The 132,405-nt window shown below is 48.6% G+C and overlaps 3 protein-coding genes, 2 long non-coding RNA genes and 1 pseudogene across 9 annotated transcripts; all 6 read right to left on the bottom strand.

Annotated features, from left to right (window-relative positions):
- Positions 1–20,127: 20,127 nt before the first annotated feature.
- On the bottom strand, positions 20,128–35,651 carry LOC136571841 (protein disulfide-isomerase-like; annotated as a pseudogene).
- A 2,195-nt stretch (positions 35,652–37,846) lies between these two features.
- Positions 37,847–62,348, bottom strand: LOC136633244 (acyl-coenzyme A thioesterase THEM4-like). 5 transcript variants are annotated; one of them, XM_066608823.1, is made up of 7 exons: positions 62,328–62,348; positions 49,828–49,989; positions 49,603–49,759; positions 41,651–41,804; positions 41,470–41,580; positions 39,914–40,038; positions 37,847–39,420 (listed from the first exon to the last, which is right to left on the bottom strand). In XM_066608823.1, the coding sequence occupies exons 2-7, from the start codon at positions 49,969–49,971 to the stop codon at positions 39,371–39,373; spliced, it is 741 nt and encodes a 246-aa protein (XP_066464920.1). In that variant the 5' UTR covers positions 49,972–49,989; positions 62,328–62,348; the 3' UTR covers positions 37,847–39,370. The 5 variants fall into 5 exon arrangements, with proteins under 5 accessions (XP_066464920.1, XP_066464919.1, XP_066464921.1 ...); XM_066608822.1 differs by lacking the exon at positions 62,328–62,348 and adding an exon at positions 54,524–54,633; XM_066608824.1 differs by lacking the exon at positions 62,328–62,348 and adding an exon at positions 54,392–54,416.
- Positions 62,349–72,263: 9,915 nt separating this feature from the next.
- On the bottom strand, positions 72,264–78,620 carry LOC136633241 (protein S100-A10-like). Its single transcript, XM_066608819.1, has 3 exons — positions 78,470–78,620; positions 73,630–73,784; positions 72,264–72,557 (listed from the first exon to the last, which is right to left on the bottom strand). The coding sequence occupies exons 2-3, from the start codon at positions 73,762–73,764 to the stop codon at positions 72,402–72,404; spliced, it is 291 nt and encodes a 96-aa protein (XP_066464916.1). The 5' UTR covers positions 73,765–73,784; positions 78,470–78,620; the 3' UTR covers positions 72,264–72,401.
- Positions 78,621–84,990: 6,370 nt separating this feature from the next.
- Positions 84,991–88,753, bottom strand: LOC136631612 (uncharacterized). The gene is made up of 3 exons (XR_010793065.1): positions 88,680–88,753; positions 88,535–88,606; positions 84,991–85,191 (listed from the first exon to the last, which is right to left on the bottom strand). It is a non-coding gene; the product is annotated as an uncharacterized lncRNA (long non-coding RNA).
- Positions 88,754–103,660: 14,907 nt separating this feature from the next.
- Positions 103,661–106,404, bottom strand: LOC136631613 (uncharacterized). Its single transcript, XR_010793066.1, has 3 exons — positions 106,329–106,404; positions 106,184–106,255; positions 103,661–103,861 (listed from the first exon to the last, which is right to left on the bottom strand). It is a non-coding gene; the product is annotated as an uncharacterized lncRNA (long non-coding RNA).
- Positions 106,405–114,939: 8,535 nt separating this feature from the next.
- On the bottom strand, positions 114,940–118,038 carry LOC136631614 (protein S100-G-like). Its single transcript, XM_066605899.1, has 4 exons — positions 117,969–118,038; positions 117,824–117,895; positions 115,837–115,983; positions 114,940–115,140 (listed from the first exon to the last, which is right to left on the bottom strand). The coding sequence occupies exons 1-4, from the start codon at positions 117,969–117,971 to the stop codon at positions 115,003–115,005; spliced, it is 360 nt and encodes a 119-aa protein (XP_066461996.1). The 5' UTR covers positions 117,972–118,038; the 3' UTR covers positions 114,940–115,002.
- Positions 118,039–132,405: the final 14,367 nt, after the last annotated feature.

Below are 132,405 nucleotides of genomic sequence, written 5' to 3' on the forward strand. Positions count from 1 at the left end.
CTAAGCATAAACCTTGCCTTAAAGGGCCGGCGCCTCGGATTGCGTGCACGATGCTTTATCCTGAAGAGTCCTGCAGCGTTCTCATATACGGTACTTAGTGTACCACCATGTTTAAGATCTCTGCTTTCTGTCAGTGAATGGAACATTCTTTACACGCCCATCATGTCAACGACGCACTGAGCTCCTACTGCTCACAGCTGAAGGTTTGTTCCAGTTGTATCCAATCCCGGCTGATGCTTTGTAATTTCACTTCACAATACCTTCCAGTAGGTGGAAGAAGGGGTGAGGTATACAGTATAGGATTAGATACACGGCTCAGCAGACAGTATCACACAGGATTGAATTAGATACTCGGCTCAGCAGACAGTATCACACAGGATAGGATTAGATACACAGCTCAGCAAACAGTATCACACAGGATAGGATTAGATACACGGCTCAGCAGACAGTATCACACAGAATAGGATCAGATACACGGCTCAGCAGGGGGTATCACACAGGATAGAATTAGATACACGGTTCAGCAGACAGTATCACACAGGGTAGGATTAGATACACAGCTCAGCAGACAGTATCACACAGGATAGGATTAGATACACAGCTCAGTAGACAGCATCACACAGGATAGGATTACATACACAGCTCAGTAGACAGTATCACACAGAATAGGATCAGATACACGGCTCAGCAGGGGGTATCACACAGAATAGGATCAGATACACGGCTCAGCAGGGGGTATCACACAGGATAGAATTAGATACACGGTTCAGCAGACAGTATCACACAGAAGAGTTTTAGGTACATGGCTTGGCAGAAAGCATTACACAGGCTAGGATTACATACACAGCTCAGCAGACAGTATCACACAGAATAGGATTAGATACACTACTCAGCCGACAGTATTACAAAGGATAGAATTGGATACACTGCTAAGCAGACAGTATCACACAGGATAGGATTAGATACACAGCTCAGCAGACAGTATCACGCAGGATAGGATTAGATACACAGCTCAGCAGACCATATCACACAGGAGAGGATTAGATACACAGCTCAGCAGACCATATCACACAGGATAGGATTAGATACAGCAGACAGTATTACACAGGATAGGATTAGATACACAGCTCAGCAGACAGTATCACACAGGATAGGATTAGATACACAGCTCAGCAGATAGTATCTCACTGGATAGGATTAGATACACGGCTCAGCAGACAGTATGACAGGATAGGATTAGATACACAGCTTAGCAGACAGTATCACACAGGATAGGATTAGATACACAGCTCAGCAGACAGTATCACACAGGATAGGATTAGATACACAGCTCAGCAGATAGTATCTCACTGGATAGGATTAGATACACAGCTCAGCAGACAGTATGACAGGATAGGATTAGATACACAGCTTAGCAGACAGTATCACACAGGATAGGATTAGATACACAGCTCAGCAGACAGTATCACACAGGATAGGATTAGATACACAGCTCAGCAGACAATATAACACAGGATAGGATTAGATACAGCAGACAGTATTACACAGGATAGGACTAGATACACGGCTCAGCAGACAGTATCACACAGGATAGGATTAGATACACATTTTAGCAGACAGTATCACACAGGATATGATTAGATACACGGCTCAGCAGACAGTATCACACAGGATAGGATTAGATACACGGCTCAGCAGACAGTATTACACACGATAGGATTAGATACACGGCTCAGCAGACAGTATCACACAGGATAGGATTAGATACAGTAGACAGTATTACACAGGATAGGATTAGATACACAGCTCAGCAGTCAGTATCACACAGGATAGGATTAGATACAGCAGACAGTATCGGTATTACACAGGATAGGATTAGATACACAGCTCAGCAGACAGTATCACACAGGATAGGATTAGATACACGGCTCAGCAGACAGTATTACACACGATAGGATTAGATACACGGCTCAGCAGACAGTATCACACAGGATAGGATTAGATACACAGCTCAGCAGTCAGTATCACACAGGATAGGATTAGATACAGCAGACAGTATCGGTATTACACAGGATAGGATTAGATACACAGCTCAGCAGACAGTATCACACAGGATAGGATTAGATACACGGCTCAGCAGACAGTATTACACACGATAGGATTAGATACACGGCTCAGCAGACAGTATCACACAGGATAGGATTAGTTACACAGCTCAGCAGACAGTATCACACAGGATAGGATTAGATACACGGCTCAGCAGACAGTATCACACAGGATAGGATTAGATACACCGTTCAGTAGACAGTATCACACAGGATAGGATTAGATACACAGCTCATCAGACAGTATCACACAGGATGGGATTAGATACACGGCTCAGCAGGCAGTATCACACAGGATAGGATTAGATACACGGCTCAGCAGACAGTATCACACAGGATAGGATTAGATACACCGTTCAGTAGACAGTATCACACAGGATAGGATTAGATACACAGCTCAGCAGGCAGTATCACACAGGATAGGATCAGATACATGGCTCAGCAGGCAGTATCACACAGGATAGGATTAGATACATGGCTCAGCAGGCAGTATCACACATGATAGGTTTAGATACAGCAGACGGTATCACACAGAGTGGTGGATCATGGTAAGATCTGGTATGTGGAGGCTGGATGGGGAGTGCTGCTCACTGGAGCTCTCTACTAGTCACGCCAAAGTGTTCTTTACTATCAGGTCTGAATTATGACTGACTAGCATTACCTGCGACTTCGTGGAATTTGTAGTTTTTATCTAATCTGTACTTTGCGTAAAAAGCTGAACTAGTGAAAGGCAGTAACGGCATCTGCTGCTCGCTGGACACGTTGGTCTTGTCTGCCGCTGCTCGGATACAAAGGTTTGTGGTCAAAATCTGTCTGTGTCGGACAGCCCAGCCGCCATTTGTTATACTGAGGTAACATGGAAGCTGCACTGTGATTGGCTGCTACGGGCAATAAAAATGTCCTTTAAAATCTCCATGTTAATTTGTCTTCGGTTCAAGTTTTAATCCCGGACAACACCGGGTATCCCTGCTAGCTTAATAATCGCATGCGGCAACAATGTCTGCCCTCCCATATCTGCCCGTTTGTGTAGGCCTAGCTTACGATGTGCACCCCCTTACCCCCAGCCTCACCTCACTGCACAGTGCTGGCGGCGAAACGAAGGTGCGCCTGCGCATCATTAAATAAATCTGTCTTGCCGCACCCTTAGAGAACTCCATATGTTTTCGGGATAAATCATAGCCGATTTCCTTCCTCAGAATGTAAGCGATCCCCCTGCGCACACTTATATAAATAGAAAGAAATCGCACGTTGTTTTTTATAGTTCTCGAGTTTATTTCTATAGTTCTGGGGTCTTGTTCTGTAGTTTTGGGGTCCTGTCTTATACAACTGGAGTTTTTTCTTATAGTTCTGGGGTCTTGTATTATAGTTCTTTGGTCTTGTCCTATAGTTCTGGAGTCCTGTCCTATAGTTCTAGGGTCCTGGTCTTTAGTTCTGGAGTCCTGTCTTATAGTTCTGGGGTCCTGTCTTATAGTTCTGAGGTCCTGTCTTATAGTTCTGGGGTCCTGTCCTATAGTTCTGGGGTCTTGTCCAATAGTTATTGAGTCCTGTCCTATAGTTCAGGAGTCCTGTCCTACAGGTCTGGAGTCCTGTCCTATAATTCTGGATTCCTGTCTTATAGTTCTGGAGTCCTGTCTTATAGTTCTTTGGTCTTGTCCTATAGTTCTGGAGTCCTGTCCTATAGTTCTAGGGTCCTGGTCCATAGTTCTGGAGTCCTGTCTTATAGCTCTAGGGTCCTGTCTTATAGTTCTGGAGTCCTGTCTTATAGTTCTAGGGTCCTGTCTTATAGTTTTGGAGTCCTGTCTTATGGTTCCTGAGATTTTCTTTATGGTTTTGGGGTTTTGTCCTATAGTTCTGAGGTTTTGTCCTATAGTTCTGCTGTCCTGTCTTATAGTTATAGATGAGGGTCAGCTGTCAGCGTTGACGATTTATGCCCAGCGCTGAGGAATATGCTGGCACTATGCATTTATAACCTAGATGACAGCGCGCAGTTGTTGGCCGTAGTCGTTCACCTGCAAGTCTAATAACTTTGGCGCATTGTGGGTTGCGTAACTGTCAGAAAATCAACATGCCTGCTATTAACATGTAGTTTTGCACTAAAATTTGCTCCACTTTCTGTCTTTAGAATTAGTACATTTGTTAGAAAGCTGGAACTGGTTGACAGTATCTCCGGAGGGCATGACAGGCGGGGGTAAGACAATAGTAGTGGCCACATGGTGCTGGCAGCTGCTGCAGGAAGTGTGGCATGCGCCATCACTGTACAGACTGTACTTTGACAAGAGGAAATACATGAAAACGGCAGATCTGTACAACACGTGGTCATTACCGATGTCAGTACACTCCGCCGCCTCCCTTCAGCACCGCTGCTCACACATTAATGTAATAGAGCGCCGCTCCGATCAGGTCCAGGGGCGCTAATAAAGGGCATCTCTAGGATCTTGTATCATCACCGATGTCCTGTATTACTGGGATCCTTTCCTGTATGATAACCGGGTTCCCCTCCTGCATCATCACAGGGGTCCCCTCCTGCATCATCACCAGGGTACCATACTGTATCATCACCAGGGTCCCGTTCTGCATCATCAACAGGGTACCGTGCTGTATCACTGAGGTCCTGTCCTGTATCATCACCGGGGTCCCATTCCTTATCATTACCAGGGTCCCGTCCTGCAACATCACCAGGGTACTGTCCTATATCACTGGGATCCTTTCCTGCATCATCACCAGGGTCCCGTCCTGGATCATGAACGGGGTCCCGTCCTGCATCATCACCAGGGTCCCGTCCTGCATCATCACCAGGGTACCGTCCTACATCATCACCAGGGTACTGTCCTGTATTACCGGGGTTCCGTCCTGTATCACCGGGGTCCGTTCTGTATCATCACCAGGGTCCTGTCCTCTATCACTGGGGTTCCGTCCTCTATCACCGGGGTCTGTTCTGTATCATCACCAGGGTCCCGTCCGGCATCATCACCAGGGTACTGTCCTGCATCATCACCAGGGTCCCGTCCTGCATCATCACCAGGGTCCCGTCCTGCATCATCACCTGGGTCCCGTCCTGCATCATCAGCAGGGAACCGTCCTACATCATCACCAGGATACTGTCCTATATCACTGGGGTGCTGGCCTGTATCACCGGGGTCCCATCCTGCATCATCACTAGGCTCCCGTCCCGTATCACCGGGGTCCCATCTCTGCATCATCACTGGGGTCCTGTATCATTACCGGGGTCCAGTCCTGTATCACCAGGGTCCTGTCTGCACTGTAGGGGTCCAGTCCTGTAGCTCCGGGATTCTGTCCTGCAGTGCCAGAGTACTGCCCTATATCACCTTCTTGATTTACAGTTGTGGTTCCCGTCCTACAGTGCTGGGGTCCTATCCTATAGATCAGGGGTCTAGTCCCATAGTTCTGGGTTCCTGTCTTATAATTGTGGGGTCCTGTCCTATAGTTCTGGGGGCTTGTCTTATACTTCTGGGGTCCTGTCTTATAGTTCTGGGGTCTTGTCCTATAGTTATGGGGTCTTGTCTTATAGTCCAGGGGTCCTGTCTTATAGCTCTGGGGTCTTGTCTTATGGTTCTTGGATCCTGCCTTAGGGTGCCTACCCACTGGCGATTTTTTTTCCTGCGATGCTAAATTGCGTTTTTTCTGAAGAGCAATTAGCATAGAATGTGTTCTTGTCCATTTGGTTTTTTTTTTTCGTTTCGTTGCAATTTTTAACATAGGAACTGTCAGTTGCATATGTCTCCTTATTTTTCTCTTAATGCACCCATGATTGTCAATGGAAATTAACGAAAAACGCTGCGGAAAACGCGCGAAAAACGCTGCGTTTTTCACGCACGAAAATCGGCAATGCCAGTGGGTAGGTGCCCTTATAGTTCTGGAGTCCTGTCCTATAGTTCTTGAGTCCTGTCCTATAGTTCTTGAGTCCTGTCCTATAGTTCTGGAGGACTGTCCTATAGTTCTGGAGGACTGTCCTATAGTTCTTGAGTCCTGTCCTATAGTTCTTGAGTCCTGTCCTATAGTTCAGGAGTCCTGCCATATAGTTCTGGAGGCTTGTCCTATAGTTCTGGAGGCCTGTCCTATAGTTCTGGAGGTCTGTCCTATAGTTCTGGAGGCCTGTCCTATAGTTCTGAGGTTTTTTTCTATAGCTTTGGGGTCCTGTCTTAAGGTTCTGGGGTCTTGTCCTATAGTTCTGGGGTCTTGTCCTATAGTTCTGGGGTCTTGTCTTATAGGTCTGGAGTCTTGTCTTTTAGCTCTGGGGTCTTCTCCTGTAGTCTTGGGGTCCTGTCTTATAGTTCTGGGGTCCTGTCTTAAAGTCCTTGGGTCTTGTCTTATAGTTCTGGGGCCCTGTCCAATAGTTCTGGGGTCTTGTCTTATAGTTCTTGGGTCTTGTCTTATAGTTCTGGGGCCCTGTCCAATAGTTCTGGGGTCTTGTCTTATAGTTCTGGGGTCTTGTCCTATAGTTCTGGGGTCCTGTCCTATAGTTCTGGGGTCTTGTCTTATAGTCCTGGGGTCCTGTCTTATAGCTCTGGGGTCTTGTCTTATGGTTCTTGGATCCTGCCTAAGGGCGCCTACCCACTGGCGTTTTTTTTCCTGCGATGCTAAATTCCGTTTTGCGTTTTTTCTGAAGAGCAATTAACATAGAATGTGTTCTTGTCCATTGGGGTTTTTTTTTCCGGTCCGTTGCAATTTTTAACATAGGAACTGTCAGTTGCATATGTCTCCTTATTTTTCTCTTAATGCACCCATGATTGTCAATGGAAATTAACGAAAAACGCTGCGGAAAACGCGCGAAAAACGCTGCGTTTTTCACGCACGAAAATCGGCAATGCCAGTGGGTAGGTGCCCTTATAGTTCTGGAGTCCTGTCCTATAGTTCTTGAGTCCTGTCCTATAGTTCAGGAGTCCTGTCCTATAGTTCTGGAGGACTGTCCTATAGTTCTGGAGTCCTGTCCTATAGTTCTGGAGGCCTGTCCTATAGTTCAGGAGGCCTGTCCTATAGTTCTGAGGTTTTGTTCTATAGTTTTGGGGTCCTGTCTTAAGGTTCTGGGGTCTTGTCCTATAGTTCTGGAGTCTTGTCTTTTAGTTCTGGGGTCTTGTCCTGTAGTTTTGGGGTCCTGTCTTATAGTTCTGGGGTCCTGTCTTATAGTTCTTGGGTCTTGTCTTATAGTTCTTGGGTCTTGTCTTATAGTTCTGGGGCCCTGTCCTATAGTTCTGGAGTCTTGTCTTATAGGTCTGGGGTTTTGTCCTATAGTTCTGGGGTCCTGTCTTATAGGTGTGAAGTTTTGTCCTATAGTTCTGAGGTCCTGTCTTATAGTTCTGGGGTCTTGTCCTATAGTTCTGGGGTCTTGTCCTATAGGTCTGGAATCCTGTTTTATAATTCTGGATTCCTGTCTTATAGTTCTGGAGTCCTGTCCTATAGTTCTAGGGTCCTGGTCCATAGTTCTGGAGTCCTGTCTTATAGTTCTGGAGTCCTGTCTTAGAGTTCCTGAGTTTTTCCTTATGGTTTTGGGGTTTTGTCCTATAGTTCTGGGGTTTTGTCCTATAGCTCTCCTGTCCTGTCTTATAGTTATAGATGAGGGTCAGCTGTCAGCGTTGACGATCTCTGCTTGGTGCAGAGGAATATGCTGGCACTATGCATTTATAACCTAGATGACAGCGCCCAGTTGTTGGCCATAATCGTTCACCTGCAAGTCTAATATTTAGAATTAGTACAATGGTTAGAAAGCTGGAACTGGTTGACAGTATCTCCGGAGGGCATGACAGGCGGGGGTAAGACAATAGTAGTGGCCACATGGTGCTGGCAGCTGCTGCAGGAAGTGTGGCGTGCGCCATCACTGTACATACTGTACTTTGACAAGAGGAAATAAATACCTGAAAACGGCAGATCTGTACAACACGTGGTCATTACCGATGTCAGTACACTCCGCCGCCTCCCTTCAGCACCGCTGCTCACACATTAATGTAATAGAGCGCCGCTCCCATCAGGTCCAGGGGCGCTAATAAAGGGCATCTCTAGGATCTTGCATCATCACCAGGGTACTGTCCTGTATCACTGGGATTCTTTCCTGCATCATCACCAGGGTCCCGTCCTGCATCATCACCAGGGTACCATCCTACATCATCACCAGGGTACTGTCCTGTATTACCGGGGTTCCGTCCTGTATCACCGGGGTCCGTTCTGTATCATCACCAGGGTCCTGTCCTCTATAACTGGGGTCCCGTCTTGTATCACCGGGGTCTGTTCTGTATCATCACCAGGGTCCCGTCTGGCATCATCACCAGGGTCCCGTCCTGCATCATCACCTGGGTCCCATCCTGCATCATCAGCAGGGAACCGTCCTACATCATCACCAGGATACTGTCCTATATCACTGGGGTGCTTGCCTGTATCACCGGGGTCCCATCCTGCATCATCACCAGGGTCCCGTCCCGTATCACCGGGGTCCCATCCTGCATCATCACCAGGGTCCCGTCCCATATCACCGGGGTCCCATCTCTGCATCATCACTGGGGTCCTGTCCTGTATCATTACCGGGGTCCACTCCTGTATCACCAGGGTCCTGTCTGCACTGTAGAGGTCCAGTCCTGTAGCTCCGGGATTCTGTCCTGCAGTGCCAGAGTACTGCCCTATATCACCTTCTTGATTTACAGTTATGGTTCCCGTCCTACAGTGCTGGGGTCCTGTCCTATAGATCAGGGGTCTAGTCCCATAGTTCTGGGTTCCTGTCTTATAATTGTGGGGTCCTGTCCTATAGTTCTGGGGTCTTGTCCTATAGTTCTGGGGTCCTGTCCTATAGTTCTGGGGTCTTGTCTAATAGTCCTGGAGTCCTGTCTTATAGTTCTGGGGTCTTGTCTTATGGTTCTGGGATCCTGCCTTATAGTTCTGGGGTCCTGTCCTATAGTTCTGAGGTTTTGTCCTATATTTCCGGGGTCCTGTCTTATAGGCCTGGAATCTTGTCTTTTAGTTCTGGGGTCTTGTCCTGTAGTTTTGGGGTCCTGTCTTATAGTTCTGGGGGTCCTGTCCTATAGTTCTGGAGTCCTGTTCTATAGTTCTGGGGTCTTGTGTTATACGTCTGGGGTTTTGTCCTATAGTTCTGGGGTCCTGTCTTATAGGTCTGGAGTTTTGTCTTATAGTTGTGGGGGCCTGTCTTATAGTTCTGGGGTTTTGTCTTATAGTTCTGGGGTCCTGTCCTATAGTTCTGGAGTCCTGTTCTATAGTTCTGGGGTCTTGTCCTATAGTTCTGGGGTCCTGTCCTATAGTTCTGGAGTCCTGTTCTATAGTTCTGGGGTCCTGTGTTATAGTTCGGGAGTCCTGTCCTATAGTTCTGTGGTACTGTCCTATAGTTTTGAAGGCCTGTCTTATAGTTCTGGGGTGCTGTCCTATAGTTCTGGGGTCTTGTCTTATAGTTCTGGGGTCCTGTCCTATAGTTCTGGGGTCCTGTCTTATAGGTCTGGGGTTTTGTCTTATAGTTCTGAGGTCCTGTCCTATAGTTCTGGGGTCTTGTCCTATAGTTCTGGGGTCTTGTCCTATAGTTCTGAGGTCCTGTCCTATAGTTCTGGGGTCTTGTCCTATAGTTCTGGGGTCCTGTCTTATAGTTCTGGGGTCTTGTCCTATAGTTCTGGGGTCTTGTCCTATAGTTCTGGAGGCCTGTTGTACAGTTTTGAGGTTTTGTGGTATAGTTCTGGTGTCCTGTCTTATAGTTCTGGGGTCTTGTCCTATAGTTCTGGGGTCCTGTCTTATAGTTCTAGGGTCTTGTCCTATAGCTCTAGGGTCTTGTCTTATAGTTCTGGGGTGCTGTCTTATAGTTCTGGGGCTTTGTCCTATAGTTGTGGAGTCCTGTCTTACAGTTCTGGGGTCTTGTCTTATAGTTCTAGGGGCCTGTCCTATAGTTCTTGAGTCCTGTCCTATAGTTCTTGAGTCCTGTCCTATAGTTCTTGAGTCCTGTCCTATAGTTCTGGAGTCCTGTCCTATAGTTCTGGAGTCCTGTCCTATAGTTCTGGAGTCCTGTCCTATAGTTCTGGAGTCCTGTCCTATAGTTCTGGAGTCCTGTCTTATAGTTCTGGAGTCCTGTCTTATAGTTCTTGAGTCCTGTCTTATAGTTCTTGAGTCCTGTCCTATAGTTCTTGAGTCCTGTCCTATAGTTCTTGAGTCCTGTCCTATAGTTCTTGAGTCCTGTCCTATAGTTCTGGAGTCCTGTCCTATAGTTCTGGAGTGCTGTCCTATAGTTCTGGAGTCCTGTCCTATAGTTCTTGAGTCCTGTCCTATAGTTCTTGAGTCCTGTCCTATAGTTCTTGAGTCCTGTCCTATAGTTCTTGAGTCCTGTCCTATAGTTCTTGAGTCCTGTCCTATAGTTCTTGAGTCCTGTCCTATAGTTCTTGAGTCCTGTCCTATAGTTCAGGAGGCCTGTCCTATAGTTCAGGAGGCCTGTCCTATAGTTCTGAGGTTTCGTCCTATAGTTTTGGGGTCCTGTCTTATAGTTCTGGAGTCCTGTCTTATAGTTCTTGAGTCCTGTCTTATAGTTCTTGAGTCCTGTCCTATAGTTCTTGAGTCCTGTCCTATAGTTCTTGAGTCCTGTCCTATAGTTCTTGAGTCCTGTCCTATAGTTCTTGAGTCCTGTCCTATAGTTCTGGAGTGCTGTCCTATAGTTCTGGAGTCCTGTCCTATAGTTCTGGAGTCCTGTCCTATAGTTCTTGAGTCCTGTCCTATAGTTCTTGAGTCCTGTCCTATAGTTCTTGAGTCCTGTCCTATAGTTCTTGAGTCCTGTCCTATAGTTCTTGAGTCCTGTCCTATAGTTCTTGAGTCCTGTCCTATAGTTCAGGAGGCCTGTCCTATAGTTCAGGAGGCCTGTCCTATAGTTCAGGAGGCCTGTCCTATAGTTCTGAGGTTTCGTCCTATAGTTTTGGGGTCCTGTCTTATAGGTCTGGAGTCTTGTCTTTTAGTTCTGGGGTCTTGTCCTGTGGTTTTGGGGTCCTGTCTTATAGTTCTGGGGTCTTGTCTTATAGTTCTGGGGCCCTGACCTATAGTTCTGGTGTCTTGTCTTATAGTTCTGGGGTCCTGTCCTATAGGTCTTGGGTTTTGTCCTATAGTTCTGGGGTCCTGTATTATAGTTCGGGGCTTTTGTCTTATAGTTCTGGTGTCTTGTCTTATAGTTCTGGGGTCCTGTCTTACAGTTCTAGGGTCCTGTCCTATAGTTCTGGGGTCTTGTCCTATAGCTCTGGGGTCCTGTCTTATAGTTCTGGGGTCCTGTCCTATAGTTCTGGGGTCCTGTCCTATAGTTATGTGGTCTTGTTTTATAGTTCTGGGGTCCTGTCCTATAGTTCTGGGGTTTTGTCTTATAGTTCTGGGGTCTTGTCTTATAGTTCTGGGGTGCTGTCTTATAGTTCTGGGGCTTTGTCCTATAGCTCTTGGGTCCTGTTTTACAGTTCTGGGGTCTTGTCTTATAGTTCTGGGGGTCCTGTCCTATAGTTCTGGAGTCCTGTTCTATAGTTCTGGGGTCTTGTGTTATACGTCTGGGGTTTTGTCCTATAGTTCTGGGGTCCTGTCTTATAGGTCTGGAGTTTTGTCTTATAGTTGTGGGGGCCTGTCTTATAGTTCTGGGGTTTTGTCTTATAGTTCTGGGGTCCTGTCCTATAGTTCTGGAGTCCTGTTCTATAGTTCTGGGGTCTTGTCCTATAGTTCTGGGGTCCTGTCCTATAGTTCTGGAGTCCTGTTCTATAGTTCTGGGGTCCTGTGTTATAGTTCGGGAGTCCTGTCCTATAGTTCTGTGGTACTGTCCTATAGTTTTGAAGGCCTGTCTTATAGTTCTGGGGTGCTGTCCTATAGTTCTGGGGTCTTGTCTTATAGTTCTGGGGTCCTGTCCTATAGTTCTGGGGTCCTGTCCTATAGTTCTGGGGTCCTGTCCTATAGTTCTGGGGTCCTGTCTTATAGGTCTGGGGTTTTGTCTTATAGTTCTGAGGTCCTGTCCTATAGTTCTGGGGTCTTGTCCTATAGTTCTGGGGTCTTGTCCTATAGTTCTGAGGTCCTGTCCTATAGTTCTGGGGTCTAGTCCTATAGTTCTGGGGTCTTGTCCTATAGTTCTGGGGTCTTGTCCTATAGTTCTGGAGTCCTGTCCTATAGTTCTGGAGTCCTGTCCTATAGTTCTGGAGTCCTGTCTTATAGTTCTTGAGTCCTGTCTTATAGTTCTTGAGTCCTGTCCTATAGTTCTTGAGTCCTGTCCTATAGTTCTTGAGTCCTGTCCTATAGTTCTTGAGTCCTGTCCTATAGTTCTGGAGTGCTGTCCTATAGTTCTGGAGTGCTGTCCTATAGTTCTGGAGTCCTGTCCTATAGTTCTTGAGTCCTGTCCTATAGTTCTTGAGTCCTGTCCTATAGTTCTTGAGTCCTGTCCTATAGTTCTTGAGTCCTGTCCTATAGTTCAGGAGGCCTGTCCTATAGTTCAGGAGGCCTGTCCTATAGTTCTGAGGTTTCGTCCTATAGTTTTGGGGTCCTGTCTTATAGGTCTGGAGTCTTGTCTTTTAGTTCTGGGGTCTTGTCCTGTGGTTTTGGGGTCCTGTCTTATAGTTCTGGGGTCTTGTCTTATAGTTCTGGGGCCCTGACCTATAGTTCTGGTGTCTTGTCTTATAGTTCTGGGGTCCTGTCCTATAGGTCTTGGGTTTTGTCCTATAGTTCTGGGGTCCTGTATTATAGTTCGGGGCTTTTGTCTTATAGTTCTGGTGTCTTGTCTTATAGTTCTGGGGTCCTGTCTTACAGTTCTAGGGTCCTGTCCTATAGTTCTGGGGTCTTGTCCTATAGCTCTGGGGTCCTGTCTTATAGTTCTGGGGTCCTGTCCTATAGTTCTGGGGTCCTGTCCTATAGTTCTGTGGTCTTGTTTTATAGTTCTGGGGTCCTGTCCTATAGTTCTGGGGTTTTGTCTTATAGTTCTGGGGTCTTGTCTTATAGTTCTGGGGTGCTGTCTTATAGTTCTGGGGCTTTGTCCTATAGCTCTTGGGTCCTGTTTTACAGTTCTGGGGTCTTGTCTTATAGTTCTGGGGTGTTGTCCTATAGTTGTGGGGTCCTGTCTTACAGTTCTGGGGTCTTGTCTTATAGTTCTGGAGGCCTGTTCTATAATTCTGGGGTCCTGTCCTGTAGTTCTGGGGTCCTGTCTTATAGTTCCGGGGTCCTGTCTTATAGTTCTTGAGGTCTTTTTTATAGTTTCAGGGTTTTGTCCTACAGTTCTGGGGTCTTAATTATTAGTTCAGGGGTTGGAATCTCACCAAGGCCATCAGCTGGCGTCTGTGGGGTCTGCCTGTATTCACTGTACTCAGTCATACGGCGTCAATGGAAAGTGCTGGTACGTTTGTGATGAGGGTCAGCTGTCAGCGATCTATGCCCAGCGCTGAGGAATATGCTGGCACTATGCATTTATAACCAGGATGACAGCGCCCAGTTGTTGGCCGTAGTCGTTTACGTGCCAGTCTAATAACTTTGGCGCATTGTGGATTGCGTAACGGTTAGAAAATCAACATGCCTGCTATTATCATGTAGTTTTGCACTAAAATTTGCTCCACTTTCTGTCTTTAGAATTAGTACATTTGTTAGAAGGCTGGAGCTGGTTGACAGTAAATCCTTCATCTCCGGAGGGCATGACAGGCGGGGGTAAGACAATAGTAGTGGCCACATGGTGCTGGCAGCTGCTGCAGGAAGTGTGGCATGCGCCATCACTGTACATACTGTACTTTGACAAGAGGAAATACCTGAAAACGGCAGATCTGTACAACACGTGGTCATTACCGATGCCAGTACACTCCGCCGCCTCCCTTCAGGTCCAGGGGCGCTAATAAAGGGCATCTCTAGGATCTTGTATCATCACCGGGGTCCTGTATTACTGGGATCCTTTCCTGCATCATCACCAGGGTCCCATCCTGTATGATCACTGGGGTCCTGTCCTGCACTGTAGGTGCAACACCTCAGAAGGGTGACCCTGGACATCTGGCTAACGTGAAGAGCTGGGAGGGTGAAGTGCTCACGTGTCACTTACCATGCTCTGTTCCCATACGGATGACACACAACCAGGGCCAGTGTAGATTGCCGGCCAAGCTTCGACACTCCTTTGGCTGGGAGTGCCAATAAGGGGGGGTTGTAGTAGATATCACTCGTGACGCCACCGTTCCCACACACCGTTTATTAATGCCGCGGAGTAATAACACGGAGACTTGTGTGTAGTACCTCGGGTCCTTAGGAATGGTTAAAGGGGTTGTCCCACGAAACAAAGTTGGGTTATACACTTCCGTATGGCCATATTAATGCACTTTGTAATGTACATCGTGCATTAATTATGAGCCATACAGAAGTTATTCACTTACCTGTTCCGTTGCTAGCGTCCTCGTCTCCATGGTGCCGTCTAATCTTCAGCGTCTAATCGCCCGATTAGACGCGCTTGCGCAGTCCGGTCTTCTCCCTTCTGAATGGGGCCGCTCGTGCCAGAGAGCGGCTCCTCGTAGCTCCGCCCCTCACGTGTGCCGATTCCAGCCAATCAGGAGGCTGGAATCGGCAATGGACCGCACAGAAGACCTGCGGTCCACCGAGGGTGAAGATCCCGGCGGCCATCTTCACAAGGTAAGTAAGAAGTCACCGGAGCGCGGGGATTCGGGTAAGTACTACCCGTTTTTTTTTTATCCCTGCATTGGGTTTGTCTCGCGCCGAACGGGGGGGCTATTGAAAAAAAAAAAAACCCGTTTCGGCGCGGGACAACCCCTTTAAGGCCCGGTATAACTTTTACTTGGAGAAAATCTGTATAACAGGTAATTACAGGTATAATTCACTTGTAGCAGTCACAGGCTAGAGCTCAGAGGTAGGGAGGATACACAGGATCAATATGGCCCTATAATCCATGTTATCTGTATGTCACCGGTCCTGGAATTTGGAACACTCCAGAGGAGGAAAAGGGTAGCCGGTCACTCCACAAACACTCTGGCAGACAAAATCACTCAAGAAGGTGGCTTAGCCTATATACACCCTTCACAACATCCGCGTGGGTGTCACAATTATGTACCTCTGTGCGGTGATCCTAATGTCGGACGGCTGCACAGGAAAAACGCCTGTGTTGTGAATGGGTACCTGTTTGCGTAAACTGGGGTAGTGCGCTCTCTCTCTAGAAGGGACTTACTCATCTCACATCCACTCGCCAGACACTACGGGTAGTCACTCTTCTTCCTCCATCTTCACCTACATGGAAGCTAAAGGTGCTTCCATGTGGCTCTGTGTTATTACTCTCAGGTAGACAAGCTGAAACTCCTTTCCCGCTCTCAGGTACTCACATTTATACCCTCACTTGCACCACAAGACACCAGAGAATAGATACATTCAGCAGATAGAGCTGACAGGCAATGATTTTATTAACGTTAACCCTTCAGACGCCGCAGCTGTGCAACACACATACAGAAAGTGACATGAAAGCTTTGCACAGTGCATCCACATAAGACAATACATGTATGACAATTATGGAGGGGACCAGGATGTTGTTCTGGGACACTACATAGGGGTCCAGTCTTGTAGCTCCGGGATTCCGTCCTGCAGTGCCAGAGGACTGCCCTATATCACCTTCTGGTTCCTGTCCTACAGTGCTGGGGTCCTGTCCTATAGATCTGAGGTTGGAATCTTACGAGGTACATCAGCTGGTGTCTGTGGGGGTCTCCCCGTATTCACTGTACTCAGACACCTGGCATCAATGGAAAGCGCTGGTACGTTTGTGATGAGGGTCAGGGTCATGACAGCACGCAGTTGTTGGCCGTAGTCGTTCACGTGCCAGTCTAATAACTTTGGTGCATTGTGGGTTGCGTAACGGTCAACATGCCTGCTATTAACATGAAGATTTGCACTAAAATTTGCTCCATTTTCTGTCTTTAGAATTAGTACATTTGTTAGAAAGCTGGAGCGGACAGACAGTAAATCTTTCATCTCCGGAGGGCATGACGGGCAGGGAGCAGACAATAGTGGCCACATGGTGCTGGCAGCTGCTGCAGGAAGTGCAGCGTGCGCCATCACGGTACGCACTGTACTCAGACACGAGGAAATACCTGAAAACGACAGATCTGTACAACATGTGGTTATTACCGATGTCAGTACACTCCGCCACCTCCCTGCAGCACCGCTGCTCCCATCAGGTCCAGGGGCGGTAATAAGGGGGCCTTTCAGTGTACAGCTGCACATAAATTAGGACCCCCCCCCCCCCCCCGACTATGGCAGCCATAACTACATGACAACAGGATATACAGTGTCACCTTGACTCCAAGTTCACTGCACAGTCTGAAGTCTAGAATGCATGCCCTGCTTTGCACTGCAGCACTACTTCCTCACATAGATGGCAGTGGGTTTGCATTGTGACTACTGAGAACACAGTGATCAGATCTCATATGTGGCTATAGATACGATCCAGTTGTAATGGCGCTGGCAGGGGGCCACATACATGAGGCGGGCACGCTAGGGATGTCAGGTTCTGTGTAGCTGTCACAGTGTGTGCACATGGGATTAGCAGATGATGATGGCTGCAGGCAGTACACGAGGGGTGTCACATCCCCAGTCTGGGACAACCACCATTCTTCCTTCTAGGTGTAGCGGGTGAGACCATGCTGGAAATACACAGCTGGAGCGCCCCCCTCCTGTGACAGCTGGACATCGCACCATTGTGGCAGGGAGATAAGGGAAATGTCTGATGCAAGCTTGTAATATGCACCTCTTGGGGTCAGCAGGGGCGGTGATGGGGGATCTACTGAAGGACAAGAGGGTGACAACCAGCCTGCCATGGGTGGGCCAGGAGACCCCCGGATACAGCTCAGGTCTGAAGGCTTACATTTAAAGCAATGTTAGGAAAATCTAAATTGGCAGCGATAATAACCCCTTAGTACGGAGCCTAGTTTTTGCCTTAGGGACCAAACGCTTTTTATTGTCACAGTGCAAGAGCCACAGCTCAATGACACAGCCGTATGAGAGCTTATTTTTTTTCGGGATGAATTGTATATTTTAATAGCACCGCTCTGGGGTACATACACTATCTGTAAGGCCGCCTGCACACGGGCGGAAATCCCGCCGCGGGATTTCCGCCACTGAAAGTTTGCATAGGAGTGCATTACAATACGCACCCCTATGCAGACGGCCGCGGTTTGGCTGCGCGAAATCTCGCGCGGCAAACAAAACGCGGCATGTCCTATTTTTGTGCGGGGCACGCACTCACCCGGCCGCCGGCTCCGGTCTGCGCATGAGCCGGCTGCGCGGCAGCCGGCACATGAAAGAGTCGGGGCCGCCAGGCGCGGGTGAGTACGCGCTCGTCCCTGCAGGCTCTCGGGTCGGGTCCCGCGGCGAGACTTCTCGCTGCCGGATCCGACCCGCTCGTCTGCAGGCGGCCTAAGTAAGTAAATAAATACATAAACAAAGAAGCCGAAGAAGTTGTCGTTTTGCAATTCCATCTCAGGTAGATCTGTAATGATGGGAGTTGTGGTGATTAGATGAACGGTCTTGTCACCGGCGGCCCTAAAAGTGGTTCCCCCCTTGGCCTATAAAAGGCTCTCAGAGGCCCCTTGTATGTAGTGACCTCTTCTTCCGCTTGTTGACCACTAGACGCCTCTAATATGCGGAGAAGAGATTTCACCCGTTACCAGAGTCTGAGAGGGGCACGTTATTAGGATGTGAGGAGCTGGATGGTCGTATCGACAGACCATCAATAGAGAGAAGCGTCTAATTGTCCAACAAGCACCATCGTTGTCCAATATCCAGTGACAGGGGGAGACATCGTTACACCCCTGTTTCTGTCTGAACCATTTCCAGGCGCTTGTCTGAAGGACATTTGGTCTCACGGCCCCCATTACATGTACGACCTCTGACCCCCACCGTTGCCTCCATTTGCAGTGGTGTCGTGAACGATGAAAGTGGACGCTACAGGGAAGCGGGTTGTCTTCAGCGATGAATCCAGGTTTAGTTTGGGCGCCGACGATGGCCGTGTTCATATCTGGAGACATCGGGGTGAGCGCCTAAATCCTGCCCCCTGCTGGTGTAATGGTCTGAGAGGCCATCGCATATGACAGTCTGTCAAGCTTAATGGTGGTACGAGGGACAAGGACAGCTCAGCGATATGTTCAGGACATGCTGCAGCCACGTGTTCCTCTCATGACAGCTTCCAAGAGGCAGCAAGATACAGGGGGGCCACAGGAGCCACCACAACATGGTCACACTGGCCGGTTACCAGACTTATCACCAATAGAACATGTATGGAACCATCTGGGAGACCAACTTCCACAGCCTACCAGTTTACACGATCTAGAGGCTTAGTTACAGCAAATGTGGAGCAATATGCTGTAGAATACCATACAGAACCTGTATGCCTCCATGCCCCCCGTATCACCTCTGGCATCCAAGCTAGAGGTGGTACAACAGAGTACTAGAGCCTCCATGCCCGCCTGTATCACATCTTGCATCCAAGCTAGAGGTGGTACAGCAGGGTACTAGAGCCTCCATGCCCGCTTGTATCACATCTTGTATCCAAGCTAGAGGTGGTACAACAGGGTACTAGAGCCTCTATGCCCGCCTGCATCACATCTTGTATCCAAGCTAGAGGTGGTCCATCGGTACTAGAGCCTCCATGCCCGTTCGTATCACATCTTGTATCCAAGCTAGAGGTGGTACAATAGGGTACTAAAGCCTCCATGCCCATCTGTATCACATCTTGCATCCAAGCTAGAGGCGGTACAAAAGGAGACTAGAGCCTCCATGCCTGCCCGTATCACATCTTGTATCCAAGCTAGAGGCGGTACACCAGGGTACTAGAGCCTCCATGCCCGCCTGTATCACATCTTGTATAAAAGCTAGAGGTGGTACAACAGGGTACTAGAGCCTCTATGCCCGCCTGTATCACATCTTGCATCCAAGCTAGAGGCGGTACAAAAGGAGACTAGAGCCTCCATGCCCACCCGTATCACATCTTGTATCCAAGCTAGAGGCGGTACACCAGGGTACTAGAGCCTCCATGCCCACCTGTATCACATCTTGTATCCAAGCTAGAGGTGGTACAACAGGGTACTAGAGCCTCTATGCCCGCCTGCATCACACTTGTATCCAAGCTAGAGGTGGTCCATCGGTACTAGAGCCTCCATGCCCGTTCGTATCACATCTTGTATCCAAGCTAGAGGTGGTACAATAGGATATTAGAGCCTCCATGCCTGCCCGTATCACATCTTGTATCCGAGCTAGAGGCGACTCAACAGGGTATGGATGTTATTGACAATGTTATATAGATAGCCCCCCAGAGTATCACTATCACCCCATCAGAATTGCGGTCTTTCCCGCTGAGACAGTTGGCAGCATTCCCCCACATCCAGGCCGGTTTGTGGTGAAAATAAAGCCATTTATTTTGAACAAAAAAGATGCTATTATTACCGCCATAGCATAGATGTTATGCACAGTCCATCATTATCATTCCAGGAGTTCTCAGGGCAGCAGGTCTCTATATGCCCATCTTTGGGATCTAACATGCCCTCATCCCAGAGTTTGATTGCTCCCAGCAAGAGAAACAAAGTAATCTTGTAGATATGATCCCTTTTAAACACGGTACCAAACTTTTTTCACTTTCCTCATCCCAGAGAGGACAGTCTCCTCCAGCACTGGGAACTCAGGGGCTAGGAGTGCTTTCCTTTCCTTCCTGCCTCACCCACACAGGTTCTCTCTCATCTCTATAGCACAGTGTTTCCCAACTCCAGTCCTTATTGCACAGGTAATGTAATTATTTTCTTCGCCTCAGACATTGCCACAGGTGTTCTCTCTATAGGATATCCTAAAAACATGACCTGTTGGGATTCGTGAAGACTGGAGTTTGGAGCCCTCCGTTGGTCATTCGGCTAACTGCATTGTCACAAACCCCCCACTTTCTAAAAAAGACCATAGGTCTTCTCACAATTTCAACACCTCCAGCGTTGAAGCACCATGCTCAGGGATCACTCTAATTCTGGTTTTCCCTTATCTGACTCTCTCATTTTGACTAACGACTTTCTTTGGCAATTCTTTATCTGCTCCTGGACTTCATGCAGTTTCTGCATTGTTTTTCTTCTACTACTGTCTGCAGAGGAAATTTCTTTAACTCTTTTTGATCCATCGCAAGCTTCTGTCTGCTACTGCCAATGAACATTGCTTCCTTTGATCTGCTGGCTCGGCTTCCATGTTTCACTTGTCTGACGAGTTGTTTCTTCTTGTCTTCACGTCTTTGTAGATCTCTCAAAGCTTGCAGACTAACTTTCAAGCACAACTTTGCATACTTTGTTACATACAACTCATGTAGATCCACAAGGTCTTCACGGTCCTTAAACTTCTCCCCCAACTGCGCCAGCTGCTTGCAGTGACCACACCAAGGAGCACAGAACTCAACAAATACATTTTTCTTCTCATCCAAGGCCACTTCCTCAATGTTCTCCCTAACCAACACTTTCACTGGGTTCTTGTCATCAGGAACATCTTGGCTTATAAGATGGGGCTTAACGGTGCCATCCAAGAAACAATTATAGAATCGATTTCATCAGTTGAGAGGCCATCAGACTCTGGCTTGTATTTTGTCATCTTCTCCTCCAAGGTTATCAGTCTAACAACTGGGCATTCATCCTTTCTTAATCCAAAGCAATCCAGAATATGTTGTTCGTCTGTGTGATCAGTCAATGATAGAGATGAGCGAACACCAAAATGTTCGGGTGTTCGTTATTCGGAACGAACTTCCCGTGATGCTCGAGGGTTCGTTTCGAACAACGAACCCCATTGAAGTCAATGGGCGACCAGAACATTTTTGTATTTCGCCGATGCTCGCTAAGGTTTTCATGTGTGAAAATCTGGGCAATTCAGGAAAGTGATGGGAATGACACAGTGACGGATAGGGCAGGCGAGGGGCTACATGTTGGGCTGCATCTCAAGTTCACAGGTCCCACTATTAAGCCACAATAGCGGCAAGAGTGGGCCCCCCCCCCCCCCCAACAACTTTTACTTCTGAAAAGCCCTCATTAGCATGGCATACCTTTGCTAAGCACCACACTACCTCCAACAAAGCACAATCACTGCCTGCATGACACACCACTGACACTTCTCCTGGGTTACATGCTGCCCAACCGCACCCCCTCCCCCCCACAGCGCACACCAAACTGTCCCTGCGCAGCCTTCAGCTGCCCTCATGCCACACCACCCTCATGTCTATTTAGAAGTGCGTCTGCCACGACGAGGGACCGCAGGCACACACTGCACAGGGTTGGCACGGCTAGGTAGCAACCCTCTTTAATAGGGGCGGGGCGATAGCCCACAATGCTGTACAGAAGCAATGAGAAATATAATCCTGTGCCACCGCCATCAGGAGCTGCACACCTGGGCATAGCAATGGGGAACCTATGTGCCACACACTATTCATTCTGTCAAGGTGTCTGCATGCCCCAGTCAGACCGGTAATATGCACCTTAACAGTAACCGCGTTGGTGGTAATGTGGTGGTGACTGCGGACCTAGTAGCACGGTTGTATTTTGTTGGTTTTCGGAATGTGGCCAGGATTAAGTAGGCCGTGGCGGGGGGATGGTGGGGGGGCTCTCTTGTAGTGTCGGTAAAGGTGAAATTCTTGGACTGCCACCAGACGAACCAATGCAAAGGCATTTGCCAACAATGTTTTCCCTGTTGGAGGAGGAGGGGGATGTTTTTGAGGCACTACGTGTCCTCTCCACGTGTCCGTGGTTATATGCACCTTAACAGTAACCGCGTTGGTGGTAATGTGGTGGTGACTGCGGACCTAGTAGCACGGTTGTATTTTGTTGGTTTTCGGAATGTGGCCAGGATTAAGTGGGCCGTGGCGGGGGGATGGTGGGGGGGCTCTCTTGTAGTGTCGGTAAAGGTGAAATTCTTGGACTGCCACCAGACGAACCAATGCAAAGGCATTTGCCAACAATGTTTTCCCTGTTGGAGGAGGAGGGGGATGTTTTTGAGGCACTACGTGTCCTCTCCACGTGTCCGTTCCATGTCAGCAATAGTAGCACTCAAGACAGGCCCCAGTAACAATTCTGAAGCAGCAGTATAGCGGGAGCGCAGTCTTCGTTCCATGTAAGCAATAGTAGCACTCAAGACAGGCCCCAGTAACAATTCTGAAGCAGCAGTATAGCGGGAGCGCAGTCTTCGTTCCATGTAAGCAATAGTAGCACTCAAGACAGGCCCCAGTAACAATTCCGAAGCAGCAGTATAGCGGGAGCGCAGTCTTCGTTCCATGTAAGCAATAGTAGCACTCAAGACAGGCCCCAGTAACAATTCCGAAGCAGCAGTATAGCGGGAGCGCAGTCTTAGTTCCATTTCAGTAGCCTTAGTATAGCCAAGGCACAAGTGACATTTATGTAGCTAAAGTGTAGGCCAACCCCACACACCTTTCTGTACCATGAGTGCAGGCGAAGAACATAGAAATTACTATGATTACACTGTAGGTGAGGGCCCCAAAAAATTGGTGTACCAACAGTACTAATGTACCTCAGTAAAAATTGGCCATGCCCAACCAAGATGGCAGGTGAATCGCTTTGGTTAATGTGGCTTAAGTGGTAACTAGGCCTGGAGGCAGCCCAGTGTAACGAAAAATTGGTTCAAGTTAAAGTTCCAACGCTTTTAAGCTAATTGAAACTTATAAAAATTGTTCTGAAAAATTATTTGAGTGAGCCTTGTGGCCCTAAGAAAAATTGCCCGTTCAGCGTGATTACGTGAGGTTTCAGGAGGAGGAGCAGGAGGAGGAGGAGGAGGAATATTAGACACAGATTGATGAAGCAGAAATGTCCCCGTTTTGGATGGTGAGAGAGAACGTAGCTTCCATCCGTGGGTGCAGCCTACGTATTGCTTACGTATCGCTGCTGTCCGCTGGTGGAGAACAGAAGTCTGGGGAAATCCAGCCTTTGTTCATCTTGATGAGTGTTAGCCTGTCGGCACTGTCGGTTGACAAGCGGCTACGCTTATCTGTGATGATTCCCCCAGCCGCACTAAACACCCTTTCCGACAAGACGCTAGCCGCAGGACAAGCAAGCACCTCCAGGGCATACAGGGCTAGTTCAGGCCACGTGTCCAGCTTCGACACCCAGTAGTTGTAGGGGGCAGAGGCGTCACCAAGGATGGTCGTGCGATCCGCTACGTACTCCCTCACCATCCTTTTACAGTGCTCCCGCCGACTCAGCCGTGACTGGGGAGCGGTGACACAGTCTTGGTGGGGAGCCATAAAGCTGGCCAGGCCCTTAAAGACTGTTGCACTGCCTGGGATGTACATGCTGCTCGATCTACGCACATCCCCTGCTACCTTGCCCTCGGTACTGCGCCTTCTGCCACTAGCGCTGTCGGCTGGGAATTTTACCATCAGCATGTCCGCAAGGGTCCTGTGGTATAGCAACACTCTCGAACCCCTTTCCTCTTCGGGAATCAGAGTGGGCAGGTTCTCCTTATACCGTGGATCGAGCAGTGTGTACACCCAGTAATCCGTCGTGGCCAGAATGCGTGCAACGCGAGGGTCACGAGAAAGGCATCCTAACATGAAGTCAGCCATGTGTGCCAGGGTACCAGTACGCAACACATGGCTGTCCTCACTAGGAAGATCACTTTCAGGATCCTCCTCCTCCTCCTCCTCCTCAGGCCATACACGCTGAAAGGATGACAGGCAATCAGCCGGTGTACCGTCAGCAGCGGCCCAAGCTGTCTCTTCCCCCTCCTCCTCATCCTCCTCATGCTCCTCCTCCTCCTCCTGTACGCGCTGAGAAATAGACAGGAGGGTGCCCTGACTATCCAGCGGCATACTGTCTTCCCCCGCCCCCGTTTCCGAGCGCAAAGCAGCTGCCTTTATGGTTTGCAGGGAATTTCTCAAGATGCATAGCAGAGGAATGGTGACGCTAATGATTGTAGCATCGCCGCTCACCACCTGGGTAGACTCCTCAAAATTACCAAGGACATGGCAGATGTCTGCCAACCAGGCCCACTCTTCTGAAAGGAATTGAGGAGGCTGACTCCCACTGCGCCGCCCATGTTGGAGTTGGTATTCGACTATAGCTCTACGCTGTTCATAGAGCCTGGCCAACATGTGGAGCGTAGAGTTCCACCGTGTGAGCACGTCGCACAGCAGTCGGTGCACTGGCAGCTTAAAGTGATGTTGCAGGGTGCGCAGGGTGGCAGCGTCCGTGTGGGACTTGCGGAAATGTGCGCAGAGACGGCGCGCCTTTACGAGCAGGTCTGACAAGCGTGGGTAGCTTTTCAGAAAGCGCTGAACCACCAAATTAAAGACGTGGGCCAGGCATGGCACGTGCGTGAGGCTGCCAAGCTGCAGAGCCGCCACCAGGTTACGCCCGTTGTCACACACGACCATGCCCGGTTGGAGGCTCAGCGGCGCAAGCCAGCGGTCGGTCTGCTCTGTCAGACCCTGCAGCAGTTCGTGGGCCGTGTGCCTCTTATCGCCTAAGCTGAGTAGTTTCAGCACGGCCTGCTGACGCTTGCCCACCGCTGTGCTGCCACACCGCGCGACACCGACTGCTGGCGACATGCTGCTGCTAACACATCTTGATTGCGAGACAGAGGAGGAGGAGGAGGAGGAGGAGGGTGCTTTAGTGGAGGAAGCATACACCTCCGCAGATACCAGCACCGAGCTGGGGCCCGCAATTCTGGGGGTGGGTAGGACGTGAGCGGTCCCAGGCTCTGACTCTGTCCCAGCCTCCACTAAATTCACCCAATGTGCCGTCAGGGAGATGTAGTGGCCCTGCCCGCCTGTGCTTGTCCACGTGTCCGTAGTTAGGTGGACCGTGGCAGTAACCGCGTTGGTGAGGGCGCGCACAATGTTGCGGGAGACGTGGTCGTGCAGGGCTGGGACGGCACATCGGGAAAAGTAGTGGCGACTGGGAACTGAGTAGCGCGGGGCCGCCGCCTCCATGATACTTTTGAAGGACTCAGTTTCCACAACCCTATACGGCAGCATCTCAAGGCTGATGAATTTTGCTATGCGGACGGTTAACGTTTGAGCGTGCGGGTGCGTGGCGGCGTACTTGCGCTTGCGCTCGAACACTTGCACAAGCGACGGCTGAACGGTGCGCTGAACTACACTGCTGGATGGGGCCGAGGACAGCGGAGATGAGGGTGTGGGTGCAGGCCATGAGGCGGTAGTGCCTGTGTCCTGAGAGGGGGGTTGCATCTCAGTGGCAGGTTGGGGCACAGGGGGAGAGGCAGGGGTGCAAACCGGAGGCGGTGAACGGCCTTCGTCCCACCTTGTGGGGTGCTTGGCCATCATATGTCTGCGCATGGTGGTGGTGGTGAGGCTGTTGGTGTTGGCTCCCCGGCTGAGCTTTGCGCAACAAAGGTTGCACACCACTGTTCGTCGGTCGTCAGGCGTCTCTGTGAAAAACTGCCAGACCTTAGAGCACCTCGGCCTCTGCAGGGTGGCATGGCGCGAGGGGGCGCTTTGGGAAACACTTGGTGGATTATTCGGTCTGGCCCTGCCTCTACCCCTGGCCCTGGCCACCGCACTGCCTCTTGCAACCTGCCCTGCTGATGCCCTTGACTCCCCCTCTGAAGACCTGTCCTCCTGAGTAAGCGTTGCACACCAGGTGGGGTCAGTCACCTCATCGTCCTGCTGCTCTTCCTCCGAATCCTCTGTGCGCTGCTCCCTTGGACTTACTGCCCTTACTACTACCTCACTGCAAGACAACTGTGTCTGATCGTCATCGTCCTCCTCACCCACAGAAAGTTGTTGAGACAGTTGGCGGAAGTCCCCAGCCTCTTCCCTCGGACCCCGGGAACTTTCGAATGGTTGGGCATCAGTGACGATAAACTCCTCTGGTGGGAGAGGAACCGCTGCTGCCCAATCTAAGCAGGGGCCCGAGAACAGTTCCTGGGAGTGTTCCCGCTCCTGAGCAGGTGTCATTGTAGTGGAGTGAGGAGGCTGGGAGGAAGGAGGAGCAGCAGACAGAGGATTCGGATTTGCAGCAGTGGACGGCGCAGAACTGCGTGTTGACGATAGGTTGCTCGAAGCACTTTCTGCCATCCAGGACAGGACCTGCTCACACTGCTCATTTTCTAATAACCGTCTCCCGCGTGGACCCATTAATTGGGCGATGAATGTGGGGACACCAGAAACGTGCCTCTCTCCTAATCGCGCAGCAGTCGGCTGCGACACACCGGGATCAGGAGCTCGGCCTGTGCCCACACCCTGACTTGGCCCTCCGCGTCCTCGGCCGCGTCCACGTCCTCTAGGCCTACCCCTACCCCTCAGCATGCTGTATTACCAGTGATTTGATTTCACAGGCAGGAAATAAATTGGCGCAAGACTGCAGGCCAAATATAATTTTTTCCCTTTTTGGAAAACGAAAGGCCCCACTGCCTCTAGTGAATGAATAATCTAAGTTTAATAACTGTGCTGTGTCCCTGCTAATGTGTCACAGAACGTGAGGGTAGCAGAGTTATTATAACTCTGGCAGAGCAGGTATTTTTTTTCCCAATTAAGGAAAGCAAATGGCGAAGCCAGCAGTAAAGCGTAGCTGGGTGCGTATGATTTAGCAATGTTTTTCACGCAGCTCACACGTGTCCACCGCCCGTAAGGACGGACAGAGGCTGGACAAATAGATTTGTTTCCACTTGTTTTTCCACCAAAAGGCAGCACTGCGTATATTCAATGAACATGAGAAGTTTAATAACTGTGCTGTGTCCCTGCTAATGTGTCACAGAACGTGAGGATAGCAGAGTTATTATAACTCTGGCAGAGCAGGTATTTTTTTTCCCAATTAAGGAAAGCAAATGGCGAAGCCAGCAGTAAAGCGTAGCTGGGTGCGTATGATTTAGCAATGTTTTTCACGCAGCTCACACGTGTCCACCGCCCGTAAGGACGGACAGAGGCTGGACAAATAGATTTGTTTCCACTTGTTTTTCCACCAAAAGGCAGCACTGCGTATATTCTATGAATAATAACTGTGTTGTGGCCCTGCCTATACAATTCTTTCCCTGCAGTATCAATGGAGGGTGCAATGCTCTGCAGAGGCGATTTTGAGAAGCCCAAAAAAAATGCAGCACAGCTAACAGCAGCCTGGACAGTACTGCACACGGATAAATATGGCCCTAGAAAGGACCGTTGAGGTTCTTGAAGGCTACACTCACTCCTAACACTCTCCCTGCCTATGCAGCACTTCTGTCCCTAATGCCAGGTGCAACGCTCTGCAGAGCCGATTTTGAGAAAAAAAAAATGCCACTGCTAACAGCAGCCAACACACAGCTATCAGTGGCCCTAATAAGGACCTTTGGGGGGTCTTGAAGCCTACACTAACTACCAATTCTTTCCCTACAGCAGCTCCGGTATAAACAGCACTGTCCCTCATCTAACTCACACCGCATCTGAGGCGAGCCGCGGGAGGGGCCGACTTTTATATTAGGCGAACACCTGATCTCGCCAGCCACTCACAGCAGGGGGGTGGTATAGGGCTTAAACGTTGCAGGGGGAAGTTGTAATGCCTTCCCTGTCTTTCAATTGGCCAGAAAAGCGCGCTAACGTCTCAGGGAAGGAAGTGAAAGTAACCAGAACACCGCATGGTGTTCGTTACGAATAACGAACATCCCGAACACCCTAATATTCGCACGAATATCAAGCTCGGACGAACGCGTTCGCTCATCTCTAGTCAATGATGAATCTTTCCCTTGAAGCTTGTTGACTGCTTTCTTGAAGTTTCCAGTTTGTCTTGGCAGTCAGATGCACTCTTTGGCAGGAACAGCACTATGTGTTTCAATCTGTCACGGTCTTGTTCAGGTTTGGAGCCTCTTATTGCGACCAGTGCAGGCAGGTAATGTAGTCAGTGGAAGCCAGAGGTCGGTACACAAGTATATCCGTTTGCACTGTGGAGAAACAGGCAGGTGATGGACTATAGGCTTAGGAGCGCAATAATCTCGCTATGAGGGATACATCCGGCCAGATTTATATAGAGAATCCAATCAGGAACAGAGTGGAGCCAAAACAGGGAACAGGATCAAAAACAAGAGACAGGATTCAGCAGAGGACCCACTAGAAAATCTAATTTTTATTATTAAAAAATAATTTTTAATAGGATAAATAAAAGTTGACAAACATGCCGTTAAAGAGGCAATTATAGATGAGTGTATATGTTTCCACCATATAGTGCTGTAAGGTTATTCAAACGCCGAGAATGAACTGAGGTAGCTGAATGTGCTAGATAACATTGCTCATTAAAGGTCAGCAAACCACTATGTAGCTCATTGAGATTGTTCAAGTGCTATGCATCAGCTGAGGTAGCTGCATCAGCTAGGTGATATTGCTCATTGGGGGTCAGCTCACCACTATATAGCCCATTGAAGTTATTCAAGTGCTATGAAACAGCTGAGGTAGCTGACTGAGCTAGATAACATTGCTCATTGGAAATCAGCTAACCTCCTAAGTTGATTCATGCCTATACAAACGTTTGGAGTGTTTAGCTTGATGTTGCCCACTCCAAATGTACACACATACACACACACACACAATCGCAGAGCAACCGCTGAGATCTGTGTCTCATGATATTCTTCTCAGCTGTTTCATAGCACTTGAATAACTTCAATGGGCTATATAGTGGTGAGCTGACCCCCAATGAGCAATATCACCTAGCTGATGCAGCTACCTCAGCTGATGCATAACACCTGAACAATCTCAATGAGCTACATAGTGGTTAGCTGACTTTTCAATGAGCAATAGTATCTAGCTCATTCAGTCAGTTACCTTAGCTGATTCATAGCGCCTCAATTATTTCATTTGAGCTATACAGTGGTTAGCTGACTTTTCAATGAGCAATGTTATCTAGCTCATTCAGCTACCTCAGCTCATTCTCGGCGTTTGAATAACCTTACAGCACTATATGGTGGAAACATATACACTCATCTATAATTGCCTCTTTAACGGCAAACATAACACGCATGACAGCACCGCAGTGCATTACATGTTTCTATGATTGCGCCCTAAACTCATCAGACGTCATCATAGACTCAATCGCATATCTGTATCTGAGCAAACATCTTTTTTTCCAGTAAAGTAGCCTCTAACTTGGTAACCAAAGTGGGCTATTATTGCTAGGAAAATTAACTGCTCTTTATCGTAATTTGAGCATCACGCCCCTCGTGCGATCTTGTAAACACCCAGTTATATATCCCTGAGTGGACAATAATACAACATGATACTCTGATCCTGATGAATCGGCTAAATAATTAGGAGCTGAGGAAACGCGTCGATCGTTTTAACAAAAGAAGGCGCATCGATTGCAAAAAAATATCAATCATTGCGCCTTAGGAGTGCAATATCTTCCTAAATATCCACGTTTTTTTGAGAATAACTACATGTGTACCAGTTTCAACAAATTATAATAAACTGCACCAAAGTAGTGGAATAATTATACGAGACCTTCGGTTTATTCCTTAATACAGTCAAGGCCGAATCTGGGCCAACTGGTTACTCTGTGACCCTTGTATCTCTGGGTAACAGACCAATTTCAGGGTGTTCCCTATTACACTTTTATACCTCCACAAAAGAAATAACAAATATCAAAATTACTGTTATTCTTTGCTAACACAGCATTGATAACGGAGGCATTATTTTTAAAAAAAAAAATTTTTGTTGTCATATATGTTTGTCAATTTTTAATAGGATAAATAAAAGTTATTTTTTAATAATAAAAATTAGATTTTCTAGTGGGTCCTTTTCAGTGAATTAATCTATACAATACTAGAACCCTACTGTCTCAGTGAATAAAAAAGGATTCAGCAGAGGAGCTTATCAGAGGGCTGGATAGCTCAACTGGTAGAGCCACTGCCTGGAGCATAGCAGCTTCTGGATTCGAGCCCTGACAATAACCCCCTCCTTCCACAATGGCCGCCGGACATCCTAGGGGCCGATTTCCCTGAACAGCTTATGAAATGTCCTTGTCAGCCTAGAGGCATGCACATTGCAGTCCGGCTCCCATGAGTTCTCCTCGGGCCCATATCCGCTCCCCTACACCAGGTACTGTAATTGCTCTCTGCAAATTCTGGAGTCCAGAATCTTGTCCACTATAAATTCTTCCTCCCCTTGGACTTTTACTGGTGGAGGAGGTGGCTGATTTCTGCCAGCAAAAGTATTTTTCCTTAATGGCTTGAGCAGTGAGACATGGAATATTAGGTGAATTTTCAGTCAGCAAGGGAGTTACAAGCAGAATGCAAGCAGGTTAATCATCGCAGCAATCCGAAAGAGACCTATAAATCTTTGACCCAATATGGGAGAAGGTACGTGCATTTTTAGATTTTTCATGGATAACCATTTGTCACCAATCTGAAAGGAATTAGAATATAGCAATATGTGCGCTCATAGAGAGGAGAAGGTCAAAGATATGGGTACTCACTTTATGGGGTAAGGAGGTGTCCCTCTGTGAGATACCTCCTTCCCCAAAGGTCCAAGATCACTTCCAAATCTCTCAAGTAAATATTAGAATTTTTCTTTTATTCCATGGATTATGACCATATAAAAAGCTCATACAAAAATAGGCAATAAATGGATAAAACAAAGTCCAGACCTCTACTAACGCAAGGTCCCCCGTCCTGTGCAACACGTTTTTTGGCCACCGTTGTGGCCCTTTTCAAGCATGTGAATACTAGACAATCTGAAAGGAAGGAGGAGCAAGAAGCAAGAGGCAGGATTCAGCAGAGGAGCTTATCAAAGGGCAGGATAGCTCAACAGGTAGAGCCGCCGCTTGGAGCATAGGAACTCCTGGGGTAGAGCCCTGACACTATCTCTCCACCGAAGATCATCAGTGCTGTCTGTTCAGTAAACTCAATGACCAAAGGTAGCTGGTTAGATGTTATGAAGTTCAAGACTTGTTCCTTTGCTACTTCCCCTTTGTTCCTGCCTTCATCAGACTTCTTGAAGAGACCAACATTGTCCTTTTTAACTTCATACTTTGAGAAAGCAGCATCACTGGAAGTAATCCTAAATGTGGTTGTTCTCAGTAGGAGAAACCAGGTAATCTTGTAGATATAATACCTGGTACTGGTTAACAAAAATTACCCAGCACAAGGTAGGTACTATAGTGAGCTTTCCAACCTACTCAGGGATCTTCCTCAGGCTAAATGAGATAGATCCGAAGAGGCATATTATATATACAGTGGGGGGGGGGGGGAAAGTATTTTAGTCAGATACCAATTGTACAAGTTCTCCCACTTAAAAAGATGAGAGAGGCATGTACTTGACATCATAGGTGGACCTCAACTTTGAGAGACAGCATGAGAAAACACATCCAGAAAATCACATGGTCTGATTTTTAACGAATTGTTTTGCAAATTATGGTGGAAAATAAGTATTTGGTCATCTACAAACAAGCAAGATTTCTGGGTCTCACAGACCTGTAACTTCTTCTTTAAGAGGCTCCTCTGTCCTCCACTCATTACCTGTAGTAATGGCACCTGTTTAAACTTGTTATCGGTATAAAAGACACCTGTCCACAACCTCAAGCAGTCACACTCCAAACTCCACTACGGTGAAGACCAAAGCGCTGTTGAAGGACACCAGAAACAAAATTGTAGCCCTGCACCAGACTGGGAAGACTGAATCTGCAATAGGCAAGCAGCTTGGTGTAAAGAAATCAACTGTGGGAGCAATAATTAGAAAATGAAGAGATACAAGACCACTGATAATCTCCCTTGATCTGGGGCTCCACGCAAGATCTCACCCCGTGGGGTCAAAATGATCACATCAACGGTGAGCAAAAATCCCAGAACCACACGGGGGGAACCTAGTGAATGACCTGCAGAGAGCTGGGACCAACGTAACAAAGGCTACCATCAGTAACACACTACGCCACCAGGGGTTCAGATCCTGCAGTGCCAGACGTGTCCCCCTGCTTAAGCCAGTACATGTCCGGGGCCAACTGACGTTTGCTAGAAAGCATTTGGATGATCCAGAAGAGTATTGGGATAATGTCATATGGTCCGATGAAACCAAAGTAGAACTGTTTGGCAGAAACACAACTCGTCGTGTTTGGAGGAGAAAGAATGCTGAGTTGCATCCAAAGAACACCATACCTACTGTGAAGCATGGGGGTGGCAACATCATGCTTTGGGGCTGTTTCTCTGCAAAGGGATCAGGACGACTGATCAGTATACATGAAAGAATGAATGGGGCCATGTATCGTGAGATTTTGAGTGCAAACCTCCTTCCATCAGCAAGGGCACTGAAGATGAAACGTGACTGGTCTTTCAGCCTGACAATGATCCCAAGCACACCGCCAGGGCAACGAAGGAGTGGCTTCATGATGTCAATTACAGGCCTCTCTCATCTTTTTAAGTTAGAGAACTTGTACAATTGGTATCTGACTAAATACTTTTTTCCCCCACTGTATGTGTGAATATATATGTATACACACACACACACACACACACATATACATACACAAAAACATATATGAAAAGGCACAGACATGCTGTGATGAATTTGCACTTAGAAAAATACCAGAAAAGGATAAGCAGAGGAGTAAATACTCAATTAGTCAACTGATAAGAGATGTGACAGTTCTATGGTCTATAAATTGGTGCTAGGGGTTATCTCTACTCCAGATTACTTATATTCTCCACTGATGCCCCCTCCGAGGTTCATTCTGTTCTTGAGAATATCAAGGATACTGTGTTTCCCTGAAAATAAGACACTGTCTTATATTAATTTTTGCCCCAAACAAGGCACAGTGTATTATTTTCGGGGTGGGCTTATACTCACCTAGTCTGTAGCGTCTGTGTCCCTGGCGCTGCTGATCTCCGGGGGTGATAAAACGACGATAAAACTTGATCTTATTTTCCTGCAGTTCTTCTTCCAGTGCACCCATATAAAGGTTCGCATATGCTGGTGCAAATTTTGTACCCATTGCGGTACCTTTATGTTGTAAATAAAATTGATCTTTGTAGGTAAAATAATTATTATTTAGCATAAATCCTATAGCTCTGAGTATAAACTCCTTTTGCTGTCTTGGCTTGACTGTATCTTTTGATAAAAAATGATCTACGATGATTTTACCGCTTGAAAAGATAGAATCAGCCCGCTTCTCCCTCCTTAAAAAGAGAGAAATGTTTTGGATTTTTAAAATGAAGACCCTGATCCCCAATGGCCTCAATGAAGTACTAGAAAAGAATTTTTATGACTTTTTCTATTTTCTCTCTGAATGCTGACATTTACCTATACAGTTTTAGTATTTATTAGAGATGAGTGAGCATACTCGCTAAAGGCAATTGCTCGAGCAAGCATTGCCCTTAGCGAGTACCTGCCCGCTCGAGACTGAAGGTTCGGGTGCCGGCGGCGGGCAGGGAGCTGCGGGGGAGAGCGGGGAGGAACGGAGGGGAGATCTCTCTCTCCCTCTCTCCCCCCCGCTCCCTCCTGCTGACTGCCGCTACTCACCGCTCCCCCACGCCGGCACCCGAACCTTCAGTCTCGAGCGGGCAGGTACTCGCTAAGGGCAATGCACGCTTGAGTAATTGCCTTTAGCGAGTATGCTCGCTCATCTCTAGTATTTATCTTTCTAGCATATATCTTGCAGTCCTCTGGTATATTTATTTCTAATAATTTAACAATGTGTACATATTTTTACTTGATCCGGATAATATATATATTAATATGTTTTAAAATTCTATATTATAGCCATACAAATTATAGCTATATTCATTATGCTTCAGGATACATTTTTGATTAGTATTCTACTTAAATGCTTTTGGAGAAGAATGTGGGGATCATCCAGTGAGCTTTTGGTATAGTAATATACAAATTCCCCCCATACGATGATGTGGCATGGTAGATTTACTCTTAATAATTCAATAATGGTTTAATATATATTTTTAACTAATCTCGGTATCTTATATATTGATATTTCTAAAGCTTTTAAATTATCACTAAATTATATCCATTCTGTTTCAGGGTACTTCTAACTGTAATGGATTAAGCACCCCATTAAAAGACCCTGGAAGGAGTGTAGATATCATTCGGTAAGCATTTGGGAAAGTATTATACTAGCCCCGCCTACATGATGACACGTCATGGTCCTGTGAATAGCAAGTGATAAGGCCGCCAATGTAACTGTGAACGATGCGGACTTTGATGGAAGTTCATGTTACCCTGTGATGACGTAAGTACGCCTCCAGAGGGAGGTTACCTATCAGGACGTTAGACTCCGCTTATAATATGATGCAGGATGCGTCATGTGACCTCCGTAATGACGGAAGCACGCCTCCAGTAGGTTATCCACTAGGACGCTGGAGTCTGCCCAAATTATGACGCGGGACGCTGGCATCAGCAGCCCTGCCCCCTAAGATGGCGCTGAGCAGGAAACAGAATGGATGATTGACTTTTGTTTTCTGTATATATGTAAGTGTATATATTTGTTTTTGTATTATTTGGCTTGAAAAAGGTGCGACTGTCTGGGCACCGAAACGCGTTGTCTTCTCTACATTAAAGTGCTGAAACTTATGCTCCATGTACTTTCCTGGGAAAAAACATTTTTTGGAGTCATCACTTCAAGGAGGGGGATTCTGGACATCCTCCCCCCCTCCTACTAAGTAAGTGTCTGTTTGATGTTGATCATGTATCCATGAGACAGATTGCACTATATCTTCTGCAGCACTATATCCCGTAGCGCAGGAATTTTTTCCTAAAAAATTATTCTGTGACGCTGACATTTGAAATTGCTGTTAAGTATAATAACTTTCATATGTTCTACCGTGTTTCTCTGAAAATAAGACAGTGTCTTATTAATTTTTGTTCAAAAAGGTTTAACTTTTGTACATGTATAGCTGCCTGGACACTATTTAAATTGACTTTTTTAATTAACTGTTAGCAGGGCCTAATTTTGGAGTAGGGCTTATATTTCAAGCATCCTCAAAAATTCTGGAAAATCATGCTATGTCTTATTTTCAGGGTATGTCTTATTTTCAGGGTATGTCTTATTTTCAGGGAAACAGGGTATGTTGTGCCCCAAATGGAGTGTCAGCCACAGCCTTTGTTGCCTGCAGGAAGACCTTGGCTATTTCCCTCTTTGGCTCCTTGCAGAAACCAGTAACAGCAACTACTTCACTGGACTCCAATTCCAGGTTTTCTTGGAGTTCACTTGTCTGAGACTCCAATTCACCATTCTTCTTAAGGGCGATACTCTGGTGTGCAGATGCTTCCTCTACTCTTGCCAGAGTCGTATGCAATTCTTTCTTCTTAGCTAACTGCATTTTCAACTCCGCCATTTCTGCTTGCAACTCTGCAGTTTGATGATGCAAATCTGTAGAATCTCCCTCGAAGGTGGAACACGTCATCTCTAAAGGCACGTTTATACACAAAGATGATCGCTCAAAAGATGGCTTTTGAGCGATCATTTTGCATAAACTAATTGGTACTAATGCCACTATTCCCACAGCAGGAGATTCCGTCAGCCCTGCTTTTTCTAATTTTTCAAAGTCCTGTTCCCACAGAGACGATTGCTCTTCCAGTATCAACATGTGATCATCTTCAGCTAATCTTCTGAGGTGCTCATTCTCCTTTAGGCCTCGTTCACATGGGTGACAAAGTCGCACAATTTTGTCGCATTGCTACAAATCACATGTATGTAAAGCTCATTCTGTTGCATCACATCGCACGAAAACTCGAATTTCGTGCCGTGCGATGCAACTTTGACAGTAGGAAATCCTACTGTCAAAACCATAGCCTAAGTCCTAACTGCAGAAAAAAATATTAAAAAGCACTGTCAGCCTGGCCGCGTCTTCTTCTCTTCTGGTAGGGAATTTAAAAATCCCCGCCTCCTTGAAGCACTGCCTCTGATTGGCTGACACTTATCCAATCACAGCCAGTGCTTGATAAACCAATCACAGCCATTCATCAAGAGCTGGCACTGATTGACTAAGTGTCAGCAAATCACAGCTTTTGCGCTTCCAGGAGGCGAGAATTTTTCAATGCCCGCCCAGAAACGATGATGATCAGTGCCAGGGACTAAGAAGAAGCTGCTGCGGAGCCACGAACAGCACGTCTAGGTGATGTATGCTTTCTTTTTTTTCTTAAGCTACGGCTGATTTTCCTTCCCATCTGGAACCACAGGGTCTGCACTGACTATATCTACTGTACTATCATTACTTTGCAATTTTACTATCTGTAGTCTCCGTCTAAAGGCTCATTTACACGGAGCGATGACAGCTTTGAGCGCGCGTGTGTGTACACACACACACACACACACACACACACACACACATATATATATATATACACATATATATATATACACATATATATATATACACATATACATACATATACATATACATATACATATACATACATATATATATATATATATACACATATACATTAGGGATGAGCGAACGTGTCCGTTACGGACACATCCGCACCCGGACACCGGCTTTGCCGAACACTGCAGTGTTCGCGCGTAAGTGTCCGGGTGCCGCCGGGGGGCGGGGAGATGCGCGGCGGCGCGGGCGGCAGTAGCGGGGAACAGGGGGGAGCCCTCTCTCTCTCCCTCTCCCCCCCACTCCCCGCCGCACCCCCCCGCGCTGCCACGGCGGCCCCCGAACTTTTTCGCCCGAACACTGAAGTGTTCGCAAAGTTCGGTGTTCGGGCGAAAAAGGGGCGGAGCCGAACGTGTTCGCTCATCTCTAATATACATACATATATATATATATACACACATACATACATATATATACATACATACACACATATATACACACACATATACACACACACACACACACACACACACACACCCCTATATATATAGTGAGGGATTAGCGTTTAGGATCGGTAGCAACCTGGACATAAGCAGTCAGAGACAGTGACACATAGGATAAAGTCTTTAGTCCAGGCTTTGCCTGGGTTTATTTCCAAGCACACAAAGGAAAATACAGGCCTTAACATCAGGCAAAACATAACAAGTAAATCCTGCTCGTCTGAGCACTTACTATACATGTAGCGTCCCTGTTTACGTACTGGTAATCAAAATGGCTCCTGCACACAGCCAGCCAGGACTCTCAGACCTGCAGAGGTCTCAGCTCTCCCTGTAGGCCCTGTAGGTCCAGGCTTTATATGGCCTGGTACCAGCCCCACCTGGTACGTGGGAGTGACCATCCCACCCTTCGCTTTGGTCACTCCAGGAAAAGCCGGCCCGGATTATGCGGCTTGGAGCCACTTACTTACTACACCGTGTCAGTAACTTAATGTTACTGACACCATACTGCCGGCTTCCTCCACCGAGCCCAGGCTGCTCGGTGGCACGTATCCGCCCAAGCGCTCCCCAAGGCCTCATAGGAGAGCATCCTAGGCGACACATACCTGCCCTCCAGCACCTTGCCGGTCACCATCTCACTAATTATATATATATATATATATATATATATATATATATATATATATATATATATATATATATATATATATATATATTAATATATGTGTGTGTGTATACACACACGTACGTATGTGTGTAATATATACCCACACAAATATATAGGAGGGGGAGAGAACACACACATATATATATATATTATACACACACACTATCTTGGCAAGGTGGTATTATTTCGGGTGTATTCAATAACGGGCCGGGCTGTGGGGGCTCCACTCACAAACGTCCACATGCGCTAACCCCCGAGGGGGAAGGCTTCTTTCTCTATATAAGACTGGACGACCCCCTTATAGCGTGTCTAGATTTGTGGGAGTGGCGGCCGGCAATGACACAAAGTAGGCATAAGAGTCCAAATTTGGCTTTATTTTAGTCAGGAGTGCAGAGACAGCATGTGAGGCTCCACCCACTTGACACATCACCTCAATTGCAGGGCTCCTCAGGCAGAACCCTGGAGGGGAAGACAGGCTTTTATTGCCGCTCCTTTCTGGCACTTTTGCCAGACTTTCGCAAAAAAAAAAAAGAAAGACGAAAGATCCTGGCGCAGAGTGATGAATGCAATGTGGGGGAACCCAACTCGTAGAAGTAAACAGAACATGAACATGGCCCATCTGGGCGCTCGCTAAACATCGGCAGGTCACTCACTGGGGCAGACGCGCAATAAGACGCAACGTACACAGCTCGCCCGCCTGTGGATTATGAAGGGCGGTGCAGCCATCTCTGAGATAAGGGAGCTTCCCTCATCCTGTAGGATCCGTGGAGTGAACACAACTTACTCTAAAAGCCATTAAAAACAAAATACCGCAAAAGTGAGAAATAAAATCAACGCTAATAAAAGACTGGAGAACCACATGGCACCTGTGCCAGGATGCCAACAGGGGCCTCATGCCACTTTCTGCAGGACCGGCACTGTACAATGAAACGCTCTGCAACTTTCTAACAGTCCTTGTGCTTCAACGCAGTTAAGATCTCTACTTGCCGTCAATGAAGGAAAACATTTGTATTTACGGCCTGAGGCTTGAAAACCCATCTTGACTAATTACTTCTCACAGCTCAGTGTTTGTTACAATGTAAAAGACTGGACAATCCCCAGGGAAGTAAAAACATTTGTCCTGATAGTTTGCTACAATGTATCAGTGCAGGTAACATGTATCAGTCTGGAGTCCACAGAGGATTGTTTACACTGGATACACTGTAGCAAGTCCTCAGCTGTAAGAAGTGTAAGGGTTTTCAAGCTTCGGCTAGAAACAGAAGGTTTACATTCACTGACAGCAAGCCAGGATCTTCAAAAGGGAGAAGAATTATAACAAAATTGTTCCAATACTTTTTGTGTTTCAAGATGATCGCAATTTATTTGTGATTGCTCAGGGAGGCGAAATCTGGACCCGTCACATAATTGCAGGGGGACGGCTGTTTGGCTCGTCCCTTCGCTGCATCGGTTGATGTGACAGGTGTACAGAGCATCCACAACAGGTGACCCAGTGTCAGGACTGAGCTGCAAGGCTCCGACACCGAAAGTCTGGGTACAAACTTCACCTCCCTGGACAACCCCTTTAAACCAACAAGGCTGGACCGGCCCTTTAACACTTGCTGACCTGTGTCACAAAGCAGAGATATTAAACAGAGGTTCTCTAGCAAGGAGTGTGACCTCTACTGGTCACTCTAAGTAATACAACTCACACCCAGAAAGTGGACATCGCAGTGGATACAGTGTTATCCATCTCACATCGCCACCTGCTGGACGTTTCCTGCAGTACCAACAAAGAATCTTTACAGCATACTGCCCAGAAGATGCCTCATGTACCCGGGCAGTAGGTGGGGACTGTGGCCCAGAGATGCAGCTCCTCGGCAGCACAGTGGTTGGTATAATTAGTTCGTTTTATGATCCACGTTCCCCGGGTTAAACTTGATGAGGAGACCTAAAAAATAAAAAAAAAAACAATATGAAAAGCCAGAGTAAAGGTCAGCACCGTCCGCGCGGAGTACAGTGTGGCTATAGTGCCAGTGCTAGTTTGGAGAAGTGCAGGTAGTAGTCACAGTGTGGAGGAGTGCAATGTGGCAACAGTGCCAGCATGGAGGAGTGTAGACAGTAGTTCTAGTGTGGAGGAGTATAGGCAGTAGTGCCAGCGCTAGTGTAGATGAGTGTAGCAATAGTGGCACTGCAGAGGAGTGCAGTGTGGCCGTGAGGATAAGAGTAGGCAGTAGTTTCAGCGCCAGTGTAGAGGAGTGCAGTGTGGCAGTGGCAGCAAGGATAAGAGTAGGCAGTAGTTTCAGTGCCAGTGTAGAGGAGTGCAGTGTGGCAGTGCCAGCATGGAGAAGTGTAGTTAATAGTGTCAGTGTGTAGTGCAGTGTGGCAGTGCCAGTGTGAAGCATTGGGTTGGGCTTCAGGGAGACAGCATATGGCTCTCATACCTGTGGCCTCTGCGTGCAGGATGCGGTCATCGTGGCTCCGGATCTGCCCCCGCGCGTGCACTTTCCGACCTTCTACCCTCTCCACATGACAGTCCACAATCACAGTGTGGCCTAAAAGGATGGGGCTGCGGAGAGAGAGGCGGGTTATTAGGACGCCCATAACCAAAGTAACCACACGGATGATAATGCACGCAATGGAGATCTACTAACGGGATTGTGCCAGACCTTTTTGTAAATGCGCCAAAAACTGTTTCATCGGGTTTTAACCCCTTCCAGCTCCATGACGTACCGGTACGTCATGGGAGGCAAGTACTTCGCGCAAAATGACGTACCGGTACGTCATCGGGATAGCGCGAGATCCTGAATGACCTCGCGCTATCCCGCAGCGGGAACCGGCTGTCAGTCACAGCCGGCGTCCTGCTGCAACAGCGGGGGTGCATCGGAGATGCGCCCCCCGTTGTTAACCCGTTCCCTACCGCGATCTAAGTAGATCGCGGCAGGGAGAGTTCACAGAGGGAGTGCGCTCCCTCTGTGTCTCCGGCCGGCTCTAATCGCGAGAGCCCGGCCTGTCACCATGGCAACAGGACACCAGACACTGGCGTCCTGTATTGCCTATGATCGCTGTATAAGCGATAAGGCATGGCAGAGCAGTAGCTCTGCCATGCCTTATGACAGCGATCATAGACACAGTGCTGCAAGTCCCTCAGAGGGACTCAAATAGTGTAAAAAAAAAAAAAAGGTAAAAAAAAATTTAAACCCCACATATTGGGTATTGACGCGTCCGTAACGACGTGTACAAAAAGTTGGATGTGCTTTTTATTTTCTACGACAAAAAGCGTAAAAAAACCCGCTAAAAAACAGAGGCAAAATGCTAATTTTTAGCATTTTGCCTCACAAAAAATGCAATAAAAGTGATCAAAAAAGCCATACATTCCCCAAAATGGTACCAATAAAAGTTACAGCTTGTCTTGCAAAAAATAAGCCCTCACAGGGCTCCGTACATAGAAAAATAAAAAAGTTACAGGACTTTGAATGCAGCGATAGAGAAAAAAAAAAAGATTTCCAAAAAAAGGCTTCTTATTGCAAAAAAGTGTAAAAACCTAAAAAAAATATAAGAATTTTGGTATCGTTGTAACCGTACCGACCCGCAGAAAAAATTTAGTGTGTCATTTATGCTGCATGATTAACGCCGTAAAAAAAAAAAAAAAGAAAAAAATCTACATCAGAATTGATGCGTTTTCTCTCCCTACAATCATGTCATTAAGGAGTTAAACCTATTTATGCTGCAAATACACGAAAAAGAATAATCCAGCATGTGCGTCCGACAAAAAGGAGTGGCTTAGCAGGGTAGAGGATGTAACTTAAATGCAAAAATGTGTCACAATATGGTTGTAGACTAACATGCGGTATAAAAGTAAGAAAACCATTGTCTAACCCACCAGCAGGAGCCGCAGTGAGAATATGCGCATCTTCAGACCGCCGGGTCTTAGCTTACGCCATTTGCAATACGAGATCAGTAGATCTGCCCCCACACCCGTCATATGTGCAGCACTTACTTCCGCAAGTCGACATTCAGATTGGCAGTCAAGACCGGTCCGCAGAGGCACACAGCGCTTGTGCCGAGGGTGATGTCTAATATGGTAGCAATGCAGCCGCCATGTGTGAACCTGTGGAGTGAAGACGACAATAAGCGAGCAAAACGTGCCATTGTTACAGAACACAAACAGCGGTGCTTACCCTGGGGGGCCCTCCAGGTAGGGGCCTGGCTGGAATATACAGACGATCCTCTTCTCTGCCTCACTGTAGAACATGCTGTACTCAAAGCCCACACCGTCCTGGTCAAGGTTCCTGGTGAAGAGACGGGTGACTCTGCCGTCCTCCGGGGGCGAATCTGTCATGGGAGGAGGGTAAGCTTAGACCCAAGAGACCCTACAACCCGGGTATGTCGTGTATAGCGCCAATACAGTACCTGCTATATGGTATATAAGGCCATTATATGTGGTCTACAGGACCAGTACCGTGGTCTACAGTCCTTATAAGAAGATTCTGGCAGACGTATCCTTTATGGCCCCATCACAAGATCAGACAGCAACATTTTGTCCGTAAGGCCCTTTTCATAAACATAAACTACATAGCAATATATAATAAAGTGCATGTGCGCAATAATCAGTAGCAGCCAATACATTTGAGGGGTTATCTGATACAACTGATAACGGACACGGAAATTATGGCTAATCCCCGACTCAGCGTGATCTTCTGGTACCCAAGAAAAAACAGGAAGACCTTATAAGAATACCGTTTCTACAAAGTGGCTGGCATCATCAAAAACATTGGGCACTGTTGAATGAAGGTTGCCCGGAGGTTCCTGAATTTAGAAGTGCTTCTATGATGGCATATAGGAGAGGTAAGAGTATTGGTGATAGGGGGGGGGGGGGGGGGGGGGGGGGAGTCATTCATTCTACACCATTACAAAAGTCCAGATACAGTCCACACCGGCGCCTGTTAAAGGGACAATTTCCCCTTCTTCGGATGCTCCTGCTGTGGGAACCTGGTGACCAGTTTTCTCACCACTGCGGGGCAACTAATATCGCCTTCAGGGTCAATACACTTGTCCTTCATCATTCGTGGTCTACCTCATCACCTGCCCGTGTGGTCCAGGTTATGTCGGAGAGACCACCATGGAGGTTCGATCACGAATGGTGAAGCACAAAAGCACATTCAGGATCAGGATTATGGAGTGGTCGATCTCTAGTAAGGATGAGCGAGTATACTTGCTAAGGCACTACTCGCTCGAGTAATGTGCCTTAGCCGAGTATCTCCCCGCTCGTCCTTAAAGATTCGGGGGCCGCCACGGGGCGGGGAGCTGCGGGGGAGAGCGGGGAGGAACGGAGGGGAGATCTCTCTCTCCCTCTCTCCAGCTCTCCCCTGCTCCCCGCTGCAACTCACCTGTCAGCTGCGGCGGCCCCCGAATCTTTAGGGACGAGCGGGGAGATACTCGGCTAAGGCACATTACTCGAGCAAGTAGTGCCTTAGCGAGTATACTCGCTCATCCTTAATCTCTAGACATTTGTAGAAAACAATCATACGATCAGCCAGTTCAGGTATAGAGTGATCGATCCCGTCCCGGTGTTGCCGAGGGGCGAAGATCGATGCTTACAACCGAAAAAACGTGAACTAAAATGGATTTCTGAACTAGATACGATGTACCCTAAGGGGTTAAACCTCCAATATCGTCTAGGTGGGTGTGAATCGTCTGCGTATACACTGGTACTATCGAACATACGAGCAGTATGTGCGCTAGGGCCGACTATTGATGCAGCGTCCTCTTTTCTTCTGGCCCGCGCCTCTGCATTGCTGACGCATGTGCATTAGGTGCATGGTCTTCATAGGCATGGCGGGCTGCAGACATTGCAGGAGACGCTTGTGATCCCGCGCATGCGCAATGTGCTTGAGCGGGTCACTGTATGGACGCAGATACATGATATAGGCGCGTGTGGGGGGAGGGCGAGATGGTGAGACACAAGTAATCATTTATGGCTGTTTGTTAATTTTAATGTATGCTATTCGCAACATCTGTGTTTACATTGCCACCTCACTGCCATTGGCTGCTACTGATTATTGCGCACATGCAATTTATTATATATGGCTAGGTAGTTTATATGTTTGTTAAGCTTGGAAAAGGCCTTACGGCGGAAATGTTGCTGTCTGTCCTTGTGATGGACAATAAAGGATACGTTTTGTATAGCACCCCTGCATGCTGCCAGAATCATCATCTTTATTATATGGACTTCTGTGGGAGCATTGGTTTGGACCCTCACCTGGCTGTTGCATTCTGTGGCCCTACCACAGCTGGGACATTCCTGGTGCTGCTGACACAAACCTTTCATTTACGTATAGCCTATAGTGCTGTTATAGTGGCGCCTGGAGGCGGATCCAGTCATATATGTAGTGTACATCAGGGGTCCCCAACTCCAGTCCTCAGGGACCACCAACAGGTCATGTTTTCAGGATATCCTATAGTAAGAACACCTGTGGCAATGTCTGAGGCACCAACAAGGAAATCCAGAAAACATGACCTGTTGGCGGTCCCTGAGGACTGGAGTTGGGGACCCCTGGTGTACAGGACCAGTACCTGTCACGTGGTGTACAGTGCTGTTACATGACGGGATCCGCCTCCAGGTCCGCTATAAGTGGTGTACAGCGCCGGTATCTGCCACGTGGTCTATAGTGCTATTATATGACGAGATTCACCGACAGACGCCGCTATACATGGTGTACAGGCAGGAGGCGATCACCGAGGGAGAAGTCCCGACGCGGAGCTGCTGCCATCATCGGCTGCTGGAGAGGAGACTGCGGCTGCTGCTGACAAGGGCTGTTAAATATATTCTTTGTGCGTGTAAGTGTCAGCAAGTGTGTGTACCTGCATGTAAGTGCCAGTAAGTGCGTGTGCCTGCGTCTAAGTATTAGTAGGTGTGTGTCAGAAAGGGCGCGTGCCTGCGTGTAAGTGTCAGAAAGGGTGTGTCAGCAAGTGTGTGCCTACATGTAAGTATTAGTAGGTGTGTGTGCCAGTAAGGGTGTGTGCCTGCCTCTAAGTATTAGCAAGTGTGTGTGCCTGCGTGTAAGTATTAGTAGGTTTGTGTCAGCAAGTCTGTGTACCTGCGTGTAAGTATTAGTAGGTTTGTGTCAGCAAGTGTGTGTGCTTGCGTCTAAGTGTTAGAAAGGGTGTGTCAGCAAGTGTGTGCCTGCGTGTATTAGTAAGTGTGTGTCAGCAAGTGTGTGTGCGCCTGTGTGTAAGTATTAGTAGGTGTGTGTCAGTAAGTGTGTGTGCCTGCGTCAAAGCGTCAGAAAGTGTGCGTACCTGCGTGTAAGTATTAGTAGGTGTGTGTGCCTGCGTGTAAGTGAGGTGCAAATGAAGTCGATTGAGTGAGAGTGAGCAATAGGTGTGCGAGCGGGCAAAAAAAACCCAAAATGTGAGCGAACGGGCGAAGGTGTGTTTGGAGTGTGATCTAATCAATCTTCACTACTTCCATAAGTAAATTGTAGCCCCCTATTAGGATGAGCTCCATGCCTGACAATGCCGTCCAGTGTGCTCTGGCCTGTAGTGTCGGAGACCTCTTTTGTCTGAATGGAAGAAACAGATCAGGTTTTATGTAATAGAATATGCCGATTTCAAAAAGCAAGATGAAAAAAGTTCTCTGAAAACCGGAACACCTCCCTATTTACACTGAAAAACTGACAAATCATATTTTAATCAATAGTTTTCAGATTTTATTATTTATTTTATGCCCAAAATAAAAGAAAACATCAAATAAAACCAAAATACATGAAACATTCATAACCATATTAGTGGTTATTTATATTTTTGTACATACAGTACAAAAAAAAAAAAAATTACAATCTTACAAAGTCATATACTCCTTAGCCTACTCAATGTACTCACATACTACTAAGGAGAAGGAGGGTTAAAGTCTTCTTTTGTATCGAAACACGGCAGTGCATGTTTCCGGTCATTTAGGGAGGGGTTCCGGTTTTCGGATAATTTTTTTTTTCATATGGATTTTTGAAATCAGCATACCCGATTACATAAAACCTGAAATGTGCCTATCAATTCGGCCACGATACTACAGGCTAGTGTGCAATGTATGCGGTCCTTGGTCAGCCGATCGAGGGTGCATACTGTTACACAAGACGCGTGCTCGTCGCACATTTGGAAGCCCAAATCCTGGATCTAAATGAGCAACTGACAACATTGAGATCCACTGACAACATGGAAAGGAGTTTGCTGCTCACTGAGCAGGCACTCGCTGGGGTAGAGGCGGGGGCGGATGGAAGAACGGAAGAGAAAAGGGGAGCAGGCAGCCAGCTGGGGTAGAGGCGGGGGCGGATGGTAGTACGGAAGAGAAAAGGGGAGCAGGCAGCCAGCTGGGGTAAAGGGAAGAGAACCAGGGGGGCTAGTCCTGAACTGGCACAACCCAACAAATTTACGAAGTTGGCAGATGAGAGTGATGCCATTACAGAGCCAGCACTGCTGCAGCACGACATGCCCTCTGAACACCAGGGAGACGACTGCTTCAGTGAGATAGGGACGAGGAGCGCAGGGCAGGCTAGACAGGTCCTAGTGGTGGGGGACTCAATTATAAGTTGGACAGAAAAAGCAATCTGCCAAAAAGACCAGGATCGTCCAATGGTGTGTTGTCTTCCTGGCGCTCGAGTTCGACACATCACGGTTATGGTGCATATGGGCACCAATGAACAAATTAAAGGTCAATGGAGGGCCCTCAAAAACGATTTCAGGGACTTAGGGTCCAAGCTCAGGGCAAGGACCTCCAGGGCAGTTTTCTCGGAAATACTACATGTACCACAAGCCACACTAGAAAGGCAGCAGGATCTTAGGGAGGTAAACAAGTGGCTCCGGAGTTGCTGTAGGAAGGACGGCTTCGGGTTCCTGAAGAACTGGGCTGACTTTGCTGTCGGCTACAGGTTCTAACGTAGGTGACGGGCATCTCAATGGGGAAGGGGCAGCTGTGCTGGGGGAGAAGATGGTTAGAAGGCTGGAGGAGTGTTTAAACTGGGATGGAGTGTTTGTGTGTGTGTGTGGGGGGGGGGGGGGGGGGGGCGGGGTAGACAGTGTAGATAGCAACCTAGAAATTGAAACTGTGATCGAGAAGGGGGTGGGGTTAGTACAGCTAGAGCAGCCAGTAGTACCATTAGTAGCAAAATGAATATAAAGAACAACCACCGCCGTATAAATTGTATGGCAACGAATGCACGAAGTCTGATCAGTAAAGTGGGTGAGCTCGAAGCGAGAAGGTTTGATAAAAATTACAATATAGTAGGAATAACTGAAACATGGCTTGAAGATTTGTGTGATTGGCCAATGAATTTACAGGATTACAATCTCTTCAGAAGAGACCGTGGAAACCAGAAAGGAGGAGGAGGAGTGTGTCTGTATGTTAAATCATACTTAATGCCGAAGCTACGGGAAGATATAGGTGCAGGAGTTGAACACCTGGAATCTCTGTGGGTAGAAATACAGGGAGAAAAAACAAAAACTAAATCCTGATAGGGGTTTTCTATAGGCCACCAAAAGCAACAGAAGAAACTGAAATTTCATTATTATGGCAAATAGAAGAGGTGTCAAACCGCAATGAAATTTTTATGGAGGACTTTAATTATCCGTATATAATATGGGAAGATGAAACCTGCGAATTTCACAAGGGTGATAAGTTCTCTTACCCAACTCATGCAGGAGCCAACTAGAGGAAGGGACACTCTGGACTTAGTATTAAATAACAAACTGGACCGAATCATGGGGGTGCAGGGCCAGGGACACTTGGAAAATAGTGACTACAATATAATTAACTTCCAGCTGTCCTTTAACAAGAAGCCTTACTAGGGAGTGACAAAAAAAAAAAACTTTAGTAAAGCTAAATTTGATCAGCTCAGAACTACTATCGGTAACATGAATTGGGATAATGCCCTCAAAAATATCAGTACAGATGACAAATGGGGGAAGTTTAAAAGGATCCTAATCACCTCATGTGAGCAGTCCATACCCTTTAAAGATAAAAGAATTACAAGTAGAAGGAAACCGATGTGGCTCAACAAGACGGTAAGGGGGAGGAATAAAAGAAAAAAAAGAAAGAAAGAATTTAAACTACTTAAACAAGAAGGCAGCGAAGAAGCGCTAAAATCATACAGGGAAAAAAAACAAATCATGTAAAGAAAAAAAAAAATCAAAATGGCTAAGGAGGCAGAGAGACTAAACGCCAAACAGAGCAAATATAACCCTAAACTATTCTTCAATTATATAAACAGTAAAAGGATTTGCACTGAGCACTGGCCCGCTAAGGAATAATGCAGGAGAAATCATAGAAGACAATGAGGGGGGGGCAGGCAAATCTATTAAATAGTTTTTTTTCTAGTGTATTCACGAATGAAAATGAATCGCCAAACGAGATGCAGGGGGATAAAACGACCCCCCCCCCCCATTAAATACTGCATGCCTAACACAGAAGGAAGGGCAGAGGCAGTTAAAGAGGATGAGGAAAAAAAAACAAAAACGATAAATCGCTGAGCTTGGATGAAATACACCCAAAAGTTCTAAGTAGAGATGAGCAAGCACACTCTGTTAAGGCATCGCTCTTTTCAAGTAACTGCTCACTGGTCCGAGCAGATTCGGAAGGAGGGGGGGCGGGGGAGATCTCTCTCCCCCCCCCCCCGCTACGAGTAACTGCCTTAACCGAGCATGCTCGCTCATCTCTAGTTCTAAGGGAACTAAGTGACGTCATAGCTAGACCACTATTTATTATATTTTTGGACACTATTGAGATCGGTGTTGTACCGCTGGATTGGCACATTGCCAGTGTGGTTCCAATATACAAAAAGGGGTTTTAAATACAACCTGGTAACTACAGGCCGGTAAGTCTCACTTCTGAGAGACGCCATCGTAGAATACCTGAAGGAGAACAACGGAATAACTCCTCACCAGCATCGGTTCATGAAGGGTCGATCATGTCAGACCAATCTGACCAGCTTCTACGATGAACTAAGTTCTAGGCTGGACCTGGGAGAGTCTATTGATCTTATATGTCTGGATTTCTCTAAAGCATTTGACACCGTGCCACATAATAGGCTAATATATAAAATGAGACAGCTTGGTCGGGGCGAAAACGTGTGTATCTGGGTAAAGAACTGGCTCAGAGATAGAAAGCAGAGGGTAGTAATAAATGGTTCGTACTCTGATTGGGCCAGAGTTGCTAGTGGGGTGCCACAGGGTTCAGTATTAGGCCCCACTCTGTTCAATATATTTATCAATGACCTGATATATTGCTGTGCAGTCCCTCTATCAATATTTGCAGAGAATACAAAATTATACAAGTTAATTAATACAACAGAGGGCAATGTGCGGCTACAAACGGACCTAGATAAGCTGGGAGTTTGGGCAGGAAAATGGGAAATGAAGTTCAATGTTGATAAATGTAAGGTTAGGCACATGGGCAGGAGAAACGGATGTCACCAATATACATTAAATGGGGTACTGCTAGGGAAAAGTGATATGGAAAAAGACCTGCGGGTACTAGTGGACTGTAGACTTAACAGGAGCAATCAATGCCAGTCAGCTGCTGCAAAATCATTGGGGTGCATTAAAAGAGGTATAGGGGCGAGGGACGAGAACATTATCCTCCCACTATATAAGGCACTTGTCAGGCCTCACATGGAATACTGCGTACAGTTCTGGTCACCGGTGCTCAGGAAAGATGTTGCAGTACTGGAGGGGGTTCAAAGAAGGGCAACTACATTAATACATGGAATGACGGGACTGGAATATTCAGAGAGGCGATCTCAAATGTTGATCCAGGGATTACTGCCATTATGGAGTCAGGATGGAAATTTTTTCCTTCAAAAAGGAGCTAATTGGCTCGCATGGGCTTTTTTGCCTTCCTCTGGACCAACAAGGGGGAGGTTAGAACAGACTGAACTAGATGGACATTGTCTTCATTCAGCCTAGAATACTATGTTACTATGGTACCCTCTACGTGGTAAACAGTGCTGTTACATGACGGGACCGCCGACAGGCGCCCCTATATGTGGTGTACAGCGCCGGTACCGGTCATGTGGTCTACAGTGCTGTTATATAACAGAATCCGCCGCCGGGCGCTGCCATACATGGTATACAGGACTGGTACCTGCCACGTGGTGTACAGTGCTGTTATATGATGGGATCCGCCTCCAGGCGCCGCTCTTGCTCAGCTCCTCATACTTCCTGTATAAGTCCCGCATGTTCTGGCTCCATGTTGCGTTGGGTAGACTGTAGTCCCGCTGTCCATGAGACGGGCGAGCGACCTGCAATACCCAAAATATAAACCTCATCGTCTCCTGTACAGTAATAGCTGCAGCTGACAACTACTCACCGAAAACCAGCGGAGGGAGGCGGAGCCTGCATGTGACCAGCGGAGGGAGGCGGAGCCTGCATGTGACCAGCGGAGAGGGGCGTGGCCTGCGGGTGAACAATGAACAGCAACTCTACGGAGCAGCTGGCAGCAGATGTGCAGCATGATCCCTGATGTCAGCAGCTGGAGGAAGAGATAGGAGACTTAGTCATTCCCTCCTCCGCAGTGAGCACCTATAGCAAATCACCCCCACCCCCGTTATCACCTATAGCCAATTATCCTCTCCTCAGCAGTGACCACCTATAGGTGATTAGGGGGAGGGGGCAACATGACCAGCTATAGCCAACCATGCCCTCCCCAACAATCATCACATATAACCGATTATAGGTAGTAGAAGCAGCACACCAGTCATATTTTGCCACTTTTCTAGTCCTCTTTGTCCCGGAGCCGTTTAGATTTCTTAATGGCTATATTGTCATCACGGAACTAAGGCTGCATTCACACGAATATACGTTGTCCTCGTGTGCAGGGGGGGGGGGATGGAAGAGCCAGGAGCAGGAACTGAGCTCCCACCCCCTCTCCACTATTTGCAATGGGGAGAGGCGGGGCTAATTCTCAGAACTTAGCCCCACCCCTGTCCCGCCTCTCCCCATTCCAAATAGTGCAGAGGGGCGGAGAGGAGGCAGAGAGGGAGCAGGAGCTCAGTTCCTGCTCCTGGCTCTTCCATCCTCCCCCCCCCCCCCCCTGCAGATGAGGACGACATATCGGCTCGGCGTGAAAACCGAGCAGATATACGTTCGTGTGAATGCAGCCTTCTAGTGATGATGTTTAAGCTCAGGTGAGTACTTGATTTACAATTATCACAGGTCTTCCTGGTACTATGAGCGCGCTCAAACAGATGCCCTCAGGTTCTACTGATTTACAGGTAATTGGTGGAGGTGTTCCATATATGTTGTACTATTGCTCATCGTAAGTATATGCTTAAGAAAGGCCCACATAGGGCTGAAATGTCACATTTCTTATGACTGAGACTTGAATAAAGTAAGCACTTTTTTGTGCTATAACTTTTTAAGAAAAAATCCCTGGTGTGCTGCTTCTACTGCCTATATTTGGCTGATACGGATTTGGATCCAAGGAGTCACGGATTCATTGGAGCGTGCACCCCTACAGGCCCTCCCTGTATTAAACAAGTGAGTGGGAGTAAGTATTGCTGTGCTGCTGGCTTTCCCTTTTTTTCTGGTTGCACATTTAACAGATTGTCCATTCCCCCACAGTGATCACTTATAGCCGATCACCAGGCCTTCCCACAGTAAACACCTATAGCCGATCGTCCTCTTCTCCCTAGTGACCAACTATTACTGATTAGGGGGCAGTGATCACCCATAGCCAACTGCCCCCCCCCCCTCCCCAACAGTAGTCACCTATAGACGATCATCCCTTCTCGCTGTTCCACCTACCCAACATTGATTCCCTATAGCCGGTCGTCCATTCCCCCACAGTGATCACTTATAGCCGATCACCAGGCCTTCCCACAGTAAACACCTATAGCCGATCGTCCTCTTTTCCCTAGTGACCAACTATTACTGATTAGGGGGCAGTGATCACCCATAGCCAACTGCCCCCCCCTCCCCAACAGTAGTCACCTATAGACGATCATCCCTTCTCGCTGTTCCACCTACCCAACATTGATTCCCTATAGCCGGTCGTCCATTCCCCCACAGTGATCACCTATAGCTGATTAGGGGGGAGGCGGCAAAGTGATCACCTACAGCCAATCGCCCCCCCCACAGCAATCACCTATAGCAGACCATCAACCCCTCTCCCTACAGTGATCACATATAGCCGATTGTCCTCTCCTCAGCAGTGACCACCTATAACCAATTAGGGGGTGGGGGCAAAGTGATCACCTATAGCCCCACCACCACGCACAGTAATCACCTATAGCCCAACCACCACGCACAGTAATCACTTATAGCCGACTCCCGACCCCCACAGCAATCACCTGTAGCACCCCCACACACAGTAATCACCTATAGCCGCCGCCCCACAACCACCACAGTAGTCACCTATAGCCACCCCCCACCACAGTAGTCACCTATAGTTGACCCCACCCCCACAGTAATCACCCATAGCCCCCCCAAGCACAGTAATCACTTACAGCCGACTCCCCACCCCCACAGCAATCACCTATAGCCCCACCACCACCATAATCACTTATAGCCGACTCCCCACCCCCACAGCAATCCCCTGTAGCCCCCCCACCACCGTAATCACTTATAGCCGACTCCCCACCCCCCACAGCAATCCCCTGTAGCCCCCCCCCCCCACGCACAGTAATCACCCATAGCCGACCCACAGAATCACCTATAGCCGCCCCCACCACCACTACAGCAATCACCTATAGCCGCCCCCACCACAGTAGTCACCTATAGCCCCCACCACTACAGTAATCACCTATAGCCCCCACAGTGTCACCCATAGCCGCCCCATTACAGTAATCCCCTATAGCCGCCCCCACCATCACCACCTATAGCCGCCCCACACACACACAAAATCAACCTATAGCCGACCCCCACCCCCGTAATCCCCTATAGCCGACCCCCCCCCGTAATCACCTATAGCCGAGCCCCCCACCACCACAGTAACCCCTTATAGCCGAACCCCCCCCCCCAAATCAATCATAGCCGACAAAGCACCCGCAAATCACCCATAGCCAACACCCCTCCCCGGTAATCACCCATAGCCCCCCCCCCCCCCCGTAATCACCTCTAGCCAGAACCCCCCTTCCACCAGTATTCACCTATAGCCGCCCCCCCACACACACACAGTGATCGCCTACAGCGCTCCCCTCCTCACAATGATCACCTATAGCCAATTGTCCTCTCCCCAGCTGTGACCACCTATAGCCAATTAGGGGGAGAGGGCAAAGGGTTTACCTATAGCCAATCATTCCCTCCGCCCACAATGATCACCTATAGCTGATCGGCCCTTCCTCCATAGTGATCACCTATAATGGAACTCCACACACAGTGAACATTTATAGCCAACTGGCCCCCCACACCCAGTGATCATCTAGAGCCTATCATCTCCTTCTCCACAGTAATCACCTATAGCCGATCGCTCTATTCCCCCTAGTGATCACTTATAGCCAGTCACCAGGCCACCTCCTCTCCCACAGTGATGACCTACAGCCGATCATCTCTTCCCCCACAGTGATGACCTATAGCCGATCGTCGACCCTTCCACAGTAATCACCTTTAGTTGATCACCCTCCCCATGGTGCTCACCTATAGCCGATTGTCACCTTCTCCCCAGTGACCATGACCACCTATAGCTTAGGGGAGGGGAAGTGATCACCGATAGCCGACCGCCCTCTACCCACGCAGTGATCACCTATAGCCGATCGCCCCTTTACCAATAGTAATCACCTAAAGCTGATTCCCTACCCCCGGTGATCATGTATAGCCGATCACCCCCTTCACTAGCAGTAATCACCTATAGCCAATTGCCCCCACACACAGTAATCACCTATAGCAGATTGTCCTCTCCTCAACAGTGACCACCTGTAGCCAATTAGGGGGAGAGGACAAAGTGATTACCTACAGCCAACCATCCCCCTCCCCCCAGGGATCACCTATAGCTGAACATGCCCTCCCCTACAATGATCACTTATAGCCAATCGCCCTTTCCCTTTAGCAGTAATCACCTGTAGCCGATCGCCCCCCACCACAGTAATCACCTATAGTCAACCCTTTCCCCAGTGATCACATATAGCCAATCCCCCCTACAGAGATCACCTATAACCGATTGTCCTCTGCTCAGCAGTGACCCCATGCAAGCAATTAGGGGGAGAGGGCAAAGTGCTCACCTATAGCCAACAATCCCCTCCCCAGTAATCACCTATAGCTAAACATGCCCTCCCCCACAATGATTACCTATAGCTGATCGTCACCTCCTCCACAGTGCTCACCTATAGTCGACCCACCACACCCAGTGATCACCTAGAGCCAATCATCTTCTTCTCCATAGTAATCACCTATGGCTGAGGGGAAGGGAAGTGATCACCTATAGCCGATTGCTCCCTTCCCCTCAGTGGTCACTTATAGCTGATTACCGCACCACGTCCTCACCTATAGCTGATTGTCACCTTCTCCCCAGTGACCATGACCACCTATAGCTGAGGGGAGGGGAAGTGTTCACCAATAGCCGACCGCCCTCTACCCACGCAGTGATCACCTATAGCTGATCGCCCCTTGACCAATAGTAATCACCTATGGCTGAGGGGAAGTGATCACCTATAGCCGATTGCTCCCTTCCCCTCAGTGGTCACTTATAGTGAAGATCTATAGCCGATTGTGCCCTTCCTAACAGTAATCACCTATAAATCAATCGACCCCCCCCCCCCCACAGTGATCACCTATAGCCGATCGTCCTGCCCCCAACAGTAAGCTCATATAAATAGATCGCCCCCTCCCAGTAATCACCTATAGCTAATCACCCCCTGACCACCATATGTCATATTTTAGAAATTGAAGTAGCTTTACAAGTCTCCCTCGTGTGCTAGACGGTAACCATGGAAACACACTGAAGGGCATGAAAGTCAAGTGTCTTCCCGCCCGCCAGGTACAATGCGGGTTGTACAGAGTACCACCACCACCACCACCACTCGTGTATGAGCGGGACCCAGCCGATGTCAGTGGCCTGCCACATTACTCACCTGAGCCGCCAGTCTGTCACAGCCCGGTCCTTCACTCCCTCGTCAGTGTCCTCTGCCGAGGACATCTTATTGGAGACACACTCATTAGATCCTAATATTATGAAGCTCCGAGAAAATGGCGGTCGCCAAAGATTAACTGCGCGACTAGCAGCGTCATGTGTTAGAGACTATATCGGCCTCTAGCGGCTGATCTTATATCCCGGCCAATGTCAATGTCATTCAACAGACATCGTGACTGATAGTCACGTGATCCCTGCCGAGGTAACCCGTAGCAACAAGTGGTCCCTGCTTACAGTGATATACAGAATTACTACATACACACACACGCATTGTCAGTAACATGCCCCTAGAAGAAGTATCTATATCTCTCTATGGCCGCCTGCACACGGGCGGAAATCCCGCGGCGGGATTATTCGCAGGATTTCCGCCACTGAAAGCCTGCATAGGAGTGCATTACAATACGCACTCCTATGCAGACGGCCGCGCGAAATCCCGCGCGGCAAACAAACCGCGGCATGTCCTATTTCGGTGCAGGGCTTGCAGAGCCTCCCCCAGAAACGTCACTCACCCGGCCGCCGGCTCCGGTCTGCGCATGCGCCGGCAGCCGGCACATGAAAGAGCCGGGGCCGCCAAGCGCGGGTGAGTACGCGCTCCTCCCTGCAGGCGCTGGGGTCGGGTCCCGCGGCGAGAATTCTCGCCGCCGGATCCGACCCACCCGTCTGCAGGCGGTCTATATCCACTTATTGTTGGTAACATGCTACAGTAAGGTAAAGTCCTGGTGCAAGTACCAAGTCGTGACCGACTCCTAGGGTAACTTTTTTGTGTGTTGCTTTGACATTTTGCTCTGTAACATGCCCCCCCCCCCCCCCCCCCGAAGAAGTATATACAGTGATCCCTCGTCTATCGGGGGTGGGGGTTACGTTCCAGAGACTCCTGCAATACGTGAAAATCAGCGGAGTAGCGGCGCTATATTTACACAAATCAATCTGCCGAGTGAACCGCCAAATAATCGCAAAAGTAAACAAACAGACCGATGCTACGATCAGTGAGCCAATCAGCGCAAAGTACTGAACACATTCCATCAGCCAACAGTGTGCCCTGTACAATCCCATATTGGCTAGCGCTAGCGGCGTACTGTATCTTCTGTATGTACTGCAAAATTCCACGATATAGTGAAAAACTCAGCAAAAACAGAATAAGGCCTCCTTCCCACGAGCGTGACGGGGTCCGCCGCGTAATATTACGCAGTGAAGCCCGTCACGGCGCCCCCCAGAGCCCCTATACTTACCTGCGGGAGATAGCGTGAAATCGCTTCCCCGCCCACCGCCGCCGCGTCACCGCCCGTCACCGCCCACCACCGCCGCGTCACCTGCCGTGTCACGTGCACGGCCGGCCGTGTCACGTGACGCGGCCGGCAGCGTCATATGGCGTCATATGACGCGCGGCGGTGGGCGGGAAAGCGTTTTTTCACGCTATCTCCCGCTGGTTACAGCGGGAGATAGCGTGAACGGACGGCTTCCATTGACTGCAATGGAAGCCGTCAGTGCGTACAGCCCGTCCTCACCCGCAGAAAATAGAGCATGCTGCGGGTGAGGACGGGAGAAATCGCGGTGCGTAATTCCGCGGTGGAATTACGCATCGTGAGCATTGTGCTATTAGGTTCAATAGAACCTAATAGCTGCGGGCAACGCAGCGGATTTTCGCCGCAAATTACGCGGCGGAAATCCGTTCGTGGGAAGGAGGCCTTATATATGGTATATCTAAAATCCGCGATGCACTGAAGCCGCAATCATTGAACCGCGATATAGCGAGGGTTTACTGTATATATATATCCACTCATTGTCAGTAACATACCCCCCTGGAAGAAGTGTGTGTGTGTGTATATATATATATATATATATATATATATATAATATGTGTGTGTGTGTTATTGTATCTTGTCACCTCCAGAAGCTAGGGGTTTGACAGGGCTTGCATGCAGAAACACCCCTGTCACACCCCCAGCTCCTGATTGGGTGGCTTTAGTAAGGTCCTTGAAAGTGCTAGCTGCAGCATTTGTACTGCTTTTGCCATGGGCTGGATGGTTAGGGTTAGGGGGTTCTATTGTATCTTGTCTCCACCAGAATGATGGGTGGAGACCTAATCACAGACAGTAAACGCCCTCAAGCTCCTGATTGGCTAGGGTGGCATATTGGCATTAGGTTTAGGATGAGGATGAATGTTAGGGTTAGGATTACGGTATGTTATGGGGTCCCAGCTACTTATGCGTCCCCCAGCTTCGGTCCTCAGAGTTCTCCTGCAGTTTGGTTGCTACCGGCGTGGAGGGGACCGCACACATAGGCGTAGCATCAGGGGATGCTGGGGTCGCCATGGCTATCAGGCCCCTGCGCTCCGGGGGCCCCAAGGCTGCCCTCCGCCGTACCCATCTACACATTCAGTGCATTAATGGCTGGCCATTCTGTGTGCAGCAAGATTCCAATCAGGCTGCATACAGAACTGCCAGCCTGAGTGAGAGCTCAGCAGAGCAGGGGGGAGGAGTATCTATCTATCTATCTATCTATCTATCTATCTATCTATCTATCTATCTATCTATCTATCTATCTATCTATCTATCTATCTATCTATCTATCTATCTATCTATCTATCTATCTATCTCATATCTATCTATCTATCTTATAGCTATCTCATATCTATCTATCTATCTTATAGCTATCTCATATCTATCTATCTATCTTATAGCTATCTCATATCTATCTATCTATCTATCTATCTATCTATCTATCTATCTATCTATCTATCTATCTATCTATCTATCTATCTATCTCATATCTATCTATCTATCTTATAGCTATCTCATATCTATCTATCTATCTATCTATCTATCTATCTATCTATCTATCGTATTCACACTTTACACGCAATAAAAAAAAATGCATCAAAACCGCATGCAGTTTTTAATAGTGTCTGCAGCTCCTTAATAACGTACGCGGTCTTTAAATACTGCAGCAGGTTTTTTATATGTTTTTCTTTATAAAGTACAACATAAACATGACCCCCCCCCCCCCCCCCCTGAGGCCCCTCTCACACACGTGTTCAGAAAACACAGCTTGTAATCATGGCATTTCTACCAGAATTTCAAGCAGCGTTTTCGAACACATGGTACAGCGTGTGACAGCGCTTTTTAATGCACCCCATCATTGTGATGGGTGAGGAGGTGTGTTAAAAACCACAAAAATGCAGGAACAGAACAGACAGCTCTCGAAAATCACAGCGATAGGGACACTGCGTTCCAGCGCAGATTTGAGTAAGCTCATTAAAATCAATGGGAGTGTTGTACCGCGGTTAGTACGGCACTCGGGGCGCTGTGCTAATAGCGGTGTGTGAGAGTGGCCTGCGGGGCTACAAACAAATTTGTCATGTTTGGAAAGATTACGCCAAGGGGCAGATAATATATGCAGCACGATCTAGGTATGGGTACGGAGGGGGGGCCCAAGCTGAACTTTTGCACACGGGCCCCTGAGCCCTTAGGTACGCCACTGACCGCACATGTCTGTAGGCCGTAGATTACTGCAGTAACACCGATGGACTGTGACACAGCGCGGTGTCGGGAGCGCAGATGTGAGTAGCCCTGCGGCGGTGGAGGGAGATGTGTGCCGGCAGCGCAACACACGGCACTGGACCGAGCTGTGAGGCGGCTGCAGCAGTAGCCAGCGGCAGGGATGCGGAGATCCAAGGGCCAAATTTTTCAGAAACACAGCAGACCAGGAGCTAATCGCAAGCTAGGGGCGTCTACTGCAGCTAAGGCTGTCAGCCCCTAGCTTCCGGTGTCGACAAGGTACAATAGTACCATTAATGTAATATATAGTGAAAGAGATTGGAGTTGGTCAAAATATTTCCGTGCCAATAATAAACTATTGGCATTTTTTACAATTTTCAGGAACATTGCAAACAGTGATTTATGAACTTCAGCAGCTTACTGAGAAGACATGTTTGCTGGTAGCTTTTGCATATCTGCTGCACGAGATTTACGAAATTCAGCTGGTGGCTGAGGTGAAATTGTGGCTTGTCGCTGTCATGTAAGTTGCATTCGCTTCCCTGCTGCGTTGGACCCTCTGGTGACATGTTTGCACAATAGTGACGGTTTGTTCCAACACTGGACAACGGTTGACGATTAGATGAAGGCTGGACTGGTGTTGGTGGCATTAGCACTTGATATGACATAATATCATGTTCAGGAGATGTGAAGATAGTGGTGAAGGACAATGCTTCAATGTTGTTGGTCAGTATGCACCGCCAGCTATGTATTTGGGCATTTGTGAGGTGTCATTTATTGGAGTCTCCACACAGGTGTGCAGCTGTCTCACAACCAGCTACAAACTGCCAGACTTAATACTGCTGTATCAATAGCAACTCAGGCCGCGGGGGTAGTGGGGGATGTAGTCCACCCGTAATCCCTCATTCAGTGCACAGGGATGAAGGACCCGTGATGACATCACCGTCATGTGATCAGGCTCTGCTGGTTTAGGATCTGCGATGACGTCGCCATCATGTGATAAGGGGTGGAGCTCAGAGACCATGTAACTGATCACATAATGGTGACATTATCACAGGTCTAGTGCCATATTTATGATATGAGCCTGTTTCTGGAGCTTTATTTATCTACTGACCTTGGTTACAGTGCTATATTTATGTTATGAGCTTCGTTTTGGGTATTTATTTTCGTTTGAGTATTTATTCCCAGATGTGTTGGTGTTCTGTATTTATGTACTGAGTGTGGTTCTGGTGCTGTATTTATGTCATGAACATGGTACTGGTGCTGTATTTATGTACTGAGCTTGGTTCCAGTTCTGTATTTATGTTATGGGCCTGGTTCTGATACTGTTCTAGTTTTTGTACTGAGAACGGTTCTGATGTTGTATTTATGTACTGAGCTTGGTTCTGGTACTGTATTTATGTGCTGAGCTTGGTTCTGGTACTGTATTTATGTGCTGAGCTTGGTTCCAGTTTTGTATTTGTTATAAGCTGGCTTCTACTATAGCAGTGTTTCCCAACTCCGGTCCTCTAGGCATGCCAACAGGTCATGTTTTCAGGATTTCCTCAGTATTGCACAGGTGATGTAATTCTTGTGAATGCCTCATACATTAGCACAGATGTTCTTACTATAGGATATCCTGAAAGCTTGACCTGTTGGGGTGCCTTGAGGACTGGAGTTGGGAAACACTGTACTATAGTATTCACTGATCTGTTCTCGTTCTGTATTTATGTACTTTGCTTGGTTCTGGTGCTGCATTTGTGTTATGGACATCGTTCTGGGGCTGTATTTATTTACTGAGCTTGGTTCCAATGCTGTATTCATGTACTGAGCTTGCTTCTGGTGCTGTATTTATGTACTAGGCTTGGTTTTGCTGCTGCATTTATGTACTGAACTTGGTTCTGGTGCTGTATTTATATACTGAGCTTGGTTGCAGTGCTATTTTTATCTTATAAGCTTGGTTCAAATGCTGTATTTATGTTATATGCTTGGTTTTGGTGTTGTATTTATTTACTGAGATTGGTCCTGGTGCTGTATTTATGTCATGATTAGAGATGAGCGAGCGTACTCGGATAAGCACTACTCGCTCGAGTAATTGGCTTTATCCGAGTATCGCTGTGCTTGGGTCTAAAGATTCGGGTGCCGCTGCGGCTGACAGGTGAGTCGCAGGGGAGAGCGGGCGGGAGAGAAGGAGAGAAAGATCTTACCTCCGTTCCTCCCCGCTCTCCCCTGCAGCTCCCCGCTCCGTGCCGGCACCCGAATCTTTAGACCCGAGCACAGCGATACTCGGATAAAGCCAATTACTCGAGCGAGTAGTGCTTATCGGAGTACGCACGCTCATCTCTAGTCATGATCTTGTTTCTGGTGCTGCATTTATTTACTGAACTTTTCTGGTGCTGTATTTATGTAATCTTTGGTTTTAGTGCTATATTTATTTACTGAGCTGTTCTGGTGCTGTATTTATTTACTGCACTGTTCTGGTGCTGTATTTATGTACTGAGCTTGGTTCTGGTGCTGTATTTATGTTATGAGTTGGTTTTGGTGCTGTATTTATATACTGAGCTTGGTTGCAATGCTATTTTTATCTTATGAGCTTGGTTCCAATGCTGTATTTATGTTATGTGCTTGGTTTTGGTGCTGTATTTATTTAGTGAGATTGGTTCTGGCGCTGTATTTATGTTATGATCTTGGTTCTGGTGCTGTATTTATTTATGAACTTTTCCAGTGCTGTATTTATGTTATGATCTTGGTTTTGGTGCTGTATTAATTTACTGAGCTGTTTTGGTACTGTATTTATGTACTGCACTGTTCTGGTGCTGTATTTATGTACTGAGCTTGGTTCTGGTGCTGTATTCATGTTATGAGCTTGGTTTTGATGCTGTATTTATTTACTGAGCTGTTCTGGTGCTGTATTTATATACTGTGCTGTTCTAGTGCTGTATTTATGTACTGAGCTTGGTTCTGGTGCTATATTTATGTTATAAGTTTGGTTTGGTGCTGTATTTATTTACTGAGATTGGTTCTGGTGCTGTATTCATGTTATGATCTTGGTTCTGGTGCTGTTCTGGTGTGGATATGCTGCTATCTTGCTGTTTTTTTTACAGGATACAGTCTGACTGCCTATCAGTGCAATATGAGTTTTTTCTTATGATTGGTGGAAGTAAAATAATTCTGCGCAGGATGCCATCTTACTTGAGGCTGGCGCTGCCTCCATGTGTATAGATGTTATAACCGTGCTGACTCAGCAGTCACCATATTATCCTGCAGTGATCACTACCATGCAGCTGCACTGCCCCCTCACATGACAGAGGGCCCGGGGCTGACCACACCTTGTAACCATATCTGCTGTGTGGACAGCAGGGGGTGCTGTGTACATTAATAAGTTCTATTTGGCCTGGCACGCCCTGATACAGTGAAGCGCCTTCATATTGCGCACCAAGTGCTCTTCCTCTGTTATGGTGGAGGTTCTCACTCCCATTAGAGGCTTTTGTCCTGCAGGAAGGGATAATAATAATAATGGAGGTCCTCCTTCTGGTTGTCATGATCTAGACTCAGAGGTGAGGCGCTTTGTCCTGAGAGGTCTCTCGCTGACTTCAGGATTTTTGTGCCTCTGTGTCGTTTTGTATACTGCAAACAGTGAGTCATTGTTCTGCAGGGCTGGCGCTGCCAGGGCTGCCGGACGTGGGCACACCCAGTCAGGGTATAAGGCGGCAGGCTTTGTGGTGAGGAGACACATCAGACCACACATCTGCAGCCCTCATGTAGCAGCTTGTCCATATTACCGGCTGTCATGTATGAAAAGATTCAGAGACGAAGCCATGAGCCAAATTATATCAGCATTCTGGTGCAAAAGAAATCCACCATCTGTCTCAAAAGGATCCTGCTGTGCTCTCATGCTTTAAACTGCAGCTTTGCTCTAACTCTGTCCATTATACTTTAGGCCGCTTTTACACGGGCAACAAAATCACGCAATTTTCCTGCGATGTGACGGCGCTACAAAACGCATGTATGTGAAGCCCATGCTTTCCTGTGGGTTCCTTGCATTAGCGCTGTTTTCTCTGATGCTATCTTGCTAGGAAACAAAATTGCAGCATGCTCTATATTGCCGTGATTTGCGATTCTTCTGTAGCCCATGTTTTCCTATGGAGCCTTCGTTTTTATCGCATCTCAACGCGCAAAATCGTGGTTTTCATGCAATTCGACTTTAACACTCAAAAATAAGCCCTACGCCGAAACTTTTGTACTTCAAAAAAAAAAAAAGGGAATACTTACCTAAAAGGCTTGGTCCAGGTCCTCGCGCTGCTCTCCAGAGCCCCGCCGTGCGTCCTGCAGGCCTGGTTCGCCCATAGAAGATCACTTCCTGGTTGCAGGATTCATAAATTCCTCCTCCAAGAAACGATGGCTCTGATTGGCTAAGCAAGGCTGGATGAACCAATCAATGCAGTGCTCAATGAACCAATGCAATGGCTGTGATTGGTTCATCATATAAATCACAACAGCTTGGAAATGGAGCTTACAGATGAAAGCGACTTCTGAATGTCTCAACATCCTCGGAGGTCACTATTCTTCTGTCATTAAAGTTGTGCCCACACGTGACAGTCAGTGGACTTTCATTCCTTAGCTTCTCTGCGGCCCTGTTTACAATGTACTATATGTGGGTGCCTTCTTGTCCCAGCTCTACTGATGATCCCCTTTGTGACTCTCTGTACATAATTGGCCTATTGGACCCCAGAGTGTCACATGGCCCGTTCAGCAATAAATCAGCAACCTCCCTGACGACATACATATAAACACATGATTCTGTACCTTTAAAAAAATATTGGGAAAAATGCCTCCATGGTTACTTGTTAAAGGGTGAAATTTATTGGGGTGTGGCTACTAGGATATACATTTTTTCTGAATATTACTCTATGTATCCAGTGATCACAGTTGATTTATTCTCAGTTTGTAGACATTCGCTTTCCTTTTCTCCTCCACCCAGCCCAGACCACTATGACACTTTCTCCTAATCTTAAAGAAACTCTATCACTATCTTTTTGCATCCCTCACTGATAGCACCATATGGTAATGCCTGTCACACTGGTTGCAGCAACTGTATGTATCTTTGCAATAGTTTTGGAGAAACTTGCATTTTTTTAGTAGCAGGACCAGTTCTGCATATTAATGATCTGCAGGCGAGCCACACCCACTTTACCCTCCATTGGCAGCTCTCTCTCTGTATGCACAGTAATAGGTAGACAGCAGTCAATTAGTGGCTGGAGGGCGAGGTGGGTGTAGCTAGCCTGCAGCTTATTAATATCCAGGACCAAGTCAAGTAGTTCTCTATGTATGCACTGCTTCTGATAAAATGCAAGTTTCCCCAAAACTTTTCCACAGATACACAAAGCAAATATATCACTGTAACCAGTGTGCCTGTCACTACATTGCGCTGCCCTCAGAAAGGGGATGCAAAAAGATGGTGACAGAGTCTTTTTAAGTCCCTCACTTCTGCAGCCATACCTAGCCTCTATAGCAGCACAAATTCAGTCCCAACAACTAGATGAATAGCAGACCCCAGATCAGACCTTTAAATTATTTGCAGACCTCAGACCCCTAAATTCATATTCAAGATCAGACCCCTTTAAGTAGCCACTTCTCCTTGTTCCTGCTTCCTCTTTGGATCTGGGTGCTGCTACATATAATGTCCTAAAGCTAGTCACTGTTAGGACTTCATATATGGTGGTCCCTGGAGGAAGACTTGCAGAGGAGCTGCAGGGAACTATGAGAGCTGAGTATTAATATTGGCCCTTACCTATTGGGTTCTGAATATTTCTCTATAAATTATGTAACTCACCAGTGATGTCCCATCCGATTATAGACATTTTCTTTCCTATTATTCTCCATCTTTCCCAGATCACTATCATACCTACTTTTGACCACTTCAGTTTGCTGCTGAGATATCTTTAGTCCCTTGGTTGTGCAGCCATCCCGAGCCTCTTTGGCTCTGGGGGGGGCGCCGCTGCATATGATGTCCTTATACTGCCCATAATGCATGATGATGTTGCCCAGAGCTGAGACGGAAGAGAAGCTACAGCGAGCAAGGAGAAATGAGTATTAATATTGGTCCTTAGCTATTAGATTCTGAATATGTCTCTATAAATTTTGTAACTGAAAGGTGATGTCCCCTCTGATTGTAGGCATTATCTTTCCTTTTCTTCTCCTTCCAGTCCAGATTACTATGATACGTTCTTCTGACCACAGCAGAGTTTGCTGCTGCGATACCTTTGGCGCCTTGCTTCTGCAGCTAGCCTTTATAGCATCACAAAGAAATTCAGACCCCCTAAATAAATTGCAGACCCTAGGCTGAACCCCTAAATCCATTTCAGTTTGATGCTGGGATATCTTTGGCCCCTTGCTTCTGCAGCCATCCTTAGCCTTGACAGTATCACAAATAAATTCAGACCCCCTAAATGAATTGCTGACCTCAAATCCCAGATAAGACCCCTTTAAATACTCACCTCTCCTTGCTCCAAGCTCCTCTTCGGCTCTGGGCACCACTGCATATGATGTCCTGATGCTAATCATCATTCATGATGATGATGACCAGAGCTGAGACTACAGAGGATCTGCAGTGAGCGAGGTGAGTGTTGATATACTGACCTTTACCTAATGGATTCCAATATATAACAGTCATTAAAAAAAATGTCTGGAGAGTTCCTGGGACAAGTATTTGTCGGGATTGCTATTAAACAATAGGGGCAGTCTGCGCATATTCAGGACTGTTAGGAAGTATATTTAGGGAAGCGTCTGGAATGTGCGAGCAACAAAAAAATGTTCACCGAGAGGAAACTTTTTGTTTGTTCTGCTCCTTTGTGCAGTGACTCCTTGCACTCTGGTTGGGAGTTGGAGCTTTAACTTGGAGCCGAGTCCATAGTATTACACACAGCCTTGTACTAGTAACCCTTTAGCTATTTTTCTCCTCTTTCTGCACTGCGGAGAACTCGCCCTACTCCCACCATCCCCTCCCAGTTCCATGACTTCATTCCTGTAAGATGCAGACCTAGCCCCACTGGAAGAAGGTGGATTTCTGCCAAGACCTGAGTCACAGGACAGCAGAGGCAGCCATATGCTGTTACTGCCCTCCTGACTTCTCAGCATAGAAGCTGCGTGCATCATATGGTCCAAGGCTACGGCTGATAAAATGACCCAGCCATTTATAAAGAAGTGACCAGTGAGGGCTAATAAACTACCATGCAAATGCAGCCCATTCATGTACTGATATTAATCATAATTCAGGCATGAGGCACCTGGTACCCAATGAAGGAAGAGAGACTCTTAAATGTATTCTGTGATGCCTCCCCCCAACCCCGTCACAATGTCTTCTCATTCTCCAGACTTCTCCTGTGCTGCGCCCTGACTCTGGAATGCTCTACCTTGTGTTAACCGCTACATTTCCAGGGTTTATGTCAACACTTCAAATATAATGCAGTCAAATGGCAAATTGTATCAAACAGTCGCATACGCAGTATATAGAAGATGGATACAGTAGTGTACACATACTCACACTATTATATATACAGTTACACATACACAGTATATTATACATATTATGAGCAGTATATATACACACACATTACATTCACAATAATACCTATTCATTTATGGCACATGTGTCAAACACAAGGCCCGCGGGCCGAATCCGGCCGACTGCCTCATGTTATGTGGCTCACAGTGTGCCGACGCCGCTCACCACTGAAGCGATTACCAGCTGGGGTGCCGCAGCTCCCCGCTGGTAATCGCGCTATTACCACTGTTCCCAGCGCACACTGACGTCAGTGTGCAGCAGGATCATCCTCCCCTGAGTCCCCTGCTCTTCAGTTCCGCAGGGGAGGACTCAGGGAGAAAGCGTAGCGGGCTACACACTGACGTCAATGTGTAGCCGGGATCAGCGCGAGCAGAAGGAGAGCAGCGCTTACTGCAGGGAGCAGGTAAGTATAAGGGTTGGGGGAGGGTTAATATTACTGCTGCGGGGGGGGTTAATATTGGTGCTGAAGGGGGTTAATATTACTGCTGCTTGGGGGAGGTTAATCAATATTACTGCTGCTGGGGGGGGGTTAATTAATATTACTGCTGCTGGGGAGGGCTTAATTATTACTGCTGCTGGGAGGGGAGGTTAATTAATATTATTGCTGCTGGGGGGGTTAATATTACTGCTGCTGGGGGGGGGTTAATATTACTGCTGCTGGGGGGGGGGTTAATATTACTGCTGCTGGGGGGGGGGGTTAATATTACTGCTGCTGGGGGGGGGGGGGTTAATATTACTGCTGCTGGGGGGGGGGGGGTTAATATTACCGCTGCTGGGGGGGGGGGGGTTAATACTGCTGCTGGGGGGGGTTAATATTACTGCTGCTGGGGGGGGGGGTTAATATTACTGCTGCTGGGGGGGGGGGGTTAATATTACCGCTGCTGGGGGGGGGGGGGGTTAATACTGCTGCTGGGGGGGGTTAATATTACTGCTGCTGGGGGGGGTTAATATTACTGCTGCTGGGGGGGTTAATATTACTGCTGCTGGGGGGGGGGGTAATATTACTGCTGCTGGGGGGGGGGGTAATATTACTGCTGCTGGGGGGGGGGTTAATATTACTGCTGCTGGGGGGGGTTAATATTACTGCTGCTAGGGATGATGTTGCTGAAGGGTTATTACTAGTGAGGGGGTATATATTACTGTGGGGGTTACTATTACTACTGGGGCCACTGTGGGATACCCTGTTACTACTGGGGCCACTGTGGGGTACCCTGTTACTTCTGGGGCCACTTTGGGGCTCGCTATTACTACTGGGGCCACTGTGGTGGTCAATATTTTTACTGGAGCCACTATAAGAGAGTCACTATGACTACTGCGACCACTATAGGGGTTACTATTAGGGCTCGTTCACACGGGCGTAATTGTATTTCGGTCGCACAAATACGCTACGTATTTGCGCAATCGAAAATCGCTTATGCCTGTATATTTGCGTACGCAAAAAAGAACGCAGATGGGCCCACTGAGATGGTGCCCAAATATGCAGTAAATACACAAGTTTCCTGCACATTCACCACGTATTTGCGCGCTCCATTCACTTCAATGGCCTATCGTGGTGCGTAGTACGTAACAAAATAGGTCATGCTGTGTGAAAATATACATCATGTGAATGAACTTATTGAAATCAATGGCTTCTATTCACTGCATATTATGTACACAAATACACTTGTGTGAACGAGCCCTTACTGTACTGTCTTATAACCGGCCCTTTGAAGGTCACCATAAGCCCGATGTGGCCCTCGGTGAAAATGAGTTTGACACCCCTGATTTATGGTATGAGTGTTATCCACTTCTGACCGCAGTTTGAGGAAATCCCTAAATGTGAGATGTGTCATCTTCCTGTGATTCACACACAAAAAGGGCTCTGTCCGCACCCGCTCCACCGTTCACCCGCATCACCATAGTAACACACAGTATTGTTCCAAACACGGCACAACTGGGGTCTGGACACGTCACTACGGGGACAGGAGAGAGCGGAAAGAGAAGTGAGAGGAGGGTGAGAGGTGAGAGGATATAAAGAGAAGTGATAGGATATATAGAGAGGAGGGTGAGAAGATATAGAGAGGGGTGAGAGGATATAGAGAGAAGAGGGAGAGGAGTCAGAGGATGAAGAGAGAGGAAAAAGAGAGGTGAGAGTATATAGAGAAAAGAGGGAGAGGGGTGAGAGGATAAGGAGAGAGGAGGGAGAGAGGTAAGAGGACATAGAGAGAAGAGGGAGAAAGGTGAGAGGATATAGAGAGGAGGAAGAGAGGTGAGAGGATATATATATATAGAGGAATGAGAGGATATACAGAGAGGAGGGAAAGAGGTGAGAGGATATATATATATAGAGGAATGATATATAATAATAATCTTTATTTGTATAGCGCCAACTTATTCCGCAGCGAATGAGAGGATATAGAGAGAGGAGGGAGAGAGGCTATAGAGAGGAGGGTGAGAGGTTAGAGGTTATAGAGAGAGGATGGAGGGAGGTAAGAGGATATAGAGAGAGGAGTGAGAGGATATAGAGAGAGGTGAGGGGATATAGGGAGAGGAGGGAGAGAGGATATATAGAGATAAGAGGGACACAGGTGAGAGGATATATAGAGAGGAGGGAGAGAGGTGAGAGGATATAGAGAGGAGGGTGAGGTTATAGAGAGAGGTGAGATGGTATATAGAGAGGAGGGAGAGAGGTGAGAGGATATAGAGAGAGAAGGGAGAGAGAGAATTGAGAGGATAAAGAGGGAAAGAGTGGAGAGGATATATTGAGAGATGTGAGGGGATTTATAAAGAGGATGGAGAGGGGTGAGAAGATATAGAGAGAGGTGAGGGGATATATAAAGAGGAGGGAGAGGGGTGAGAGGATATATGGAGAAAGGAGAGAGGATATAGAGAGAGGAGGGAGAGGATATAGAGAAAGGAGGGAGAGAGGATATATAGAGATAAGAGGGAGATGGGTGAGAGGATATATAGAGAGGAGGGAGAGAGGTGAGAGGATATAGAGAGGAGGGTGAGGTTATAGAGAGAGGTGAGATGGTATATAGAGAGGAGGGTGAGAGGATATAGAGAGAGAAGGGAGAGAGAGAATTGAGAGGATAAAGAGGGAAAGAGTGGAGAGGATATATTGAGAGATGTGAGGGGATTTATAAAGAGGATAGAGAGAGGTGAGGGGATATAGAGAGAGGATGGAGAGGGGTGAGAGGATATAGAGAGAGGTGAGGGGATATATAAAGAGGAGGGAGAGGGGTGAGAGGATATATGGAGAGAGGAGAGAGGATATAGAGAGAGGAGGGAGAGGATATATAGAAAGGAGGGAGAGAGGTGAGAGGCTATAGAGAGAGGTTAGAGGATATAGAGAGAGGAGGGTGAGAGGTTATAGAGAGAGGTGAGATGGTATATAGAAAGAGGTAAGAGGAGATACAGAGAGAGGTGAGAGGATAGAGATGGATTGATAGTTTTTAGGTTCAGTGCTTCGGTTGATCAGGGAGGATGGACTGTGACTTCCTGTGTTGGTCAGAGCTGATTGTTAGTACAGTGAAGATTCTTTGTGGCTGATGTGAGCTGGTGGCATTGTGCCATGTGGTGGTGGTCCTGTGTTGCCCATACCCCCTGGTGACAGCACACAGCCCAGTATGTAGCTACCTCCACCCTATGCTTCACTACTACAACAGAGGGAAATATAGGAAAAATGAGAGGTTGAGAGCCGAGAGCCTCTGGCCAACACACACACTGATGACGACCAATGACCCGAACTCTGCCCCTTCCCGGATCGTTCTCACATGCGGAGGAAGGAGCCTCCCTTGTTTTCTGATTTCTTTCTATCTTTGCAATCATTTTGCTTCCAGCAAGCCTCAGGTCAGAGAATATTCGAGAGGAGTCGCACCCGGACTGACCGGTGACGGTTATCAGCTCCACAGATGTTTGGCCGGCAGCTGACAAACAAGAACGTACTGATATTTTGCTCTCTTACACAGCCCAATGATCAGACAAGATCCTCCCTACAATGTTTGTTTGTCCGATCCCCGGCCGTGTAACGTTTACCCGATCATCCGCAAAACGGCAAACGCTTCTTCATCGGCTGATCGCTTCTTCTGTGCAGCTGAAAATTCATGGTTGTCTGCAGCATATCTCCCCGAGTGATGTACTGCCGATAATGATTAAACTGGTCTTTGTACGATCGCTCATCCCCTCGTGTCTTCTGGATCAGCCTGCGGGAGGTCTAGGTAAACAAGCGCGGATCTCCATTAATGCTCGCCATCAGCATGTGACCTGCATGTGTAAAAGGAGCCGTAAACCGACTCTGTGCACACAATTTACATCCGTCTAGTTGACCTGGGACCCCTTGTCATCAGGGCTTGTTAAGGACCCTTTGTCATCGGGGCTCCTCACAGCTGCCGACTCTTGACCAAACCATAGAGGTTTTCTAGACCCCTTAGTGCCGCCACCTATTTTGTTCCTCAGGATGCAACAATTTGGGTGGATTTTCATCTCCACTTTTCATAAGCCATAAAATTTGTATTCTTCCGTTAACAAGGCCGTATAAGGACTTGTTTTTTGCGCGATGAGCTGTACCTTTTTGCTGTCTTTTGGTAGGGAAAATATATAAAAAAAAGTCATTTTGGCTCAGTTTTTTTTTACTGCATTTGACTTTCAGGATAAAAAGTGTGTTTAATTTATTATGTAGAGCTGACAACGAGATCTGGCGCTGGGATGTCACCAGGTGTAGAGCTGACAACCAGGTCTGGCAGTGGGATGTCACCAGGTATAGAGCTGACAGCGGGTTCTTGCAGTGCGGGGATGTCACCAGGTGTAGAGCTGACAACCGGGTCTGGTGGTGGGATGTTACCAGGTATAGAGCCTACAGCGGGTTCTTGCTGTGGGGGGGATGTCACCAGGTGTAGAGCAGACAACAGGATCTGGCAGGGGGATGTCCCCAGGTGCAGAGCGGACAACTGGGTCTGCTGTTGGGATGTCCCCAGGTGTAGAGTGGACAACGGGGTCCAGTGGTGGGAAGGGAAAAACAGAGGACTCTCCTCATGGAATTTAGTCGTTAGGAATACCTTCGGAATATGCTTATTGTGCACCATGTGAGCGAGGCTGCACCTCAAGGTGGCAGAACTGTTGCTTTTAGTCATAGATGACAACCATGAATCTACTCCAATCTGACCACCAGTACGCATGGACCCTTGGTTATGGCAGGTTTGCAAAGGCCCATTTATACGGGGAAAATGATTGTGAATAAGAGTCTACTCACTTATTGCCCATGTAAGACTACGTTCACATCACAGTACGTAGGTTTCATTACTGAAGCAAGAAAATGGGATCCACTGACCGTAAAGATGTCTTACACACAATGGTGCCGCACAATGCCCATTATTTGTGGTATGGTTTGCTCAGTTTCCATCCAGCTGTTTTGCATTTCCCTAGATGAAATAGCCTGGCATGCTGCGCTACTTTGTTGAGAGTTTTCATGCAATGAAGGCTCCGAATGCAGATGTGAACATAGCCTAACAGTGCAGCAGTCAGCTGATCGCATCGCTCCCAGCAGTGCCGACAGTGATGACTGACCACAAGTGATGGAAAAAATCACATGAACGATCGCTTATTCCATACGGAGCCTTATCGGCCTACGTAACTACAAAGTAAACAATCACCCATCTCGGTTTGGTACTTGTTGAACATCAGTGATTGGCACTCATTCACACACGGCAGAGGAAGGCCTGTATGGGGAAGAAACGTTAGCAGGATCACCGCCCCCAGGAAGATGTGCAGACGACCATCAAGCATTTGTACATTTGCTACAAAGACGCAATCAGCCCCATATGTGAGCTCATTCATCAACTAATTGGCACCCTCTACTTGACAGGGGCAACGCTCTTGCCCGATTATGGGCCCGCGTAAAGAGCCCCCAGCATTAAGTTTTGTGTGTAGTTTCAGAACACGCAGGACTGGCTGCATTTTCTCAGCGTTTGACAGGAGCTTTACGTAACAAGCCTCGAACGCCAAGAATCAAGCACCATGCCTCGAGCGCCAAGGTTAGAACCTCATGAATTATGCATGCCCCCTGACAGCCCGGGAGGGGATGGGCCGGGCGTAGCCATGAGATATGCTCAGATTATAAACCGCTGGCTGAATGCAGTGCAGCCGATCGGTACAACAGATCTGATCAAACCACATACATGTCGCCACCCGTAGACAGTCATACAAGTCCGTTCATAAATCAAGTGCTAAGTGTGATGGGAGAAGCGGGCACTGAAGTCAGAGTAGATGTAGTGCCCTGAGGGTACAGGGTGCAGTGCCAATGTCTCAGAGGTGGCAGTGTAATTATAGGTGACACCTAGTGCTGGGAGCCACCCCCTATATGTAGGGTGTAGCCTTTATATATACACAAGCTGGCACCAGAGTACTGGCGGCTGTCACTGGAGTGGGAAGTGTGAGCTAGAAGGGGTCTGCAGTGCAGTGTACAGGGATGTTCCCAGCTGGGCCAGGGTCCCAAGCAAGTGCAGCTTCTTCCTCTCTCTATACATGCTAATTGGCACTGAGAAATGTTGGAGTCCAGTGTGGGTGTTGTCAGGAGTGGACGGTATCGCCAGTCTCCTACGGGCACTTTCCTGAGTACGTACGGCTACTTATTTAATCCTATTATGAGAACAAAACACGACAAGATCTACAAAAACATTGGGGGTTTATTACAGCTTTGGTTTTGGAGCGGATTGAGCGAGTGGACAGATAAGGGTCTCTCCCCCTTTGGAGCAGTCTGGCGAGATAGGCGGATGCAGAGCCCGTCGGGTCGGAGGCGGTCCGCTTCACTTCTTGCCCTTCATGTTCTTACAGTAGTAGTCGTTACAGGCAATGGTCAGACCGGCGATTAGGGAGAAGTAGCTGTGGAAGCTAACATGTCCATCCCGACACTGATCCAGATCCTTCATAATCTTATCCACCGCCAAGGGGTCGTTCTGGTTCTGAGAGGGGAAGAGAAATCAGGATAAGTGAGCAGAACACGGCCTGATAGGGGCGCTCTCCCGCTACTGAGAATAACCAAGCAGAGCTCTAGCACCTGCCCCCTAGGGGCAGCTGACAGCATTAAATGTCCTTTCTATATTCTATTCTACAGCTAACAGGAGGAATCTCCATAGCCAGCCAAGTGACTGCTCCTGAGTTACATCTTGTATTCTACTCCAGAGCTGCACTCAGTATTCTGCTGGTGGAGTCACTGTATACATGCATTACTTTTCCTGTACTGATATTAAGTTACAGCTCTGGAGTATAATACAGGATGTAACTCAGGATCAGTACAGGATAAGTAATGTATGTACACAGTGACTCCACCAGCAGAATAGTGAGTACAGCTCTGGAGTATAATACAGGATAAGTAATGTATGTGCACAGTGACTTCACCAGCAGAATATTGAGCGCAGCTCTGGAGTATAATACAAGATGTTTGTAGACAGTCACTGTGCTGACCCCCCCCACAGTTTATTTTTCTGGCTTCCCATATGACAATCTCAATTTCTGATTATGAAATCACTTGTAAATCCCGTTCAAAGTCTCTCCTCTCCCGGTGGACGCACCTCCAGGAGCAGAGAGAGTGCAAATAACAGCGGGCAAGATGGAACTTGCAGGAGGAATTCTCATCCGCTTTCTGGAAGGGTGACGGGCAGGTAGACACCCAACCAATAGTAAATGAGGACCCATGAAAGACGAGAGCACTACATTATAGAGGCGGACATGCAAATTTCCTGCTTGCTCTGGGGTTTCCACGATAGCATTTACAGAATGTAAAAGTTCTGGCCATGTGACCTCCACACTGATGAACGTGTTCCTTTAAGAGGTGGTCACATGACAGAAATTCAATGCTGTGGAGGAAATGGGCATATAGCCAGCAAATGGTGATGCCAAGTGGACCAATCAGCCACGTGTCAAGGGACCCCGGCATCAGTTAGTTGCCAGCAGAGTTCTCCAAGGACAAGCCATAATATGGATCCAGTGGATCATCTCCATGAGATCTACAGCACCTCAGTGTCACACGCGTACCTTCAGGAAGTCGGGGAACTCGGCTTCCATAAACATACGGAGGTCGTCCTTGGTCATGTAGCTCTTGTCCCCAGCGTATTTATGGAATGTGAACATCATGCTCTGCATTGCTGTCTCAATCTCAGAAGGAACCATGATTGTTGGGTTCAGAGGTCCTGCAAGAGAAGACAAAGCCTATTAATTCCAGTCACCGCCCCCCTCATATACCAGGATGGCCAGTACCTAGGGCGGCGGCACCATTAATAATATGTCATATCATTTGTGCTACATTCCTGTACTTCACAGCTGTAGACAAGGGGTTAATCGGTCAGAATGAATCACTCCATTAGTACTGTCCTGATATTGTTCATTACGAGGAAGGAAAATAGTCACTGGCTCCGCGGTAATGGAGACTAATGTGCGCTGAAATTTTCATGATGTGCTCTGATCGGAAATGGCTTCTAAATGCGTTCGGCCCCTCCTGTGCCAGACCGCCGTAAGGAAGTCTCAGCACCTCCTTCGGCCTTAAAGATCTCCTCCCCTCTACGTTTCAGTTGTGGGTAACATCTTTTATGCCTCCTGGCGCTCTTCCTAGTATGAACACATCTGGTGCCGCTGCCACCCGCGAACACATGCAGATAGTACATAACCATCGTAACGGAAGCTTCGCCGAGTGGTGGGCCAGAAGAGTCCATTAATAGTCACATGTGGAGCACTCCCACATCCAACATGTTGAGGTAGACATGGCGGGATTAGTTATTTTATTACAATCTGACGTGCAACTTTATGATCTACTGCAGTTCTTCCGATTTACACCCACTACAGAGATTCGTGGCTTTCCGCTGTGATGTAGCGTTACTAGGCAGTATTTACCATAGCAACCAAAAATCATCTCTTTGTCTGTTTACTGGTTGCTAAGACTACAGTGACAACGTGAAACATATGAAGCGCAAAATGACAGCTGTAACTTATAGGCTAGCGTCTCACGGGCGATCGCGAGTTTGCCACAAGAAAATCATGGCTGAGGGTTTGTTACAATCGTATCCAGTCTGGACAATCCTCTGTGATAAAAAGAATCAGAGCTCCAGGCTGATACACTGTAACAAACTATCTGTGCTGCTGCATAACATTGTAAGAAACCCCCAGCTGGACAAAGTATTCCGTTGGTGCAGTTTATCAGCCATTCACTGACAGCAAGCAGAGACCTTAGCAGTAGGGAAGAATTGAAATACTAAGTCTGTTAAAAAGTTGCAGAAGTTTTCCTGTACTCCCACAGAAGCAGAGCTCCTCTGTGTCAGGTCCGGGTGGGTGGACTGTAGTAGACAATGCGGCAGGCCAGAGGTTGGCACGCCCAGCCCACTCCCAGAATTCCTCCACAATGAGGGAGCCAGGAGGCTGCACAGCGAGACCCAAACCTGCCCGGTTTTCTATCAGTCAGTGCCTAGTGTAACTACACACACTGGTGGTAACACAGAGGATGGCGGGCAGATTAGTTTTACTCATTGGCTGTCACCTATTCCTACAGCAACACAGGAGGCGGAGCCACTACTGCCGATCCTGTATATGTGGGACTAGAATCAGGAATGTCAGGAACTCTGCGCACCACACCCAACTCATCACCCATCATACACCCGGGAGTCGGTCATAGGGCCAAGACGATGGATATACGCCACTGGTCACCCATCATACACCCAGGAGCTGGTCATAGGGCCAAAACGATGGATACACCCCACTGCTCACCCATCATACACTCGGGAGCCGGTCATAGGGCCAAGACGATGGATACACCCCACTGCTCACCCATCATACACTCGGGAGCCGGTCATAGGGCCAAGACAATGGATACAACTAACTCATCACCTATTATAAACCAGCGAGCTGGTCATAGGACCAAGAGGATAGGTACACCCCTTCATCACCGATGAAACACCCGGCAGCCGATCACCGCGACAAGACGATAGATATACCCCACTAATAGCCCATTATACGCCCAGGAGCCGGTCATTGGGACAAGACACTGAATACACCTCACCCATCACAGGGACAAGACAAATGATACACCCCACTCATCACCCGTCATACACCCAGGAGCCAGTCATAGGGACAAGACAACAGATACGCCCCACTAATCATCTCTCAGAAGACAGATACACCCCACTGGTCACCTCTTGTACACCCGGGAGCCGGTCATCAGGGCAAGACGATGGATACACCCCACTAATAACCCATCATACACCTGTGAGTCAGTCATAGGGCCAAGACAATAGGTACACCCCAGTCATACCCATGATACACTTGGAAGCCAGTCGTAGGGTCAAGATGATGGATACACCCCAGTAATCATCCATTAGAGGGACAGGAATGCTGCGTTTACATGGAACAATCATTGAAAAAAATTGGTAAAACCAGCAAAACTGAATGATAATCAAATAAAGCGTGAGCGAAGGACTGAAAGAGAATTGTACGCTTCTCTCTCGTCCGGCATACAAACCTGTATCGGCTCGGCCGGTCACAGAAGTGCACGTATTATACAGGCCGGTCATAGGGCCAAGATGACAGATATACCCCACTCGTCACCAGTCATACACCCAGAGCCAGCCACTGGGACAAGATGATGGACGCACCCCACTTAACAGCTGTCATAGGGACAGGAAGACAAATATGCCTCACTTGTCACCCGTCATAGGGACTAGATGGTGGATACACCCCACTTATCATACACACAGTTATACCCGAGCACATACGTGATGGGATTTCGTCATATGGACAAGACAACAGATACACCCAAGGCCAGGTATCTCTCAGCTCAGTATTTGTTACAATGTATCCACTCCAGGCAAGCCTCGGAACACCCCAGTAATCTTTAAGCCTTTCATGTTTTTCCCAGGAGTCTTATCTACTTACAAGGTTGTCTTTGTGTCTAAGTACTGGGGTGGGGTCACCGGGCGAGATTCTCTGCTCACCTCTCATGAACCTACATGACATGAAGGCTGGAGGGAAAAGCAATACCAAACAGGAGAGCAAGGGTCAAAGTATCACAGGGGAGCCCCCCATGCTAGGGCGGAGTGTGGTCCACCACCAGAAGGGGCTACAGTTCTTCTGTGTGTACCCTCTCAAAGCTAGATAGATAATAATGTGGTTGCTCGTGGTAAGAAGGCTCGGATGTCATCTGCAGTGCCTCCTTTAGCCAGGAGCTTACTCCGAGGACGCCCCTTCATCCTTCACACCTGGCTCCATGGCTAATGTCAGCATTTACCTCCACGTGCGGTAGAGTGGGCCGAGGTGTGGAAACACTGGCTGTTCTTAGATTGATGTGTCATTAGCAGATGTTCCCACGCCGACATCTAGCTGTAACGTGGACTCTTGACCCAGAGCTCACAATCCGTTCACAAACCCTGACCTGAATGAAACGTGGCCATTTCCCTATAAGCTGGATAGAGGCCTATAGACCACCCAATCAGATGAACACCCCCTGTAGAGTCATTGTGCTATAAGGGAATGTCTGTATAGCCACTCATTGTGTTCGGCTTCTATCATGGCGTCGCTGTGGACTGGCACTAAGGATGTGGGTAATGGGCCATGGGGGGTATATCTCTAAAAGGTATCATCTGGAACGCCACCAGGCGTTGGAATTTGTATTAAATGCTACGGACCTGGATGGCGACAACCCGCACGGGGCTCTGCAGCTCCCCGCAGGGGAGGGCGACAACCCGCACGGGGCTGTGCAGCTCCCCGCAGGGGAGGGCGACAACCCGCACGGGGCTGTGCAGCTCCCCGCAGGGGAAGGCGACAACCCGCACGGGGCTGTGCAGCTCCCCGCAGGGGAAGGCGACAACTCGCACGGGGCTGTGCAGCTCCCCGCAGGGGCTGCAGATTTAGCAAGAAAAGAAGTGGAAAAAAATGCACTTTAGTCATGAAAACTGGATGTGGACACTGGGAGCCAAGAGCAGCGCCAAAAAGGGCCTCATTTTACCTGTCCTCTTTGTGCTCCACTGTCTTTGAGCAGTGCTGCAGACACACCTAATTTTCGGAGAGTTCTGTGCCTCCCAACACAATAATGTCTACTTACAGTTGGAAGGAGCAACATGTCACACTGTATCTACGTTACATTGTATGCACAAAACGTTGTATCCACGCTACACTGAGTCCACATGACATATTACGCCCATATTATACTATACCCACAAATGACATTATATCCAAACATTACATTATATGCCAATATTATACTATATCCACACAACATTGTATCCTCCTTATAATGCATCTACATGTTACATTGTATGCTCGTCTTACAATATATATCTACACTGCATATTATATCCACACGTTACATATCATATATGTCCATGTTATACTGTATCCACACAACATTGTACTGACACATTGCGTTGTATGCCTGTTATACTGTATCTGTACATATCAACCTATCCATACATTACATTGTATCCACGCTAATTTGTACCCCCACATTACATTGTATCCACGCTACCCTGTACCCCCACACTACCCTGTACCCCCACATTACTCTTCTGGAGACAAAAACAAAAATTACCCAGAACTACCCATCAGGTTGCAGCAGTGAAAGCTGACATGCATTTGCGCCCCTCCGTATCCTGGGGCCCCGTCGTATCTATAGGTGACCTTGTATACTGCGACGTGAAGCAGATATCTCACCCGATGCACCATATTTCGGGGACTGCACTGACATTTACCATTCTGTCTCATATCCCCCCATTTTCCCACACTACTCCTCTGGTGGGCATTCTTAGGGCGTGCCTGGCACAGCTGGCACTCCTGAGTGGCCTAGGAATAGATTGTAAGCTCTTTGGAGCAGTAGTAGTGTGCCATGTCACCTCACCTGGTGGCAGTGAGCAGTCAGCGGCTGGCAGAGGGAGCAGTGAGCTTGCAGACTGCGCGAAAGTTGCTGATCTCAGGAGGAAGAACCCGGGCCGCCCTGAAATGTGAGCCGCCTGCCTCTCCCAGACTCCTCCTCACCCTCCCACCACACAGGAGGAGGCCTGAGGCTGCCTGGACCTCTTACAGTGTGCAGGGTGGAGGCCCCAATGTTTCCATCACACATGCTTCTCTAGACTGATACACTGCAGCAAAACCTCAGCTGTAAGATGGAGCAAGAATGTTCCAGTATATGAGGCACGGGGCTGTGACCTCCTGTATATGAGGTGCAGCGCTGTGACCGCCTGTACATGAGGCACGGGGCTGTGACAGCCTGTACATGAGACGTGGAGCTGTGACCGCCTGTATATGAAGTGGCGGGCTGTGCCCCCCTGTATATGAGGCGTTGGGCTGTGACCGCCTGTATGTAAGGGGTTGGACTGTGACCGCCTGTATATGAGGCGCGGGGCTGTAACCGCCTGTACATGAGGAATGGGGCTGTGACAGCCTGTATATGAAGCAGTGGGCTGTGACTGCCTGTATATGAGGCGCGGGGCTGTGACCGCCTGTATAGGAGGCGCTGGGCTGTGACAGCCTGTACATGAGACGTGGGACTGTGACCACCTGTATATGAAGCGGCAGGCTGTGCCCCCCCTGTATATGAGGCGTTGGGCTGTGACCGCCTGTATATGAGGCGTTGGCTGTGAGCACCTGTATATGAGGCATTGGGCTGTGACCGCCTGTATATGAAGCGCGGGGCTGTGACCGCCTGTATATGAGTCGCGAGGCTGTGACCGCCTGTACATGAGGCATGGGGCTGTGACAGCCTGTATATAAAGCAGCGGGCTGTGGCCGCCAGTATATGAGGCGCAGGCTGTGACTGCCTGTATATGAGGGGCTGGGCTGTGACAGCCTGTACATGAGACGTGGGACTGTGACCGCCTGTATATGAAGCGGCAGGCTGTGCCCCCCTGTATATGAGACGTTGGGCTGTGACCACCTGTATATGAGGCATTGGGCTGTGAGCACCTGTATATGAGGCATTGGGCTGTGACTGCCTGTATATGAAGCGCAGGGCTGTGACCGCCTGTATATGAGGCGCAGGGCTGTGACCGCCTGTATATGAGGCGCAAGGCTGTGACCGCCTGTATATGAGGCGCGAGGCTGTTACCGCCTGTATATGAGGCGCGGGGGTGTGACCGCCTGTATAGGAGGTGTTGGGCTATGACCGCCTGTATATGAGGCGCGAGGCTGTGACCGCCTGTATATGAGGCACGAGGCTGTGACCGCCTGTATATGAGGCACAAGGCTGTGACCACCTGTATATGAGGCGCGGGGCTGTGGCCGCCTGTATAGGAAGCATTGGGCTGTGACAGCCTGTATATGAGGTGCGGGGGTGTGACCGCCTGTATATGAGGCATTGGGCTGTTACAGCCTGTATATGAGGCGCGGAGCTGTGACTGCCTGTATATGGGGCGCAAGGCTGTGACCACCTGTATATGAGGCGCGAGGCTGTTACCGCCTGTATATGAGGCGTTGGGCTGTGACTGGCTGTATATGAGGCGTTGGGCTGTGACTGCCTGTATATGTAGCGCGGGGCTGTGACTGCCTGTATATCAGGTGTTGGGCTGTGACAGCCTGTATATGAGGCACGGGGCTGTGGCCGCCTGTATATGAGGCGCGGGGGTGTGACCGCCTGTACATGAGGCATTGGGCTGTGACAGCCTGTATATGAGGCACGGGGCTGTGACCACCTGTATATGAGGTGTTGGGCTGTGACCACCTGTATATGAGGTGTTGGGCTGTGACAGCCTGTATATGAGGCGCGGGGGTGTGACCGCCTGTATATGAGGCATTGGGCTGTTACAGCCTGTATATGAGGCGCGAGGCTGTTACCGCCTGTATATGAGGCGTTGGGCTGTGACTGGCTGTATATGAGGCGTTGGGCTGTGACTGCCTGTATATGTAGCGCGGGGCTGTGACTGCCTGTATATCAGGTGTTGGGCTGTGACAGCCTGTATATGAGGCACGGGGCTGTGGCCGCCTGTATATGAGGCGCGGGGGTGTGACCGCCTGTACATGAGGCATTGGGCTGTGACAGCCTGTATATGAGGCACGGGGCTGTGACCACCTGTATATGAGGTGTTGGGCTGTGACCACCTGTATATGAGGTGTTGGGCTGTGACAGCCTGTATATGAGGTGGGGGGCTGTGACCGCCTGTGTATGAGGGACGTGGCTGTGACCGCCTATATATAAAGCGGGGGACTGTGACCACCTGTATATGAAGCGGGGGGCTGTGACTGCCTGTATATGAGGCGCGAGGCTGTTACTGCCTGTATATGAGGCGCGGGGGGTGTGAGCGCCTGTATATGAGGCGTCGGGCTGTGACCGCCTGTATATGAGGCGCGAGGCTGTGACTGCCTGTATATGAGGCGTGGGGCTGTGGCCGCCTGTATATGAGGCATTTGGCTGTGACAGCTTGTATACGAGGCGCGGGGGTGTGACCGCCTGTATATGAGGCATTGGGCTCTGACAGCCTGTATATGAGGCGCTGGGCTGTGACCGCCTGTATTTGAGGCACGAGGCTGTGATCACCTATATATGAGGCGCGGGGCTGTGACCGCCTGTATATGAGGCATTGGGCTGTGACAGCCTGTATATGAGAGGCGGGGCTGTGACTGCCTGCATATGTTGCGTTGGGCTGTGACCGCCTGTATATGAAGCGGAGGGGCTGTGACCGCCTGTATATGAGGCGCGGGGCTATGACACCCTGTATATGAAGCGTGGGGCTGTGACTGGCTGTATATGAGGCCTAGGGCTGTGACTGGCTGTATATGAGGCGTTGGGCTGTGACTGCCTGTATATGAAGCACGGGGCTGTGACTGCCTGTAAGTGAGGTGTTGGGCTGTGACCGCCTATATATGAGGCGCGGAGCTATGACAGCCTGTATCTGAAGTGCGGGTCTGTGACTGCCTGTATATGCGGCGTTGGGCTGTGACTGCCTGTATATGAGGCGTTGGGCTGTGTCCGCCTGTATATGAGGTGCAGGGCTATGGCAGCCTGTATATGAAGCGCGGGGATGTGACTGCCTGTATATGAGGCTTTGGCCTGTGACTGCCTGTATATGAAGCACGGGACTGTGACTGCCTGTATATGAGGTGTTGGGTTGTGACCGCCTGTATATGAGGCGCTGGGCTGTCACCGCCTGTATATGAGGCGTTGGGCTGTGACCGCCTGTATATGAGGCATTTGGCTGTGACCGGCTGTATGTGAGACGTTGGGCTGTGACTGCCTGTATATGAAGCGTGGGGCTGTGATTGCCTGTATATGAGGCGTTGGGCTGTGACTGCCTATATATGAGGCGTTGGGCTGTGACCGCCTGTATATGAGCCGCGGGGCTGTGACTGCCTGTATATGAGGCGTTGGTCTGTGACCGCCTGTATATGAGGCGCAGGGCTGTCACTGCCTGTATATGAGGCGTTGGGCTGTGACTGCCTGTATATGAGGCACGAGGCTATGACAGCCTGTATATGAAGCACGGGACTGTGACTGCCTGTATATGAGGTGTTGGGCTGTGACTGCCTGTATATGAGGCACGAGGCTATGACAGCCTGTATATGAAGCACGGGACTGTGACTGCCTGTATATGAGGTGTTGGGCTGTGACCGCCTGTATATGAGGCGTTGGGCTGTGACCGCCTGTATATAAGGCGCTGGGCTGTGACCGCCTGTACATGAGGTGCGGCGCTGTGACTGCCTGTATATGAAGCAGGGGGCTGTGACCGCCTGTATATAAGACGCTGGGCTGTGACCGCCTGTATATGAGGTGCGGGGCTGTGACCGCCTGTATATGAGGAGCAGGAGTGTTAGGGGCAGTTGTACGCAGTGTGTATCAGAGCTCCCTGTAACCGTGTCCCGTTATTAATAATGCTGCACGCAGCACATGAAATGATCAGGATGGGTGATGGGTCTATGTGTGATAGATGGATGTATGATTACTTTATGTGTGTGATGGACGTATGTTCGATGGCTCTATATGTGTCAAATATACTGTAGGCTATGGATGTGTGATGGATGGAGGGTGGCTGTATGAGTCATGGATGTGTGATCATTCTTAGTGTAATGGATGTGTGATGGATTCGATGATGCTCTGTGTCAGAGATAGATGTATGATTACTTGATGTGTGGGATGGTTGTATGCGTGATGGTTCCGTGTGCAGCAGGTGTACTATATATATGTGTGAAGGATATATGTGCAATGAACATGTATGGAGGAATGTATATATGATAACTGTGTGATGGTTGGATATATGTGTGATGTGTGGGGTTCTGTGCAGAGCCACTGTTCACATCCCGCAGCGCCCCCTGGCTGCAGAGCTTTGATGACAGCAGATTGCTGGATGATCCATCATTACCATAGTGACCGGCCTCCATGATAAGCTTACAGATGAGTAATGTCACTGCAGGCTCTGTGACAGGTGACATAAAGCGCAGCAGCTCCGACACAGGACAGTAGTCTAACATGCCCCTGGCGCCACCTGCTGCTTAAGATCAGGTACTGCAATAGTGCTGTTTTTCAGGATCACCACTTCTGACCCATCATCCTCTGTTTTGCTCCAGAAGGTGCTGATCCGGCTGTAACTGCGCATTTACCAATCTGGTGTAATGTAGCTAGTAAATAATCGCCATGTGGCCGCAGCGTTATACGGAATTCTTTATTTTTCTCAATTATCCCAAGTGACCCCATAATGGAGCATCAGAGATCAGATCGGGTAGGAGGGGTCTCAGCGCACATCAGTCCCTCCTTACATGCCAGAAGTCTGCAGAAGTAATGGTCCCCGTCCTCTGCAGGCGGCGCTCTTCAGGGGTTGATGCTTGCCCTCGCAGTGCCCATACACCTCCTAGTGCTGAGTCAAGCTGGTGCCCCCCCCCCCCCCCCTTTCCACAGAGGGAGAAAGAAGACAGAAGAAAGGGGATGCAGCAGTGTCTATGGACTGCTGGAGTGATGGGCTGTAAGCTAATCTTAAGCTGTAAAAGGCAAGTTAGTGACAGCTCACTTCTTGAAAAGTCTGTGCACCCCCTATGAAAAATATGTGTCTGGCCTGAAAAGTATATGCAGCCCCAAGATTATGTGTAAACCCCAAGAGAATGTGTCACTGAAAAGTTTGCACCCTTATCCTCAAAAAGTATGTGCACCCAACCTGCCTCTTGTCCAGGGAGGATGGGCTTAATAAGTAGAATAACCCCCAGAGCAAGACTTGGACCCCAGCCGAGCTTGTTGCTTGTATACTCGGGGCCCTGTTGCATTGCCGGGGTCTATGTATATATCTAGTCTGCAGACCATTTAAGTAATCGTAGGACAATTAAAACTGCTGATCACAGGTGACCTCCTCTCATATCATTTATATTTCTTCTTAATCCAGCCCAGATTGCCATGACGACTTCTTCCAGCCATGATTCACCTCAGCAATATTTAACACAGACAGCTTCGGCTTCTCTGTTTTCTAGCACATCCTCACTTCTACCTAAATATTCCATCTCTAGTGGCCCAAACTATAATAATGTCCCCCTTGGTTGCCCACACAGCAGTAGTGTCCCACAAACATTAACAGTGCCCCTTTAGGTAGTAATAGTACTCTACTTTGCGTCCCTATGCAGATTTAGTATCCCCTTTCTCCTCCCATACAGTAGTAGTACCCCACCGTGTCCGTTCCCCCTACAGTAATACCATAGTACCCCCATACAGTAGTAGTTCCCAATTTAGGCCACACACAGTAATAGTTCTTTTGTGCCCTCATACAGAAATAGAGCTCCCAGGCAGTATTAGTGCCCCCATTGTGCCCCCATACAGCAGTAGGGCTCCCTACATTATTAGTGCACCCATATAGTAATAGTGCCTATTATGTCTCCCTACAGCAATAGTTTTTCCATACAGTATTAGTGCCTCTTTAGGCCATACAAAGTAATGGCACCCTCCTTTTTGCCCCCATACAGTAGTAGCAGCCCTTCTACAGCAATAGTGCCTCAACAGTATTAGCGCCCCCTTTAGATCACACACAGTAATATTATCCCCCTTTGTGCCCACATATAGTAATAGTGTCCATGTGCAGTATTAGTGACTCCTGTCTGGGAGTAATATATCCCATTGTATTCCCCATACAACACTAGTGCTCCCATATAGTGATAGCGCCCCCATACAGTATTAATACCCCATACAGTAAAATGTGCCTCCATAAAATATTAGTGCCCCCTTTAGGTCCCACAGAGTAATAGTACCCTCCTTTGTGCCCCCATACAGAAATAGTACATCATTGTGTTCCCTACTGTAATAGCGTCTCTGTGCAATGTGTTCCCTCTCTGCCCCTTTACAGTAATATCTCTCAGCGCGCCATTGTTACGCCCCCTGCAGGCCCTTCCGCATTTCGTATTTTAACGTTTCATCAAAGATGACAGAAATGTCCGACACCCGTTTTCTAGATTGCGGTGGATTCTTTTGAGCCACGGTCTTTATTATCAACATCAGACATGGCATAGGGTGCGGCGTGCCCGCTACATCCTTTTCTGATTGTTGCCGAGGGCCGCAAGGTACTGCATCAGGAAGTTAACGTACTCCTTGAACGACAGCTCACCATCTTGATCGTCATCAATGGAAGCCAGCAACCTCTCCACCGCGTCCGGCTTCTTACCCTGCGGATAAAAGCGACCGACCCGTCATCCATGTAGCCCCTCACAGTTACACTCAAAGCTGCAGCACGTGTTTTACTCTAGTCACAGCCAAAGCAGTGCCCACAGCAAGCATTTAGGGCTCATTCACATATGCAGTTTTCAGTCTGCAGCGTTTTTACGGACCGACCTGCATATTCCTTGCGGATCTGGATCTCCTTGCGCTTTTTTTCTTTCGTGCACGTGACAAACACTATCTTCACGCAAACCATAAAGATAGAACCAAAATCTGACAGAAATAGCGCACGTTATTTACCCGGTTAAATTCGGTCCGTGAATATGCAGCGTACTCACAGACCGGAGGTAAGTACCCCTGTGTGAAAGAGCACTTACGGTCCTGTTATGTCACTTCAGTGGCGTCCAGAGATGCACTCCTGTCACTGTACTCCCACAATGCACTGCTGTGCTACATGGAGGGCTTATATGTATGCATTCTAGATGTACAGTACCTGCTGTAATCACTGACCCAGCAGGGGGCAGCAGGGAGATGTAAGGGCAGAATTATGAATGCAGCTCTGGATGTGACTGGAGCAGAGCCCCTGATGAAGCTGGTCTGGAGATTTCAGCAGTAGCAGTAGGGTTGGGGTGAGCGGCTTGTATATCAGCGGGCTATAGGGGGCGCCAGCACGTGTCCCACAATGTACTGTATCATGAACTCACCTCCAAGAATTTTGTAAAGTTCTCCTTTAGGAAGAGTGTGAACTCCGTGACGCTCATGGCGTCCTCCTTCCCCTCCAACTTTGCATATTTGTTGTAGTTTTTTGAGAAGTCCATAATAATTTTCACAGGATAGGATTAGATACACGGCTCAGCAGACAGTATCACACAGGATAGGATTAGATACACGGCACAGCAGACAGTATCACACAGGATAGGATTAGATACACAGCTCAGCAGACAGTATCACACAGGATAGGATTAGATACACAGCTCAGCAGTCAGTATCACACAGGATAGGATTAGATACACAGCTCAGCAGACAGTATCACACAGGATAGGATTAGATACACAGCTCAGCAGGCAGTATCACACAGGATAGGATTAGATACACGGCTCAGCAGGCAGTATCACACAGGATAGGATTAGATACACAGCTCAGCAGACAGTATCACACAGGATAGGATTAGATACATGGCTCAGCAGTCAGTATCACACAGGATAGGATTAGATACATGGCTCAGCAGTCAGTATCACACAGGATAGGATTAGATACACGGCTCAGCAGTCAGTATCACACAGGATAGGATTAGATACACAGCTCAGCAGGCAGTATCACACAGGATAGGATTAGATACACGGCTCAGCAGTCAGTGTCACACAGGATAGGATTAGATACACAGCTCAGCAGGCAGTATCACACAGGATAGGATTAGATACATGGCTCAGCAGGCAGTATCACACAGGATAGGATTAGATACACAGATCAGCAGACAGTATCACACAGGATAGGATTAGATACACAGCTCAGCAGACAGTATCACACAGGATAGGATTAGATACACAGCTCAGCAAACAGTATCACACAGGATAGGATTACATACACGGCTCAGCAGACAGTATCACACAGGATAGGATTAGATACACAGATCAGCAGACAGTATCACACAGGATAGGATTAGATACACGGCGCAGCAGACAGTATCCCACAGGATAGGATTAGATACATAGCTCAGCAGACAGTATCCCACAGGATAGGATTAGATACATAGCTCAGCAGACAGTATCACACAGGATAGGATTAGATACACAGCTCAACAGACAGTATCACACAGGATAGGATTAGATACATAGCTCAACAGACAGTATCACACAGGATAGGATTAGATACATAGCTCAACAGACAGTATCACACAGGATAGGATTAGATACATAGCTCAACAGACAGTATCACACAGGATAGGATTAGATACACAGCTCAGCAGACAGTATCACACAGGATAGGATTAGATACACGGCTCAGCAGACGGTATCACACAGGATAGGATTAGATACACGGCTCAGCAGACAGTATTACACAGGATAGGATTAGATACATAGCTCAACAGACAGTATCACACAGGACAGGATTAGATACATAGCTCAACAGACAGTATCACACAGGATAGGATTAGATACATAGCTCAACAGACAGTATCACACAGGATAGGATTAGATATATGGCTCAGCAGACAGTATCACACAGGATAGGATTAGATACACAGCTCAACAGACAGTATCACACAGGATAGGATTAGATACATAGCTCAACAGACAGTATCACACAGGATAGGATTAGATACATAGCTCAACAGACAGTATCACACAGGATAGGATTAGATACATAGCTCAACAGACAGTATCACACAGGATAGGATTAGATACACAGCTCAGCAGACAGTATCACACAGGATAGGATTAGATACACGGCTCAGCAGACAGTATCACACAGGATAGGATTAGATACACGGCTCAGCAGACGGTATCACACAGGATAGGATTAGATACACGGCTCAGCAGACAGTATTACACAGGATAGGATTAGATACACGGCTCAGCAGGCAGTATCACACAGGATAGGATTAGATACACGGCTCAGCAGGCAGTATCACACAGGATAGGATTGGATACACAGCTCAGCAGACAGTATCACACATGTAGGATTAGATACACGGCTCAGCAGAAAGTATCACACAGGATAGGATTAGATACACAGCTCAGGAGACAGTATCACACAGGATAGGATTAGATACACGGCTCAGCAGACAGTATCACACAGGATAGGATTAGATACACAGCTCAGCAGGCAGTATCACACAGGATAGGATTAGATACATCGCTCTGAACTATAATCCCTACTACAAAATTTAGCCCTAGTTAAAGGTAATAAAAAAAGTCAATTTACATAGTGTCCACGCAGCTATATATGGAAAAAAGTGTAATCTTTTTGGAGCCTATATTAATATAAGACCTTGTCTTATTTTCGGGTAAACAGGGTATCACACAGGAGAGGATTGGATTTAGAAGCTCAGTACAAAGTTTTAGAGCCCCATCTGTGCCTCTATAAAGTAATACTGCCCCTTATGTGCCCTTCAGACCCTTAGTGCTTCTTCTAAGCCCTCAGAATGATGCAGGCCCCTCTGTGCCCCTCAGAGTACTAGAGTCCCCTCTGTGCCCCTCAGAGTAATAGCGTCCCCTCTGTGCGGGTGACTTTGTCTCTATAGTGCTGCACCTTCCTGATGTCCCGCTGTCAGGGTGCTGGACCTACGGGCTCAGGGGAACGGTTACCCACTAGTAGAGATCTCACTGTATGATGATGATGAGACTTTACCTGAGACAGCACAGGAGAGCAAAACAGACAGAAGATGACGACGAGGCGCAGCTTTATGTCCAGACAAGCCACCTAGGAAAGGAGAGGAGAGTGAGTGTTAGTGCCAGGAGAGAAGGTACTGCAGGGGGTGATGAAAGCCACTTACCATGGTGGAGAGCAAGCGGGCAGTGAGAGTCCAGGCGAGGTGTTCCCCAGTGATAGAGGACAGACACACCCAGACCGAGCCTGCTCCACCCCAACCTGTAATATACCCTCTATATACCTGCATACACCCCCAGACCAAGCCTGCTCCACCCCAACCTGTAATATACACTCTATATACCTGTATACACCCCCAGACCGAGCCTGCTCCACCCCGATCTGTAATATACCCTCTATATACCTGCATACACCCCCAGACCAAGCCTGCTCCACCCCAACCTGTAATATACCCTCTATATACCTGCATACACCCCCAGACCAAGCCTGCTCCACCCCGACCTGTAATATACCCTCTATATACCTGCATACACCCCCAGACCAAGCCTGCTCCACCCCAACCTGTAATATACCCTCTATATACCTGTATACACCCCCAGACTGAGCCTGCTCCACCCCAACCTGTAATATACACTCTATGTACCTGTATACACCCCCAGACCGAGCCTGCTCCACCCCGATCTGTAATATACCCTCTATATACACCTCCAGACCGAGCCTACTCCACCCGACCTGTAATATACCCTCTATATACCTGTATACAGCACCAGACCAAACTTTCTCTACCCTGACCTGTAATATGCTCTATATATTGAAACAGAAGACACCGATCAGGATTGATGTCACCTGTGATAACCGTATCTGACTATTATATAGAGCTATACTAGAGCTGAGCCACTGTAGCAAAGTCCGCCATGTTATAAAAGGCAGCTCTGTGTGTTGCTCAAGGGCCCCATGAGTTTATGTACACCCCTAGGCCATTAGGAGCCCCTGAACCACCCGTGCATTTTTATGAAGGTGTCAGCCGCCAGGCCCCAGTATAGGGGATGTCTGTGGCTGGCACTTCATTATGAGGCCACCGCCAACAGACAATGCAATACAAGAATTATTGGCGACTGGTACCCATGTACAGGGGGCTTTAGAGCATAGTATATAAGAATGGTACAAAATAAAACCATTAACAGTCAGCTGTCAGTTCATTCATACATATTCAGGAGGAATAACATTTTAGCTTGCTTGGTAGTTTTTCATGTCAAAAGTGGCAACCCTTGGTAGGTAATTTCAGGAACTTCTCATACAGTGATCACATAAATGGTAGATACCAGTTCTACAAAATTGGACCACATAAGACTATGATTACAGTGCAGTTACCTTCACTGATCCCAGCTGAAATATTCTCTGAATACAGATGCTCATTAGAGATGAGCGAGCACCAAAATGCTCGGGTGCTCGTTACTCGGGACGAAATTATCGCGATGCTCGAGGGTTCGTTTCGAGTAACGAACCCCATTGAAGTCAATGGGCGACCGGAGCATTTTTGTATTTTGCCGATGCTCGCTAAGGTTTTCATGTGTGGAAATCTGGGCAATTCAAGAAAGTGATGGGAACGACACAGAAACGGATAAGGCAGGCGAGGGGCTAGATGTTGGGCTGCATCTCAAGTTCACAGGTCCCACTATTAAGCCACAATACCGGCAAGAGTGGGCCCCCCCCCCTCCCAAAAACTTTTACTTCTGAAAAGCCCTCATTAGCAATGCACACCTTAGCTAAGCACCACACTACCTCCAACAAAGCACAATCACTGCCTGCATGACACTCCGCTGCCACTTCTCCTGGGTTACATGCTGCCCAACCCCCCCCCCCCCCGCACGACCCAGTGTCCACAGCGCACACCAAACTGTCCCTGCCCAGCCTTCAGCTGCCCTCATGCCACACCACCCTCATGTCTATGTATAAGTGCGTCTGCCACAGGAAAAGCAGGCACACACTGCAGAGGGTTGGCATGGCTAGGCAGCGCCCCCCCCCATAAAAGGGGCGGGCTGATAGTCCACAATGCTGTACAGAAGCAATGAGAAATCCAATCCTGTGCCACCTCCATCTGGAGCTGCACACGTGGGCATAGCAATGGGGAACCTATGTGCCACACACTGTTCATTCTGTCAAGGTGTCTGCACGCCCCAGTCAGACCGCGGTTTTTTATAAATAGTCACAGGCAGGTACAACTCCGCAATAGGAATTCCGTGTGCACCTACAGCATGGGTGGCTCCCTGGAAGCCACCGGCGGTACATAGAAATATCCCATTGCATTGCCCAACACAGCTGAGGTAGTAATGTCGTGCTTAATGCAGGTGGGCTTCGGCCCACACTGCATGCCCCAGTCTGACTGGGGTTCTTTACAAGTGGACACATGTAGGTTAAACTCCGTGTGCACCTACAGCATGGGTGGGTGCCAGGAAGCCACCGGCGGTACATAGAAATATCCCATTGCATTGCCCAACACAGCTGAGGTAGTAATGTCGTGCTTAATGCAGGTGGGCTAAAAATTTATTTGATTACACTGTAGGCGAGGGCCCACAAAAATTGCTGTATCAACAGTACTAATGTACCTGAAAAAAATTGGCCATGGCCAACCAAGAGGGCAGGTGAAACCCATTAATCGCTTTGGTTAATGTGGCTTAAGTGGTAACTAGACCTGGAGGCAGCCCAGTTTAACGAAAAATTGGTTCAAGTTAAAGTTCCAACGCTTTTCAGAGCATTGAAACATCTAAAAATTGTTTAGAAAAATTAGATTGGTGAGCCTTGTGGCCCTAAGAAAAATTGCCCGTTCAGCGTGATTACGTGAGGTTTCAGGAGGAGGAGCAGGAGGAGGAGGAGGAATATTAGACACAGATTGATGAAGCAGAAATGTCCCCGTTTTGGATGGTGAGAGAGAACATAGCTTCCATCCGCGGGTGCAGCCTACGTATTGCTTACGTATCGCTGCTGTCCGCTGGTGGAGAAGAGAAGTCTGGGGAAATCCAGGCTTTGTTCATCTTGATGAGTGTTAGCCTGTCGGCACTGTCGGTTGACAGGCGGGTACGCTTATCTGTGATGATTCCCCCAGCCGCACTAAACACCCTCTCCGACAAGACGCTAGCCGCAGGACAAGCAAGCACCTCCAGGGCATACAGCGCTAGTTCAGGCCACGTGTCCAGCTTCGACACCCAGTAGTTGTAGGGGGCAGAGGCGTCACCGAGGATGGTCGTGCGATCGGCTACGTACTCCCTCACCATCCTTTTACAGTGCTCCCGCCGACTCAGCCTTGACTGGGGAGCGGTGACACAGTCTTGCTGGGGAGCCATAAAGCTGGCCAGGCCCTTAAAGACTGTTGCACTGTCTGGGCTGTACATGCTGCTCGATCTACGCACCTCCCCTGCTACATGGCCCTCGGAACTGCGCCTTCTGCCACTAGCGCTGTCGGATGGGAATTTTACCATCAGCTTGTCCGCCAGGGTCCTGTGGTATAGCAACACTCTCGAACCCCTTTCCTCTTCGGGAATGAGACTGGGAAGGTTCTCCTTATAGCGTGGGTCGAGCAGTGTGTACACCCAGTAATCCGTAGTGGCCAGAATGCGTTGAATGCGAGGGTCACGAGAAAGGCATCCTAACATGAAGTCAGCCATGTGTGCCAGGGTACCTGTACGCAACACATGGCTGTCCGCACTAGGAAGATCACTTTCAGGATCCTCCTCCTCCTCCTCCTCAGGCCATACACGCTGAAATGATGACAGGCAAGCAGCATGGGTACCGTCAGCAGTGGGCCAAGCTGTCTCTTCCCCCTCCTCCTCATCCTCCTCATCCTCCTCCTCCTCCTCCTGAACGCGCTGAGATATAGACAGGAGGGTGCTCTGACTATCCAGCGACATACTGTCTTCCCCCGGCTCTGTTTCCGAGCGCAAAGCGGCTGCCTTTATGGTTTGCAGGGAACTTCTCAAGATGCATAGCAGAGGAATGGTGACGCTAATGATTGCAGCATCGCCGCTCACCACCTGGGTAGACTGATCAAAGTTTCGAAGGACCTGGCAGATGTCTGCCAACCAGGCCCACTCTTCTGAAAAGAATTGAGGAGGCTGACTCCCACTGCGCCGCCCATGTTGGAGTTGGTATTCCACTATAGCTCTACGCTGCTCATAGAGCCTAGCCAACATGTGGAGCGTAGAGTTCCACCGTGTGGGCACGTCGCACAGCAGTCGGTGCACTGGCAGATTAAAGCGATGTTGCTGGGTGGCAGCGTCCGTGTGGGACTTGCGGAAATGTGCGCAGAGCCGGCGCACCTTTACGAGCAGGTCTGACAAGCGTGGGTAGCTTTTCAGAAAGCGCTGAACCACCAAATTAAAGACGTGGGCCAGGCATGGCACGTGCGTGAGGCTGCCGAGCTGCAGAGCCGCCACCAGGTTACGGCCGTTGTCACACACGACCATGCCCGGTTGGAGGCTCAGCGGCGCAAGCCAACGGTCGGTCTGCTCTGTCAGACCCTGCAGCAGTTCGTGGGCCGTGTGCCTCCTATCTCCTAAGCTGAGTAGTTTCAGCACGGCCTGCTGACGCTTGCCCACCGCTGTGCTGCCACGCCGCGCGACACCGACTGCTGGCGACGTCCTGCTGCTGCTGACACATCTAGATTGCGAGACAGAGGTTGAGGAGGAGGAGGAGGGTGGTTTAGTGTAAGAAGTATACACCGCCGCAGATACCACCACCGAGCTGGGGCCCGCAATTCTGGGGGTGGGTAGGACGTGAGCGGTCCCAGGCTCTGACTCTGTCCCAGCCTCCACTAAATTCACCCAATGTGCCGTCAGGGAGATGTAGTGGCCCTGCCCGCCTGTGCTTGTCCACGTGTCCGTAGTTAAGTGGACCTTGCCACTAACCGCATTGGTGAGGGCGCGTACAATGTTGCGGGAGACGTGGTCGTGCAGGGCTGGGACGGCACATCGGGAAAAGTAGTGGCGACTGGAAACTGAGTAGCGCGGGGCCACCGCCGCCATCATAGCTTTGAAGGACTCCGTTTCCACAACCCTATACGGCAGCATCTCAAGGCTGATAAATTTGGCTATGTGGACGGTTAACGATTGAGCGTGCGGGTGCGTGGTGGCGTACTTGCGCTTGCGCTCCAACACTTGCGCTAGCGACGGCTGGACTGTGCGGTGCGAGACATTGGTGGATGGGGCCGAGGACAGCGGAGGTGAGGGTGTGGGTGCAGGCCATGAGATGGTTGTGCCTGTGTCCTGAGAGGGAGGTTGGATCTCAGTGGCAGGTTGGGGCACAGGGGGAGAGGCAGCGGTGCAAACCGGAGGCGGTGAACGGCCTTCGTCCCACCTTGTGGGGTGCTTGGCCATCATATGTCTGCGCATGCTGGTGGTGGTGAGGCTGTTGGTGGTGGCTCCCCGGCTGATCTTGGCGCGACAAAGGTTGCACACCACTGTTCGTCGGTCATCAGGCGTCTCTGTGAAAAACTGCCAGACCTTAGAGCACCTCGGCCTCTGCAGGGTGGCATGGCGCGAGGGTGTGCTTTGGGAAACACTTGGTGGATTATTCGGTCTGGCCCTGCCTCTACCCCTGGCCACCGCACTGCCTCTTGCAACCTGCCCTGCTGATGCCCTTGCCTCCCCCTCTGAAGACCTGTCCTGAGTAGGCGTTGCACACCAGGTGGGGTCAGTCACCTCATCGTCCTGCTGCTCTTCCTCCGAATCCTCTGTGCGCTGCTCCCTTGGACTTACTGCCCTTACTACTACCTCACTGCAAGACAACTGTGTCTCATCGTCATCGTCCTCCTCACCCACAGAAAGTTCTTGAGACAGTTGGCGGAAGTCCCCAGCCTCTTCCCCCGGACCCCGGGAACTTTCGAATGGTTGGGCATCAGTGACGATAAACTCCTCTGGTGGGAGAGGAACCACTGCTGCCCAATCTAAGCAGGGGCCCGAGAACAGTTCCTGGGAGTGTTCCCGCTCCTGAGCAGGTGTCATTGTAGTGGAGTGAGGAGGCTGGGAGGAAGGAGGAGGAGCAGCAGACAGAGGATTCGGATTTGCAGCACTGGACGGCGCAGAACTGTGGGTGGATGATAGCTTGCTCGAAGCACTTTCTGCCATCCAGGACAGGACCTGCTCACACTGCTCATTTTCTAATAAAGGTCTCCCGCGTGGACCTATTAATTGGGCGATGAATGTGGGGACGCCAGAAACGTGCCTCTCTCCTAATCGCGCAGCAGTCGGCTGCGACACACCTGGATCAGGAGCTCGGCCTGTGCCCACACCCTCACTTGGCCCTCCGCGTCCTCGGCCACGTCCACGTCCACGTCCTCTAGGCTTACCCCTACCCCTCAGCATGCTGTATTACCAGTGATTTGATTTCCCAGGCAGGAAATAAATTGGCGCAAGCCTGCAGGCCAGATATAATGTTTTCGCTTTTTTGCAAAGGGAAGACCCCACTGCGTATATTCAATGAACAAGAAGATTAATATCTGTGGTGTGGCCCTCAAAAAGTGTCACACAAGTATAGTGTAGCAGAGTTATTAACTGTAGCAGAGCAGGTATTTGCCAGTCAGGAAAGACAATGGCGCAAGCCTGCAGTAAAGCGTAGCTGGTTGCGTCTGATTTTTGTACGTTGTCCACGCAGCACACACGTACACGGAGACCTTAGGACTGACACAGGCAGGCCAAATATAATTTTTTTCCTTTTTAGCAAAGGGAAGACCCCACTGCGTGTATTCAATGAAAAACAAGAAGTTTAATATCTGTGGTGTGGCCCTCAAAAAGTGTCACACAAGTATAGTGTAGCAGAGGTATTAACTCTAGCAGAGCAGGTATTTGCCAGTCAGGAAAGACAATGGCGCAGGCCTGCAGTAAAGCGTAGCTGGTTGCGTCTGATTTTTGTACGTAGTACACGCAGCACACACGTACACGGAGACCTTAGGACTGACACAGGCAGGCCAAATATAATTTTTTTCCTTTTTAGCAAAGGGAAGACCCCACTGCGTGTATTCAATGAATAATAAATGTCTTCTGGCCCTGCCTACACAATTCTATCCCTGTAGTATTAATGCCGGGTGCAATGGTCTGCACAGCCGGTTTTGAGAATAAAAAAAAAAAAATGCAACACTGCTAACAGCAGCCTGGACAGTACTGCACACGGATAGAAGTGGCCCTAGAAAGGACCGTTGGGGTTCTTGAAGCCTACACTAACTCCTAACACTCTCCCTGCCTAACCCCCACTTCTGTCCCTATTGCAGGGCGCAATGCTCTGCAGATCCAATTTTGGACAAAAAAAAAAAAAAATACTGTGCTAACACAGTACTGCACACTAGTAGATGTGGCCCTGAGAAGGGCTGTTGGGGTTCTTGAAGCCTACACTGACTCCTAACGCTCTCCCTACAGCAGCACCAGCAGCAGCACTTTCCCTCAGCTAAGTCACAAGGCATGTGTGGCGAGCCGCGGGAGGGGCCGATTTTTATACTTGGGTGACATCTGATCGCCCCAGCCACTCACAGCAGGGGGGTGGTATAGGGCTTGAACGTCACAGGGGGAAGTTGTAATGCCTTCCCTGTCTTTCAATTGGCCAGAAAAGCGCGCTAACGTCTCAGAGAGGAAACTGAAAGTAACCGGAACACCGCGTGGTACTCGTTACGAGTAACGAGCATCCCGAACACCCTAATATTCGCACGAATATCAAGCTCGGACGAGTACGTTCGCTCATCTCTAATGCTCATACTTTTTCTTCTCCATCAGACCCAGACTGCCATAACCACTTTTGATGATTGCAAAGTTGAGATATCTTTGGCCCCTTCCTCCTGAAATCACCACCAGCCTCAGCAGTAACATAAATTCAGACCCCAGATCAGACCGTTGTGAACATGATACTCTCTGGACCTCATGCCTCTTCATGTTCAGGTGCCTCATTTCATACAATGTCATCCGCAGTATGCCCCTCTTCTTTTACAATGCCAGTCATAATTTGACCCCATACTATTGCAGGCACAGCACCCCCTCCCATTTGCTTCCTTAGGATACAGTCCTACTATCGTCAGCCGTCCTCATATAACTATGACTATGAGCTGCTCATAGTGTCCCCATATGAACGCCAACCTGTGCCATCTCCCATACCAATTTCTAGTTGTAGCTGCAGAAAAAGTCCCAGTCTCTTCTAGCTCCAGCCACAAACTCATCCTCTCTACCCGCTAGTTCTCCTGCGATGTCAGTGGTACCAGCAGAAGAATATTTGCAGAGAATGGTAACTTCCTGCTGTAAGTATCGGTAGGAGCATGTAACCGCGACACTGGTATGACGTCAGTAACTGCCAGGAAAGCTGGGTTGAGAGAACAGGTAGAGGACTACTTTTCAGATGCCCTGCCATGCCCCTGTGCCACTCCACCTCTGAAACATAGACCAAGAATAATGGGGGCCAGTGTTGAAATGGTCACATGTCGTTCCGACCCGCCTCTCCTTGTTACCACTAAAGGCCAACGGTAACGAAAGATGGCGAAACTGAGACTTAATGACCACCTAGAAAGGTCACTGCACCGCGGATTACCAGGAAAAAGCAGGAAGGATAATCTCACCCAGCAGCACTTCATAATCAGGAGGTGGACAGAAACACCAGATGTAATGGCGCCATCCACAGGCGCTCCAAAACAGTCGGCGCCCCAATAGTATAAATCAAAAAGGTCCAAAAAAAATCCTGTGCTCATAGGAGGAGCATATAATAAAGGAATAGAATCAATTTGGCACTATTGGTCATAGGCCGAAAACCTACTTGGAAGGAGGGGGATATGATGAACACAAAAGCCCCCTCCTAGTGATGGTAAACTTTAATTAAATCCGGGTTGTCGAGTGGAGACGCAGGGAACTCCAGCCAGGATAGTATTTTTTTCTGGTTGCTATTTATTAGTTTGGAATAGCGAGTAACAACAAATTTGGCGACGCGTTTCTGTGCACACAGGCACCTTCATCAAGCCAATAGTGTCACTGAGTCAGTTCTGACTGGACTGCAATACGCTGACCATTTAGGACTGGTTAATTATGGAGCAGAAGGTTATCGACTGGTTAACGAAATGGTCATCAACTGGCTAATTATGGAAAAGGTAATCAACTGGCTAACTGTGGACTAGAATGTTATTAACCAAATGAGGCTATTATTACACTTGGCGTTTTTTGTTGCGTTTTTTAACCCCAATTAGGAACCGCATCCAAAAACTATCTGCAATTTTTTTAAACAGCAAACATATTGTTAAAACCCGCCTCCGCGTTCTGCGTACACATCCAGTATTTGGTTTAGCGTTTTTTTTTATTATTTAAAGGCCATATGTGAACACAGCGTAATGCTAACCTCACACGGGCGAGCGCAATATCGGGCCGTGACTCATCATTTCGGGGAGGTAGCGATCTTCCATTGCGGCTGTCAGTGACGGCAGAGGATTGCGGAGTTTCTCCGATTGTGGCGATGCGATGCTAGGTCATGCCCAAAAAAAGGACCCCATACGATGCAAGAGCCCCCCAAAGATTGCTTGTGTGTATGACTCCATTCAATGAATGGGATTCATATTTGTGCGTGTCACAATGCCCAAATCTCGCGCAGTCTTCCTGTCCGTGTGAAGCCAGCCTAAGGGAGCATTCACACAGCGTTATTGTACGCACTACGTGACTCCGCTCGGGTTCTGCTGAGAACAGCGCTGTCAGGGCATCACTGAATGGAACCCATCGGGGTAGAACGGACACCAAAGAGCTGAGCGCCACCGATTGTTTCTGATCCATGATTCCCTCATCAGCGATCACAGACCCACAGCGAGCGGAGCTACGGAGCGCGCACGATAACGCTCGCTGACCATGAACTAGCAGGTTGTTGACTGCTAAACTACATGTTCACCAACTGGTTGATCACAGGCGAGGCTGGTGACTGTGAATGGATTAGGAGTTGTTAACTGTAGACTTATGGACTGCTAACTAGATGGTCACCAAGTGGAACAGGTTAACCAGTTCATGAACTTACAGTCTGTATTTAGGGGGTTGACAACTATTGATGGCATGTCCTCAGCATATCCCATCAATAACGGTATAGGGTAATTGCTGTTTTTCAGGTTTAGAAATGTGTTGCAATGGACTTGCCCAATACCCCCCGGTGTGGATAAGTTGGTTCAGCCTGAACCCCTGGACATTGGCAAGGAAACTCTAGAGAGTAATACTTGTACTAGTCTTCTGCACTTACTCCTTAATGAGTCTCTGTACAAGCCAATTAGTTCTGCAGCAGGAGAGCACAGGCTCTCGCTAATACGCTGTCTCTTCGGTGCAGGAGCACTCTCTCAAACATTGAAGTGCGCTGTCTCTCCATATCTCACAGGTCTCTTCTTGTGGTACTGGTATATACCAGAGAATATCCTCAGTTTCTTGAATGTGTAGCTGCATACCCTGCGCCATACTACAAATAATGGGGGGATACAGAAGGTAAAGGTTCTGGAGATGTGCACTGTATGGCGAGGTGGAGAGTGTGGGATGCTATACACACAGACAATCGTCAGGTCCAGGGGCGTAACTATAGAGGGTGCAGGGGATGCGGTTGCACCCGGGCCCAGGAGCCTTAGGGGGTCCATAAGGCCTCTCTTCTCCATATAGGGAGCCCAGTACTATGAATAAAGCATTATAGTTGGGGGACCTGTTACAGGTTTTGCATTGGGGCCTAGGAGCTTCAAGTTATGTCTCTATGCAGCATGGTTTAGGCACGGGTACGGGTACAGATACAGATAGAGGGGGGCCCAGCTCACCTTTTGCATCAGGGCCCCGGAGCCTTTAGTTACGCCACTGGTCAGGTCCTATAGTGGCTGAATCCGTATAACTGCAGCTGCCGGTTGATTACGGCTAGCAGGAGCTGCAGTCAGTAGGTCAGGGAGCATGTTATCAGGCGAAGTACAGAGGGGTTTGGTTTAGGGGATACAGTATGCCTCCCTGAAGAGGTGCGTTTTCAGAGCACGACTGAAGTTTAGTGTGTCAGTGATTGCCCGGATATTTTTTGGTAGCGCGTTCCAGAGGACTGGTGCTGCTCTGTAGAAGTCTTGGAGGCAGGAATGAGAGGTTCGAATTAAAGGGGCACTTAATGTGTGGCATCAAGTTTAGCTGACATCAGGATGTACGTCAATGGCTTGATATCCGTTCTTACTTCGAACAGCGCTCCATACAAGTAGTCGGGCAACTTATTGACAATAGCCCATTTTAGTGCTAAAAACTTTAACTTGTGGACTGGATAGTTTCGTTCACTGGGAGCAAGGCTTCAGGTGATAAAAGATATGGGTTGTAACCCAGCTGGGTATTGCTGGTGCAGCACACCACCTAGTCCTTCGAAGCTGGCATCCACATGGAGCACATACGGTTTCTGCAGGTTGGCATACACTAGTACAGGGGCCTTTGTCAATCTCTTCTTCAGTAGTTTGTAAGCGTCCTCATAAGCAGAAGTCCACTTATCTACAAGAAGGCTTCTGGACAACCCTCTCTCCTTTCCTTTCTCACTGTAAGGTCTGTTACACGTGTATGGAACTCTCACGTGGTTCCAGGCAGCTGTAGGCGTTGCTCTGCTCTTCCTGTGTTAATAGATCCTACATGTCTACTTTCATCCAACACTGAGTGGGTTAAACAGCTCTCTGTCTCTCAGCTCACCTGTGAGGTTAATTAGGCATTACTCCTCTATTTAACCTGAGCTGTAGAGGCACGGGGCTGTGATCGTCTGTATGTGAGGTGCGGAGCTGTGACCGTCTGTATGCGAGGTGCGGAGCTGTGACCAACTGTACGTGAGGCGCGGGGCTGTGATCGTCTGTATGTGAGGTGCGGGGCTGTGACAGCCTGTATATGAGGCGCGGGGCTGTGACAGCCTGTATATGAGGTGCGGGGCTGTGACAGCCTGTATATGAGGTGCGGGGCTGTGACAGCCTGTATATGAGGTGCGGGGCTGTGACAGCCTGTATATGAGGTGCGGGGCTGTGACAGCCTGTATATGAGGTGCGGGGCTGTGACAGCCTGTATATGAGGTGCGGGGCTGTGACAGCCTGTATATGAGGTGCGGGGCTGTGACAGCCTGTATATGAGGTGCGGGGCTGTGACAGCCTGTATATGAGGTGCGGGGCTGTGACAGCCTGTACGTGAGGCGCGGAGCTGTGACCGTCTGTACGTGAGGCGCGGGGCTGTGACCGCCCGTATGTGAGGCGCGGGGCTGTGACCGCCCGTATGTGAGGCGCGGGGCTGTGACCGCCCGTATGTGAGGCGCGGGGCTGTGACCGCCCGTATGTGAGGCGCGGGGCTGTGACCGCCCGTATGTGAGGCGCGGGGCTGTGACCGCCCGTATGTGAGGCGCGGGGCTGTGACCGCCCGTATGTGAGGCGCGGGGCTGTGACCGCCCGTATGTGAGGCGCGGGGCTGTGACCGCCCGTATATGAGGAGCAGGACTGTTAGGGGCAGTTGTACGCAGTGTGTATCAGAGCTCCCTGTAACCGTGTCCCGTTAATAATGCTGCATGCAGCACATGAAATGATCAGGATCGGTGATGGGTCTATGTGTGATGGATGAATGTATGATTACTTTATGTGTGTGATAGACGTATGTTCGATGGCTTTAGATCTATGTATGTTTGATCTCTGTGTCATGGCTCTGTGTGTGATAATGGCTCAATGCATCATGGCTCTATGTGTGTCAAATATACTGTAGGCTATGGATGTGTGATGGATGGAGGGTGGCTTTATGAGTCATGGATGTGTGATCATTCTTAGTGTAATGGATGTGTGATGGATTCGATGATGCTCTGTGTCAGAGATAGATGTATGATTACTCGATGTGTGGGATGGTTGTATGCGTGATGGTTCCGTGTGCAGCAGGTGTACTATATATATGTGTGAAGGATATATGTGCAATGAACATGTATGTGTGATGGAGGAATGTATATATGATAACTGTGTGATGGTTGGATATATGTGTGATGTGTGGGGTTCTGTGCATTGCCTCTGTTCACACCCCGCAGCGCCCCCTGGCTGCAGAGCTTTGATGACAGCAGATTGCTGGATGATCCATCATGACCATAGTGACCGACCTCCATGATAAGCCTACAGATGAGTAATGTCACTGCAGGCTCTGTGACAGGTGACATAAAGGGCAGCAGCTCCGACACAGGACAGTAGTCTAACATGCCCCTGACGCCACCTGCTGCTTAAGATCAGGTACTGCAATAGTGCTGTTTTTCAGGATCACCACTTCTGACCCATCATCCTCTGTTTTGCTCCAGAAGGTGCTGATCCGGCTGTAACTGCGCATTTACCAATCTGGTGTAATGTAGCTAGTAAATAATCGCCATGTGGCCGCAGCGTTATACGGAATTCTTTATTTTTCTCAATTATCCCAAGTGACCCCATAATGGAGCATCAGAGATCAGATCGGGTAGGAGGGGTCTCAGCGCACATCAGTCCCTCCTTACATGCCAGAAGTCTGCAGAAGTAATGGTCCCCGTCCTCTGCAGGCGGCGCTCTTCAGGGGTTGATGCTTGCCCTCGCAGTGCCCATACACCTCCTAGTGCTGAGCCAGGCTGGTGCCACCCCCCCCCCCCCCTTCCTATCACAGAGGGAGAAAGAAGACAGAAGAAAGGGGATGCAGCAGTGTCTATGGGCTTCTGGAGTGATGGGCTGTAAACTAATCTTAAGCTGTAAAAGGCAAGTTAGTGGCAACTCACTTCTTGAAAAGTCTGTGCACCCCCTATGAAAAATATGTGTCTGGCCTGAAAAGTATATGCAGCCCCAAGATTATGTGTAAACCCCAAGAGAATGTGTCACTGAAAAGTTTGCACCCTTATCCTCAAAAAGTATGTGCACCCAACCTGCCTCTTGTCCAGGGAGGATGGGCTTAATAAGTAGAATAACCCCCAGAGCAAGACTTGGACCCCAGCCGAGCTTGTTGCTTGTATACTCGGGGCCCTGTTGCATTGCCGGGGTCTATGTATATATCTAGTCTGCAGACCATTTAAGTAATCGTAGGACAATTAAAACCGCTGATCACAGGTGACCTCCTCTCATATCATTTATGTTTCTTCTTAATCCAGCCCAGACTGCCTTGACGACTTCTTCCAGCCATGATTCACCTCAGCAATATTTAACACAGACAGCTTCGGCTTCTCTGTTTTCTAGCACATCCTCACTTCTACCTAAATATTCCATCTATAGCGGCCCAAACTATAATAATGCCCCCCTTGGTTGCCCACACAGCAGTAGTGTCCCACAAACATTAACAGTGCCCCTTTAGGTAGTAATAGTACTCTACTTTGCGTCCCTTTGCAGATTTAGTATCCCCTTTCTGCTCCCATATAGTAGTAGTACCCCACCGTGTCTGTTCCCCCTACAGTAATACCATAGTACCCCCATACAGTAGTAGTTCCCAATTTAGGCCACACACAATAATAGTTCTTGTGTGCCCTCATACAGAAATAGAGCTCCCAGGCAGTATTAGTGCCCCCATTGTGCCCCCATACAGCAGTAGGGCTCCCTACATTATTAGTGCACCCATATAGTAATAGTGCCTATTATGTCTCCCTACAGCAATAGTTTTTCCATACAGTATTAGTGCCTCTTTAGGCCATACAAAGTAATAGCACCCTCCTTTTGCCCCTATACAGTAGTAGCAGCCCTTCTACAGCAATAGTGCCTCAACAGTATTAGCGCCCCCTTTAGATCACACACAGTAATATTATCCACCTTTGTGCCCACATATAGTAATAGTGTCCATGTGCAGTATTAGTGACTCCTTTCTGGGAGTAATATATCCCATTGTATTCCCCATACAACACTAGTGCTCCCATATAGTGATAGCGCCCCCATACAGTATTAATACCCCATACAGTAAAATGTGCCTCCATAAAATATTAGTGCCCCCTTTAGGTCCCACAGAGTAATAGTACCCTCCTTTGTGCCCCCATACAGAAATAGTACATCATTGTGTTCCCTACTGTAATAGCGTCTCTGTGCAGTGTGTTCCCTCTCTGCCCCTTTACAGTAATATCTCTCAGCCCGCCATTGTTACGCCCCCTGCAGGCCCTTCCGCATTTCGTATTTTAACGTTTCATCAAAGCTGACAGAAATGGCCGACACCCGTTTTCTAGATTGCGGTGGATTCTTTTGAGCCACGGTCTTTATTATCAACATCAGACATGGCATAGGGTGCGGCGTGCCCGCTACATCCTTTTCTGATTGTTGCCGAGGGCCGCGAGGTACTGCATCAGGAAGTTAACGTACTCCTTGAACGACAGCTCACCATCTTGATCGTCATCAATGGAAGCCAGCAACCTCTCCACCGCGTCCGGCTTCTTACCCTGCGGATAAAAGCGACCGACCCGTCATCCATGTAGCCCCTCACAGTTACACTCAAAGCTGCAGCACGTGTTTTACTCCAGTCACAGCCAAAGCAGTGCCCACAGCAAGCATTTAGGGCTCATTCACATATGCAATTTTCAGTCCGCAGCGTTTTTACGGACCGACCTGCGTATTCCTTGCGGATCTGGATCTCCTTGCGCTTTTTTTCTTTTGTGCACGTGACAAACACTATCTTCACGCAAACCATAAAGATCGAACCAACATCTGACAGAAATAGCGCACGTTATTTACCCGGTTAAATTCGGTCCGTGAATATGCAGCGTACTCACAGACCGGAGGTAAGTACCCCTGTGTGAAAGAGCACTTACGGTCCTGTTATGTCACTTCAGTGGCGTCCAGAGATGCACTCCTGCCACTGTACTCCCACAATGCACTGCTGTGCTACATGGAGGGCTTATATGTATGCATTCTAGATGTACAGTACCTGCTGTAATCACTGACCCAGCAGGGGGCAGCAGGGAGATGTAAGGGCAGAATTATGAATGCAGCTCTGGACGTGACTGGAGCAGAGCCCCTGATGAAGCTGGTCTGGAGATTTCAGCAGTAGCAGTAGGGTTGGGGTGAGCTGCTTGTATATCAGCGGGCTATAGGGGGCGCCAGCACGTGTCCCACAATGTACTGTATCATGAACTCACCTCCAAGAATTTTGTAAAGTTCTCCTTTAGGAAGAGTGTGAACTCCGTGACGCTCATGGCGTCCTCCTTCCCCTCCAACTTTGCATATTTGTTGTAGTTTTTTGAGAAGTCCATAATAATTTTCACAGGATAGGATTAGATACCAGGCTCAGCAGACAGTATCACACAGGATAGGATTAGATACCAGGCTCAGCAGACAGTATCACACAGGATAGGATTAGATACACGGCTCAGCAGTCAGTATCACACAGGACAGGATTAGATACACAGCTCAGCAGGCAGTATCACACAGGATAGGATTAGATACACAGCTCAGCAGGCAGTATCACACAGGATAGGATTAGATACACAGCTCAGCAGGCAGTATCACACAGGATAGGATTAGATACATGGCTCAGCAGTCAGTATCACACAGGATAGGATTAGATACACGGCTCAGCAGGCAGTATCACACAGGATAGGATTAGATACACAGCTCAGCAGACAGTATCACACAGGATAGGATTAGATACACGGCTCAGCAGACAGTATCACACAGGATAGGATTAGATACACAGCTCAGCAGACAGTATCACACAGGATAGGATTAGATACACAGCTCAGCAGACAGTATCACACAGGATAGGATTAGATACACAGCTCAGCAGACGGTATCACACAGGATAGGATTAGATACACGGCTCAGCAGGCAGTATCACACAGGATAGGATTAGATACACAGCTCAGCAGACAGTATCACACATGTAGGATTAGATACACGGCTCAGCAGAAAGTATCACACAGGATAGGATTAGATACACAGCTCAGCAGACAGTATCACACAGGATAGGATTAGATACACAGCTCAGCAGACAGTATCACACATGTAGGATTAGATACACGGCTCAGCAGAAAGTATCACACAGGATAGGATTAGATACACAGCTCAGCAGACAGTATCACACAGGATAGGATTAGATACACAGTTCAGCAGACAGTATCACACAGGATAGGATTAGATACATCGCTCTGAACTATAATCCCTACTACAAAATTTAGCCCTAGTTAAAGGTAATAAAAAAAGTCAATTTACATAGTGTCCAGGCAGCTATATATGGAAAAAAGTGTAATCTTTTTGGAGCCTATATTAATATAAGACCTTGTCTTATTTTCGGGTAAACAAGGTATCACACAGGAGAGGATTGGATTTAGAAGCTCAGTACAAAGTTTTAGAGCCCCATCTGTGCCTCTATAAAGTAATACTGTCCCGTATGTGCCCTTCAGAGCCTTAGTGCTTCTTCTAAGCCCTCAGAATGATGCAGGCCCCTCTATGCCCCTCAGAGTACTAGAGTCCCCTCTGTGCCCCTACAAAGTAATATTGTCCCCTCTGTGCCCCTACAAAGTAATATTGTCCCCTCTGTGCCCCTCAGAGTAATATTGTCCCCTCTGTGCCCCTCAGAGTAATATTGTCCCCTCTGTGCCCCTCAGAGTAATAGCGTCCCCTGTGTGCTGGTGACTTTGTCTCTATAGTGCTGCACCTTCCTGATGTCCCGCTGTCAGGGTGCTGGACCTACGGGCTCAGGGGAACGGTTACCCCACTAGTAGAGATCTCAGTGTATGATGATGATGATGATGATGAGACTTTACCTGAGACAGCACAGGAGAGCAAAACAGACAGAAGATGACGACGAGGCGCAGCTTTATGTCCAGACAAGCCACCTAGGAAAGGAGAGGAGAGAGAGTGTTAGTGCCAGGAGAGAAGGTACTGCAGGGGGTGATGAAAGCCACTTACCATGGTGGAGAGCAAGCGGGCAGTGAGAGTCCAGGCGAGGTGTTCCCCAGTGATAGAGGACAGACACACCCAGACCAAGCCTGCTCCACCCCAACCTGTAATATACCCTCTATATACCTGCATACACCCCCAGACCAAGCCTGCTCCACCCCGACCTGTAATATACACTCTATATACCTGCATACACCCCCAGACCAAGCCTGCTCCACCCCAACCTGTAATATACCCTCTATATACCTGTATATACCCCCAGACCGAGCCTGCTCCACCCCAACCTGTAATATACCCTCTATATACCTGTATACACCCCCAGACCGAGCCTGCTCCACCCCGACCTGTAATATACCCTCTATATACCTGTATACACCCCCAGACCGAGCCTCCTGCACCCCAACCTGTAATATACACTCTATATACCTGTATACACCGCCAGACCGAGCCTACTCGCCCCGACCTGTAATACACCCTCTATATACCTGTATACAGCACCAGACCAAACTTTCTCTACCCTGACCTGTAATATGCTCTATAAATTGAAACAGAAGACACCGATCAGGATTGATGTCACCTGTGATAACCGTATCTGACTATTATATAGAGCTATACTAGAGCTGAGCCACTGTAGCAAAGTCCGCCATGTTATAAAAGGCAGCTCTGTGTGTTGCTCAAGGGCCCCATGAGTTTATGTACACCCCTAGGCCATTAGGAGCCCCTGAACCACCCGTGCATTTTTATGAAGGTGTCAGCGGCCAGGCCCCGGTATAGGGGATGTCTGTGGCTGGCACTTCATTATGAAGCCACCGCCAATAGACAACGCAATACAAGAATTATTGGCGACTGGTACCCATGTACAGGGGCCTTTAGAGCATAGTATATAAGAATGGTACAAAATAAAAACATTAACAGTCAGCTGTCAGTTCATTCATACATATTCAGAAGGAATAACAGTGGTTTAAAAAAGAATAAGCCAGTCCCATTTTAGCTTGCTTAGTAGTTTTTCATGTCAAAAGTGGCAACTCTTGGTAGGTAATTTCAGGAACTTCTCATACAGTGATCACATAAATAGTAGATACCAGTTCTACAAAATTGGACCACATAAGACTATGATTACAGTGCAGTTACCTTCACTGATCCCAGCTGACATATTCTCTGAATATAGATGCTCATACTTTTTCTTCTCTATCTGGCCCAGACTGCCATAACCACTTTTGATGATGGCAAAGATGAGATATCTTTGGCCCCTTCCTCCTGAAGTCATCACCAGCCTCAGCAGTAACATAAATTCAGACCCCAGATCAGACCGTTGTGAACATGATACTCTCTGGACCTCATGCCTCTTCATGTTCAGGTGCCTCATTTCATACAATGTCATCCGCAGTATGCCCCTCTTCTTTTACAATGCCAGTCATAATTTGACCCCATACTATTGCAGGCACAGCACCCCCTCCCATTTGCTTCCTTAGGATACAGTCCTACTATCGTCAGCCGTCCTCATATAACTATGACTATGAGCTGCTCATAGTGTCCCCATATGAACGCCAACCTGTGCCATCTCCCATACCAATTTCTAGTTGTAGCTGCAGAAAAAGTCCCAGTCTCTTCCAGCTCCAGCTACAAACTCATCCTCTCTACCCGCTAGTTCTCCTGCGATGTCAGTGGTACCAGCAGAAGAATATTTGCAGACAATGGTAACTTCCCGCTGTAAGTATCAGTAGGCGCATGTAACCGCGACACTGGTATGACGTCAGTAACTGCCAGGAAAGCTGGGTTGAGAGAACAGGTAGAGGACTACTTTTCAGATGCCCTGCCATGCCCCTGTGCCACTCCACCTCTAAAACATAGACCAAGAATAATGGAGGCCAGTGTTGAAATGGTCACATGTCGTTCCGACCCGCCTCTCCTTGTTACCACTAAAGGCCAACGGTAACGAAAGAAGGCTAAACTGAGACTTAATGACCACCTAGAAAAGTCACTGCACCGCGGATTACCAGGAAAAAGCAGGAAGGATAATCTCACCCAGCAGCGCTTCATAATCAGGAGGGGGACAGAAACACCAGATGTAATGGCGCCATCCACAGGGGCTCCAAAACAGCCGGCGCCCCAATAGTATAAATCAAAAAGGTCAAAAAATATCCTGTGCTCATAGGAGGAGCATATAATAAAGGAATAGAATCAATTTGGCACTATTGGTCATAGGCCGAAAACCTACTGGGAAGGAGGGGGATATGATGAACACAAAAGCCCCCTCCTAGTGATGGTAAACTTGAATTAAATCCGGGTTGTCGAGTGGAGACGCAGGGAACTCCAGCCAGGATAGTATTTTTTCTGGTTGCTATTTATTAGTTTGGAATAGCAAGTAACAACAAATTTGGCGACGCGTTTCTGTGCACACAGGCACCTTCATCAAGCCAATAGTGTCACTGAGTCAGTTCTGACTGGACTGCAATACGCTGACCATTTAGGACTGGTTAATTATGGAGCAGAAGGTTATCGACTGGTTAACGAAATGGTCATCAACTGGTTAATTATGGAAAAGGTAATCAACTGGCTAACTGTGGACTAGAATGTTATTAACCAAATGAGGCTATTATTACACTTGGCGTTTTTTGTTGCGGCTTTTAACCCCAATTAGGAACCGCATCCAAAAACTACCTGCAATTTTTTTAAACAGCAAACATATTGTTAAAACCCGCCTCCGCTTTCTGCGTACACATCCAGTATTTGGTTTAGCATTTTTTTTTTTAAAGGCCATATGTGAACACAGCGTAATGCTAACCTCACACGGGCGAGCGCAATATCGGGCCGTGACTCATAATTTCGGGGAGGTAGCGATCTTCCATTGCGGCTGTCAGTGACGGCAGAGGATTGCGGAGTTTCTCCGATTGTGGCGATGCGATGCTAGGTCATGCCCAAAAAAAGGACCCCATACGATGCAAGAGCCCCCCAAAGATTGCTTGTGTGTATGACTCCATTCAATGAATGGGATTCATATTTGTGCGTGTCACAATGCCCAAATCTAGCGCAGTCTTCCTGTCCGTGTGAAGCCAGCCTAAGGGAGCATTCACACAGCGTTATTGTGCGCACTACGTGACTCCGCTCGGGTTCTGCTGAGAACAGCGCTGTCAGGGCATCACTGAATGGAACCCATCGGGGTAGAACGGACACCAAAGAGCTGAGCGCCACCGATTGTTTCCGATCCATGATTCCCTCATCAGCGATCACAGACCCACAGCGAGCGGAGCTACGGAGCGCGCACGATAACGCTCGCTGACCATGAACTAGCAGGTTGTTGACTGCTAAACTACATGTTCACCAACTGGTTGATCACAGGCGAGGCTGGTGACTGTGAATGGATTAGGAGTTGTTAACTGTAGACTTATTGACTGCTAACTAGATGGTCACCAAGTGGAACAGGTTAACCAGTTCATGAACTTACAGTCTGTATTTAGGGGGTTGACAACTATTGATGGCATGTCCTCAGCATATCCCATCAATACCGGTATAGGGTAACTGCTGTTTTTCAGGTTTAGAAATGTGTTGCAATGGACTTGCCCAATACCCCCCGGTGTGGATAAGTTGGTTCAGCCTGAACCCCTGGACATTGGCAAGGAAACTCTAGAGAGTAATACTTGTAATAGTCTTCTGCACTTACTCCTTAATGAGTCTCTGTACAAGCCAATTAGTTCTGCAGCAGGAGAGCACAGGCTCTCGCTAATACGCTGTCTCTTCGGTGCAGGAGCACTCTCTCAAACATTGAAGTGCGCTGTCTCTCCATATCTCACAGGTCTCTTCTTGTGGTACTGGTATATACCAGAGAATATCCTCAGTTTCTTGAATGTGTAGCTGCATACCCTGCGCCATACTACAAATAATGGGGGGATACAGAAGGTAAAGGTTCTGGAGATGTGCACAGTATGGCGAGGTGGAGAGTGTGGGATGCTATACACACAGACAATCGTCAGGTCCAGGGGCGTAACTATAGAGGGTGCAGGGGATGCGGTTGCACCCGGGCCCAGGAGCCTTAGGGGGTCCATAAGGCCTCTCTTCTCCATATAGGGAGCCCAGTACTATGAATAAAGCATTATAGTTGGGGGACCTGTTACAGGTTTTGCATTGGGGCCTAGGAGCTTCAAGTTATGTCTCTATGCAGCATGGTTTAGGCACGGGTACGGGTACAGATACAGATAGAGGGGGGCCCAGCTCACCTTTTGCATCAGGGCCCCGGAGCCTTTAGTTACGCCACTGGTCAGGTCCTATAGTGGCTGAATCGGTATAACTGCAGCTGCCGGTTGATTACGGCTAGCAGGAGCTGCAGTCAGTAGGTCAGGGAGCATGTTATCAGGCGAAGTACAGAGGGGTTTGGTTTAGGGGATACAGTATGCCTCCCTGAAGAGGTGCGTTTTCAGAGCACGACTGAAGTTTAGTGTGTCAGTGATTGCCCGGATATTTTTTGGCAGTGCGTTCCAGAGGACTGGTGCTGCTCTGTAGAAGTCTTGGAGGCAGGAATGAGAGGTTCGAATTAAAGGGGCACTTAATGTGTGGCATCAAGTTTAGCTGACATCAGGATGTACGTCAATGGCTTGATATCCGTTCTTACTTCGAACAGCGCTCCATACAAGTAGTCGGACAACTTATTGACAATAGCCCATTTTAGTGCTAAAAACTTTAACTTGTGGACTGGATAGTTTCGTTCACTGGGAGCAAGGCTTCAGGTGATAAAAGATATGGGTTGTAACCCAGCTGGGTATTGCTGGTGCAGCACACCACCTAGTCCTTCGAAGCTGGCATCCACATGGAGCACATACGGTTTCTGCAGGTTGGCATACACTAGTACAGGGGCCTTTGTCAATCTCTTCTTCAGTAGTTTGTAAGCGTCCTCACAAGCAGAAGTCCACTTATCTACAAGAAGGCTTCCGGACAACCCTCTCTCCTTTCCTTTCTCACTGTAAGGTCTGTTACACGTGTATGGAACTCTCACGTGGTTCCAGGCAGCTGTAGGCGTTGCTCTGCTCTTCCTGTGTTAATAGATCCTACATGTCTACTTTCATCCAACACTGAGTGGGTTAAACAGCTCTCTGTCTCTCAGCTCACCTGTGAGGTTAATTAGGCATTACTCCTCTATTTAACCTGAGCTGTAGAGGAACGGGGCTGTGACAGCCTGTATATGAGATGCGGGGCTGTGACAGCCTGTATATCAGGTGCGGGTCTGTGACAGCCTGTATATCAGGTGCGGGGCTGTGACAGCCTGTACATGATGCGCGGGGCTGTGACAGCCTGTACATGATGCGCTGGGCTGTGACAGCCTGTACGTGATGCGCGGGGCTGTGACAGCCTGTACGTGATGCGCGGGGCTGTGACAGCCTGTACGTGATGCGCGGGGCTGTGACAGCCTGTACGTGATGCGCGGGGCTGTGACAGCCTGTACGTGATGCGCGGGGCTGTGACAGCCTGTACGTGATGCGTGGGGCTGTGACAGCCTGTACGTGATGCGCGGGGCTGTGACAGCCTGTACGTGATGCGCGGGGCTGTGACAGCCTGTACGTGATGCGCGGGGCTGTGACAGCCTGTACGTGAGGCGTTGGGCTGTGACCGCCTGTACGTGAGGCGTTGGGCTGTGACCGCCTGTACGTGAGGCGCGGAGCTGTGACCGTCTGTATGTGAGGCGCGGGGCTGTGACCGCCCGTATGTGAGGCGCTGGGCTGTGACCGCCCGTATGTGAGGCGTTGGGCTGTGACCGCCCGTATGTGAGGCGTTGGGCTGTGACCGCCCGTATGTGAGGCGTTGGGCTGTGACCGCCCGTATGTGAGGCGCAGGGCTGTGACCGCCCGTATATGAGGCGCGGGGCTGTGACCGCCCGTATGTGAGGCGTTGAGCTGTGACCGCCCGTATGTGAGGCGCGGGGCTGTGACCGCCTATATATGAGGAGCAGGACTGTTAGGGGCAGTTGTACGCAGTGTTTATCAGAGCTCCCTGTAACCCTGTCCCGTTAATAATGCTGCATGCAGCACATGAAATGATCAGGATCGGTGATGGGTCTATGTGTGATAGATGAATGTATGATTACTTTATGTGTGTGATAGACGTATGTTCGATGGCTTTAGATCTATGTATGTTTGATCTCTGTGTCATGGCTCTGTGTGTGATAATGGCTCAATGCATCATGGCTCTATGTGTGTCAAATATACTGTAGGCTATGGATGTGTGATGGATGGAGGGTGGCTGTATGAGTCATGGATGTATGATCATTCTTAGTGTAATGGATGTGTGATGGATTCGATGATGCTCTGTGTCAGAGATAGATGTATGATTACTCGATGTGTGGGATGGTTGTATGCGTGATGGTTCCGTGTGCAGCAGGTGTACTATATATATGTGTGAAGGATATATGTGCAATGAACATGTATGTGTGATGGAGGAATGTATATATGATAACTGTGTGATGGTTGGATATATGTGTGATGTGTGGGGTTCTGGGCAGAGCCTCTGTTCACACCCTGCAGCACCCCCTGGCTGCAGAGCTTTGATGACAGCAGATTGCTGGATGATCCATCATGACCATAGTGACCAGCCTCCATGATAAGCTTACAGATGAGTAATGTCACTGCAGGCTCTGTGACAGGTGACATAAAGCGCAGCAGCTCCGACACAGGACAGTATTCTAACATGCCCCTGGCGCCACCTGCTGCTTAAGATCAGGTACTGCAATAGTGCTGTTTTTCAGGATCACCACTTCTGACCCATCATCCTCTGTTTTGCTCCAGAAGGTGCTGATCCGGCTGTAACTGCGCATTTACCAATCTGGTGTAATGTAGCTAGTAAATAATTGCCATGTGGCCGCAGCGTTATACGGAATTCTTTATTTTTCTCAATTATCCCAAGTGACCCCATAATGGAGCATCAGAGATCAGATCGGGTAGGAGGGATCTCTGCGCACATCAGTCCCTCCTTACATGCCAGAAGTCTGCAGAAGTAATGGTCCCCGTCCTCTGCAGGCGGCGCTCTTCAGGGGTTGATGCTTGCCCTCGCAGTGCCCATACACCTCCTAGTGCTGAGCGAGGCTGGTGCCCCCCTCACCCCCTTCCTTCCACAGAGGGAGAAAGAAGACAGAAGAAAGGGGATGCAGCAGTGTCTATGGGCTGCTGGAGCGATGGGCTGTAAACTAATCTTAAGCTGTAAAAGGCAAGTTAGTGGCAACTCACTTCTTGAAAAGTCTGTGCACCCCCTATGAAAAATATGTGTCTGGCCTGAAAAGTATATGCAGTCCCAAGATTATGTGTCACTGAAACGTTTGCACCCTTATCCTCAAAAAGTATGTGCACCCAACCTGCCTCTTGTCCAGGGAGGATGGGCTTAATAAGTAGAATAACCCCCAGAGCAAGACTTGGACCCCAGCCGAGCTTGTTGCTTGTATACTCGGGGCCCTGTTGCATTGCTGGGGTCTATGTATATATCTAGTCTGCAGACCATATAAGTAATCGTAGGACAATTAAAACTGCTGATCACAGGTGACCTCCTCTCATATCATCTATGTTTCTTCTTAATCCAGCCCAGATTGCCTTGACGACTTCTTCCAGCCATGATTCACCTCAGCAATATTTAACACAGACAGCTTCGGCTTCTCTGTTTTCTAGCACATCCCCACTTCCACCTAAATATTCCATCTATAGCGGCCCAAACTATAATAATGTCCCCCCTTGGTTGCCCACCCAGCAATAGTGTCCCACAAACATTAACAGTGCCCCTTTAGGTAGTAATAGTACTCTACTTTGCATCCCTATGCAGATTTAGTATCCCCTTTCTCCTCCCATACAGTAGTAGTACCCCACCGTGTCTGTTCCCCCTACAGTAATACCATGGTACCCCCATACAGTAGTAGTTCCCAATTTAGGCCACACACAGTAATAGTTCTTGTGTGCCCTCATACAGAAATAGAGCTCCCAGGCAGTATTAGTGCCCCCATTGTGCCCCCATACAGCAGTAGGGCTCTCTACATTATTAGTGCACCCATATAGTAATAGTGCCTATTATGTCTCCCTACAGCAATAGTTTTTCCATACAGTATTAGTGCCTCTTTAGGCCATACAAAGTAATGGCACCCTCCTTTTTGCCCCCATACAGTAGTAGCAGCCCTTCTACAGCAATAGTGCCTCAACAGTATTAGCGCCCCCTTTAGATCACACACAGTAATATTATCCCCCTTTGTGCCCACATATAGTAATAGTGTCCATGTGCAGTATTAGTGACTCCTTTCTGGGAGTAATATCTCCCATTGTATTCCCCATACAACACTAGTGCTCCCATATAGTGATAGCGCCCCCATACAGTATTAATACCCCATACAGTAAAATGTGCCTCCATAAAATATTAGTGCCCCCTTTAGGTCCCACAGAGTAATAGTACCCTCCTTTGTGCCCCCATACAGAAATAGTACATCATTGTGTTCCCCTACTGTAATAGCGTCTCTGTGCAGTGTGTTCCCTCTCTGCCCCTTTACAGTAATATCTCTCAGCGCGCCATTGTTACGCCCCCTGCAGGCCCTTCCGCATTTCGTATTTTAATGTTTCATCAAAGCTGACAGAAATGGCCGACACCCGTTTTCTAGATTGCGGTGGATTCTTTTGAGCCACGGTCTTTATTATCAACATCAGACATGGCATAGGGTGCGGCGTGCCCGCTACATCCTTTTCTGATTGTTGCCGAGGGCCGCGAGGTACTGCATCAGGAAGTTAACGTACTCCTTGAACGACAGCTCACCATCTTGATCGTCATCAATGGAAGCCAGCAACCTCTCCACCGCGTCCGGCTTCTTACCCTGCGGATAAAAGCGACCGACCCGTCATCCATGTAGCCCCTCACAGTTACACTCAAAGCTGCAGCACGTGTTTTACTCCAGTCACAGCCAAAGCAGTGCCCACAGCAGGCATTTAGGGCTCATTCACATATGCAATTTTCAGTCCGCAGCGTTTTTACGGACCGACCTGCGTATTCCTTGCGGATCTGGATCTCCTTGCGCTTTTTTTCTTTTGCGCACGTGACAAACACTATCTTCACGCAAACCATAAAGATCGAACCAACATCTGACAGAAATAGCGCACGTTATTTACCCGGTTAAATTCGGTCCGTGAATATGCAGCGTACTCACAGACCGGAGGTAAGTACCCCTGTGTGAAAGAGCACTTACGGTCCTGTTATGTCACTTCAGTGGCGTCCAGAGATGCACTCCTGCCACTGTACTCCCACAATGCACTGCTGTGCTACATGGAGGGCTTATATGTATGCATTCTAGATGTACAGTACCTGCTGTAATCACTGACCCAGCAGGGGGCAGCAGGGAGATGTAAGGGCAGAATTATGAATGCAGCTCTGCATGTGACTGGAGCAGAGCCCCTGATGAAGCTGGTCTGGAGATTTCAGCAGTAGCAGTAGGGTTGGGGTGAGCTGCTTGTATATCAGCGGGCTATAGGGGGCGCCAGCACGTGTCCCACAATGTACTGTATCATGAACTCACCTCCAAGAATTTTGTAAAGCTCTCCTTTAGGAAGAGTGTGAACTCCGTGACGCTCATGGCGTCCTCCTTCCCCTCCAACTTTGCATATTTGCTGTAGATTTTTGAGAAGTCCGTAAGAATTTTCTCCAGCAGCGGCATCGTGTTTTTCTGTAAAAACGGAAATGCGTAAATTCACAGCCAGGAGTCTAGCGCCAAAACTCAGTGTGTACCGGAATCACACAGGATAGGATTAGATACACGGCTCAGCAGACAGTATCACACAGGATAGGATTAGATACACTGCTCAGCAGGCAGTATCACACAGGATAGGATTAGATACACGGCTCAGCAGACAGTATCACACAGGATAGGATTAGATACACTGCTCAGCAGGCAGTATCACACAGGATAGGATTAGATACACAGCTCAGCAGACGGTATCACACAGGATAGGATTAGATACAGAGCTCAGCAGGCAGTATCACACAGGATAGGATTAGATACACGGCTCAGCAGTCAGTATCACACAGGATAGGATTAGATACACGGCTCAGCAGACAGTATCACACAGGATAGGATTAGATACACGGCTCAGCAGACAGTATCACACAGGATAGGATTAGATACACGGCTCAGCAGTCAGTATCACACAGGATAGGATTAGATACATCGCTCAGCAGGCAGTATCACACAGGATAGGATTAGATACACAGCTCAGCAGACAGTATCACACAGGATAGGATTAGATACACAGCTCAGCAGACAGTATCACACAGGATAGGATTAGATACACAGCTCAGCAGACGGTATCACACAGGATAGGATTAGATACAGAGCTCAGCAGACAGTATCACACAGGATAGGATTAGATACAGAGCTCAGCAGACAGTATCACACAGGATAGGATTAGATACATAGCTCAGCAGGCAGTATCACACAGGATAGGATTAGATACATGGCTCAGCAGACAGTATCACACAGGATAGGATTAGATACAGAGCTCAGCATACAGTATCACACAGGATAGGATTAGATACACAGCTCAGCAGACAGTATCACACAGGATAGGATTAGATACACAGCTCAGCAGACAGTATCACTCAGGATAGGATTAGATACACGGCTCAGCAGACAGTATCACACAGGATAGGATTAGATACACAGCTCAGCAGACAGTATCACACAGGATAGGATTAGATAGCTCAGCAGACAGTATCACACAGGATAGGATTAGATACAGAGCTCAGCAGACAGTATCACACAGGATAGGATTAGATACACAGCTCAGCAGACAGTACCGGTATCACACAGGATAGGATTAGATACAGAGCTCAGCAGGCAGTATCACACAGGATAGGATTAGATACATCGCTCTGAACTATAATCCCTACTACAAAATTTAGCCCTAGTTAAAGGTTATAAAAAAGTCAATTTACATAGTGTCCAGGCAGCTATATATGGAAAAAAGTGTAATCTTTTTGGAGCCTATATTAATATAAGACCTTGTCTTATTTTCGGTAAACAGGGTATCACACAGGAGAGGATTGGATTTAGAAGCTCAGTACAAAGTTTTAGAGCCCCATCTGTGCCTCTATAAAGTAATACTGTCCCGTATGTGCCTTTCAGAGCCTTAGTGCTTCTTCTAAGCCCTCAGAATGATGCAGGCCCCTCTGTGCCCCTCAGAGTACTAGAGTCCCCTCTGTGCCCCTACAAAGTAATATTGTCCCCTCTATGCCCCCCAGAGTACTAGAGTCCCCTCTGTGCCCCCCAGAGTACTAGAGTCCCCTCTGTGCCCCCCAGAGTACTAGAGTCCCCTCTGTGCCCCTACAAAGTAATATTGTCCCCTTTGTGCCCCTCAGAGTAATAGCGTCCCCTCTGTGCTGGTGAGTTTGTCTCTATAGTGCTGCACCTTCCTGATGTCCCGCTGTCAGGGTGCTGGACCTACGGGCTCAGGGGAACGGTTACCCACTTGTAGAGATCTCACTGTATGATGATGATGAGACTTTACCTTAGACAGCACAGGAGAGCAAAACAGACAGAAGATGACGACGAGGCGCAGCTTTATGTCCAGACAAGCCACCTAGGAAAGGAGAGGAGAGAGAGTGTTAGTGCCAGGAGAGAAGGTACTGCAGGGGGTGATGAAAGCCACTTACCATGGTGGAGAGCAAGCGGGCAGTGAGAGTCCAGGCGAGGTGTTCCCCAGTGATAGAGGACAGACACACCCAGACCAAGCCTGCTCCACCCCAACCTGTAATATACCCTCTATATACCTGTATACACCCCCAGACCAAGCCTGCTCCACCCCGACCTGTAATATACCCTCTATATACCTGTATACACCCCCAGACCAAGCCTGCTCCACCCCGACCTGTAATATACCCTCTATATACCTGCATACACCCCCAGACCAAGCCTGCTCCACCCCAACCTGTAATAAACCCTCTATATACCTGCATACACCCCCAGACCAAGCCTGCTCCACCGCGATCTGTAATATACCCTCTATATACCTGCATACACCCCCAGACCAAGCCTGCTCCACCCCAACCTGTAATACACCCTCTATATACCTGCATACACCCCCAGACCAAGCCTGCTCCACCCCGACCTGTAATATACCCTCTATATAGACCTCCAGACCGAGCCTCCTGCACCCCAACCTGTAATATACACTCTATATACCTGTATACAGCACCAGACCAAACTTTCTCTACCCTGACCTGTAATATGCTCTATATATTGAAACAGAAGACACCGATCAGGATTGATGTCACCTGTGATAACCGCATCTGACTATTATATAGAGCTATACTAGAGCTGAGCCACTGTAGCAAAGTCCGCCATGTTATAAAAGGCAGCTCTGTGTTTTGTTCAAGGGCCCCATAAGTTTATGTACACCCCTAGGCCATTAGGAGCCCCTGAACCACCTGTGCATTTTTATGAAGGTGTCAGACGCCAGGCCCCGGTATAGGGGATGTCTGTGGCTGGCACTTCATTATGAGGCCACCGCCAACAGACAACGCAATACAAGAATTATTGGCGACTAGTACCCATGTACAGGGGGCTTTAGAGCATAGTATATAAGAATGGTACAAAATAAAACCATTAACAGTCAGCTGTCAGTTCATTCATACATATTTAGGAGGAATAACATTTTAGCTTGCTTGGTAGTTTTTCATGTCAAAAGTGGCAACTCTTGGTAGGTAATTTCAGGAACTTCTCATACAGTGATCACATAAATGGTAGATACCAGTTCTACAAAATTGGACCACATAAGACTATGATTACAGTGCAATTACCTTCACTGATCCCAGCTGACATATTCTCTGAATATAGATGCTCATACTTTTTCTTCTCTATCTGGCCCAGACTGCCATAACCACTTTTGATGATGGCAAAGATGAGATATCTTTGGCCCCTTCCTCCTGAAGTCATCACCAGCCTCAGCAGTAACATAAATTTAGACCCCAGATCAGACCGTTGTGAACATGATACTCTCTGGACCTCATGCCTCTTCATGTTCAGGTGCCTCATTTCATACAATGTCATCCGCAGTATGCCCCTCTTCTTTTACAATGCCAGTCATAATTTGACCCCATACTATTGCAGGCACAGCACCCCCTCCCATTTGCTTCCTTAGGATACAGTCCTACTATCGTCAGCCGTCCTCATATAACTATGACTATGAGCTGCTCATAGTGTCCCCATATGAACGCCAACCTGTGCCATCTTCCATACCAATTTCTAGTTGTAGCTGCAGAAAAAGTCCCAGTCTCTTCCAGCTCCAGCCACAAACTCATCCTCTCTACCCGCTAGTTCTCCTGCGATGTCAGTGGTACCAGCAGAAGAATATTTGCAGAGAATGGTAAATTCCTGCTGTAAGTATCAGTAGGAGCATGTAACCGCGACACTGGTATGACGTCAGTAACTGCCAGGAAAGCTGGGTTGAGAGAACAGGTAGAGGACTACTTTTCAGATGCCCTGCCATGCCCCTGTGCCACTCCACCTCTAAAACATAGACCAAAAATAATGGAGGCCAGTGTTGGAATGGTCACATGTCGTTCCGACCCGCCTCTCCTTGTTACCACTAAAGGCCAACGGTAACGAAAGAAGGCGAAACTGAGACTTAATGACCACCTAGAAAGGTCACTGCACCGCGGATTACCAGGAAAAAGCAGGAAGGATAATCTCACCCAGCAGCGCTTGATAATCAGGAGGTGGACAGAAACACCAGATGTAATGGCGCCATCCACAGGGGCTCCAAAACAGCCGGCGCCCCAATAGTATAAATCAAAAAGGTCAAAAAAAAATCCTGTGCTCATAAGAGGAGCATATAATAAGGAATAGAATCAATTTGGCACTATTGGTCATAGGCCGAAAACCTACTGGGAAGGAGGGGGATATGATGAACACAAAAGCCCCCTCCTAGTGATGGTAAACTTGAATTAAATCCGGGTTGTCGAGTGGAGACGCAGGGAACTCCAGCCAGGATAATATTGTTTCTAGTTGCTATTTATTAGTTTGGAATAGCAAGTAACAACAAATTTGGCGACGCGTTTCTGTGCACACAGGCACCTTCATCAAGCCAATAGTGTCACTGAGACAGTTCTGACTGGACTGCAATACGCTGACCATTTAGGACTGGTTAATTATGGAGCAGAAGGTTATCGACTAGAGATGAGCGAACACCAAAATGTTCGGGTGTTCGTTATTCGGAACGAACTTCCCGCGATGTTTGAGGGTTCGTTTCGAACAACGAACCCCATTGAAGTCAATGGGCGACCAGAGCATTTTTGTATATCGCCGATGCTCGCTAAGGTTTTCATGTGTGAAAATCTGGGCAATTCAAGAAAGTGATGGGAACGACACAGCAACGGATAGGGCAGGCGAGGGGCTACATGTTGGGCTGCATCCTAAGTTCACAGGTCCCACTATTAAGCCACAATAGCGGCAAGAGTGGCCCCCCCCCCCTCCCAACAACTTTTACTTCTGAAAAGCCCTCATTAGCATGGCATACCTTTGCTAAGCACCACACTACCTCCAACAAAGCACAATCACTGCCTGCATGACACTCCGCTGCCACTTCTCCTGGGTAACATGCTGCCCAACCGCCCCCCCTCCCCCCCACAGCGCACACCAAAGTGTCCCTGGGCAGCCTTCAGCTGCCCTCATGCCACACCACGCTCATGTCTATTTAGAAGTGCGTCTGCCATGACGAGGGACCGCAGGCACACACTGCAGAGGTTGGCACGGCTAGGCAGCGACCCTCTTTAAAAGTGGCGGAGCGATAGCCCACAATGCTGTACAGAAGCAATGAGAAATAGAATCCTGTGCCACCGCCATCAGGAGCTGCACACGTGGGCATAGCAATGGGGAACCTATGTGCCACACACTATTCATTCTGTCAAGGTGTCTGCATGCCCCAGTCAGACCGGGCTTTTTAATTCATAGACACAGGCAGGTACAACTCCCTATTGTGAAGTCCCTGTCGACCCACAGCATGGGTGGCTCCCTGGAACCCACCGGCGGTACACAGAAATATCCCATTGCATTGCCCAACACAGCTGAGGTAGTAATGTCGTGCGTAATACAGGTGGGCTTCGGCCCACACTGCATGCCCCAGTCTGACTGGGGTTCTTTATAAGTGTACAGATGTAGTAAAAACTCCGTGTGCACCTACAGCATGGGTGGGTGCCAGGAAGCCTCCGGCGGTACACAGAAATATCCCATTGCATTGCCCAACACAGCTGAGGTAGTAATGTTGTGCTTAACCCTTTCCAATCCAATTTGTATATGGTTTTCCTAGGGGGCTTACTCTTTTTCTGCCGTTATACAACGGCGCTATATGCTGGCTAAAGCCAGTACTGCATGAGCTGACACGTAGGATAGGCTCCGACAGCAGAGAGGCTGGCAATATACAGTAAGAGAACCCCGACGGACGTCTACCAACAACGGAGCTGTACAGCCTTAAACCCTAATGTCTTCACAGGTCAGACAGTGGACTGGAAAGGGTTCATGCATGTGGGTTTCGGCCCACACTGCATGCCCCAGTCAGACTGGGTTTCTTTATAAGTGGAAACAGATGCATTTATAATTCCCTGTGGACCCACAGCATGGGTGGGTGCCAGGAAGCCACCGGCGGTACATAGAAATATCCCATTGCATTGCCCAACACAGCTGAGGTAGTAATGTCGCGCTTAATGCAGGTGGGCTAAAAATTAATTTGATTACACTGTAGGCGAGGGCCCACAAAAATTGCTGTATCAACAGTACTAATGTACATCAGAAAAATTGGCCATGGCCAGCCAAGAGGGCAGGTGAAACCCATTAATCGCTTTGGTTAATGTGGCTTAAGTGGTAACTAGGCCTGGAGGCAGCCCAGTGTAACGAAAAATTGGTTCAAGTTAAAGTTCCAACGCTTTTAAGAGCATTGAAACATATAAAAATTGTTTAGACAAATTATTTGAGTGAGCCTTGTGGCCCTAAGAAAAATTGCCCGTTCAGCGTGATTACGTGAGGTTTCAGGAGGAGGAGCAGGAGGAGGAGGAGGAGGAATATTAGACACAGATTGATGAAGCAGAAATGTCCCCGTTTTGGATGGTGAGAGAGAACGTAGCTTCCATCCGCGGGTGCAGCCTACGTATTGCTTACGTATCGCTGCTGTCCGCTGGTGGAGAAGAGAAGTCTGGGGAAATCCAGCCTTTGTTCATCTTGATGAGTGTTAGCCTGTCGGCACTGTCGGTTGACAGGCGGGTACGCTTATCTGTGATGATTCCCCCAGCCGCACTAAACACCGTCTCCGACAAGACGCTAGCCGCAGGACAAGCAAGCACCTCCAGGGCATACAGCGCTAGTTCAGGCCACGTGTCCAGCTTCGACACCCAGTAGTTGTAGGGGGCAGAGGCGTCACCGAGGACGGTCGTGCGATCGGCTACGTACTCCCTCACCATCCTTTTACAGTGCTCCCGCCGACTCAGCCTTGACTGGGGAGCGGTGACACAGTCTTGGTGGGGAGCCATAAAGCTGGCCAGGCCCTTAAAGACTGTTGCACTGCCTGGGATGTACATGCTGCTCGATCTCCGCACCTCCCCTGCTACCTTGCCCTCGGTACTGCGCCTTCTGCCACTAGCGCTGTCGGCTGGGAATTTTACCATCAGCTTGTCCGCAAGGGTCCTGTGGTATAGCAACACTCTCGAACCCCTTTCCTCTTCGGGAATCAGAGTGGGCAGGTTCTCCTTATATCGTGGATCGAGCAGTGTGTACACCCAGTAATCCGTCGTGGCCAGAATGCGTGCAACGCGAGGGTCACGAGAAAGGCATCCTAACATGAAGTCAGCCATGTGTGCCAGGGTACCTGTACGCAACACATGGCTGTCGTCACTAGGAAGATCACTTTCAGGATCCTCCTCCTCCTCCTCCTCAGGCCATACACGCTGAAAGGATGACAGGCAATCAGCCGGTGTACCGTCAGCAGCGGGCCAAGCTGTCTCTTCCCCCTCCTCCTCATCCTCCTCATGCTCCTCCTCCTCCTCCTGTACGCGCTGAGAAATAGACAGGAGGGTGCCCTGACTATCCAGCGGCATACTGTCTTCCCCCGCCCCCGTTTCCGAGCGCAAAGCAGCTGCCTTTATGGTTTGCAGGGAATTTCTCAAGATGCATAGCAGAGGAATGGTGACGCTAATGATTGTAGCATCGCCGCTCACCACCTGGGTAGACTCCTCAAAATTACCAAGGACATGGCAGATGTCTGCCAACCAGGCCCACTCTTCTGAAAGGAATTGAGGAGGCTGACTCCCACTGCGCCGCCCATGTTGGAGTTGGTATTCGACTATAGCTCTACGCTGTTCATAGAGCCTGGCCAACATGTGGAGCGTAGAGTTCCACCGTGTGGGCACGTCGCACAGCAGTCGGTGCACTGGCAGCTTAAAGTGATGTTGCAGGGTGCGCAGGGTGGCAGCGTCCGTGTGGGACTTGCGGAAATGTGCGCAGAGCTGGCGCGCCTTTACGAGCAGGTCTGACAAGCGTGGGTAGCTTTTCAGAAAGCGCTGAACCACCAAATTAAAGACGTGGGCCAGGCATGGCACGTGCGTGAGGCTGCCGAGCTGCAGAGCCGCCACCAGGTTACGGCCGTTGTCACACACGACCATGCCCGGTTGGAGGCTCAGCGGCGCAAGCCAGCGGTCGGTCTGCTGTGTCAGACCCTGCAGCAGTTCGTGGGCCGTGTGCCTCTTATCGCCTAAGCTGAGTAGTTTCAGCACGGCCTACTGACGCTTGCCCACCGCTGTGCTGCCACACCGCGCGACACCGACTGCTGGCGACATGCTGCTGCTAACACATCTTGATTGCGAGACAGAGGAGGAGGAGGAGGAGGAGGAGGGTGGTTTAGTGGAGGAAGCATACACCTCCGCAGATACCACCACCGAGCTGGGGCCCGCAATTCTGGGGGTGGGTAGGACGTGAGCGGTCCCGGGCTCTGACTCTGTCCCAGCCTCCACTAAATTCACCCAATGTGCCGTCAGGGAGATGTAGTGGCCCTGCCCGCCTGTGCTTGTCCACGTGTCCGTAGTTAAGTGGACCGTGGCAGTAACCGCGTTGGTGAGGGCGCGTACAATGTTGCGGGAGACGTGGTCGTGCAGGGCTGGGACGGCACATCGGGAAAAGTAGTGGCGACTGGGAACTGAGTAGCGCGGGGCCGCCGCCTCCATGATACTTTTGAAGGACTCCGTTTCCACAACCCTATACGGCAGCATCTCAAGGCTGATGAATTTTGCTATGCGGACGGTTAACGTTTGAGCGTGCGGGTGCGTGGCGGCGTACTTGCGCTTGCGCTCCAACAGTTGCGCAAGCGACGGCTGGACGGTGCGCTGAACTACACTGCTGGATGGGGCCGAGGACAGCGGAGGTGAGGGTGTGGGTGCAGGCCAGGAGACGGTAGTGCCTGTGTCCTGAGAGGGGGGTTGCATCTCAGTGGCAGGTTGGGGCACAGGGGGAGAGGCAGGGGTGCAAACCGGAGGCGCTGAACGGCCTTCGTTCCACCTTGTGGGGTGCTTGGCCATCATATGTCTGCGCATGGTGGTGGTGGTGAGGCTGTTGGTGTTGGCTCCCCGGCTGAGCTTTGCGCGACAAAGGTTGCACACCACTGTTCGTCGGTCGTCAGGCGTCTCTGTGAAAAACTGCCAGACCTTAGAGCACCTCGGCCTCTGCAGGGTGGCATGGCGCGAGGGGGCGCTTTGGGAAACAGTTGGTGGATTATTCGGTCTGGCCCTGCCTCTACCCCTGGCCACCGCACTGCCTCTTGCAACCTGCCCTGCTGATGCCCTTGACTCCCCCTCTGAAGACCTGTCCTCCTGAGTAAGCGTTGCACACCAGGTGGGGTCAGTCACCTCATCGTCCTGCTGCTCTTCCTCCGAATCCTCTGTGCGCTGCTCCCTCGGACTTACTGCCCTTACTACTACCTCACTGCAAGACAACTGTGTCTGATCGTCATCGTCCTCCTCACCCACAGAAAGTTGTTGAGACAGTTGGCGGAAGTCCCCAGCCTCTTCCCCCGGACCCCGGGAACTTTCGAATGGTTGGGCATCAGTGACAATAAACTCCTCTGGTGGGAGAGGAACCGCTGCTGCCCAATCTAAGCAGGGGCCCGAGAACAGTTCCTGGGAGTGTTCCCGCTCCTGAGCAGGTGTCATTGTAGTGGAGTGAGGAGGCTGGGAGGAAGGAGGAGCAGCAGACAGAGGATTCGGATTTGCAGCAGTGGACGGCGCAGAACTGCGGGTTGACGATAGGTTGCTCGAAGCACTTTCTGCCATCCAGGACAGGACCTGCTCACACTGCTCATTTTCTAATAACCGTCTCCCGCGTGGACCCATTAATTGGGTGATGAATGTGGGGACGCCAGAAACGTGCCTCTCTCCTAATCGCGCAGCAGTCGGCTGCGACACACCTGGATCAGGAGCTCGGCCTGTGCCCACACCCTGACTTGGCCCTCCGCGTCCTCGGCCGCGTCCACGTCCTCTAGGCCTACCCCTACCCCTCAGCATGCTGTATTACCAGTGATTTGATTTCACAGGCAGCTAATAAATTGGCGCAAGACTGCAGGCCAAATATAATTTTTTCCCTTTTTTGAAAACGAAAGGCCCCACTGCCTCTAGTGAATGTATAATCTAAGTTTAATAACTGTGCTGTGTCCCTGCTAATGTGTCACAGAACGTGAGGGTAGCAGAGTTATTAACTCTGGCAGAGCAGGTATTTTTTTTCCCAATTAAGGAAAGCAAATGGCGAAGCCAGCAGTAAACCGTAGCTGGGTGCGTCTGATTTTTAAAGGTTGGACACGCAGCCGACACGTGTCCACCGCCCTTAGGACGGACAGAGGCAGGACAAATAGAAATATTTTCCGTTTTTTTGCACCAAAAGGCAGCACTGCGTATATTCAATGAACATGAGAAGTTTAATAACTGTGCTGTGTCCCTGCTAATGTGTCACAGAACGTGAGGGTAGCAGAGTTATTAACTCTGGCAGAGCAGGTATTTTTTTTTCCCAATTAAGGAAAGCAAATGGCGAAGCCAGCAGTAAACCGTAGCTGGGTGCGTCTGATTTTTAAAGGTTGCACACGCAGCCGACACGTGTCCACCGCCCTTAGGACGGACAGAGGCAGGACAAATAGAAATATTTTCCGTTTTTTTGCACCAAAAGGCAGCACTGCGTATATTCAATGAATAATAACTGTGTTGTGGCCCTGCCTACACAATTCTTTCCCTGCAGTATCAATGGAGGGTGCAATGCTCTGCAGAGGCGATTTTGAGAAGTAAAAAAAAATGCAGCACAGCTAACAGCAGCCTGGACAGTACTGCACACGGTTAAATATGGCCCTAGAAAGGACCGTTGAGGTTCTTGAAGGCTACACTCACTCCTAACACTCTCCCTGCCTATGCAGCACTTCTGTCCCTAATGCCGGGTGCAACGCTCTGCAGAGGCGATTTTGAGGAAAAAAAAATTGCCACTGCTAACAGCAGCCAACACACAGCTATCAGTGGCCCTAATAAGGACCTTTGGGGGGTCTTGAAGCCTACACTAACTACCAATTCTTTCCCTACAGCAGCTCCGGTACAAACAGCACTGTCCCTCATCTAACTCACACGGCATCTGAGGTGAGCCGCGGGAGGGGCCGACTTTTATATTCGGCGGACACCTGATCTTCCCAGCCACTCACTGCAGGGGGGTGGTATAGGGCTTGAACGTCACAGGGGGAAGTTGTAATGCCTTCCCTGTCTTTCAATTGGCCAGAAAAGCGCGCTAACGTCTCAGGGAAGGAAGTGAAAGTAACCCGAACACCGCATGGTGTTCGTTACGAATAACGAACATCACGAACACCCTAATATTCGCACGAATATCAAGCTCGGAAGAACACGTTCGCTCATCTCTATTATCGACTGGTTAACGAAATGGTCATCAACTGGTTAATTATGGAAAAGGTAATCAACTGGCTAACTGTGGACTAGAATGTTATTAACCAAATGAGGCTATTATTACACTTGGCGTTTTTTGTTGCGGCTTTTAACCCCAATTAGGAACCGCATCCAAAAACTACCTGCAATTTTTTTAAACAACAAACATATTGTTAAAACCCGCCTCCGCGTTCTGCGTACACATCCAGTATTTGGTTAAGCGTTTTTTTTTATAAGGCCATATGTGAACACAGCGTAATGCTAACCTCACACGGGCGAGCGCAATATCGGGCCGTGACTCATAATTTCGGGGAGGTAGCGATCTTCCATTGCGGCTGTCAGCCACGGCAGAGGATTGCGGAGTTTCTCCGATTGTGGCGATGCGATGCTAGGTCATGCCCAAAAAAAGGACCCCATACGATGCAAGAGCCCCCCAAAGATTGCTTGTGTGTATGACTCCATTCAATGAATGGGATTCATATTTGTGCATGTCACAATGCCCAAATCTAGCGCAGTCTTCCTGTCTGTGTGAAGCCAGCCTAAGGGAGCATTCACACAGCGTTATTGTACGCACTACGTGACTCCGCTCGGGTTCTGCTGAGAACAGCGCTGTCAGGGCATCACTGAATGGAACCCATCGGGGTAGAACGGACACCAAAGAGTTGAGCGCCACCGATTGTTTCCGATCCATGATTCCCTCATCAGCGATCACAGAACCACAGCGAGCGGAGCTACGGAGCGCGCACGATAACGCTCGCTGACCATGAACTAGCAGGTTGTTGACTGCTAAACTACATGTTCACCAACTGGTTGATCACAGGCGAGGCTGGTGACTGTGAATGGATTAGGAGTTGTTAACTGTAGACTTATTGACTGCTAACTAGATGGTCACCAAGTGGAACAGGTTAACCAGTTCATGAACTTACAGTCTGTATTTAGGGGGTTGACAACTATTGATGGCATGTCCTCAGCATATCCCATCAATAACGGTATAGGGTAATTGCTGTTTTTCAGGTTTAGAAATGTGTTGCAATGGACTTGCCCAATACCCCCCGGTGTGGATAAGTTGGTTCAGCCTGAACCTCTGGACATTGGCAAGGAAACCCCAGAGATTGAGTTGAAAGGTTGATATAAAAGAAGGGGGCTGGTCTACAGCACAGGGGGAACTAAGGGGAAGCTGCCCCTGGCAGTTGGGTAGATCTCCTGCAAGTCAGAGAGCGGCTTCATACTAGCAGGTGACCAGATAATAGTTATCAGTACCACGTATATATATTATATATATATATATATATATATATATATATATATATATATATATACATACACTACACTCCCAGTGTTTCTGCAGGCACATCACACTCACAGTAGCTTGATTACCACAAAAGACAAACACAGCTTGTCTCCTCCCACAGCAGTGACATCAGCACAGGTCCATCAGCCCACCAGATCTCTGTGGTGGTGGTAGGTCAATGTGTTCTGTCAGGACTGCTGAGTTGTGTCTCAGGTTATAATGGCTTAGTTGTATACTCAGTGTGTTATTTTTGTCCTCCCCTTCCAAGAGCCCTAACTGTGTTGTGCTTCTGTCAGTCAGACTCTGTGTTTTATATGTGTTGTAGGACCTTTGATGTCACCAGGGGCGGAGCGATGACATCATCAGGGGTGGTGCATGAGAAGCACTCACACACATACTTTAAGACATATATATATATATATATATATATATATATATATATATATAAAAACTACCGTTCAAAAGTTTGGGGTCACCCAAACAATATTGTGTTTTCCATGAAAAGTCACACTTATTCACCACCATGCGTTGTGAAATGAATAGAAAATAGAGTCAAGACATTGACAAGGTTAGAAATAATGATTTGTATTTGAAATAACATTGTTTTTACATCAAACTTTGCTTTCGTCAAAGAATCCTCCTTTTGCAGCAATTACAGCATTGCACACCTTTGACATTCTAGCTGTTAATTTGTTGAGGTAAGCTTGTGAAATTGCACCCCACGCTTCTAGAAGCATCTCCCACAAGTTGGATTGGTTGGATGGGCACTTCTGGCGTACCATACGGTCAAGCTGCTCCCACAACAGCTCAATGGGGTTCAGATCTGGTGACTGCGCTGGCCACTCCATTACCGATAATACCAGCTGCCTGCTTCTGCTGTAAATAGTTCTTGCACAATTTGGAGGTGTGTTTAGGGTCATTATCCTGTTGTAGGATGAAATTGGTTCCAATCAAGCGCTGTCCACTGGGTATGGCATGGCGTTGCAAAATGGAGTGATAGCCTTCCTTATTCAGAATCCCTTTTACCCTGTACAAATCTCCCACCTTACCAGCACCAAAGCAACCCCAGACCATCACATTACCTCCACCATGCTTAACAGATGGCGTCAGGCATTCTTCCAGCATCTTTTCATTTGTTCTGCGTCTCACAAACGTTCTTCTTTGTGATCCAAACACCTCAAACTTGGATTCATCCGTCCACAACACTTTTTTCCAGTCTTCCTCTGTCCAATGTCTGTGTTCTTTTGCCCATCTTAATCTTTTTCTTTTATTGGCCAGTCTCAGATATGGCTTTTTCTTTGCCACTCTGCCCTGAAGCCCAAAATCCCGCAGCCGCCTCTTCACTGTAGATGTTGACACTGGTGTTTTGCGGGTACTATTTAATGAAGATGCCAGTTGGGTACCTGTGAGGCGTCTGTTTCTCAAACTAGAGACTCTAATGTGCTTATCTTCTTGCTTAGTTGTGCAACGCGGCCTCCCACTTCTTTTTCTACTCTGGTTAGAGCCTGTTTGTGCTATCCTCTGAAGGGAGTAGTACACACCGTTGTAGGAAATCTTCAATTTCTTAGCAATTTCTCGCATGGAATAGCCTTCATTTCTAAGAACAAGAATAGACTGTCGAGTTTCAGATGAAAGTTCTCTTTTTCTGGCCATTTTGAGCGTTTAATTGACCCCACAAATGTGATGCTCCAGAAACTCAATCTGCTCACAGGAAGGTCAGTTTTGTAGCTTCTGTAACGAGCTAGACTGTTTTCAGATGTGTGAACATGATTGCACAAGGGTTTTCTAATCATCAATTAGCCTTCTGAGCCAATGAGCAAACACATTGTACCATTAGAACACTGGAGTGATAGTTGCTGGAAATGGGCCTCTATTCACCTTTGTAGATATTGCACAAAAAACCAGGCATTTGCAGCTAGAATAGTCATTTACCACATTAGCAATGTATAGAGTGCATTTGTTTAAAGTTAGGACTAGTTTAAAGTTATCTTCATTGAAAAGTACAGTGCTTTTCCTTCATAAATAAGGACATTTCAATGTGACCCCAAACTTTTGAACGGTAGTGTATATATATATATTTATTTGGTGCTGCGTGTAAACTATAATACCGCAACAGATATTTTACTTTCCATTCAGTTTCTCTGTGCAGAGCTAGTGCTCCCAACTCTGCTACATCAACTGTTGCTGATTGGTTCTTTTATGCTTTGTGTGTTGGTCACTAATATAACCCATTGGTAACTGCTAAGGCTTCATGTCCACGGGCAAAAGAAGAATTAAAATCCACAGCGGATTTTAACTCTTCTCCTGCCTGCGGATCCGCACCCCATAGTGATGCATTGACCACCAGCGGGTAGATAAATACCCGCGGATGGTCAATAAAAGTGATTTTAAAAAAAATGGAGCATGAAAAAATTTGGACCATGCTCCATTTTCGTGCGGGTCTCCCGCGGGGACGGCTCCTGCGGGCTTCTATTGAAGCCTATGGAAGCCGTCCGGATCCGTGGGAGACCTAAAATAGGAATTTACTCACCGCTCCGGTTCTTCTCTTCGCCGAGGCTCCATCTTCTCTCCGTCGCGGCCGGATCTTTTCTCTTCGGGCCGGCGCATGCGCGGGGCATGTCACCGACGTCATCCTGCGCATCCGCCGGGCCGAAGTAAGAAGATCCGGCCGAGACGCAGAGAAGATGAAGCCGCGGCGAAGGTAAGATCCGGAGCGTGCGAGAGGTAAGTTTATTCTGATTTATTCTTCTTTTCAGCCCTCATGTCCGCGGGGCAGTAGGGACCCACTGCAGATTCTCCATGGAGAATCCGTACCGGGCCTGATTTTCCCCGTGGACATGAGGCCGAAGTCTTAAAGGGGTTGTCCCGCGCCGAAACGGGTTTGTTTTTTTTTTAACCCCCCCCCCCCCGTTCGGCGCGAGACAACCCCGATGCAGGGGTTAAAAAAACAACCCGCACAGCGCTTACCTGAATCCCGGCGGTCCGACGTCTTCATACTCACCTGCTGAAGATGGCCGCCGGGATCCTCTGTCTCCGTGGACCGCAGGGCTTCTGTGCGGTCCATTGCCGATTCCAGCCTCCTGATTGGCTGGAATCGGCACGTGACGGGGCGGAGCTACACGGAGGCGGCATTCTGCACGAGCGGCCCCATAGAAGACTGCAGAAGATCCGGACTGCGCAAGCGCGGCTAATTTGGCCATCGGAGGCCGAAAATTAGTCGGCTCCATGGGAACGAGGACGCCAGCAACGGAGCAGGTAAGTATAAAACTTTTTATAACTTCTGTATGGCTCATAATTAATGCACAATGTACATTACAAAGTGCATTAATATGGCCATACAGAAGTGTATAGACCCACTTGCTGCCGCGGGACAACCCCTTTAAGCAGCTCTGGTCAATCATACGTGGTTATATCCTACCCACAGTGCGATCAGTGTTTTAGTATATTAGACAGTGACTGGTATCCAGTATAGACAGCAACAGATCAGGTGATTGCTGGCCCATAGGGGGAGTATTGGTCCAGTCACATCGGTAGACTAGCGTTAAAGATGAAGTATAGTGTAGTTAGGCTTGCCATCATCATCTGCCTTCCTGTTTGATGATCATCAGATGAAGAAACTTCTAGTCATCATCATCATCCTCACTCGTCTCGTTACCGGCAGCAGCGTCCAGTGAAAGAGGAACCTCATATAGCCGGTTACACTCACAGTATGGCCGGTGATGGTCGCACGACTAGTGAGAGCGCAATGTGTAAGGTACACTGAAATCTTGGCTCAGGGTATGCAGCTACACATTCAAGAAGCTGAGGATATTCTCTGGTATATACCAGTACCACAAGAAGAGACCTGTGAGATATGGA

The sequence above is a fragment of the Eleutherodactylus coqui genome, chromosome 6, assembly GCF_035609145.1.
Source record: "Eleutherodactylus coqui strain aEleCoq1 chromosome 6, aEleCoq1.hap1, whole genome shotgun sequence".
In the NCBI taxonomy this organism is placed as follows: domain Eukaryota; kingdom Metazoa; phylum Chordata; class Amphibia; order Anura; family Eleutherodactylidae; genus Eleutherodactylus; species Eleutherodactylus coqui.

Bases quoted from the DNA above. Each gene is read 5' to 3' on its own strand.
- LOC136633244 (XM_066608821.1), bottom strand. From the start codon at position 54,401: ATGCCCTTCAGTGTGTTTCCATGGTTACCGTCTAGCACACGAGGGAGA. The intron at 49,760-49,827 runs GTGAGTAGTTGT...TGGGTATTGCAG, and splicing joins CCTCCCTCCGCTGGTTTTCG to GTCGCTCGCCCGTCTCATGG. The intron at 41,581-41,650 runs GTAAGCACCGCT...TTCACTCCACAG, and splicing joins TACCTGGAGGGCCCCCCAGG to GTTCACACATGGCGGCTGCA.
- LOC136633241 (XM_066608819.1), bottom strand. From the start codon at position 73,764: ATGGTTCCTTCTGAGATTGAGACAGCAATGCAGAGCATGATGTTCACA. The intron at 72,558-73,629 runs GTACGCGTGTGA...TTCCCCTCTCAG, and splicing joins AGTTCCCCGACTTCCTGAAG to AACCAGAACGACCCCTTGGC.
- LOC136631614 (XM_066605899.1), bottom strand. The intron at 115,984-117,823 runs GTAAAGTCTCAT...CCGTTTTTACAG, and splicing joins GCTCTCCTGTGCTGTCTAAG to AAAAACACGATGCCGCTGCT. The intron at 115,141-115,836 runs GTGAGTTCATGA...TTTTATCCGCAG, and splicing joins GCTTTACAAAATTCTTGGAG to GGTAAGAAGCCGGACGCGGT.